This window comes from Trichosurus vulpecula, chromosome 7, assembly GCF_011100635.1.
Source record: "Trichosurus vulpecula isolate mTriVul1 chromosome 7, mTriVul1.pri, whole genome shotgun sequence".
Lineage (NCBI taxonomy): Eukaryota > Metazoa > Chordata > Mammalia > Diprotodontia > Phalangeridae > Trichosurus > Trichosurus vulpecula.
In genome coordinates, this window is record NC_050579.1 from 192,170,388 (window position 1) to 192,314,566 (window position 144,179).

The window sequence follows — 144,179 nt, forward strand, 5'->3', positions numbered from 1 at the left end:
TTTGGTCTATGTCGAAACAACTGTAGCTACCCACATAGTGAAAACAGTTTAGCAAACTCAGTTCATGACAGAATCTGAGTCTTTTGATCTAAGGAGCAGGACACATTTTTAAGCAACAGGAACAATAAAACCTACCAAATCTATCTCCTTACCTAGCGCTTTTCTTCCTAGATAATTTCTTTGGAGAGACTTTGGATAAATGAAAATAAATGTTTGTATAGTGTCATCTAGTGGCAAAAGCTTTTAAAAGCTGGGCCTGCAGAAGCAATATTCATGATCCATACAAGTGCTAATGTTATTGAGGCCCAACTTTGAAAGCCAAGAGTTAACTCTTGTTCTGTTTTGACCCCTGCAGTGTCTATCTGAGCCCAGAGCTGCTTTTGATGTCAGCAAGACTTTTATGCTTGAATCAGCTCCGCGGGGAGCTGAGAAAGATGAAAAACGAACTCCTTCAGTATAGGGAGATTACTGACTTGGCATCATGTTTAAATATTCTTTGGACTTTCCTCTCCTTCCTCTTACCACCTGCTTCTCTAAAACAAAACAAAATGAAAAAAAAAATCCCCAATTCCTCGCTCTTTTGACATGAGTAAGATATATTAATACTCAAAATGAACTGGATTGTGCTTTGTTGCTGTTGTTCAGTCATTTCAGTCATGTCCAACTCTTTGTGACCCTATTTGGGGTTTTCTTGGCAGGCATAGTGGAGTGGTTTGCGATTTCCTTCTCCACCTCATTCTACAGATGAGGAAGCTGAAGCAAACAGTGGCTTGCCCAGGGTCCTGGAGCTCATAAGTGTCTGAGGCCACAGTTGAACTCCAAACCAAACTCTCTATTCATCATGCCACTATCTGCTCAGATTGTGCCTTCTACTGTAAATATAACCACGTCTTAAACCAAATTTCTTATAAATTGGTCCATTGAATTATCAAGGAATGGTTTAAAATGAGGCAGTTTAGCTACAGCTATCTATTAGAGCTATAAGTGCAGGGATTTGGCTAACAGCCAGAGAGTTTTAATAGGTGGCCCATAATCAGCAAGACAAGAAAAAGTAATTAAAGAAATCATAAAACACTGACTTGTTTTAATTATAAAATTTCCCAGGAGCTGATCTCCAGTCTCGGCCCTGCTTACCAGTTGCGCTCTGTTTCCAGTGGCCTTCATGGTTTCTTTGTAGGATTCTCATCCTGGAAGTGGTGAGAAGCAATAACTGGATTCATACAGTAATTCTGCTTGCTAACTTGCAGTCGAGGCTGGTCCTTAAAATCCTGGTCTTCTTCCTTTAGCTCCTCATCCTAACCTCCAGTTCCCCATCCTGTTATCATTTTGCCAAGAAAATAATCAACGTAAAAGTGTTTTGAAAGATTAAAAGCACTATGAAAACTAAAATTATTATTAGTATTAATATTTTCAATACCTATATTGTACTAGTGTTATTGTATGAGTTTAAATCATGGAACATTACAGTCTTCATCTAGAGAGCAACTGAGAGGCCCATGGTGGATGAACAAGCTGCCACACATAACCAAAAATAAAAGGTACATAAGAGAACTAGAATGAAGGGTATAACAAAGCCATGTATGAGTGAAAATGAAGAACAGCTGGTCATGTTTTAAAATTAAGGAATAGCCACTGGGATCCTCTCAATGTAAGAAGAAAAGTAAGTCTCCATGCACTTTGAGTGGACCCTCCTGTGTCAGACCTTTATGGAAAAACTTGGATAAGAGTTACATAGAAAGGGGAAGCAAGAATGAATTATAATTATCATCAACTGGAGGAAACACCCACACTAATGCAGTCACAGATCGATTTGAGTATTAAGGGTAAAAGCGAAAGATATAGAACTCCTCATTTCAATTACATTCCATGAAGTATTAATTTTCTACCAGAAGTCTGAGTCTCAACCCTGAAGTCTAGGCCAGTTTCATTGATCTCTAAATTTAAAAAAAAAAATCTCTCTAAAGTCAATATTGATTAAAGGCCTCCTACGTGCTGGGGATATCCTGATACTTTCAAAGGATGACAGATTTTGATTGCAAGGGGACCAAGACCACACTTCAATCAATCAATTAATTAATCAATCTGCATGTATCAAGTGCTTACTAAGCACTAGGCATTATACTAATTGCTGAGAAAAACAAAGAAAGGCAAAAGCTCAGAAACAGTCTCTGCTCTCAAGTAGCTTATATCTTAATGGGGGTATATGTTGTATGGAGCCCTTTTGTAGCGAAAAGTGCATGGCCCTTGGGCCACAAATGACATTCAAAAAGTACTTCTTAATTTTTCTTAGAGTTTCTTGCCTGCCTCAGCTTACTCTGTGCTGTAATACTTCCATTTTTACAGGATCATCATAGTACTATTTGGCAAAAATATTCTCTGCCTCCCTTAGTTTTCAGTTTAAAATCCTCTTGATCAGATCCGTGAGTCTCCAGGCAAATATCTTTTTCTTGGCTTTCATTAGCTATGTTCCTTCTTGACCAGGACCCAGTATCTATCTTTCCTGTATCCTAATCCCTGGTCTGGAAGTCCAAAACTTGTTATCTGACATCATCTTATTAAGCAGTTGTTCACTGCTTATAAACTCTTTTTTTCTTCTAAAGTTTGCAATTGGCAGTAATGAAAATAGTACCTATCCCCCTAAAGTATTTATTTTCCTGCCTAGGATTTCATACCCTAGAAATAATTTCTATGTTCCTTCTGGTGGTATCATTTATCCTCACAAAAATCAGCAGAAGTGGTTTGACAAGTTCTTGAGAGGGCATCCATTATAAGTGAGACACAGTACTTCTCTAGCAAGGAATTATTAACCACCAGGACTTGGCTCCTCTTCCAGAGGCCACTAATAGTTGCACTTGTGTATACTCATCATCATTTCATGGAGGACAGGAAGATACTTTTTTCCACTGTTATCCTCTATGAAAATTTCAAATGTAACTCTAAAGTTTCAGGGTTCCTTCTTTTTCCCTTTCTATGGTGCATTCCTCTACAGTCTCAACATAAATTTGGACTCCCCTTTTCTTCTTTAGGTTCTTCTTGTTCTTTCTTCTTTTCTTAAAGGACTTCATTAATTCTTTCAAGGAATACTCATTCTCTCTGATAAAGTCAAGAGGCATTCTGTCAGGTTTTACCTCTAGAACAAATGTGATTAATATTTTTGTGTCATGGTACCCTTTGACAGTCTGGTGAAACCTCAGAATAATCCTTTTACATGAATAAAATACATCATAGGATTACAAAAGAAACCAACTACAATGAAAAAATGATGCAATTTTTCCCACCCAAATTCATGGGTATATCTGAAATATCTCCAGAGACTCATGGACCTTAGATTTAGAACTCTTAATTTAGGAAGGAAACCGACATCTGATTCATATACACATGAGTTTAAAATGGGCTCTGGAAGAAACACAATAATACAACCTTTGCAGGTCACTGAAACATTTCCCTTGCTCCCCCAAGCTTGATTAAATTGGGATCCTATGTTCTCTACAACTCTTGCTTCTAATTCATGAAGCTAATTTTTGCAATAAACTTGCCAGAGAACCAGGGGTTCCTAGTAAAGGGTTTATTTCATAGAAAAAAAAAATTGTCTTTTCTTTTCACCTTTTCCTGGATGCCACTTAATGAAATTTCTTAGATCTGCAACTAAGAGGTTCCTGCCAACACCCTGATTCAAATAGCATTTGTATATTTTCATTATCTACAAGAACATCTCAAAGAAATCAAACCTCTCTTCTCTCATTGGTCAGAAGCTATTTATCTCCATCTTCTGTGACCATTTCAAGCTTGATTGAAGATGGAAAGAGCTGGTGGCTTCTGAGGGTTTAGTAGGAGGGACAGGGAAAGGGGTCAGAGGTAGAAGGAAACCTAATATTAAATTGAGACCCTCATGGATTCCATTATCCAATAAAAGCTTTCTTAGGATCACCCAGGATTACTAATTTCCCATTAAAAAGATCAGCACGATATTTTTCAAGCTGTTGGATGTTATCCTTTGACCACTGAAGAATGAGACATAGCTGCTTATGTGATCGATTATAACAGATTCAAAATGTCAGTTCTTAAATTCAGTGAAGCTGTTACGGAACAATCCTTTTTGAGCTGCTGAGTGGGAGCTTTAGGATTTATGGATCTCTATTGTTTAAAAATAATCTCATCAAATCCTCTCACTTTATTAAATGCAATAATTTAATAATTAGTAAAGCATTGATTTTCGTATTCGGCTAGTTACATTGCAGCAGTATTGATTAAAGTTGCTTTAATTAAATCCCAGTTTAATATCCAGTATTCCTTGTAAGTAACAGTCCTCCTCAGCATGAATTTTAATTGAAGAACCCAGGCAACAACAGAGCTCTATGTTTTACTTGCAGCTGTCTCCAGTGAGGCTGAGCCTACGACAGAGCCAGAACTTGTTTGAGTAGGCAATTGCACTCGTGTAATTATTTAATTTACAATAATTTCCTGTAGATAATATTTACCAATTTAATTATTTAGTAATTGCATAATCAGAAGATGATGCAGAACAATGGCTTGATGAGTATCTGATTTGGTAAGCTAACACAGGACACATAATCTTAAACTAATCACATATAACTGCATGGTTAAAATAATAAACAAGTTGAATGCCAGCCTTCCTTTCATGCTCAGGAGGCCTGGGCCTGTGGTTTTCTTAGGCATGCAGGAGGAGAAATCCTTTTTTATGCATTTGGTTTCCTCCCTTTTCCTTTCTAGCTTCTCCTCACTTCTGCAACTACTAATCCAGCAACCTAAGTGGCCGCCACCCAAAGGCTCTTTTATTTGGTGCTTTAAAAATTATGTTTAACGAATCCCCAGTGGGGAATCCAAATATGTGAAGAAAATTTCCCATTGTGGGACCATGGCTGTCCTCTATTACCTGCTATTATTCTAGTCATATTACAGGTCACAAGTGAGGTTTAGAATCATCAACCTACAAAGCATCTGAGCTGGAAGGATACTTAGAAATTACATAGTTTGATTCCCTCTTTTAAAGAAACCATGGCCAGAAGAGGTGAATCAGTATGTCCAAAATGCCACGACTAGAGAAGGGACTGCAACATAAGTCTGAGTCCCAGAACAAGGTTCTTCCATAGCATTACACTGAGAAAAGGGCCAAAGAGAGACAGAAAGGGGCAAGTGATGAGGAAAAGAGAGAGAGAGAGAGGAGAGAGAGAGAGAGAGAGAGAGAGAGAGAATTTCAGGTGGGTGTCTCCTGAATTATCTCAAATCTCTCCCTATAACCATAACCAAAAAATTCTCCATATACACATGGAAAACTCTGTTTTGGGGAGAGTGCTGAGAACATGGAACTAAATGATACCAGAGCAGGAGCAGGCCTGGGGCTGAATTGCCAGCTGCGGTGGCGATCTGCAGGCCTCTCAGCCCAGGATGGGAGTCTGTCGGAGCTAGGTGAGACAGAAGCACAGAGCCTGTGGCCATGGCAACAGCTACTCCTGAGGCTTTAAACCCACAGTCTAAAGGTTTGAAACATGCCTTCTTGAGCTTCCAGGACCCATGATGACCAGGCAAAACTTAAGTGATCTCATCCCTCCCTTTCTCACCTTGAATGACCCAGAAAATACTGCCCTGGGAAAAACCCTGGAATAGAGGAACCAGAAGTGGGGCTTCAGCAGTCTTTCAGCCTGGGAGCTAGGAGATAGGCCTCTCTTGTGGTGGTAGAAAGAGACCAGTGCAGGAAGGGAGGCATCCCAGCAGGCCCCACCTCAGCAGACCGGCGGGAGTTCCTGAGCCCCAGGGGGATGGAGCCTGCAAGCACCAACACCAGGATCACAGGCATGCCTTTACACATCCAGGGAAAGTGGCAAACACCAGTGCAGACAATGGCTGAGACCACCTGCGCTATAGTGCAGTCCTGGGGAAGAGAAGACTTCCAGCAGCCAGACCACTCCTCCCCCACACCTCACAGGGGGACCATCAGTGTAACCCCAGAGAATCTCAGAAAGACTTCACCTGGCCTCAACTTTGGCACATACCAGCCAGTTCCAGCTCAGCTACAACATTATGTAGCTTCTAGCTGACAAAACCAGAAGCCACAGCACACAAAGCCAGTAACCAGGCCCCCAGGTCCCAGCACAAAAAGCTTGGGACAGAGCCCCCTGTGCCCCAGAAGCAGAAATCCAATTTAAAAGCCAGGAAAAAAGAAAACCACCATGAAGAAGCAATCCAGAAAAACAAAGACCATTTGTTGTTACTATGGAGACAGGGAAGATCAAAATACCAATTCAGAAGAGGACAGCATTGACACTGTACCCACATCTGAAACCTCAAAAGGGAATATTAACTGGTCTCAAGCCCAAAAAGCATTGCTGTAAGAGCTCAGGGAGGATTTTAAAAGCCAAATTAGAGAGGTAAAAGAAAAAAATGGAAAAAAAAATTCACTGATGAGAACAAAACTTTAAAAAGTAAAAGTGGCAAAATGGTTAAGGAGGTACAGAACCTAATTGGAGAAAATGACTCCTTGAAAAGTAATATTGGCCAAATGGAAAAGGAGGTACAGAAGCTAAATGAAGAAAACAATTTGTTAAAAATTAGAATTGGGCAAGTAGAAGTTAATGATTCTATGAGGTATCAAGAACCAAACAAAATCCAAAGAATGAAAAAATAGAAGAAAATGTAAAATATCTCATCAGAAAAACAACTGACCTGGAAAATAGACCCAGGAGAGACAATCTAAGAATTATTGATCTACCAGAAAGCCATGATGAAAAAAAGAGCCTGGACAGTATGTTCCAAGAAATCATCAAGGAAATCTTTTCTGCGGTCCTAGAACCAGGGAGTAAAATAGTCATTGAAAGAATCTACCAATCACCCCCTGAAAGAGATCCCAAATTGAAAACTCCAAGGAATATTGTGGCCAAATTCCAGAATTATCAGGTCAAGGAAAAAATACTGCGAGCAGCCAGAAAGAAACAATTAAAGTGTCACAGAACTACAGTTAGGATCACACAGGACCTGGCAGCTTCTACATTAAAAGACAGGAAGGATTGGAATATGATATTCTGAAAGGCAAAGGAACTTGGACTACAACCAAAGATCGACTAGCAAGCAAAACTGAGCATAATTTTCCAGGCAAGGAAATGGATATCCAATGAAATAAGGGAATTCCAGACCTTCCTGATGAAAAGGCCAGAGCTCAATGGAAAATCTGATCTTCAAATACAAAACTCAAGAGAGACATAAAAAGGTAAACAGGGGAAAAAATCCTCATTATTCAATAAGGGTAAATTGTTTACATCTTTACAAAGGATTATATTGTTTTAGATATGTTCTATATATGTTAATCTTGAGAATGGTATAGTTATTATGACAATTAAAAGGGATATACATACACAGAGGGTGTAAGTATAAGTGATGATAAAATATAAAATATAAGGGATTGTTCTGGGAGAAGAGGTAAGGAGGAGATAGAAAAGGGTAAATTACAGCACATGAAGAGGCACAAAAACATATTACAACAGAGGGAAGTAAGGAAGGGAAAAGAGCAGAGCTTGAGCTTTACTCCCATTGGATTTGGTTCAAGGAGGCAGTAACATACTCTGCTAAGTATTGAAATCAAACTTGTCCTACAGGCAGTAGGAAGGGAAAGGGGAAAGAAAAAAGTAGGAGTAGTTAGAAGAGAGGAAAGATGCAGTAAGGGAAAAGGGTAAGATAAGGGAAGGGAGTTGATAGGGAGGGAAAATTGAGGGAGATGGTGGTCAAAAGCAAAACATTTTTGAGGAGGGGAAATAGGATAGTAATTATAACTGTGAATGTGAATGGGATGAACTCTCCCATAAAATGGAGGTGGACAGCATAATGGATTAAAAACCATAATCCTACAATATGTTGTTTACAAGAAACACATTTGAAACAGGGGGATACACACAGGGTAAAGGTAAAAGGCTAGAACAGAATATATTATGCTTCAGCTGAAGTAAAAAAAGCAGGGGCAGAAATCCTAATCTCAGACAAAGCAAAAGCAAAGACAGATCTAATTAAAAGAGATAAGGAAGGAAACTATATCCTGCTAAAAGGGACCATAGACAATGAATTAATACCATTACTTAACATCTATGCACCAAGTGGTACAGCATCCAAATTCTTAGAGGATAAGTTGAGGCAATTACAGGAGAAATAGACAGCAAAACTATACTAGTGGGGGACCTCAACCTCCCCCTCTCTGAATTTGATAAATCTAACCTCAAGTTAAACAAGAAAGAAGTTAAGGAGGTGAATAGAATTTTAGAAAAGGTAGATATGATAGACCTCTGGAGAAAACTGAATGGGAATAGAGAGGAATATACTTTTTTCTCAGTGGTACATGGCATATACACAAAATTGACCATCAACTGGGGAATAAAAACCTCACAATCCAGTGCAGAAAGACAGTCAATGCATCCTTTTCAGGTCATGATGCAATAAAAATTATTTGTAATAAAGGGCCATGGAAAGATAGACTACAAACTAATTGGAAACTAAATAATCTAATCCTAAAGAATGAGTGGGTCAAACAACAAATTATAGAAACAATCAGTAACTTCATTCAAGAGAATGACAATAATGAGACAATATAACAAAACTTATGGAATGCAGCAAAACCAGTTCTTAGGGGAAGTTGTATATCTCTGAATACTTACATGAATAAAATAAAGAAGAAGGAGATCAATGAATTGGGCATGCAACTGAAAAAGCTAGAAAAAGAACAAATTGAAAATGCCCAATTAAATACCAAATTAGAAATACTGAAAACCAAAGGAGAGATTGATAAAACTGAAATCAAGAAAACTGTTGAACTAATAAATGAAACTAAGAGCTGGCTTTAGGAAGAAACCAATAAAATTGAAAACTCTGTTTTGTTTTGTTTTTTAGCAAGATAGATAAAAGGAATCTGAAATCACTCTACTCTTGTTTCCTATTGTAAAGAAGGCTCTGGTGGAGTAGAGAGGGTACCTATTACACTTAATAAAGAGCTGTGAGGTCTGAATATTATTAATCAATACTGAGAATTCTTGATTTTAAAATTTCTAGAATCTTTTATGTACCACACATGGAGAAGTGAACATTCTTTCTTCTGAGGAATCTCCTAAACTTTAAAAGTTGATGTTTATTAATAAGTTGTTAAAGAGATGTATGTCACTAGTGGAACTAGTACTATGGATTTCCTTATATTTTCTCTATGTTTTTTTGTGATTTTCTGGGTTGAATAAGGGAAAAAATAATTGACTTTTCTAAGAGTTCTCATGTAGGTTTTTTGTTTCCTTTGGACCCTTTCTGTCTGGCAGGCTGCTGCTTGCAAACATGTTATGGGGCTTCACTTCTCACAGACTATGTGTGAAACAGAGATTCTTGCCCAAGAATTGGATTCAGATATGTTTTCACAGTAAATATAACTTTCTGCACTTGAAATTCTATTTGTTTTATATAGCTGTAATTCTTCTTTTGCCTAAATATTCTTCTTTAAAATATTTTAATTAATTATTTTAGAAGAAACTTATTCATTATTTATTTATTTGCAGCTAGGTGGTACAATGGATAGAATGCTGTCAGGAAAACTCTATTTCCTGAGTTCAAATATGGTCTGAGACACTCAGTAGGTATATGACTGTGGGCAAGTCACTTAACCCTGTTTACCTTAGTTTCCTTATCTATAAAATGAGCTGGAGAAGGAAATGACAAACTACTCCAGTATCTTTGCTAAGAAAACCCCAAATAGGGTGATGAAGACTGAACAATGAACAACAATTACTTTTAACATTCTTTTCTTTTAAAAGTTTGAATTCAATTCTATTCCTTCCCCTCTCCCCCCAACTGAGAAGGCAAGCAATATAGCAATTATATATGTAAAATTATGCAAAGCACATATCCATATTAGCCATATTTTTTAAGAAAGCAACAAAAATAAAGGAAGCAAGAAAATTATACTTCAATTTGCACTCAGAGTTTACTAGTTCTCTCCTTGGAAGTGGACAGCATTTTTTCATCATGAGTTCTTTTGTATTGCCTTGGATCATTGTACCGATTGGAGTAGCAAGTGTTTCTTAGTTAATCATCATTACAACACTGCCGTTACTGTGCACAATGATCTCCTAGTTTTTCTCCCTTCACTTTGCATCAGTTATATCGGTCTGGCCATGTTTTCTCCGGAAACCACAGCCCTTATCATTTTGGGAGCACAATAGTACTCTATCACAATCATATGCTATAGCTTGTTCAGCCACTTTCCAATTGATGAGCATCCCCTTGATTTCCAGTTCTTTGCCACAACAAAAAGAGCTGATATAAATATTTTTGCGCATATAGTTCCTTTTCCTTTGAACTCTTTGGGATACAGACCTAGTAGTAGTATTGCTGAATCAAAGGGTATGCACAGTATATAGCCCTTTGAGCATAGTTCCAAATTGTTCTCCAGAATGGTTGGATCACTACTCCATCAGTAGTTCATCAATATACCTATTTTTCCCTCATACTTTCCAGCAGTTGTCACTTTTAGTATGTGTGACATGGTGCCTCAGAGTTGTTTTAATTCGCATTTCTCTAACCAATAATGATTTAGGGCATTTTTTCACATGACTACAGATAACTTTTATATCTTCTTCTAAAAATTACCTCTTTATATCTTTTGACCATTTATCAATTGAAGAATGGCTCTTATTTTTGTAAATTTGACTCAGTTCCATACTCAGTATACATTTGAGAAATGAGGTCTTCATCAGAGAAATTAGCTGTAAAAATTTTTGATATTCCTTCATTGTTTATGGTATCTCTTTTATCTCTTTTAATTAGGTCTTTGCTTTTGCTTTGTCAGAAATCAGGATTGCTGTCCTTGCCATTTTTTTTTGCTTCAGCTGAAGCACTGATTGGCCAAACAATAAGTTCCAAGCCAAGTGCTACTTGGTTATTGTTTTGGCCCTGATTGGTTCGGAATGAATGTAAATAACAATTGTTTCTGTTTTGGCCAAAAACCCTGAGGGTCTTCCCCTCCCAGATCTATTTTTTTTTTTAAAGAGGCCATTCTTTGCCTCATTTCTTATTAAGCCTCAATCACTGAGTGGGCCATGCCTCAATCAAATGGAAACATTTTAAAGACCTCAGCTTGAAAAGGCCAAGGTCCCCCACTGTATCCTGGGCCATCTCCACTTGTCCTGATCCATATCTAGCCACTGGACCCAGGTGGCTCCGGAAGAGAAAGTGAGGCTGGTGACTTTGCACAGCCCTTCCTCACTTAAATCCAATTCACTTGCATGTCATGGCATCACCTCCCTAATGCTATGTTCCTCTTTGAGAACGAAAGACAAACTGCAGCAACTTCAGCTAAAGCATATTAGATTCTGTTTCAGCCCTTTATTTTAACTCTACATGTGTCTTTCTGTTTCAAGTGTGGTCTCTTATAAACAACATATCGTTAGATTCTGGTTTCTAATTCATTCTGCTATCTGCTTCCATTTTATTGGTTAGCTCATCTCATTCACATTCACAGTTATGATTATTGTGTATTTCCCTCCAATCCATTCTTTTTCTGTTTCTTTTTCTCTTTTTTTGTCCTGTCCCTCTTCAAAAGTCTGTTTTGCTTCTAACCACTGCCTCTCTTAATAGGCTTAGTTTTTCTTAAGTTGATTTGAAACTTGAGTATATAATGTTCTTAGTCACTGAATAAATCATAGTGATACAGACATGGATTCCATTCAGTTTTCCAAATTTATTTCCATATTAAATTTCATTCACAAGTTATTTGATGATTTTGAATTTCAGAGTCTTATGGTCAATTTGCTAAAGACAGGACTGCTTATGTATCGACATTTGAAATGGTCCACAAAAGCCCCCAAATGTCTTTTTGTACCCGAAATGAGTCCCTAAAATTTATGCCATTAGAATTATTACTGCATTAAGACATTTATTGTGTTTAGATGTCACATGTTGCCTAATAAGGGTAAGACAATCATATTTATGGCATTAACTGAATTGATTTATCAGGGTAGCTGTCACCTAACAGGTCTTGAGGGAATAAACCCCAAAGCAGGTATATTTTGATTAGGAAGAATGGTAGAGGAAGGGTTTGGGAAGATCAGGAATACTTGACAATGCTGTGGCAGGTGCTACATGGTGGGGAGGGCATAGACAACTAGGACACTGAGCCATAAAGCCAGAGGATCTTCATCAACTCAGAGGTAGAAAAGAGGCAACACTTAAGAGCAAGGAAAGGAAAAAAGAAAACTTTAAGATCATAAGGAGGATATTTTCCTGTTATCTTCAAGATGAAAGTACAATCCAGGGACTCACACTATAAACTTTTATAGCTTAGAAAATGTTTCCATGAAAAACGTAAACATAAAATGTTTTAAATGCTTTTGGAAAGGTATCCTTTATTTGTTGAGTGGTGTGCCTTTAAATTATTTTGAAATCATAATAGTTAATATTTATTTGGGATGATACTAAGATAAAAACTTCTTTAAATGATTGGATATGTTAACAATAGGATGAAATCATTTCAAGTACTATATTTAAAATTAGAAATGATTGCACAGAGATGCTAAAGTATTTGGCATCCTTAGAGGAAAAAACACTTGGCACCAATTATTCATACACTAAATAGATCTAGAATTTCACAATTAAATCATCCAGTTTTGATTCAATTGGGTTTTGATTCAGTGCCTCTACACTTAATGACAAAGTTATATGGGGGAAAAGTTGAACATTGGAAAAGTCTTATCTAACTTTAAGTTTGCCCTGAAAGGAAGCTATGAGTCATACAGTACTTACATTAGCAAATAAAACTACAGTGCATGTCTGCTCCCCGTGGATTTTAATTTTCAGCAGCCATAAACAGCAAGTAATGAGAATTTGGGTAAATGGATGACTATAAAGTTAAAGGCAAGGCTGGCCTTGCCTTAGGAGAAAAGTTGTGAATGACATTGGTCCTATGGCCTGAGGAGCCCCCAGAGGTACCAGTGACTCACCAATAAAAAGCCTAATTTGGCCCCCCAGCTATCAGTGAAAAATCCTTCCCTGTCTGAACCATTTAGCTGTAAACACATTGTTATCTATGAACAGAATGGAAGCTGTCTCACAATCATGTCATTGGCTACTAGAGGGGAAAGGATAAAAGGGTAATATTAGGCAAAATTGTGAAGTAGATTTTGTCATCCTTATCCCTAGCTCCCCTTGTCTGTGTTTTTCCGCTTCCTTTTTTTGCCTCCTCCCCACCAGAAACTCACTGTGTCCTCTCATATATTCTTCCTCCTTTGTAAGGATAACTAACCTTTCTGCTTGAGCTTCCTAGGATATCTCTTCTTGCCCCATGCTTCTTCAATGACCTCTCTTTTTTTTAATATACTCAATTTCTCCTTTTCCACTGGCTCTTTCACCTTCACCTACAAACACATTTAAGGCTTTCATATCACCCAAAAAGAAACCTTCCATAGACCCTTCTGGCCCCAAATTACAATCTTCTCTTTCTATCACATAAACAGCAAGCTAATATGACCACCACTCTAGTGCGGGCCCTCATCACCTCATGTTCAGATTACTGCAATAGCCTCTTGGTGGTTCTGCCTGGCCCCACTCTTTCCCAATTCCAGTCCATCCTCCATTCAATCACTACAGTGATCTTCCTAAAGCACAGGTCTGACCATGTCATTGCCCTACTCGAAAAACTCTAGTGGCTTCATATTACATCCAAGATCACATGCAAAATCCTCTGTTTGGCATTCAAAGCCCTTCATAACATACCTCCCCCTGCCCCATCTTTCTAGTCTTCTTACACATTATTCCAGGATAGCAGCCTCCTGGCTATTCCAAGAACAAGACACTCCATTTCTCAGCTCTAGGCATCTTCTCTGGCTCCTCTAGATGTCCTACTTCCTCCTCCTTATGTTTTCCATGCTTAGGATGCTCTCCCTCCTCAACTCTGCTGGTTTCCTTCAAGTCCCAAGTAGAATTCCATCTTTTACAAGAATATTTTTCCAATACTTCAATTCATGTGCCTTCTCTCTGTGATTTTTTCTAATTTATTTTGTGTATAACTTGTTTTTATATGGTTGTTTGCATGTTGTCTCCTCCATTAGACTGCAAGTTCCTTGAGAGCAGGGACTATTTTTTGTCTCTTTTTGTAACTCCAGAACTTAACACAGTGCCTGGAACATAGTAGGCATTTAATAAATCTTTATTGATCATTTGAAGCATCTACTCTGCAAAAGTCACTGGATTGAGCACTGGAGAAGGTACAATAGTTGAGACAGTCCCCGATATCAAAGAACTTATCTTTACTTTGGGAATATAACATATTTACAGATAAGTAAATAAGTATAGGATTTTTTTTTTTTTGTAGAGCACACTTGTGATTTCATTGGTATAAGGAGCTCATGGCGATGACCATCTTTTGCTACCATGGTAGATAGGCACCTTCTCTGCAACTTAGACTTTAAAAATTGCCTTGAGCACTGAGAGGTTAAGCAACTTTTCTAGGGTCACACAGATAGTATATTTTAGAGGCAGGACTTGAACTCAGATCTTCCTAACTCTGAACAAAGCCTGCTTATAATGTACTATGCCGCCTTTCATGGGTCATATCTCGGATATATAGAAATATGGGGGGTAGGCAGGAAGGAAGGACCCTAACAATGGGGAGAATCAGAAAAGGCTTCATGAGGTATATGGCACTTCAGCTCATCTTTGAGGGAAGCTAGGGGTTCTAAGGGAAGCAATTAGGTGGCTCAGTGGATAGCTGGGCCTGGAGTCAGGAAGATCTGAGTTCAAATCCAGCCTCAGATACTCCTGGCTGTGTGACCTTGGGCAAGTTACTTAACCTCTGTTTGCCTTAATTCACTGGAGAAGGAAATTGTATACTACTGCAGTATCTTTGCCAAAACAAACAAACAAACAAAAAAAACCCAGGGACAATATTGGCATGCTATGGTTCACAAGTGCATGAGACGTCAAACTAGACTGAACAACTTAACAATGACAATAACAAGGGATTCTAAGAGGCAGAGGTGAGGAGAATAGGCATTTTCTCTTTCTTCACCACGCAGCTTCTCAAATGAATAATGTACACTAGTTATTTCTAACTTATCACATAGCATCCTAAAGCCTAATGTATGAATTGCTATTGGAACTAGTTTATAAGCTCTTTGAAGGCAAGAAGCTGTCATATTTCTTTGTAGTCTTCACAGATCCTATTACAGTGATTACAGAAAGTAAGCATTTAGCATTTGTTTTGGTTATAAGAGACAATAGTAACAGCCATAAGTGAGGGGCATATGTCTGCCTCACATTTTCTCTTTGGGAACTGTCTCCCAGAAACCTGTATAGAACTCAAAAGGTTTTCATATGTCTAGCTAGAATTAAGGGCAAGAATCTTATGGTGGGAAAACAGTTGGAGAAGTGTAAGGTGGCTGGTGATGGGGGATGAAACAGTGACCAGGACCTGGCCCTGATGTTCTGTTTCTGTGGTTGCTGTGACAAAGTACAGCACTCTCTCAGAGGTTTATGGTTTTAATGTTTGACCAGTTCCCATGTTGCAGGCAAACAGCAATACTCTCTGACATTGTCACTGACAACCTGGCAATGAATGCCCTTAACCTGAAGTGCCATGCTGAAAAATTCAATGAACCCCAAACTGCTTCTGTGGACACCAACTTAACAGGCAGTTGTGAGTGACTTGGTATGTGCAACTCCCTGAGTCAAAAGGATAAGCCACATATGAATCCAGTCCAATCCAACCCAACCCAACCCAATCCAATCCAATCCAGTCCAATCCAATCCAATCCAGTCCAGTCAACAATTAAGTACATAAAGTGTACCAGTCACTGTGCCAAGCACTGGAGAAAAAATTAATAAAAAGAAAAATAGTCCTTACCTTTAAGGATCTTATGATCTAAAGGGGAAGACAACACACTCAAAAGGAGGCAGGAAAGGGGAGCAAGGAGGAGGTAGGGAACACCAAGAGGATAGCTTGTTCTGTGGAGGAGAAACCAGGCAGGGTAGCAGATGCAGGGTGGAGTGATCTGATAGTCCAGTTTCTGGCTCCTATAAAGGAAAGCATTGGGAGGAGTCTGATACTCCACCTTCCAGACCTCCAAACAGAGGGAGGAGGCTGTTGGAAACAGTCAAACAAAGCTTGAGTTAGCAGCATAGTGGCAAAGTGATGATTTTAACCTGGGAATCTAGTTCCTTGGAATTGAAAACAGACAGGGCAGCAGATTCAGAGTGAAGAACAGCAGAAGGTGAGATCAGGGTACTTAGGGAAACATTTGGGGGAGGTGATGGAGAAACTTTGGGAAATGGGGGTTGAAAATAGATTATAGGACCATAGATTTAGAGTTGAAAGGAATCTTAGCGCTTATAGAGTCAAAGCATGTCATTACAGATGAGGAACCAAAGCCCAGAGACATTCACAAGGTCACATAGGTATTTAATAACAGATTTGAGATCCAAAACTAGACCTCTGATCCCAACTCCAGCATTTTCCCCTATTGTGTATTTGATTTAACTCATTATTTTAGCTTTCATTCTATTTTAAGAAAATTCCTCTTGCCTTAATATGATGTTACATGATTTATTCTGGCTTGGCTGAGGGAGATAGCAGAAATGCTGGCAGCTCATTAGCTGTGGTTCAAAATAAACGATTACCCTCTTCAGCACCAAGAACCTGAGAGTAACCACTGGGGAGGGCAGGGAGGCCATGTTAAGAGGCCCAGGTACAACAAGTAGAGGTCACCTACCTAATTTCTTTAGTATGATGGTGAGGGTCACCTTTTCCAATGAATATCTTCCCTAATAAAGCTCACTTCTAACCTTTCCCAGCCATAGCCACTTTGTGTATTTTCAATTCTACCTCCACATCTCTCATCCCTACTCTTTTCCCCACTCTTACTACAATCACCATAGTTCTGGGCCTCAAAACTTCTCACTTAAACTTTTACAATAAACTCCTAAGTGGTCTCCCTGCCTCAACTCTCTTCCTTCTGCAATCCATCCTCCAAATGGCCTATACCATTCTCCTGCCCAAGAAGCTTCAGTGGTTCCCTATTGCTTCTAGGATAAAAACACAAACATGCTCAGCCCTTCATAATCTGATTCCAGTTTGCGTTTTTCCTCTTAATGCCCTCTATGTTCCAGCCAAATTGGCCTACATGCTGTTCTTTGTATAGGACATTCTATCTCTCATCTTCGTGTTTTTGTACAAGTTGTCCCCCATACTTGAAATGCATTCTGTCTTTATCTCTGCCTCTTAGAATCCCTGGTCTCCTTTAAAGGTCACCTTAGATCCTATATCTTACTTACCTAAGGCCTTTTATGATCCTCCCTGCAGCTTTAGTGTTACTATTCTAAATTTACATTTGTAGGGACCCACCAAAATTCCAGAAAAACCCCAATTATATAACTCACATTTTAGAAACCCCCCGAAGGATGTTGAACTTCCATGGAATGAGTTTGAACCCCACCTGAACTTAAAGTGAAATCTTTTTTTTAATCTCATCTAAAATTCAGATGCCTAGCATCTGAGCTCCTCTGAATTCCCCTGTATACATCCCCATCCACAGCAGAGGACAGGCAACCCTGTTTATTCAACATTTCATGTAGTTTCTGCTGGGCATGGTGGTGCATGTCCAATTCATGTTACTGGAGAGCCTGAAGTTGGCAGTTCTTTTGAGATTTGGGATTCTGAGAGTCAATGGACTAAGGTGATTGGGTGTCTACATTAAGACTGACACCAATTTAGTAAGCCCCCAGTAACAGAGGGACCCACCAGACTGCAGAAGATGAGACAAGCCAGTCTAGGTCAGAAATGGAGTGGGTTAAAGCTCCTATGTTCCTAAGGAACTCTGGCCAATGTAATGACCAACCATGATTCCAGAAGACTGATAATGAAGAATGACACCCACCTCCTCTGGACTAATCATACAGAGTGAGACATATTTTTGTACATGGCCAACATGAGAATTATTTTTATTTGACTATGCACATTTGTTACTTGGGTTTTTTACTTATTTTTTTCATGGAAGGGGGAATATAATTAGAGGTGAAAAATTAGTTAAAATGAAAGTAAAAGTATATGCTTACATAAGTGAATGATTATATTTTTTACAAAAGTAAAAGGTAAGGTCTTCTACTGAGGAGGTAGTAACGGTATTGGGAGTTTGAGGAAAGACAAGGTTTAGAAGAGCCACTTTCAGGAGTATGATGAAAAAATACAGAGATTAAAAAAAAAGAAAAAAGAAAAAAAGAGGATGTTCCAGTTGTTCCAATTGAATTTAGATAACCTGAATGTATAGCGTACCCAGTCAGTGTTATCTTAGAATTTCTAAGCAGTTCTTAGTGACAGAATAGATGGTGGCTATTAGCCAGGATTAAGGATGAGCAGAATATATGGGGGAAGGAGAGAAGGGCAAGGGATTCAATACTAGAGAGCAATGCTTTATTGAGCAGCTTAACTATTGGGTCAACACTGAATATAAGAGAATCAAAGCCACAACAGGAGCTACAGACTCAGAGAATGAGAGATTGAGGGACTAGAGGATGGGGTGAAGATGAAGCACAGGTTTAGGAATCATAAGGCAATGGAAGAGGTTGAAGAATAGTAGATAGTGATCAAAGAGGAGGATTTTTATAGTTTAAGATCTGAGAAGTAGAACAGTTTTATTGGTGAAACCTAAGGTATGACGTCTCTATTGGGGAGCTGTTACATTGGAGACCTTAACTGTCAAACTATTCAATTAAACTCTTCTTACAAAGATGGTTACTATTTGTAACCCTTGGTTTAAAGGGCTAATTATATGAGATTCTCTTCTCATTGGTGGAGACTGGTTACTGAATGCCCTGTACCTACATAAGGCACAGGTAGAATTGATGAGAGCAGCAGAGAAAATATCCAGGTCTTTGGTCTTTCAGCTTCAAGTGAGTAGACGCACCTTTTGAATACCTCTTTGGGTCGCTAAAGAGAGACTATGAGAAGAAGCTGAAATGTAGAAAAGTGGGCGATCTCTATCATGACCCTATTCCTAACTTGCTACACTGGAGAATTTGGGGAATTTTCCCCTTTTGGGAAAGAGTGAGGACCTCTCTGGGATTCTCTTTTGGTTGAGCTGAATTATCTCCCAACCAAAGGAAGAGCTCATTCACTCTGGTATATAGTCTCATATGTATACTTTCTCCAATTTGTTTTGCTATTGACTTGGATAAATAGGTTTATTTTCTATGTGTGTGTTCATTGCAGAACTGGCATTTGGTGGGAAGTAAATCCTTGGATATATGGTTTGGGCCCTCCTTTCCCATTAAGGACTAGTGATCAGGAGTGTAGCTCGAATCTAAAAATTACTTCCCCTAGACTAACAATATTTAAGGGAGCAGATATACTTTTAGTACAGTGTCTTCTCTCTCTGAGGAAAGCAGAGTGGCCAACCTCTGGCCCCAAATTCCTTCTTCCCTTCTTAGGAGGAAGGAAAGCATCCCTTAGAGAAGGGTAGGAGGAAGAAATGTTAGAAATATCTATTCTTGCCTTCCTATAAGCTATATCTAGACAGACCCATGTGGACATTCATAACCTACATGAGCCAAGCAACAACTCTACACATGCTCCATATTCCTTTGAAAATTTCAATCTACAAAGATTTAAGTTTAACTCATGTAACAAATGTATAATGAAAACTTAGTACATGAAAGGCAAGTCTTTCTTTGACATAGTTGTTTTACAAACTATTTTTATAGCCTTATTTCATTTTAGTTCCTTTTATGTGTACTATATTCAAATTGTTTTTGAAACAGACTCTTGATATATTTACTTCTACTGTTATGTTCTGGAAAGCTGCATGCATCTTTTAAAATGTGCATTATTTTAACAACTCTATAAAAGAATATGCATTTATAATAGGACAGAAATTACAACTAACTCTCCCTGTTTCCACACACCACCCAAGAAATTGCTTTGTGAATGTGATTTATTTCTTTGCCCTACTATGGAACAGTATATTCTACCTAGACATTGTTCTCTGCATTTAAGATTTCATCTTGTGATTTCCTACCTCCGTACATTTGCATTCGCTATTCCTCACACTAACTTTCTCTAACTTTCTCCATTTCCCTCCTTGACTGCTGAAATCCATCTCCTCTTTCTTTTTTTTTTTTTTCCATCTCCTCTTTCAAAAGAAGTACCACCTAGTCAAACATTCCTGATCACCTCCTTCCTATGTTGTCCCTCATTCTTTTTCATCTGTCCCTTTGTCCTCTCATATGTACTTATCCTATGGATGGCATAGAGCACCGGAACAGATTATATGATTCTTACCTGAGGACTCGTCTAGATAAATTCAGTGGCTCATCACCAGCTTGGTTGGAGGGTGATTAATTTTTTTTAAACCAATAGTAACTCTTAAAGACCATCTGTTAAGTTATACAAGGGTTTAAATCTTATCAACACTAATGAAATCACAGATCTTTCATGTATTAATGTATGCATTTACACATTTTTACTTGTATTATGGTTATGTAGGCTTTATATCCTTTTTCACCTCTGAATTACGAGCACCTACCATAGTGTGCTTCACATAGTATTTAAATATATTTTGTGAAATTAAATGGAACAATATGGATTTATATTGGACTAGAAATTGAGCTATATTTTCTCTTACAGATAATTTGTTAATTTGAAAACTAATTCTCAAAGAAGAGTTGAGCATCGGTGACTGGAAGCTTTCTGCTGAAAGACAACTCAGACAACTTATCTGCTGTCTTTCTGGGGCATATATCTAGCCTATGATACCACTGAGGAGTAATGTCTTTAGTCCCATCTCTAGTTTACTTGTTCCATCAGTGATTGCCTCTATCTTTGAACTGGTGTCTTCCCTTCTACCTAAAAATATGTTCAGGTCTTCCTTCCCATCCTTAAATGCACACTCACATGCATTTCTCTGTTGTCTCAATCTTTTCATAGAATTATGGATTTAGATCTCAGAGGCCACCCATGGCTAAATGTTTCAAAAGCATGGATTCTCTACCTGTTTACTCTTCAATTCATTGCAATATTGTCTCCATTCTTGCCACTTTATTGGAATTATCCTCTCAAAAGTCAATAATGCCTTCCAAGTGTTGGCATTCAATGTTTTTTTCTTCTTCTTTTTAACCTCTATGCTTCACTTGGCATTGCAAACTTGGAAACAATTTTTTTGGTTTCCATGACACAGGATTCTAATGTTCTCCTACCTACCTTTCCCATCATTTTCCTTCTCTCTTGCTGGCTCCCTTTTTTCCTCCCACTCACTCCCAAAGTGTTGGCGTTAAGCAGGGTTATATTTTTCTCTCTTACACTCTTCATATCTATTTAAACATCTCAGCTATCACCTCTATTGTTAGGCTTTTTAATATTTCTCATGGTGCCTAATCCAGGCCATCATGCCATAGGATCTTGTTAAACTTGAGAGTTGGTTAAAGGAGGCAAACAAGCTAGGTGATAGAAAAATCCATATTGTTTATTATTTTCTCTTAAAGCATAGCAGAGGTAGCTTACTTGTACGTACAAGGAGTCAGAGCATAAGTTCTGACTGTCTGAACAAAGAAATGAGAAAACTTATATACGTTATTTTTTAGCAGACTCAGCAAGCCTGTGTTACCTCAGGTTTATGATCCCCATGTATGTTTAACCATGATACAAGAAAAGGATTTTCCTTAATGGAATGGACATAGTCAGGATAGTTGACAAAGTGTCAACTGGAATTACAACCCAGGATCTCTGTGTTTGATTTGCCATTAACATTCCATAACATAGTATATGTCCCTGAAATATTATGATAAGAAAAAGTCACATAATTCAAGATAGTTTTTCGGGGTTAAAGGTCTCATCCTTAATGGCCATGGGCAGAGAAGGAGTGAATGTTCTTAAATCAGCCCCATCTGGGCTTGTTGACAGAAGATAGAGGCACTCTGAGTTTACTCAGAGAACAAAGAGACTGTTAGGATCGGGCTTTTCTTCTGGTTAATCAGTTCAGACTCTGAGTCTTATTGAAATTACAAATATGATATAAAATGTTCCATAATCTCGATAAATATTTGATGAGTTGAATTGCGACTACACCTGAAAGGGAACTTTGCTCAATGTGCCAGGATCTACAAAGAAACTATGATTCTACCTGCAATTATCAAGTTGAAGTGCAGTACCTATAATCATAGTCCTTGAACTCTCCTTTTTTCCTTTCTTCGCACTTATCAACCTGCAAAATCAAATCAACCTTGGTACTCACATTTCATCAGTACCTTCTGCCAGGGGCCATCTCCAGTCATCCTGATCTGTATTTTGCTCCTGGACCCAGATGGCTCTGAAAGAGAAAGTAAGGCTGGTAACCTTGCACAGCCCTCCCTCACTTAATCTAATTCACTTGCAAGTCATGGCATCAGCTTCCTGATGTCATTGTCCTCTTTGAGAAGAAAGGACAAATCACAACCTGTGAGTAATCCAAGCTGCCCCGCTGGGGACCCAACAGGCCAGTTCCAGTTGGGCAACTCAGCTCCTTCCTCTACTCTCTTCTCTCCTCTCCTTTACTCTTTCCCTTTATTTCCCTTCCCTTTCCTTCCCTCCTTCCTCTCCCTCTGTCCACATGAGGTATCATGTTCTTACCTGTGGGTGCTCTGCCCAAAAGAATGTAAATTTTGAAGGCTGAAGCCCAGTAAGATATCTTAGGGTTTACTAGCTAGATTTCTTTCTTAAAGACCACATCTTAAACCCAATACACTCTGGCTCTCATTGATTGACCAACAATAGGTCCCAACCCAAGCATCACTTAGTGGTCTGGTCACTGGTTTGGGCCCTGATAGCTCAGAGTGAATGTAAATAGTTCTTATTTCTGTTTTGTCCAGAAATCCTGAGGGTCTTCCCCTCACAGATCTATTTTTTTTAAAGAGGCCATTCTTTGCTTCACTTCTTATTAAGCCTCCATCACTGAATGGGTGCTGCTTCAGACAAACTGAGACCTGTTAAAGACCTTAGTTTGAAAAGGCCAAGGTTCTCCCACTGCATCCTGGGTCATCTTCAGTTGTCCTGATCCATATCTGGCCACTGGACCCAGATGGCTCCAGAAGAGAAAGTGAGGCTGGTGACTTTGCACAGCCCTCCCCCTACCCACCCCTTAAATCCAATTCACTCGCAAATCATAGCACCATCTTCCTGACATCATGGTCTTCTTCAAGAACGAAGGACAAACAACAACCTTGTGCCCCTCTGATCTGAGGGCAGATCCCTGAATTCTAAAATTGCACTCCTAATTTCCCTCTAGTTACACTGCTTGGGGTCCTCTTTGGACTTCATCGTGCTCCCGCACTGGGTACCTTCTACACTCTGCCCTCCCCATCTTTTCAAGTTTTTGGGTGTTGTCTTCTTTTCTGAGTTGGTGAATGAGCAGCGATCTCCAAATGGACACTCTAATACAAACATCCTCGTTACCCAATAGAAAGCCTTCTGGAATGGCTATTTTAATGATTTAAAGTGCATATTCTACGTGTGAATGGCAGATCCTTAGTATTATTCTTAAATATGAAAAATTGTTATGGATGAACAATTGGTAAAAAATTTCAGCTAGCTGAAAATTCAGATAAACGTTTTCAAAAGGGGGGAAATTTTATTGTAGATATTTGCTTCTCATGTCCATATCCAAGCAGGTTTGAATTCTTGTATTTTTAACATCTATCGCATCTGTCTCCTCTCTAGTCACCCCACAACCACCCAAGGAGAGGTAATCATCATCTCTTGGACTAGAGTATTCCAATAGCTTCTTAGTCTTTCTGTAGCTGGTGTCTCCCTTTTTTCAAACCATCCTCTCCACAGATGCCAAATTGATATTCCTAAAGTACAGCTATGACCGTGTAACTCTTACTAAAGAAGCTTTGGTGACTTCCCCCTGCCTTGCCTCTAAGATAAAATACAACTTCCTTTGGCATTTGACATTCCTTAAAACTCAGTTCATCCTCAACTCAGCCTATCATTCTAAGAGGCTGAATAATCTCACTCCAAACTGACCTGCTTGTGATTCCCTGTACAGAGCCTTTTATATGCTACCTCTTTGTCTTTGTATAGTCTGTCCCCCATAAGTGCAATTCTTTCTCTTTTCTGCTCTTAGAACCCCTCTGCTTCTTAGAACCCCTAGTTTCCTTCACGGTCAAGCTCCTGACACTTCATTGCAGAGGACTTTCCTGATTTCCCCAAGTTGTCAGTCACTTCCTCCAAAGCACTGTGTACTTTTCTATCAAATGAGAATTATTTGTGTAAACCACTTTGGAAATATTAAAGAGCTAAAAACATGTTAGTGATGATGATGATAATAAGGATGATGTAACCAGTTGTATTTCCTAGTTCTAATTGGCCCAAGATTTAGGGACTGTGGGGATGATAAACTTCCTGGATGTTTCTGACCATTTGGTACCTCAGTGCTGAAAAGGCTTGTCACTCTCTGAAGGTAGAGCCATGACCATTAAAACCTCCATCAAAGGAGGTGGCTAGGGACAGTCCTCTCTTCATTTCCCACCAGGTGAACTGCTTTCGACCTTCTCCATGATGCCATCATAGCCCAATAAACTCATTATTGGGAAATCTCATCACATTGAAAAATCAAAACCTTGATATTGACATTTTATCAGTACCCTCTGCCCCACTGATCTGAGGGCAAATGCATGAGCTCCAAAACTTCCATTTAAAGAGGGGCCAAAGACAGTCACTACTCATTTCCTCTAGCTGTACTACTTCCGTTATCATAATCCTGTACCAGGTATCTTCTGCACTCTGCCCTCCTGATTTTTTCAGCTTTGTGTTGTTATGTTGTCTTCCCCTGTTAGATTGTTAGTTTCTTGAGGATAGGGACTGTCTTTCTTCTTATTTGTATTTCTATCCTAAGAGCTTAGCACAGTGTCTGGCACATAATAGGTATTTAATAAATGTTAATTGCTTGACTTTTGTATGATGCAGAAAACCCTGAGTGGTCCTCCTCCACCTCATGATAGTAGTAGAAGGACAAAGTACTGGCTCAGATAAAAAGAGTCAGCTTGTGGCTTTTTCTTCTTCCTTCAACACTCCAAGTAGAATCATGTAACTGAGATTTCCAGTTGGGGGTGGGTGATGACCTGGTCCTTTCATACCCTGGCACGAAGGTAACTTTTTACATAACAGCTAGAAGAGTGGGACCCCACTGGACAAGCTCGTATGTGAGCGCTTAGTCTTTTTATCATCCATTTTGAGTCTTCTTTTCTGAGTAGATGACCGAGCAGCAATCTCTCTATGGACATGTCTAGGCTTGGAGATGACCTCATGGTTTTCAGTAGTCTGAAAGTCTGGCTAACTGGTGGCAAAGTGAGTTTCTTCATCAGAGATGACTACTAGCAGTAGGATGACTAGGAGTTGTTTGGACAGAGATAAGGCAAGATGTGGCTATGGCCATTCACTATGGCCACAGATTGCTTTGTGTTCTAATGAGGCTTAAGTATCAGTCTCCCAAGAGATTATAGGTATAGATTGAGTTACTGAATCCTTTTTTAAAGTAGTTTTGCCAATGTACAGTCTTTAGCAACTTTCAGCATTTTTTGGTGGGTGTATAGAAAATAAATGCCTATCTTATACCTGGTTCACATTACGAGAATCTTTTTAATTCTCTGCTTTTTGAGGAGATGTAGACTTGAACTAAAACCTAAGCCTTAAAAAATTTATCCCAAGGTGCTTGGGTTGGGGTTTAATGAGTTTAAGGGTATGATGCCAGGCTCCCCTAAGACTGAACCCAGTTGGACTGCATGCCTTCGCCCAGGATTGAGAAGGTCCATTCTGTTGGGTACAGAGAAGAGGTATAGTTTCTCAGCTGTTTAGGCCCAGCAGTAACTGCTTATCATTACAGTTACATATCCTGTATTCACATATCTGTAAACATGTCATTCTTCCCCTCTCTACTTTCTTACTGCTCCCCTATCCCCTAAGAAGGAACTCGAGGGTAAGAAGACTAGGAAGGCAGGAGCACATTTTATAATACCAAACAGAGGACTTTATATTTGATCCTGGAGGTAGCAGAAAGTCTCTGGAGTTGACTGAGTAGAGAATGACACAATCATAATTACACTTAAAAATCAGTTTGGTAGCTGAGGATAGATTGGAATGGGACAAGAGTTATTGCATTCCAATTATAACGCTAATGCAATAGTCCAGGCTAGAGGTGATGAAGGCATGAACTAGGATGGTGGTTGTGTGAGTGGAAAGAAGGGGTCATATATAAGAAACATCGTTAAGGTAGAAATGACAAACCTTGACAGCAGATTGGATATGTGGGGTGAGTGTGAGTGAGGATGACTCCAAGTTTGTGAGCCTGGTTCCCTTAACAGTAGTAGGAAAGTTTTAAAGAGGTGAGAATTTGGAGGGGAAAGATAATGATTTCTGTTTTGGACTTGAGTGTGAGATGTCCAAAAGGCAGTTGGCAATTTAGGACTAGAACTCTGAAGAAAAACTAAGGCTGGATATATAGACCTCAGAATCATTTATATAGCAATGATAATTTAATATGCGGGAGGTTATGAGATCACCAAGCGAGATAGTATAGAACAGAGAGTGAAGAGAAGGGAGCCCGGAACAGTCTAGGGGAATATTGAAGAGAGGTTATATAGTAGGAGTTGAACCAGGAAAGAGAGCAATGTTATTAAAAAAAAAAACCTACAGGAAAGAGTACTCAGAAAGTGATTAATAGTGTAGCAGAGATCAAAAATGATGGGGACTGATAAAAGGCCATTAGATTTGGCAAGTAAGAGATCATTGGTGATTTTGGGGAAAGCAGTTTGGCTGAATGATGAGGTGATGAAGTCAGAAGTCAGATTGCAGAGGGCTCAGAAGAGAGTGAATAAAACCATTCCAAATCTCTCATTTTACAGATGAGGCAAGTGAAGCCCAGAAAGGTAGAGTGATTTCCCCAAGGATGCACAGGTAGGCAATCAATCAGTCATGGATTCAGGTGCCTATGTGTCAGGCAATTAATAAAGTTTTCTTTTAATATCAAATTATTATCCCTACATTTTCATTTGCATATTATCTTTCCCTAACAACATATTTTTCATCTGTCTATCTCTCTTTGTCTCTCTCTCTCTCTCTCTCTAACACAATCACCACCCTAGTTCAGGTATCGAATGGAAGAAACAATTAGAAAAAAAAGGGAGCAAAGAAAAAAAGGTGAGAAATGTGTGGAAGCCATTATCCCTAGATATACCCCTAGTCATTTTCCCTCCTTTCTCAAATCCTCAACATTAGATGGTGGTAAAAGGAAAAAAAAAAAACAAACAAACCCTGAATGGCAGGGGGTGACATGACAAAGCCCTGTCTCTGGACGCTGGAGTGGAGGGCTTTTGTTCAAATGCCACCTCTGATTCTTTCCATGTGACCTTGGCCAATTATTAACTCGACAAGCAAGTATTAAGACCCCATTCTATATCTAGTACTGTGGCCAAGTGAATTAATCTCCTACAGCCTCAGATTCCTCATCTGCAAGAGGAGTCGAGGTTGGATCATACGGCCTCTGATGTCCGGTTCTAGGTCTTAGGTCTTATGGCGGGGCACAGCAGCAAGCCCTAACGTGGCAACAGACTGGGCATGGAGGGGCCGCGTCCAAAACCCGCCTCCGAGGAGGCTGTTACCACTCCTGACAGGTCAAACCAAGGAATGACACATGGCTTAGCCAGGTGGCGTTTCAGTGCCCAGGGACGGGCACGGTGACAGTGCAGGAAGATGATGCCCGTGGCCCTTGGGTGACCCGTGCGCAGTCGGGCAGCAGAGCTCAGGTGGCGCAAAAGCTCCCGGGAGGGAGGAAGAAGTAAATCCCCCGCCACGTGGGCGCCCGCCCCTCCCCCTCCCGGGCCCGGATTCGGTTCTCAGCGTCCACACCTGCAGCTCCACTAGTGGTGGAAGGGGGCTGGTCGTCGCCAGAGGCTACGTCAGAAGAGCCGGGCGGCTTGGTCCTGGACACAACCCCACAGGGCCCGCGGCCTCGAGGGAGCCGGTGCCTCTAGGGACGCTTAGGCCCCAGCTTACGTTGTGTTCCCCTAAATCCTTGCCCCCCTCGGGGCCGGTGTCAGGGTCAGAGTCAATCCTAGGCAGCTGGGAATCCTATGGGGGAGGGGCTCGAGGTGGACTTGGGGGAAGCTTTGGGTAAAGGAAACGGCCGCGGCCCGGGAACCCTGGCCGCCGCTCAGCCAATCCTCAAGAGGCATCTGTGAGCCGCAGCCAATCCGCGCCCGTCTTGTTCCAGGGTGGGTCCCACCCACTTTACACCGTCTCCCTCTCTCCTCCGGTCCAGCGCCTTGTCGGCTCCGGTTGCTGTTTGAGGGTCATCGCAGTTGGCCACAGCCGGAGCCTTCGGACAGGGCACTGGAGGCTTTGCTGGCGTTCCCCGGGTTCCCCTGCTGTTGTCACTGAGGATGAGTGCCCAGTCCGCCGAGTGCAGACCCCGCGGAGACCGTCGGCGCTGTTTTATCTAGCGACTGGTGAGGGGCGGCCAGGGGGCGGGGGGGCGAGCCCGAGCCCTATAGGGAGGTCTACCCCGCACCACCTGGCCGAGCTGTGTGTATGTATGTGTTTGTGTTTGTGTGTGTGTGTGTGTGTGTGTGTGTGTGTGTGTGTGTGTTGGGGGGGGGTTAGGCCCCGCCCGAGGGTGTTTATCTGAGGACCCGGCGAGGGTTGGCCTGGGCTAGGCCCTCTACAGATGAATGGTCAGTTGGGTTACGTGGTGGTGGCACCACCTGCCTCCGTGGATGCAGCGTCCAGAGTCTCTGACCTTTGGCTTGGGCCTCATCCTCCCTAATATCTACGCCCTCACTTGTTGTGGGGCTCTTGTGTCTCTTGTCACATGATGTGGTTCTACAAACGTGGTTATACTTGGGGTCCTGTAATCTCGGGCTCGAACTCTGAAGCTGGAGAGTTGAGCTGTAGGTTTTATTTTTAATTTTGAAGTGACCACGCTTGGGGAAAACAAAGCCCCCTTGGTCTTGAATCTAGCAGATGAAATACGGAAACGGGAACTTTACATTTATTTTCAAACCAATCTCATTTTAAAGTTCCCTGCCAAACATAAACCTTTTTTCTCTCCTCTTCCCCAGAGCAAAAGTTGAGGAAGGATTTAGGTGTCACTTTTTTAATCCACAGATTAATGCTTTTAAAAATTTGAGTGGCAGCAAAAAAAGAAGGGTGTGCATTTACACCAGACCACAAATCCAAACTACTTTGAACTACTTTCCCCCCTCCCGCCTCCTTTGCTTTACTCACATACTATGTTTCTACCATACTGTGGAATGGAGTGCAAATTCAAATGCCTAAGTACTTTTTGTTGTTGGTACTGAAACCTCAAATGTTTTATTTTTTTTGTTTACCCCAAATGTTTTAAATTTTTATTTGTTATACTCATTTTAGTTTAATTCTTTTTTAAATTTATTGTTTAAGACTTGGAAACGAAAATCTGCTTTGGGCTATGCACCACGTTCCATAGAGGAGCAGAGAAGCTTATCCCGTTTGTCAGTCAGTTTGGAAGAAGTGTGGGGTTGAAATTACTGATCTTGTGTACATGTCCCTTTTCATAAGGTTGTTGAAATAAACATTTTGAAAAGTGTAAGAAGCTTTGAGGTACAGGACAGGTGAATTAAAAAATAAGTCATTCTATTTTGAAAATAATTTGAGTGAACGTCAAATTTTATTGCTGTTTATATGGAAGAAATTAGATGCTGTATCTATTGAAGTTTCCTCCAAAAGTAACATGGGAAAAATTATCCAAATTAGAATGTTGTTATTGTGCTGGTCCGGCAGCTAGGTGGCACAGTGGATAGAGCCCCAGGCCTGCAGTCAGGAAGACCTGAGTTAAAATCAAGCCTTATCCACTACCTTTGTGATTGTGGGCAAGTCACTTAACTCTGTTTGCCTCAGTTTCTTCATTTGCAAAATAAGCTGGAGAAGAAAATGGCAAATCACTTCAGTATCTTTACTAAGAAAACTCCAAATGAGGTCACAAAGAGTCAAATATAATTGAACAATAGTAACATTGTACGGGTAAAGGATTGGAATAAATTTGCTATCTACAACACAACGAAACTTGATAAGATATTAAAGAGAGAAAATTCTCAGAACAACTTTTTTTTTTAATGTAATAAAGAATAAGTTTTGTAACCTTATGTGAATAACAGTTTTGGTGTTGTAAAAACGATTGTATTTGATTCCGGCTAGTCATTTAGGTATTTCATTCATGATGTCATTTCATTTAAGAATCATAGAATGCTAGAACTGAAAGGTTCCTTAGAGATTATCTAAGTTAACTAATTTTATGGATGAGGATCATAGATTTAGAGCTTGTAGAGACCTTAGAGATCTTTATTTTTAATTAACCCTTCATTATACAGATGAGGAAATGGAGGCCCGAAGATGTTAAATGACTTTTTTGAGGTCACTGAAGATAGTAAGCCACAGAGTATAGGTCCTCTGATTCTAAATCCAACACTCTCCCCTATACCATGTTGCTTTGGGTACAAACCTATGTAACATTTTGGATTTATGGAACATTTTTATAATCATTTGTCATTTATTTATCACCTGCTGTGTGTAATATACAGTCTTAGGGACTGTTGGGGGAAAAAACCACATGACAGTTCCTGATCCTAAGACCCTAGGGAATTTAGCTTCTGCTTGGAGAAAAAAGACAAGCACATAAACAGATATCAATACAATTAGAGACGTTAAATTATTCTGTATCATTTTATAATTGATTCCACTCTGTGATTGAGACTATTCTGTATTACTGCCCTATTTCGCATGATTACTCATGCCACATTTTTATCCTTGAGTTGAGCTCGAGAATTTAGCTAAAGTTAGTTTGATAGTCTCACATGCTGGTAATACCTGGGATACTTCATGGATGTCTGTCTAGCCCCACAAAATTAGCATCCTTGAAAGATTTGTCATAAGTCCTTTCTTGTCTTTGTGCAGTTATGGGAGTTTTTATCTTTTTATCTCTGTATCTTTTTATCTGCAGTGAGATACCTGGTCTGTTAGTTGTGAGCCTCTAGCATAGATGACAAGATACAGATGTGTTCTATAAAACAATTAACGTTCCTTAATTGTTAGGCCAGAGATTAGCCTTAGCTGAATGCCAGCCCATCTTTCTCAGTATAGCCATTTGTAATGTTCTTGCCTCAACCCTACAACCTATCCCCTTTTTTTTCACCTCTACCAAGACCCTTTCTTTGTGTGTTTATAAAAAGGGTCCCCTCCTGAGCGGGGAACTGGCTTTGCTGAGACTGCCAGCGTGACCAACTATAAACAGTTAAACACATCACTGTTAATAAAATTTTGCTGTGAGTCTCCCTCAGTCTAGCTTGATTAAATTTTCTTGAGAAACAAGGCAATCTATCAGTATTATATTTATAATATACTGTATACATATACATATGTGTATGTATGTATACTACTGAGATGAAATTTTGGAAGAAGAGGGAGAAATTACTGTGTCTCTACGAGTGATCAGGGAAGGATTCATAAAGGAGGTAGTATTTTAGTTGGGCTTTGGAATATGGAAGCAAATTAACTAGGCGGAGAGGAGTGAGGAAAGCATTACAAGTTAGTGACCATGGAATAAATAAAAGCTTGGAGGTAAAACTATGGAAGGCATGTTCTAGGGACTGGTACTAAACTGGCATGGTCAGAGTGAAAGGTTCTTCTATGTATGGATTAAGATATAGGGTTGGAAAAGATAGTAGGTTGAGAACACATTGTATAGTGTCTTGAATGTCATGCTAAGAAGTTTGGACTATTATTTCTGGGTTTTAGAGGAGAGAAGTCATAGGATCAAGCAGTGTTTTAAGGAAATCAGGTGGTTTAATTTGGCCTTGATATGCTTAATGAATTGTAATTCGAGGACACTGAAGACCAGGAGACAAGAGGCTCTTGAAATTGCATAGATTTAGGTAGTGAAGGATGATTTCTGTGGGAATAGAAAGTTAGGAACAGACACAATTTGAAAAACATTGGGAAGGAATAATTAATTGAACTTGGTACTTGATATAAAAAAAGACTAAAGTGCTGACTGGTGTAGGGGTGAGAGATGATACTATTTACAAGGCTATCCTTAGACGTTTTGAGTTTTAGGTAATGAGACTACCAAGTGGAAATGTCCAGACAGTTTAAGGAATGGAATCATACTTTGAGATAGAAGACAAGGCTTAAAGACAAAGATTTATTTTCTTAAGAGTAGATGGACGTATCCACAGAAAAGAATGTAGAAAGCCAACGACTGAACCTTGAGGAAAGCTCCAGACTTGGGGTGTGGGAGGGAGAAGAACCAGTCAAATAGAGAAAAGGATGGATCAGAAATGGGAATACCAAGATAGTATAAGGGAAAGAGTATTATGCAGGCATCAGCAGATTTACAGTATGTTACATTGATTAAACTCTTTTAACCAGGATAGGGTAGTGAATAGCAGCAATTGCTGCAGAGATTGTAGAGAGGGAAAATTAAGGAAATGTTCTTATTTAGCAAATAGGAAGTTACTGCTAAACTTATGGAGCAGTGAGTCAAATTCAAATAGAGGGTCCTTGAAGGTACGTAGACTTAGAAAACCACAAATTATCATTATCTATGTTGTATTGTATTTTTATTCATTTGATTAAATGTTTCCTAATTTCATGGGACTAGACCATGGTCTAGGAGTTTTGCTGGCCAAGGGAGTTTGACCTGTAGTCTGTAGTTTCAGTAAGATGATCATATAGGTAGAACCTGCATTAGTGTCAGAAAAGGGTTCATTCAGATAAATGCAGACCAATTTAAACACTTAGTCATAGAAGGAAGGAGACAAGTAGGTTAGTAGTTATGTAGAGCAATAGATTAAAAAAAAGCTGTTGTTTTTTTTTCTTTTAAAGATAAAAGAGACTGAACTTACAGGCAAAGGAAAAAACTAATAAGGAAAGATCTGAAAATAGATTGCTCATGATCTAGAACTTATGCCTGTCTTCAGGGCACTAGATCCCTTTCAGTTTTGCTGTTGAGTCTGTGACTAGTCATTGCCCAAGATTGTACTTCTGCAATGTCCCTTACATCCTCGTACTTCCTTTCAACCAACAATCATTTTTAAGTGCCTTCTGTGTGGCAGATACTATGTTAGGTACTGTCAGATACAAATACAAATAATGAAACAATCCTTGCTCTTGAGGAACTTAAATTCTAATGGGGGAGTCAAATAGATGTAAGTGTATAGAGATGAAATATAAAGACAGTAAATGCAAAGCAAAATAGTTAAATAAAAGGTGGTTCGGAAAGGAGGATGATGGCTCTTGAAGGAAAGGCTTCATGTAGATGGTGATATTAGAACTTGTCTTAAAGTAAGAGGTATTTGATCAGTCAGATACGCAGAGATGGCCAGTAAAAAGACATGGAGTTGAGGGATGCTATGTGTAAAGAATAGCAAGTAGGCCAGTATTGCTAGATCATAGTGTGTGTAAAAAGATCAGAATGGTAAAAGGGACCAGGTCATGAAGGGTTCAAAAGATAAACAGAAGTTTATATTTTATCTGAGAGTCAGTAGGGAGCCGCTAGAGTTTGAGTAAGGGGAGTCAGATCTGTGCTTAAGGAGAATTATTTTGGCAGCTATATGGAGGATGGATTGAAGTGGGCTGACGTGAAATAAGAAGACTAGTTGGGAGGCTGTTGCTATATTTCAGGCCAGAAGTGATGAAAGTTTTAACTAATGTGGTAGCTGTCTGAAAAGATGTATGTGAGAAATGTGAAGATAGAAATGTCAAGATTTGGCAAGTGATTGGGCATATGGGCCGAAGGAGAGTAAGGAGACAATGGGAGTAAATACCAAGGTTACCAACCTTGAGGTACTAAAAGAATGGTGATGCCTTTGACACTAGTAGGGAAATTTTGAGGGGAAGTGGGTTAGTGGAGAAAGATGAGTTCAGTTTGTACCTGTTGAGTTTTAGAGGGGACATCGAATTCAAGATGTCCAGAAAGCTGTTTGTGATGTGGGACTGAAGCTTAGGAATTAGCCCTGTGTCTATATATCTGTGAGTCATCTTCATAGAGATGATAATTAAAACCTTTGGGAACTGAACGGGCATTGAGATACAGTGTAGAACAATGGTTCTTAATCTAGAATTTGTGAATTGTTTTAAAAATGTTTACACAACTATATTTGAACATAATTGGTTTTGTAGTCTGATTTAGCTTATTTTATGCATTTCATTATATGACTAGAAGGTTAGGAACCACTCATGGAGGGGGAGAAAACAAGAGGGGTCTGGACAGAGCCTTGTAAGAATATCCACAGTTGGAAGTTATGTGCATGATTATCCAGTAAAGGAGGCTGAAAAGGAGAAATCAAGTAGGAGAAGAGCCAAGAGAGGGTAATGTCATGAAAAACCAGAAAGGATAAAGTATCCAGAAGGGAGGGGTATTCATCAATATTAAATATAGAAGAAAACTCAAGAAGGATGAGGACTGAGGAAAAAAAATCATATCTGGAAATTAAGAGAGTATGATCATTCAGTTATCTTATTTCAGGCGTCCATCACCTTTGCCTAGACTATTTCAATAGCTTCCTATTTGGTCTTCCTCACTCAAGTCTCTGACTCCCTTGTCTCTGTCTTCCATATAACTTCCAAGTTCATGTTCTAGAGCACAGGTCTATTCATAACACTCCTCTGCTTAAGAACTTAAGTGAATTCCATTTCTAGGATAAAATACAAAATCCTCTTTGCATTTATGATTTCAACCTATTCTTCTAGACCAACAGTTCTAGTCTGTGGACTCCTAAAGGTTCCATAGATAGATTTCAGAGTGTCTTGTGAACTTGGATGGAAAAAAATTATATCTTTATTTTTACTAATTTTTTTTGTTTCCATTCTAATCTAAGGTATTATGCATTAAAAAGATTATTTTGACAAGTGGTCCCTAGGCTTTAAGTGGATCCCTAGTGCCAAAGGGATCCATCACATAAAAAATGTGAAGAACCCCTGGCCTAGACTGATTTCACAATCAGTCCCTCTCATACATCCTGTGTTTCTGCCAAATAGACCTACTTACTATTCTCCATCCCTTTGTACAAGCTCTCCCATCTCTTCTCATTTCTGCCTCTTGGAAGCCCTAGTATCCTTTAAGTTGCAGCTCAAGTGCTACCTCCTTCTTAAGGCCCTTCCTGATTTCCTGAAACAACTCCCTCTTATCTCCCTTCTCCCCTTAGTGTTTCCCTCCCTCTGAAATTATATTTACTCTGTATGTATTTTTATTTCTTATGTTTATTTTTTGTTCCACCTTGTAGAATGTATACACTTTGTGTGAAACGGTACTTGTGGAATTGAATTTAGAGATTATTCTAGTCTAAACTCATTTTAAGAATGAGGAAACAGGGCCAGATAGGTTAAGTGATTTGCCCAAGGCCAGATTGATAGTAAGCCGCAGAGTCATGATTTAAAGCCAGGTTCTCTGACTCACTGTCCAGAGTGCAGTTTGTATTATACTGTGCTTTTTCAAAGTTCAGGGAAGGAGGTGCTAGAGGATCATTTAGCCTGAAAAAAAACAAGGGTTTTATTAAATGGGGAGTCATTGAATTTAATAAATCAGCTTGTTTATGATTAGGTCATATTTGGACATTATTACCAAACATTTTTTATCAGCTTACAAATGTTAAGATCTGTAGCTAAATCTTTTAGAGAAAGTTCTTTCTTTTTTAAAATAAAGGTATTAAATTAAATGAACACTTTTAGCATTTCACAGGGTTTTTTTCCCCCTCCCAATACAGATAGTAAAATAAAATTAGTATTTTACCATTTTGTTTGCTTTGGAAAGGTGGATATTTACAAAATGTGTTGGTTGTGAAAATTTATTTAGAGGCCTGTATGTTGCATTTGTAGAATATATCTGTTCTGTTATCATCCTGATGAGTAATTTATTCCAGAGATCACAGAACTATTCTTAACCATAGAACTCAGAAATTGGTTTATTCTGGCTCTATAAGTGATAGTCTGGATATGTACACAGAATGAAGGGCTATTAAGTTTAGGTAAAAAAAAAAATGTGATGAAGGTCATAAGATAGTAGAATTTAGAGCTACAAGAGAATTTAGAGATAATCTAGTCAAGGTCCAGAGAGGTTAAGTGATTTTTTTTTCTAAGGTGACAAGTGGCAAGTAGTAGAGTTCTTTAGCCCTGGCTTTTTAAATTGTATATTATTATTTTTAAGTAGACAAAGCCAGAAATTTAAGATAAAAATTTTTAGAATTAGCTTTTGCATGAAGTTGTAAATAGACCAACATGAATTTTCAGTCAATCAGCAAGTATTTATTAAATGTCTTTTATGTAGCAGGCATTGCACTAGACACTTTGGTTGTAAGGATGAAGAATGAATTGATCTCTGGCAAGCAGAGGGAGACAACAAATACATATAAAATATGAAGTGAATACAAAATGCTGTATACACAAAGTAATTACATATAGGGTAGTTTGGAAGTAAAAGCACTAGTTGTTGGAAGAATCAGGAGAGATTTCATATAAAAAAGATAATAATTGAGCCTGCATCTTTAAGAAAATAAAGGGACACTAAAGAGAAGGTAAGGAGGGAGTGCATTCCAAGCATATGGGATAGCCACTGCAAAGGCAGGGAGATGAGGGATGGAGTGTCTTGTGTGAGGAACAGAGGAGAGAAGGGAAGGAATAGCCATTTATTATATGCTGTATTATTTCACTTGATCCTCACAACAGTCTTGAGAGATAGGTGCTGTTATCCCCATTTATAGTTGAAGAAGCTTAGAGAGACAGAAATTAAGTGACTTGCCCAGGATCACACAGCTAGTAAATGTATGAAGCTTGGGTTTGACCTCATCTTGGTTGGATTGCTGAGTTCTGGAGTACAAGAAATGTTCAGTGAGGCTGGAAAGATAAAGTGGAGCTAAATTGTTTAAGGCTTTAAAAACTAAACAGAAGTTTATATTTGATCCTAGAGGCGATAGGATGTCACTAGAATTGATCTGAGTAGGGGAGTCACATGGTTAAATCACTTTTTTTTTAGGAAAAATACTTTGGCAGTAGTGTATAGGATGGCATAGAATTAGGGAGGGAGACCAAATAGGATTCTATTGCAGTAATCTAGACTAGATGATGGCGGCCTGAAGTAAGATGGTAGTTGGGTAAGTAGAGAGCAGGACTTAGACAAGAGTGATGTTGTGAAGGAGTTGGCAGCTGATTGCATATGCTTGGCAAGTGTTCGACACAAAGCAGATGCTTAGTAAATGTTTCTTGATTGATATATGTAGTAGGGGAAAGTGAGGAGTCAAGGATAATGCTAAATTGATGAACCTGAGGTACTGGCAGTGGTATCTGACAAAACATAAGGAAGTTTTAAAGAAAGGAAGGTTAAGGGGAAAAGATTATGAGTTTGATTTTGGAAACGTTGAATTTTAATATGACTCTGGGACATGGTTTGAAATGTATAATAGGAAGTTGGTGATGTGGGGCTGTAGCTCAGGAGAAATACCAGAACTGGACATGTTGATCTGGGATACCATAGTTGAAGCCATGGGAGGTAAGTAATGACATTGCCAAGAGAAAATGTGTAGAGGAAGAAGAGCAGACCACCTAAGACAGTACCTTGAAGAACACCCTCTATTTGAGGGTATGAAGCGGATGATGAGCCAGCAGAATGGTCAGGAAAATCGGGAGGGAGGGAAGGAAGGAGGGGGAAAGAGAGAGAGAGGGAGTGAGTGAGTGTGTGTGTTTATAAAGATATAGCAGACATTCATATACATATACAGTTAATAAATGCATATACACAGATACAAGATACTATAGGAGGGAGGGCGTTAATAGCTGGGGGAAATCAGCAAAGGCTTCATACAGAAGATGGTGTCTGAGCTGCATCTTGAAGAGAGGAGCTCTAATGAATCTTATGAATCATTGTCCAACCCTCTTATTTGAAGATTAGGAAACTGAAATTCCCAAGAGGACAAATGACTTGCCTAAGGACGTACAACTACTCAGTGGTAGAAATGAAACTAGAAGCCTGGTCTTCTGAACCCCAGTGTACTGACTTATCCACTATACCATATGTATATTTTAGTGTTTGAAATGGAGAGATCCTTAAGGGATTTTCTCATTTTTAATTGCTGTGGGGAAGTGAAAATCTAGAATATTTTAGTTCTTTTTCTTATGAGTACAGGAAATGATTTCATATGTATTGTGTTACTTGTGTTTTGTCTTTTTCCTGGAAGTACACTTTCAATGCCAGAGTTGTATGCTTTTCAAAGTGAGGCAAAATGAATGAGTGTTTTGGGTATGAAACATAACTAACTTAATATAAGTGTTCAAATACTTCGATTTTCCTTGAGGTAGTAATTTGTAATTAATACTATTGATAAACCTTTAAAGAACTCTTAGTGGGCATTAGAAGTAGTCTAATCATTAATGTACAACCTGAAGTCATATATAAGGCAAAAATGTTGAGAAAAGGGTAGAGTTTACTGAAGGAAAGGTAAATAATACTGTGCTGAGTATAATAGTGATTAAGCTGTCTGCTTTTGATTCTTTAGGATTTATAATATGCTTGATGTTAGAATTTCTACATGGAGTGAGGAATTTGAAGAATGGTATCTTGTGATGTCATAGCATTTCAGATGGATAGTAAACAGTATTTTCCATATTTTAAAATTACATAATTGAGATTCCATGGCATGATAGCTTTGTTGAGTAGAATTCAACTTCATAACACCTCAGTTGATGGGAGTTACCTGCTAGAAGCAGTAACACAGAAGTTTAAATTAGCAAAAAGAAGGATCCATCTCTGCATGTACCCTGGCTATTCACATTCTTCTTTGGATGAGAGCTTCCTTCATAGTGGCTGCCTAGGTTGGAGTGATCCCTAGTATGGCTGTTGAATAAGAGCATCTCTTTAGGGTCAAAACTATGTAAGACAAATCATTAGAGGAAATAATACTATAACTTTCCTTGAAACTGTTAACTGGAGGCTGATAATTGTACAATTTTTAACAATACTTCTTTTATTAACAATTTAATGAATTTAATCTCATTTAAGAAAAAATTATACCTTATTTCCCTGTTCTTCTCTTACAGGTCTCCCTTGCAATTATGGATATTTGAAAAGATTTTAGACAGTGTGGAGGGGGATTTCCCCTCCCCACTCCCTCTTGGTGCTTGACTCCTGGAATAATTTATGAACAGTGGAGAATTTTTTATTTTAATAATATGCATTTGATATAAACTTTATAGATATTTATACTTAAATTTTTTTAAGTGCCAAAATAAATTGCACAACGATTCATAGTTTTGTATCATTGTCCTGAGGAAAGGAATTTGAATTCTGGGAATACCATCTATCCCCAGCGTAGTTCAGCCTAAAAAGCATATTGATGCTTTGGCCCTCTCTTTTTAATTTAAATAAAAATAAACAAGACTGGTTTTAGTGAATTGATCTTCTGAAGAAAGAATAAACAGTGTGAAAAAGAGTAGGATGAGTTCTTCTATGCCAGACTGTACTTTAAAGTGTCGATCCCTGAAGCATGCTTTGGATATCCTTTCTGTAGTAACAAGGGGGAATGAAGGCCAGATTAAGGCCTTTCTTTCTACTTACTGTTACAATGCTGCAACTATCAAGGATGCCTTTGGAAGGAATGTTCTTCACCTTGTTTCATCATGCGGAAAGAAAGGAGTGTTAGATTGGCTTGCAGAGACAAAAGGAGTGGATCTATTGGTGAGAGACAAGGAGTCGGGATGGACAGCTTTGCATAGAAGCATTTTTTATGGACATATTGATTGTGTTTGGTCACTCTTGAAGGTTAGTGCCCTAATTTGTATTAGAATTATTTTTAAAATGCTTGTGTGTTATATATCTTGATTAAATTTTCATTAATTATAGTACTGCTGTTTTAAGTAGCTATTTAGAGATCATTGGTTAATATAAAAGAATAATTGTAAAATATCACACATTGTTTCTGACTAGGGCATATTTTTATAATATCAAAATATATTGTTGATAAATATTTTTTAAAAGATATCTGAAAACAGAATAGCTTTTAAGTTTTAAAACCACTGTTATTTCCATTGTATTTGACAGTAAGGCAATAAAAAGAAATGTTTAGGAATAAAATTGCCATTTAACAATGAACACAATTAAAGTTGGTAGTCACAATTTATAGGTCTTGAATAATTCACATTTTTACAGCATTCCAAAGTAAAAAAGAAAAAAGCTTAAAAATAACCCTATGGGATGAGTAGTAGTGTTCTTATTTTATGGATCATCAAATTGTTTCTTAGATATATGGTTTGGGTTCCCAAGCCGTGAAAAGGAAAATTCTCTTCTGGGAAGGGGAAGGGGAATTGCTTGCTTGCGCATTGAGGATGTGTAGGTATATTCCTGCTGTTGGGTTATTTCCTACTTGGAGAGTTTTCTGGTAGAGAAGTGAGGGGTGGTGGTGAATACATGAACTCACTTGTATGTGTTGGTAGGTAGGTAGCAATAGGCAGGAGTTGGGAGTAACTGAGATATTTCAGGGTGAATTTTCCATGTAAAAATTGTTAGATGGTTAGAGACTATAGTACTGCTAATATGATACTTTTTAGCTTGAGAACCTAGCTATGATATCAGTAAAAATTGCTTCTCAATTGTTTAAAAAAAAAGTATTTGTAGTTTGTATAAGGAATAGCAGAATGGGCTTGAGTTTAGGCTTGATCTGTTTTAAAATAAGAAATATATAATCCTAATTAGATATTGGGAAATTGTTACACTATCAATTCAGAGTTTGTTATCAGTGGATGCTATTTTGTACAAAGAAGCTTAAATATATAGAAATTTCTTACTCAAGTTTTCAGCAAATCTCCCTCCAGGTGAGAGTTTCAGCAAAGGGTTGGTCCTTGTGGAACATGAACTATCATCACAACATCTATGTCAAGATAATAAAATTTTTCCACTCCTCTTAAAAAGCAAAACTTTCTGGACAATTAGTGATGCTAATGTTGCCATTATAAGTTAGGTTAAAAAAAACAAAAATAGAAAATGTTCCTTATTGGAAAATTGTAATTGTCTTCCTGTACAAACTACCTTTTACAAGCCAACTTTCAGAACAAAAGGTGTTAAATGAGAAATTTTCCCATAAATTGTGTGTGTATGTGTGTGTGTATACATACACATACATTTACATATACTTATACACACTAATACACTAATAGCCTAAATACTTTTTATCTTTGAAATAATTTTATTCATAGCTTAAGAGAATTTTGTATGTTTATTTGAGGAAGTGTTACAGCAATGGATGCCTCTAGACAGGCTGCAGGATATTTCTGCCTGGCTGTCTCATCATCACTTAACATATGAAAAAGAGAACTCATCTTTTCCCCTACACACTCTATAGCCACTTAAAACTGCCCCTCTTCCCTGCTTTCCTAATTCTATTTAGGACAACGCTACCTCATTGCCCAGGCTCAAAAATCTGAGTCATCTTTGACTTTTCCTTGAACCTATCATATCCCGTAGCCAAAATTAATTTTTTTGGAAGAAACTTAGCTTAGATCTAAAAATCATATTTGACTCTTTTCACCTTCCTTCCAATCCTGAGTGTTTCAATACTTTTCCATCAAGGCCTTGATTCTTCCAAGGAAACTGTTCTTACTTTTCAGGTGTCTTGTTTTGCCAAGTCCTCTCAAGTTTGCCTCTACAGTATCTTTCCAGATCATCCTCTTTTCTGTACTTAAACTGCTACCATGCTGGTTTAGGCCTTTATCACTTCTCATCTGGTCTACTATAAATTACTACCTGGCTTTCCTGTGCCCATTGCTTTCCCAATTCCATGTCAGTAACCTTCAGTGGCTCCCTGTTGTCAGGAGTACAGAATTCCTGTTGTGCTCTCCCTATTTTAAGGAGTACAAACTCCTTAGTGGAGTATTTGAGATTCTTCTCCTTTTTACCTTTATTTTATATCATTTCCCTTATGAATTCTTTTGTTCCAGCTAAAGTAGACTATTACGTGTTCCCCAGTTATTTTGCTAACTTTGTTATTAACATGTATAGACCACCACCCGTGTCTGGAATTCACATTCCTCTTATCCTTGCTGTAGAAATTTTTTTCTTTCTTAAAGGAAGTAGTATGACCATGTCCATGAAGGCCTCCCTGAAAGCCTTCCTCAACTCTATTCCCATGGCTAAAGTTATTCTTTTCTTTTTGTTTTCTTACAATAGTGGTCAAACTTGGGGCCACAAAGGTCTAGAGTGACGCTTTTTCCAGATTAAAATGTAATTGGGAAATGAATAACCAAATAAATAAAAATACAATATAGATAATGGTAATTTGTAGTTTTCTACATCATTATGTGGGCCTCAGGGATTCATTTATATTTGAGTTTGATAATACTGGCTTATAGTATTTCGTCTGGATTTTTCCTTTATTCTCATCACAGTTTGTTTTCTACTTATTTTTTTCCTCTTGTGCCCCCTTTCCTTCTACTCTGATCCAACTCAACCTTCTTGAAGGAAGGGACTCTTTCGTCTTTTTGGGTTTGTGCTCTGTGTGTGTGTGTGTATGTGTGTGTGTGTGTGTGTGTGTGTGTGTGTATGTATGTATGTATAAAGAGAGAGAGAGGTGCTTAATAAGTACTTGTTGAAAGTATAACTGAATAGACCATCAACTACAAACTTAATTTGCAATTAGTCTTGGAACATTTAAATCGTAAAATAAAATTTCTACTTTCATGTTTCATATTACTTATGCTGTAGTGTTGAAGTTTCAAAAAGTAATTTTTGTGAAAATTGGCCTTCCATATAAGTACATTTGTCAGTATAATTATTAGGACTCTCTGCAGTAACATAAAATAAGTGTCCATTTTATTTCTTATGTTTCCATAATAGAGGTATTGTGCAGAGCGCACTCTTCCCATTGAAGACTGAGGGTTATCGTTATGAACAGTGGTTATTTTACTATATTATTACAGTTATACCCTTGGGTCTTATTGGGATGTGAAGAGCTCTTGGTACCTAAACTAATTGGCCTGTATAGTTGTGCTTTCTGAATTCTCGTGTTAGATTTTTCTAGTCTTTTCTATATCTTCCCTCAGTGTCTCATAGCTTCTCACTTTCCACTTGCTTTCCTGGAACAGTCTTTCTCCACAGTATCCTGATTTGCTAATTCTTATTTTTGGTGATTTTGAAAACTAGACAACCTTTGATCCTTTTTAGAATTTCCACATATTAAGAATGAATAGTTGCTAATTACCTTCACAGAAGTCCTACTCTAATGCTTTATTGTATGATGGAGGTGACCCAGATTCTGAACAGAAGTTCTGGTAGCTCCTACCACACTGAAAAGGCCAGTCAGACCCGGTGATAGAATATATGTCTACTATAGAGGAGCAGCTTAGCTAAGTCATGAGAAGCTCTTCACCAGGTTGATTTTTGGTGATTAAGTTTCAGCTTCAGCAACTCTTAAAGAATCTTCTAGATTTTAAAAAGTCATGCTCTGTATTTGTGGTGAAAGTACTCACACCGAGGAAATCAGAGCTCCATGATTTGTTAGCATATTGAAGTTCCTGGCGCTTCTTGAAGTTTCCAAGTGAGGGCTTGGTGGGTTTTTCCTTGAGTAAAGTGCATATTATTTTAGGGCGTGGGTTTTATCACTTCTATTTTGACTGATCAGAATCCTTTTTTGCTTACTTCCTGGTTTTTTACTATGGTCCAGAGAGGTTGTTGGATATTATGCCCAGTTTATAGATGTATTTTGAACTGTTATATCTTACATAAAAATTTCTTAAATTTGTTTTTGCCTGTCAAAATTTGTTAATAACTTTAACCTAATCTTAATCTTCAAGAGCATGGACAGTTATATTTCTGTTGTGTGAACCAGTCTCTTGTACAAAGTAGGCACTTAATAAAGTTGTATTCAATTTAATAGAATTGACATTAGTTATTTTAATTTTTCTTAGGGTCTTGTGAATGTTACTTATTTTAAATGTATGAAGTAAAGAATCATACTTTATTTTTGTCTGCATTTTTATGGACAAGATTGCTATTCTGCCTCCTTTGCTATGTAAGGAATAAAAAATTGATTATAGGTAAACCTCTGATATAAGATTTTTACCCCCTTTAGCATGGTGTTAGTTTGTATATCCAGGATAAAGAAGGTTTATCAGCTTTGGATCTTGTAATGAAGGACAGACCAGCCCATGTAGTATTCAAGAATACTGGTAAGATACATTCTTATGAACCCATGTTCTTCATAGTTTCATAGATTTAGAGCTGGAAGAGACCTGAAAGGTTATCTAGTTGACTCCAAATTGAGATCCAGCCAGGTGTATTATTGGGGACCTGTTTAAGACTTTTATTCCTAGTAATATGCTCATAAAAATGTGTATTTGGGGTTTTGATATGAGCGTCTACAAGAATTACTCTTATTGGTGGTTTTTATGACACTTTGTTCCATTCTGCATTTGTTACATTTTAGACATAGATTTAGAGTGAGATCTGGTCTTGGGGGAAAAAGTAACAATTGAATATGTGACTAATAAACAGTTTAGCATAAAGGGGAGAAGGTAGAGAAAGAATGAACTTAGCTCCACCTACCAATATGGATCATAATGCCAGTGTAATTTATTTTCTTGCTTTGGGAGTGATCAAGGGGAAAAGGAGAGATTGTCTGCTTTTCATCTGATAAACAGGGAAGGAACTCAGTGAAAGCCACCCAAAAAAGAATGAAAATAAGGATATTACTTTCCCCATTTTACCACCTACTTGTAGCACTCAGCTAGATTTTAGCTTTGATAGCTAAAATATTTCCACTATTGTGGGTACTACCATCATCTAGGATGCAAACTTCAGTTCCTATAAATGAAACAGATTTAAAAAAAAAAACAGACATAATTCTATCACAAGGCCTGGTTAACTCCCCAAATTTGAAACTAAAGATTTGTATCACCAGCCCAGACTGTAATGCCCTAATATTAATCCTGGTGTAGTTTCACATTTACAAAAGAAAACCTTTCGAAAGTGAGGATTTCCTTAGTAACTCGTATTGAATTCCACATTGACTAATTTAAGGTTCTTCTTTATTTGGAACAACATGATCACAGGTGATCTTAATCCAGTAATTAAAATATGTTGAAAGCATTTTTGTAAATATGGTCGTATTCTCCACTTTTAGCTTTGTTTTACATGTTTAAGTTAGTGAAGTTAAATAATGCTTACAATTATCAATGTTAATAAAAGTAAACTTTTATTGTTTGAAAATAGAAAAGTAAAATGACACTCATTTTCATCTTAGATCCTACAGATGTCTACACTTGGGGAAATAACATAAATTTTACCCTGGGTCATGGAAGCCAAAATAGTAAGCATCATCCTGAGCTTGTGGATCTGTTTTCCAGAACTGGAATTTATATCAAGCAGGTATTTTGTAGTATTACATTTAATACTTCTGGAATCCTAAAAAGCGACAGCTAAATCTGATTGCTAATTTAAGTTTTTTAGGTTAATGTTGAACATCTGAGTAATATGTTTGCATGAAGAAATCAGTTCTATATTAATATATTCTTTTTTTTAGCAAGAACTTGATTATATTTCCTCTTGTTTAGGCAAATTAATTATTGAGGCTTTGAAGCTAGTATATTAGCTAGTACTTGAAGGAAGCCAGGAGGTGAAAATAAGAAGGGACAGAGTTCTCGGCATGGGGGACAGTCAGGGAAAATGCTTAGAGCTGGGAGATAGAAGATGTTGTTTGAGGGACATCAAGGAGGCCCCGTCACTGGATTGTAGAGTGTGAGGTGAATAGGAAGTAAGAAAACTGGAAAGGTAAGGAGGGGGCTAGATTATGAAGGACTCTGAATGCTAACAAGAAAATTTTGTATTTAATCCTGGACGTGATAGGGAGCCACTGGAGTTTGTTGTAGGGGGAGGGGAAGGGAGGATGACATGATCAGACTTACACTTTAGCAAGATTACTTTTGACAGCTGACTGGAGGGTGAACTGGAATGGGGACAGACTTGAGTCTGGGAGATGAATCAAAAGGCTTTTGCAGTAATCCAGATGTGAGGTGATAAGGTCTGTACCACGGAGGTGGCAGTGTCAGAGGGGTATATTTGAGAGTTGTTATGAAAGTATAATCAACAGATCGAGTGGGGAGATGAGAGAGAGTGGGGAGTACAGAATACATTTTGTTCTGAACCTGGGTGATGGGGTTTATGGTGGGATATTCAGAGGGATATTTGGAAGAGGGGAGAATTGCAGGGGAAAGATAATGAATTTAGTTTTGAACCTGTTAAAATGTCTGTGGCACATCCAGTTTGAGATGTCTAGTAGGCAGTTGGAGATGGGAATCTGGAGGTTAAGAAAGAGGTTAGGGCTATATATGTAGATTTGAGAATCTTCAGTGTAGAGATCTATGTAAACTATGTAAACAGATTGTAGAGAGTTAAGAAGAGAGAAGAAAGGAAGTGGAGACATAGATGGGAAGTTGTGCTCTTAAGAAGTTTAGTCACTACAGGGAGGGGAAATATGGGATAATAACTAGGGGAGATGAATGGATCAAATGAAGGTGTTTTGAAGATGGAATTGTTGGAGATTGTTGGAATTCTTGATTAGGGAGAAAACAACAGGAGTTTTTCAGCCTTCATAGAAAATCACAGAGGCAGAAGGGGAGAAATACTTTCCAAGTTCTCCAAGACAGAATAAAGAAAAAAAATAAAACTACCCTTTTCAAAACTTGAAGCAACAGCAACACAGAGAACAAAAGAAACCTGCTTCTGTTCTTAAGGTTTTGCACATATACTTTTCAAACTGCATAGGAATTATTGTTGTCCCTTCTTTTCCCCCTGCAGGCATACGTCTAGAACTTTTCTTTGTTTTAGCCTGTATCTTTGTCTAGCCATGCAAACATTTGTTACCGCTTTATAAGATGTTATACACAAATGTTCATTCTATATATCTCTTAGGTATCTTGTTTAAAGACTGGCATAGTTTATTTTGAAAGGGAGAGTACCACCTATGGGTGCCAAGTTTTGATCTGAGAATTATTGACTAAACTTGCATGCTTCTTCTGTGTCTAGTTTTTCAGTATTGTTTTAATCTTGGGAAGAGTTTGGTTCTAGAGTGGTTAAGTGATGCAGTTTGTCTTCATGCCCTTCAAGGGCTGGTCCCCGTCACCCATCGTATCCAGTCATTTACCAATCCTGTTCATTCTACCTCTACGTTTCTCAGATATGTCCCCTTCATTCCATTTACATGGCCACCATCCTAATTTAGATCTTAGTACCTTCACCTGAACTACTGCAGTAACTTCCTAATTGGTCTCTCTGTGTCTCAAGCCTTTCCCCTCACTTCACTCCTGGCCACAGCTGCCAAAATCATATTTCTAAAGAATAGATCTGACAGTGTTATTACTCTGTTGAAAAAGTACCAGTGTCCCTGTATTGCCTCTAGATTTACATACAAACTCTTCTTTGCTTTTAAAGCCTTTCACAGTCTGGTTCCAGCCTACTTTTCAAAGCTGATTGTACATTACTCCTCTTAATCTTCTTTCTGTTTTCGCATAACTGCATCTCATCTCATATATCCATGAAGGAATGAAAAAGAATTTATTAAGCCTATACTATGTGCCAAGCTTTGTGCCTTTGAATATACAGCCCCCAAAGCTCATTGCTGCCTTTTAGAATCCCTAACTCCTTTCAAAGCTTAGCTTGCATCACTTCCTGGACTGGAGGCCTTTCCCAATCCCCTCAGCTTCTGTACTTTGTATGTATTTATGTGTATGAATTATTTTCTCTTATAGAATGTGAGTTCCTTGGAGGCAGGTACTATCTACTTTTTTCTTTGTATGCCCAGTACCTAGCAAATAGGTGGTTAATAAAAGCTTGTTGATTGAGGATTTTAAGTTCCCTTCACTCAGTCTCTTTTATAAGCTAGTGCCTAGTTCTTTATCTTTAATGTTTTTGAATTTGAATATAATTACAACTAGGAAGCATGTTATATTTATAGGATCTTTAATAATTTTCTTTTTCCCCTCCTATAGGTGGTGCTTTGTACATTTCATTCAGTTTTTCTGTCTCAGAAAGGGCAAGTTTACACTTGTGGTCATGGTCAAGGAGGACGCCTAGGCCATGGAGATGAACAAACATGCCTGGTATTTTCAAAAGCAATTTTAATGCATAATTTGTTCAGTTTTATAAGACCTTGATTAACTGGAAATTTTAATTTTCAGGATATTTTCATTTGGATCTTCATGTTTAGGAAAAAGCATGACATGCATAAATAATATCAGGAATATACTAAAAAAATTAGCTACAGTTTAAGAGCATATATTCAAAATGACAATGAAAAATGACAAAGTCCTTATTCATCTAAGAAAATTATGTTTATTATGATTCATGTACTTATTACTCATCAAGCGAGATGACATACATCTTATATTTCCAGCAAGAATTTGAAACAATAAGTTTTTGTTTAACCCAGAGTTAACAAGATTACCCCAACCCCTAAATATTCCAGTTAAATAAGGTTTTATTTTACAGTATTAAATTTCTTTGTCAAGGGTGATGGTTTAAGAATTTAGGGTACTGTTTCCTTATAAAACCTCAAATTTTATTCTTTTGCTGCCTAATTTCATAACCAATGAGTTTGTCGTTGTGATCACATAAAATTTATTTTTTATTTTTCAAAATTAAAATTCTTTTTCCTTAAAAGTTATTTGAAAAAAAATCTTTCCTTTGGCATATTTTACCATCTATTAGAAGATGCTAAGTGGAAGGAAAGGTGACATAAAAAAAACTATCCATAGTCTCCAAAGGTTTACAGTGCTTCTACTTATATCTTGTTGAGTCAGGGTTTTTGTGGGGATGTTAGTCCAGGGTCAATAGGTATGTGAGTATTTTTTGAGCTATAACTGGTGACTGTGCTTGAAAAGGCACTTATAAATATTTTGAGTGCTGTGGTGTACCATTGTTTTCACACACCAATGAACACTTTAGCTAGAGACCTCCCTTTGTTCTTAGCAAAATAGCTAATACAGATAACACTAGACACATACTAAGTGCTTAGCAAATATTGATTGAATTGTTTCATTTAAGTAGCTTGCATGATTTTGTTCTAAAGAAACAAGCACCTATTCCTTTACAAACTGGTGTCTCCCTTGAGGAAAGGGAGCATTTACTTTTTGGAGAAATGAGAAATTTTTATAGATTTTATTTTGGACTATTGCATCTATAGTTATTTCATTTTTACCCTAAAATAAACATGTGATAATAAATTTAATAATCCTTTATATTTAGGTCCCTCGGCTGGTAGAAGGACTAATTGGTCATAACTGTTCCCAAGTGGCAGCTGCTAAGGATCATACTATTGTTTTAACTGAAGAAGGAGGTGTTTATACTTTTGGTCTAAATACTTTTCATCAATTGGGTATCATTCCTCCACCAGCGAGGTGCAGTGTACCAAGACAGGTAAAATTATCCTTAGTTTTCAACAATAATGATTAAAAAATCAAAGATATTAGGATAGTAGCTTATTTTTCTTTTCAGTATTGCTAATGAGTATCATTTACACATGTAAACGTTGGCATATTTAACATTTATAATAATATATTACATATCAAATTTGCGTACTGGTCTTTTTCTGTGTTAGACTTCAAAGTTGATGCTACGTGTGACTTTGTTTTTATTTATTTTTTAAATTGAGAGAGTAGATATCTTACTGGGTTGCTATATTCAGAGTCAGGAAGACCTGGGTTAAAAACCATGGGCAAGTCACTTAATTTCACTGAGTTTCAGTTTCCTCATCCGTAATATGAGGATTTTATGAGGTGTGCCTGCATGTGTGTGTATGTGTACGTGTAAATTCCATTAGAGCAGAGACTATCTCTTTTTTTTTTATTTGATATCTAGAACTTAATATAATGCCTGAAACATAGTAGATGCTTAACAAATATTTATTCTATTGTGTATCTTAAAGGTTCAAATGAAATTATATATGTAAAGCACTTTGTAAACTTTCAAGTGCTAGTTAAATGTCATTAGCATTATCATTAGTAGCAAACAGATCAGTAAATGGAATTTGTTAACAATGAAATGCTTTCTAGACCTACAAACCTCCAAATTATAGTCTAGTGTTCTAGAGAGCATTTAGTGTTCTGCTTAAATAGCCTCTACTAGCAAAAGAAGCTTAGGACACAGGACAGTTGACCATTTTATAGACACTACATAATTATACAGTTTTACTAGATCTTAGTTCATATATACCAAACCTTTGTAAATATTTTGAATAAAATGAAAGCTTATGAGTTTGACAGCAAATGACTAAAATAAGATAAATGTTAAAGTTTAGGTTTATTAAAAGGAACCACATTTCTAGATAAGGGCATTATATTTATTTTTCTTGTTACAGATTGCTTAAGTAAACTGATAAATGTTAAAATTAGGCCTAATGAAGGAAATCAAATTTTGAGATAAGGACATCATGTTTTTTTCTTGTTAAAGATAAAATTAAGTTTCCTTAATTTTTAATTAAGTGAACCTTAATTTTCCGTTCAACTACTTTTTAAACGAATTAGCCATAGAAATCTATACTTGAATCATTGTATCAACTTTTAAATGGTAAATAACAATGAACATATACTTGCCACAGATATCATTTGTTTTTATGTATAGATTCAAGCAAAAAATCTGAAAGGGAGAACAATTATTGGAGTGGCTGCAGGCAGATTCCACACAGTGCTATGGACTAAAGAAGCTGTTTATACTATGGGACTAAATGGTGGACAACTAGGTGAGAGACTTTTATTAATAATACATGAAATTAAAATTTGAAAGAATTCTAAAACCTTCAAAAATGATATTTTATAATATACTTGATTTGTTCAATCCTCCATAGGATATTTACTAGATCCCAATGGAGAAAAGTGTGTAACGGCTCCCCGGCAAGTCTCAGCTCTGCATCATAAAGATGTCACTGTGTCCTTGGTTGCTGCAAGTGATGGTGCCACAGTGTGTGTTACAAAGAAAGGAGATATTTATTTACTTGCCGATTATCAGTGCAAGAAGATGGCTTCAAAGTATGTGTTTATCTGCTTAAAGAATGGTTTTTCATTTCTTTTCTCTCTATGGCTTTAGGAATTGGGATTTTAAAATTTGATTTTAAAAGAGCACTGTGTGTGTGTGTGCGCGTGTGCGTGCGTGCATGTATGTGCATATACATTTGTGTTCATACACACACACACATATATGGATATGATGCTTATGTAGATTGCCTCTTTGGGCATAGATGGTGAATAATTCTTTTTCCATTTATGGATAACATTAATGATATTCAGGGGAATGTAGAATTTAGGAATGTTAGAGATCATTTTAATTAATCTCTTTTTAAAGACAAAGAAGTTCCTCCTAGAATGGTCAGGGGTTATCCGATGCCAGGTTTGTCAGTTACTTGTATTTTGGCAACACTGGCTTTGGACATGTGACCCCATTGCTGTCATTTCCACCTAAGCCATATCTATCAAAGCAGTATTTGGTTGTTAATAATATCTCGTTTTCCAGAGTGTCATGTTTAAGCCTTGTGTCCCTAATTCTGATTCCCTTTCTTCCTCAGCAGCAAATTCTTGTCTACTTTATTTCTGACTCCAAACACTTTTTCCTTAAAGTGGTGTATATATCTTGCAAACTCCATTCCTCTGTTACTAAACCCAGTCCGTCCCCTCCACTCTTTAACTTGTTTCTAACTAGCTGTTTAGAACCTGCTATCTCAGTCATAGATACTTTTCTTACATGACATGTGGATACTTCTGGGTTTTATTTCTCTTAGGGTGATGAATAGCAGAAAAGTCAGATATCCAGCTGCTGGTTTTTGTTATTTTTAGTGGCTTGATGTGTACAGTGGGCATTTTAAGAACAAGAAGGTGAAAGCCATCAATGGGACAGTCTTTGCCTTTGATATTATTGTTTTTGGCTGCAGCTTTTGGAATGTTACATTGTTTTATTATTCACTACCATGTCATTTTTAATTTTTTATGGTAGAGGTATACTGTTTGTCGACTTGTCAATAGCAAATAAGAATGCCAGCTTTCGTGTCAGAGGATCTATATTCAAAACCTAAATCTGATACTTATTTGCTATGGCGACCTTTGACAAGTTATTCAGCCTCCTTGGGCTTCTGTTTCCTCATCTGTAAAATGGGAGAGTTGTACTAGGTGACCTCTGAAGTCCCTCTAACATGATTTCTATAATTCATGGCTAAATGGTATGTTTCCTGTCTTGCATTAATATAGATTTTTTTGTTCTCCAACTGGTTATTACTTAGACTTGTTTGGAGTCATAGAACCTATTAATTTTTCTATTGCTTGAGAAGGAATGAAGAATATGTGGGAATGAACAGTGTGCCTGGAATGGGAATTCAGACAGGTGGAGTGAACCACAAAAGGTGATTGTTTGCTGAGTCCTGTCTGCAAAGGTACAGCTTAGAGTGGGAGTGAGGATACCCTGACTCAGTGAGAGAGGTCAGGAGAGAAGGAACACTCAGTACTAGAGTACATTGAGAGCTGGAACCCAGAGCCTAGTACAGTGCCTAGCACATAGATGATTGATTGAGAGGATTGCCAAAGATAAAATATCTCCCTGGTTTTCATTGGCACAAGAAATGTCAAGCATATAAAAGGAAGAAACTTAGAATGAAGGGTAGTTTATCAGCAGTAGAATGGGATTTCAGAGGATACAATGGAATGGTAGAGGGGGATATGGAGCATACAGCTATATGGCTGAGATAGTGATAAGAGTAATGGCAGAGTTATGAGTAAGAAAAAATTTCACCTCAGCACATTTCAGCTCTGAATCAGAGATGAGAGATACAGGAACTGGAAATTTATCTTGCAAAATGCTGGGGGAGTGGGAGGGGAGAATCAACTGATCAGAGCCACTATGCTTCTCCCTCCCCACCCCCCCAAAAAAAAGTCTTGTTGCCACTTGGTATTGATGTCAGCATTCATTGCTAGTTATTATAGGCATGTTGGAGCTTGGGGTGACAGGGAAGGAAGTTCTGCTTAGATGTCTGGGTCAGTAAATAGCTGGTATTCCAGTTTCCTGGTGAGGTTGAACTCATGACTGATGAGTTCAAGAAGGTGGGGGATGTGACACATACAAGACCCGAAATGCGACAGAAGTATGCAACTTCCAACCTTAGCTCTTATTTCTACATTTTGGGGAAAAGCAGAGCAACTTTCATCTCACTTCTGTGTTCAAGTCCTTCAGATACTTGGTAGGTATCGTTTCTTCCTTAAGTCTTCTCCGTGCTGGGTATCTTTACCCAGTTCTTTCATCGGATTTTCGTATAAGATGATGAGCTTAAATTCTTTCATCCTAGTTGTTCTACTTTGGACACTCTCTTAACTTACCCTTGTTCTTCTCACACTGATGCATTGAATAGAATGTGATACTTCAGATATGATCTGACCAAGGTAAAGTACAGAGGCAGTGTCACCTTCTTATTCCTGGGAGTAATGCCTTTCTCAATGTGTCCTAATATCTTGCTAAGCCTTTTTGGCAGTCATATCATGTGCATTAAAGTCCCCAGATGCTTTTCATATGAACTATTGTCTTGCCTCCTCCAAGTTGAGTTTTTTGAGGCCAAGTGTAAAACTTTACATTGTCCCTTTTAAATTCTACTTTTACTAGATTTGACCTGAGTGTTCTATCCTGATAAACAAAGTCTAAATCTTAACTGTTATGTATTATCTATCTCTCCTAGCATATTTTTGATATACATGTTATCCTTAAATCATTGTAAAAATAATAAAGTAGCCTAGGGCAAACCAAGCACAGTCCTAGGTCACTACAATGAACATGTTCCAGATGAATATCAAATCATTAATGACTGGTAAGCTTATTAGTTATGTTTCCTGAATTCTTTATGGTTATACAACATTCACTAGACTAATGGAGGTTTTTTGGTTTTGTTTTGGTGTGGACCTTTGATTTCACCACGGTAAGGCACTGTATAAATGCTTCCTGATGAAGATCGGCAACTCTTTTGTAACTTAAGAATCTTAGAGAGTTGTCTAGGAGTCTTATAGGGTGGGTGAGTTTTCCATGATCACATAGCTAATATATGTTGGAGACAGGACTTCAGCCTGGGTGTTCTAGACTCTGAGGCTAGCCCTCTATCCATTATTCCATGCTGTCTCTTTATTGTATCTTTTCATATTTCTAGCATTGTATGTTCAAAACTGGCAATAAAATTGTGAAGTAAAAGATTTTTTTTACCACCTTCCTACCTCCTCTTTCAAGGTGATTAATAACTTGCTTTGTATTGTCATACAGTTTTGGTCAAATACCTCTACAGGATATTTATCCTTCTTTAGGCATCTCTTTGAGGCCATAAGGAATGGGTTGTTAATTGTTGGATTTTAGGCGCTATAACAGATGGGGAGACATTTTGGGATAGAGAATCTGCCCTTTATCTCTCAAATCATACCATGTAACTGAATACTTGTAGGGATATCACTATTTTCCTTGCTTCCTAAATACATATTATATCTAGATCTTTAATACAGAAGATTGTTATGGAGTAAAGGTTTCAGTTAGCAAAGAAGACTAATTTATACAAAGAAGACTAATTTACTTTAGCATAGTGGGCAGATAATTGTGTATCTCTTTTGAAGCTAAAAAGTTTGTTTAAAGTTCCCCATGCCATTGAGATACTGTGTAGCTGGAAAAGCACCAGAAGTATAAGGATAATAGATGACTTAATTCAGCAATAGAGGTGTTTTATTTTACTTAGTTCTTTTCAAAACTAACCTTATGAAGAAGTGTATATGATATGAAAGGCACCAGGATGGTTCTAGTTATTTAAAAAATACTTCTTTATTTGTGGAATGGTACTAGAACATACAGTACTCCATAGTTTCATTAATTTGGTTTTTTCTTTGTTGAAATGCAGATAATTTTTGAAGAATGAATATATTAAGCTTTATCAGTCTTTTATATTTTAGTGTGAATGAGTTTATTAGTTTATCAAGGTTTTGGTAGAGGATTAGGGAAAGACAATAGGAAGACATTGGCTACTTGTTGAGGCTTCAGGTAAGGTGAGTAGAAGCACCCAGTAGAAGCTGGGTATAACTAAGCCAAACTTTGGTCACTTCACAATTTTGTGTCATTTCACTTTGTTTCTACTGATTGCTATACTAGGCAGTTCTTTAAAATTAAGCATTTTCTTTTGCGGAGAATGCTTACCTGTTACTCTTCTATTTACTTAGGCAACTCAATTTGAAAAAGGTTCTTGTGTCTGGGGGACATATGGAATATAAGGTTGATCCTCAGCATCTGAAAGAAAATGGAGGTCAAAAAATTTGCATTCTTGCACTGGATGAAGCTGGGAGAGTAAGTATATATAAGTGGTTTCTTTTATAACTAGACGTATATGGATAAATAAAGATATTTACGGGTGTACTTATTTTTTAAAAAAATATTTTGTTTCAAAAAATATATTTTGTTTCCCTAAATTACTTTGGAATTTAATATTGCATAATTGAGGGATGATACTTGAAGGGAACTGATTATATCTAGTTAAACTTTTATTAGTGCTATGTAACAACAATGTTGCTTGCAGCAGCTACTGAGGTGTAAAACCCAAGAAGAACTGCTAGTACAGGTCCTTTGACCTGCTTTTCTAAGGAAAGCAACTTTAAGGGGTTAACAATCTCACTTTAATCAAACATACATGTATCATTCTCTTAGTTCAGGGGGACAAGCCAGCACCCTGAACTTCAGAACAAATACAAACAGAAATTACAAACAGAGACAATATAAACAGAGCAAACAACAAAATTCAGTAGATATGCTTTGTCTGATTAAGATATCACATACATAGTTACCAAAAAGAGAAGCACCAACATCCAGGTTTTCAAGGGGTGGGGGTCGGGTGGGGTGCTCTTAACAATGGCTGCCCAGAGTCTGTCTAGTCAAATCACAGGACACTCTTCCAGTGAGTGACAGCCCCAGACAAAATGCTAACCTCTGAGTTTAAATGCCCTTTTTAGGGCTTGAAGGCTTCACACTCAATCAGCAAAAGGTTGTGGGCCTGGGGCTTAGCACCTAGCAAGACTTAATCAAAGGCACTTGATTACTTTAACATTCTAAAACAGAAAACAGTAAAAAAAAGTCCCACCTTAATTACCAATACATGCTGTTATATTACTCAGTACTGCTTTGTTGAATCCTAATTTAAAATAGCCTCTTTGCTGTCTTATAATTGTGGGCATTTTGAGTGTGATTCCCTGAAAGCCATATTGTAGCCTTGCCTAAATCAGAATAATTTCATAAATGTAAAACAGCATTTAACATGCCTTTTTAAATGCAAAAATTATAAATTGGTAGCTCTGGGAAAAAAAAACCCCACACAAAAATTTGAAGACAGTTTGTTGCAGTAAAAAGAATGCTGGATTTGAAGTTAGGGACCTGGTTTTGAATCTTTGCTTTGTTACTTTCTGCCCATGTAAATTTGAATAAATCCCTTAGTCTTTCTGGCACTGCTTCCTTATCCAGAAGGTGAGGGAATTGGTGAGCTAGGTGAGCTCTGAGGTCCGTTCCAGCTCTACATCTGTGATGCTATGGCTTTCTTTCTCTTTACTTTTTATTCTTGACTTAGTAAATAACTTTATTTCAATACTTCACAACTTTCTTGATTTCGTAGACACAGATATTTCTTCTACCAATGTCTATTGTAACACCTCCATAGCTTACCAAAAGGTCTTCCTGAGTTGTGCTAGCCGAACAAATTCATCTCTTAGTGGTTAACCTTTTCTGAGCCTTTGTGACCTTAGCCAAGCTGGTCTTCTGATGAAAGGCATACAGGCCATTGTTATATTTTTTACTCTGTGTTAGCAGGTTGGTAAGGCTTGCCAGAGTAGTATGTGCACAGACACATACATGCATATAGTGGTACAATCATGTCGATAGGAGATATGTACAGGTACTAGGTCTGTGATTTTATTGATATAAAGAACCTCCAGATGAAGAACCTACATATTCACATTGGCACCTCCTCTGTCAAAATCTTCTCTAAGACTTATATTTTAAAGTTACCTAGAGCAGTCGTATCAAACCCAAATAGAAATGGGGACTACTAAACTGTACATAAGGATCTGTGAAGGCTACATAGTGACTTAATTGTAAAATGTTACACGTGTTTTATTTTGTTAAATATTTCTGAGTTATATTTTAATCTCAGGCACACTTGAGCTAGGTGCTTGACATCACTGACCTAGAGCACTGAGTGGTTAAGTGACATGCCCAGTGTCAGCCATTATGTATCAGAGGAAGGACCTAAAGCCAGCTCCATTCATTATACCATGAACCCTTTCATATTTAGAATTCAAATTAGTCCCTTAGAATTAGTGCAAGGAAAGTAGGAAAAATATTTCTTTATTTTCTTTTAAGTAGGAAGAATATTGACTTTTGTTCTCTGAGCTAAAATGTTTGTAAACCAGTTCAGGGAATGCCATTGATAAACACGTAATGTGCACACACGTACACACACACACACTCCAACTATATATTTACACATGCATATTTTACATGAATGACACTAAGAAAGTTATGGTTACTGGAAAATGATTTGTTCTGTAATTTCATAGAGCCTCTTTTCCTCCAATGATGGAAATGAAGCACATTTTAGGATTATCATCTATTTTTGTTGTCTGGAGTTTTAAAAGTTGAAGTGCTAACCTTATGGCTCCACCTACTGGTATACTTTCTGTATATACTCAACTTCATTTTTCAGTTTTGTATCCAAATGAACCTTATAGAGTCCGAGTTCAAAATACTTTCAGATGAATGTTCTAAGTTATTTCCAGTAATGAGGGGAAGGAGAGGAGAGTCAGAAACAAGCTAAAATAACATTTAACTTAGAAGTCTTTTATACTTGGCTTTGGAATTAAATTTGAACTATATACATTTAGAGTATATGTGGAGACCTAATTTGAGAAGAATGAGTTCAGTTAACAAATGTTTATTGATTACCTAGTTCTGGTTGATTATATAGTAAGCACTATAAAGTGTAACTTAAAAATGCCCATTTTCTTTATACTAATTCCTGGCATGGTTCTTCTTTATGGTCTTCCATTCTAGGAATGGACTGGTCTCTGATGTAAACCAACAATAAAATGCCCCTATTGAACCTTACCTGGGTCCAGGACCTGAATTTTAAAGGTTTTTTTTATTATGTAGTTCAGTAAGAGAGCAACCAGTCAGTGTCAGTCCATAAACATTAAGTGCCTTCTTTGTGTGTCTTTTGTGTATACTGTATTAGGTACTGAGAGAGAAGCTGAAATTACCAAAAGATCTAGAGAGGATGTCCGAATAAAAACCTGGCTTATGAGTAGATGAACTAACCTGTCCTCTCTTCCATGAAGCAGTGTGTGGGAGAAAGGGCGCTTTTTTCATTTCTATAGGAGAGCGCTAAGATCCTCACTTCAACTCGGAAGACTGTTTAGCCCTTGTATAGCTCTCCGTAGCTCAGATGTACTAACGTTTATATGAACTGTGTGCCATACACAGTGTTGTGTGTTCTTATCTATTTGGATCTTCACAAGAGCCCTGACAGTTGGTGGTGTTATTATTATCCCCATTTTTATAGATGAAGAGATTGAGGAAGACAGAGGTTAAATGATTTGTCCAGGATCACACAGCTAAGTGTCTTAGGCAGTATTTGAACTCAGGTCTTCCTGACTCCAGGCCTGGTACTCTACCCACTGTGCCACCTAGGTATATTGTGTAAAAACTGATTTTTTTTTGAAGTTACCTCTTTCATCTTCTGGGACTACGTTAGTTTTTCTATAATAGATTTGTGGTATGGGAGTAAGATTATAAAATGTATCCTGTCCTTTCTAGTACTCTTTTTCAGAATTTGGTATACAGTTCTGTAAACTGTCCTCCTTGAGTTATGTAGGGCTTCAGTCAAGTGTGATAATGTTATGCTTACATTAATGTGTCACTGATTGCATTCCAAAGATGAATTCCTAATAATTTGGTCTAAAATTCCCTGTTAACCTAGAAATTGTAATAATGTTTCAAGGAAAGAGAAAGTATGAGAAATATTAGCTTTATTTTATACTTTTAATTAATCCTAAGTGTTAGAGTATTTGAAGGAACAGGTTTAATGTAGTTAATTGCAGTTTTTGAAGTTACCTTAGGTGTCTACTTTGGACAGTAGATGGCACTCCAATCCCTTTTTTATGTCCTTTGGCTATTTCTTTAGCTTATATTTATCATGCATTTGGGGGGAAGGTTTTCTCCAATTTGTACTCCTTGTATAGCTGCCGTTTGAATATAGATTTAGCTATACTTTCCTCTCCCCCCCCTTCCATTAGCGTAAATGAGTTGATTGTTTTCTCTTGAGATCTCTACAGATTGTGTTTTAGAAACTGATCAATATGGAGAATACAGTTCCTATTCTCTCTGTGCATACTTACTTTAAAAAAAAACAACTTTACATTTCTCTCTTCCTTTTGGCATGTGGTCTGCTGTGATCCATGGGTGTTTGAAAAAAGATTATACCTAATTAAGACAAGAGTTCTTAACCTTTTTTTGTAACATGGTCCCCTTCAACAGTCTAGTGAACCCTTCAAACCCCTTCTTAGAATACTGTTTTTGAATGCATAAAATACAGGATTGCAAAGAAAACCAATTACATTGAAGTAATTACCAAGATAGTTTTTAAAAACCAAATTTATGAACACAATTTTAAGAATCCCTGAATTACAAGTACTTTTATATTAAATGTCAGCCTCATAAAAGGGGAAAAAATATAATATTTTGGCCACTTTGTGCTATGCCAGCTAAATTGTTTTCTAACACGATAAAATATATTCTGTTTTCTGAGAGTGGGATATAAAAGAAGGTGTAAAGGCAATCCAAGAATAAATATATATAGCTATATAAATATAGCAAGATTCTTATATTTCATTTGGCTTTTTAAAAAAAGACTTGATAAATTAGTCCTGTTCCTCTTTTTCCATTTACTTTTTAAATGATGCATTTATAATAATTAGGCATTTGTCAATGTATCCTATCCCTTACCCCGACCCCCTCATAGAACTCTCCCTTTTATGAAGAAAAACAGTTAAGCAAAAACAACTGACACAAGACGTGCCAGATAGTGCATGCAACATCCTACTACCATTGTTTCACTCACCGCTGTACTAAGAGAAGGGAAATGAATGCGTTTCATTGTTTATTCTCTGGGACCGAGATTGGCAATTTTGACTGCCTTTTCATCGTGTGTGTTCTTGTGCCTTTACCCAGGCTGCCCTCTACTCCTGTAATGTGTTCCACCCTCTTAGAATCCCTAGTTTCCTTCAAAGCTCAGGTCAAGGGCCACATGAATTATTTTCTGATCACCTAGCTCCTAGTACTTTTCAACCATTCACAGATTGCCTTGAATGTATTTATGTTGTATCTTCCAATAAAATGCCAACTTCTTGAGGACAGAAACTTTTTTGTGCATGTTTGTGTTTTCCCCCATTCTTAGAAATGCTTAAACACAGCAGGTACATAAAGTTTGTTAATTAACTTACTATAGTCATCATATCCATTGTCTTCCTGTTTCTGCTTCTCTTAAATCAATTTATTGTCTTCCTATTGATGAGGGCACAGTCTCTGGGAACCCCCTTGAATCTGGAATACAGTCTCTGGGAGCCCCCTTAAACTGTCCTTGAATCTTCCAACTAGATCTGGCCTTCCCCAGAGACTATAGCCTCACATTATCTTTAGGCCTAAACCTTGCCCTCTATTGTTAACTATAGATATGCATGCCTTCAGTTACTTCCCAGAGACTATAGCCTCACATTATCATTAGGCCCAAATCTCTACCTAAACCTTGCCCTCTATTGTTACTTTAGATATACATGCCTTCAGTTACTTCCCAACCTTGATATTCCTTCAGGAACTTCCTGCCCTTGATCTCATTCTCTTGGTTCCTGGACTCTGACCCCACCTTATCCTCCTTAGACTTCCCTCAAGACCCTCCCTAAACCCCTCCTCTAGTCACCCCAGACCACCCCTCAATCCCTCCTACAATCTTTGTGTGTATAATCTCCATCTTGCCTCCATGAAGGTGCTCAGGTTCATTCTAGCTCAGTAGGTTGAATCTGGCCCACTTGTGAAAACAGGCGTGACAAAGAGGGGGGATTTCTTAAGACAGCCCATTATGGCGAATCCCTAATAAACTTTGTCTTTTTCCTTGGCTGAGAAGGCTTGAGTCGAATTCTTTCGGCAGGACCCGGCATGTAGGTATTTTGGGGTCTCGACCACCCCTAGAAATCTATAGTTCCCTACAATCATCATTTTTACTATAACTTCTTCACTATGATGTTTGAATTTCTCATATCCACTTTTTCTTATGACTTACTAGTATTCCAGTATATTCATGTATGACAGTTCAGTTATTCCCTAGTTAATGAGTTCTTGTTCAGTTGTTTCAGTCTTGTCTGACTCTTTGTGACCCCATTTGGGGTTTTCTTGGCAAAGATGCTGGAGTAGTTTGCCCTTTCCTTCTCCAGCTCATTTTACATATAAAGGAACTGAGGCAAACACGATTAAATGACTTGCCTATAGTCAGTCACACAGCTAGTAGGTGTCTGAGGCCAGGTTTGAACTTAGGAAGATGAGTCTTCCGTACTCTAGGCCTGGAATTCTATCTATTGTGCCACCTGGTGCCCAGTTAATACATACCTACTTTGTTTCCAATTATTTTTGCAACTACAAAAAAGTACTATAACGAATATTTGGTGATACTTAGGATCTTTATTTCTGTTTTTGACCTTGTGGCTTATGGCCAGGAGTGGAATCAGTAGGTCAAGTTTAATAACTATTCTTCCATAAATCCAAGTTGTTTTCCAGAGTTGTTAGACCACTTCAGTATTTCACCAGCAGTGCTTTAGTTTTCTTATTTTTCCACAGCCCTTTCAGTATTGATAATGTAAGCATAGATGGAAACCTTTCCAGGTTAGGTTTTGCTGCTGACTAGTGTACCTGATGAGGGCTGAGTGATTTGAGAACCTTGCCTTCTTGCTTATTTTGTGCTCTGGTTCAAAATCATTTGCTTGCTGAGACAAAGAGAATCTTGGGCCTTGCTCATGGCTTGATGATTTTCTGGGACAGAGGACTATGGTCTCTGCCCAGACTTAGGTGTCACAGAGAAAAGATTTTATCTTGGCCCAAGGGCACACTTCCTTACTTTTGCTGTCTTGTTATGGTCTGGCTCTTAGCTTGCCTTTGTCGCAAAAGTCTTTGAAGTCATCACACCCATGCTGCTAGAGCTGAGATGGATGGCAAGTGATCATGATGGGATGAAAGCCCAGAATCCTCCTTCCTTCTCTCCCTCCTGCTCTCTTTTCCTCCCTCTTTTCCTTCTTTCTTTTCTCTTTCTTTTGCTTCCTCCTTTTGTATTCTTTTTACGCTAAAATGAAAATTTGAATATTCTAGTTAAAGTTTTTCAAAGATGTTTTCTTTAATTCCTATAAAATTTAGGTTTGGATTGATCAGATCTATTTCTTTGTTATCCATTTGAATTTTGGTTTTATTCTAGGTGTTTTGCTGGAAATCAGTCAGCAGCTACATGAAACAGTGTCGATGGGCTTATGGTCGCCAGGTCTTCATGTCTGATATTGCTTTAAATAGGAATGAAATACTGTTTGTTACCCAAGATGGTGAAGGATTTACAGGGAAATGGCTTGAAGAAGGAAAAAAGAATACCGAAAAGAAAGGTCAGTTTACGTGTAAAGAGTCTTATTTTAAATAAAAAAAAAGTGGCTCTTGTTTTCCAAGTGGTCTTACTTTCTTCCCTTATTTTCCCCTTTTAGTGAAATTGTTCATTTCCTTAACTTTGTTGTGATTTTCTCAAGCAATTTATTTGTTTGTTGTAATGTACCAGCAGCTCATGAAGCTATAATTTTTTGCCATTTTGTTCTCTGACTAGGGGGAAAGTCAAAAGGAGAGTAGGATTTTACCAGTATTTGAACATTATTAAATTCTATATATCGGAGCAGTAACATTGCCTTCCATTTTTCTAGTGCTCTTCAAGAAAAGATTATTCGAAGAATAGATTTTTTTTTTAAAAAAGAACTAAGCAATTGTATATAACATTCTTATTAATGCTTAGTTTATTATGGAAAAAGTAGAGATGGGCTTTGTTTACTCTTTTTGGGAAGAAATATGATAATTGAAAATACAACTTTATACTTTGGTCAGTTTGCAGTTATTCATTTGTAAATTAGCAGCTTTATCAATTATCTGCAGAGTGCTTTTAATTGGCTATACATTAAAAGCTTTGTGGTAGTTAGATCATTAAATATACTTAATAAAGCTAAGGTGACTTGTCATGCCAGTATTATTCTATACATTTTTTTTGGTCTTATCAGTTAATGTATGTATGTCAGGAAATACAAACTAATTTTAAGATTATCCTCAAAATGAAAATTTAAGGTAATCAACACCCTTGAAAAAGTCATACAACATATGCATAGTCTTTAAGAAAATGGGTTGTCTTAAAAATTGGTTTTTAAATGTTTAGTATTTAAAGCTCATTTTCCCATGGAAGCAATGTTAAGAAGTTAGGTTCCCAAGCTGGTTGCCACAAAATATCTTTGTTAACAAGTAATGCAGCACTAAAGCGTAGTAGTTAACTGCCTTGTGAATAATGTTTCTGGGGGAAAATGCATTCAGCATGTCAGATGTACATCTTCCTTCTTTTCCAATAGAATAAAGGATTCATTCTTTCTTTAGCTCTATCCAAAAGTGAGAGCAGGGATTCTGCCAACACCAAGTTACTGGTGCTAGTTCCTGAAGTTTGGGGGAAGTGTTTTAAGAAAAGGACCTGTAGTATATTTGGGGAAAGGTAGTGGTGGTAAGGACCAGGAACTGGGAGGTCAGTTTGTTGGGGAAGGGGTCCTATGGTTAGGGCTTCTCATTATAAGGAATCCTTGATATTCTGGCATGTTTTCTCATCAATTATTTACAAGCCTTAAAAATAGGTATATTTATTTCACTTTCCCTGGACTGCTTTAGGAAGTGTCACATACTACACTTATAGCATTTTCTGATGACTTTATTCAGATTGTAAATGGGGGAATTAACAAAGCTCTAAAAGGAAGTCACAAATAAGAATTGAATTGTTACTTGTACACAAAAGACTGAAGGAAGTTTAGTTTCTGAGTTAATAGGGCTCATGCTATTAAGGACATTTGTCTCATGGGACCTCTAAGTGGGGGATCAGAAGATGGAATGGAATGTAGTTGAGGCTACTACTGGGGTTAAGGGGAGCAGCAGTAGAGAGGATAAAGGAAATGCAACTGCTATGTTCACTCCTTGCCACAACCAGTCCTGATTCCTCAAACCCCACTCTAATCTTGATTTGATTCAAAATGGAAAGACTAGTATGAGAGTAGGGAAAAGGGACAGATTGGTACAGTGTTGTAGCATCTGCAGGGAGGTGGTGAGGTGAAATACCAAATGGTGGCATTAGAGAAGGATAAGGGATTCCTGTGGTCAACACCTTTTTCTCTGGTGGTTTTTCTTAAAAAATGAAATAGATAAAGGTGAATACGGCATTGCTTTGATTTCAAAACTAAGTGGGAATTATATTTTGTTATGTTATTTGGAATTATCTGTAGCATTCTGCAGTTCATGATCAGGCATAGTTGACCCACTGAAATGCCATATATAGTTTTACCATTATTATTATTTTGTGTTGTTCTGAAGTCAAGGTTTGATATCTTAATATGGCATGGAGGTCACTCTGTTTTTTCAAATAATCTTTGGTTGCAGCCAGGATGGTGAAGTAAGAGAAAGTAGTACAGCCAAGCTGTCCCACAACCACTCTAGCAGTGATCTGAGAAGAACATCAAACCAAATAGTGCAGGGGAAATCAAAGGAAAAACTACGGAGGGTCATCTTTTTAGCCCAGGATCACAAATTTGACTTACGTGCATGTAACCAAGTCAGGAGCTATGGAACAGGATCCCTGGAATCATGGACTCATTGCTCAGAGTCTTGATATAGTTGGCAGTGTAGGACTTCCAGAGCTTATCTTCTGATTTTGTACTCAGCCCCTTGCCAGGACAGAAGCTTGGGTCTAGAATATAGACTCAGAATCCCAAGCATCACTCAGAGCATTTTGTGGACCTGGCTTTCATTAGCAGTACAGGGGCATTCTCCTAGATGTCCTCACTCAGGGCAGCAATATTCCAGATTGCTGGAAGAATGACTAAACAAAACAACAACAAAAAAAAGATGTAAGAATTATAGTCCGGCATGGGATGCCCAGGACACAAACTCAAAAGAGGAATTACTCCAAAACATCTACAAGCAAATCTCAAAGCAAAAAACACAACTTTACCAAAAGATCAATCAGAATTTTTAGAAAAAATCATAAGAGTTGAAAAATGAGTTGAAAATGATATTTTAAATAAAATGATAGGTAGAGAAAAGAGTTGGAAATAAATGAGAACTATGGAGGTGAGACTTGGAAAAAGAATTAACAGTTTAGCACAAGAGATATGAAACCTAATCTAATGGTTGTTTTCCTGAAAATTAGAAAGTTTCAAACAGAATTTAATAATTCCATGAAACTAAAAGAAATAATAAAGCAAAAACGTTGAAAAAATAGAAGAAAATGTAAGGTGCTTCATATCAAAAAAACAACTGACTTGGAAAATACTTCAAAGAGAGAGAATTTAAGAATTATTGGACCTCCTTAAAGTCATGACCAAAAAAAATAAACACCAACGAAGAAAAAACCTGGCTATCAGATTTCTGAGAACCAGAGAAAAAAGTGAAAATAGAAAGAATCCATTGGTCACTTCCTGAAGGAAACTCCAAAGTAAAAGTTCCCAGGAATATCAGCCAAAAATTAAAACTTTCAAGTCAAAGGAAAAAAATACTACAAGCAGCCAGAATGAAAAAATTCAAGTTTGAAGATTCACAATTACATAAGAATTACTGAAGATTTAGCAACTTCTGCTCCAAAGGAGTGGAAAGCATGGAATACAGTATTCCAAAAGGCAAAAGACACAGGGTTAAAACAAAGAATAGCTTACCCAGCGAAACTCAGACAATCCTACAGGGAGAAAAATGGATTTTTAATGAAATAGAGGAGTATCAAGCATTCCTGATGAAAAGATTGGAGCCGAGTAGAAACTTTGAACTACAAGAGTAAAGAAAAACATAAAAAGGTATATACAAGCCAGTGGTTAGAAAAAAAGGCTATAACAATGAAGTGTTTGCATTTTAATGGGGGGAAGATATAAACATTCCCTAAGAACAGTGATATAAGCAGGGGTCCTAGGATGGAGTTGAATAACTTGTAGGGCCTGGGAATGATTTTTGTTGTTTTGATGATCTTAGAAGAAAGGAAATGCAGGGGGAAAAATGATGCACTAGGGAAGAAAAGGTGGAATGGGGCAAGGAGAGAACTTAGCCCACACAAGCTGGGAGCACAAGCAGAACTATATACAGTCAAGGAAAGAATAGGGAAGGTGGACACTGGCTCAAATTTCACTTTGAATTGCTGCAGAGTGAAGTGAGCAGAATGAGTGGAACAATTTATACTGTAACAACATCGTAAAAATGAAGAATTTGAAAGACTTAAGAACTGATCAGTGCACTGATCAACCTTCTGGAGGACCAATAATTTAGAATTCTGTCCATCTCCTGACAGATGATAGAATGGATATGCAGAATGAGACATGTATTTTAAGACATGGTCAATATGGGAATGTGCTTTGCTTGACTATATGTATTGGTTGAAGGGCTTTTCTTTTTATTTTTTTTCCCAGTGGGGGAGGGGTTGAGAAAGACCAGATGCTTGTTAATCAGGGGAAAAAAATTAAATTTTTTAAAAAAGAGGAAAATTATATCTTTAACTCTCTGAAATGGAGATGTTCTAAGGCTGAACTAAATATGTACATATTTTTGAACTTTAAAATAAAGTGTAAGAAAAATATTATACCAGTGGCGTACATTGTCTAGGAGATCCTGTCAGACTTTAAAGATATCAGTATGGACCCTACAATGGATGATATTTCTTCTATCTAAGACCTACCCAAGTTCCAAGAGGCATATCCTACAAAGGTTGGCCGCCATCCTGGTAATGTTTTTCATCACAGCAACTAATGAATATATCTGCTGAGGCATGGAGATAATGTGATCTCTTGGTTTATTTACCACATTGGTGTAATTCCAAACTATTAGTTGTCTCTTGCCTTACATACTCAATCAATTGCCAGATTTTGTTGTATCTAACTCCAGCACAATCTCTTATCTGTCCCCTTTTTTATACATATAACTACCACCATAATTCAGGTCCTTATCACCTCTTGACAGTCTCCCAAATGATATTCTTGCCTCAGATCTCTCTCCACTCCACCTGTGTTCCACACAGCTGCCGAAATGATTTCTCTAAAATTCTCAAATTTGACACATTACTTCCTTCTTCAAGCAACTTCAGTGATTTCCTTTTGTCTCTGAGCAGATATAAATTCCGAGTGTCATAAGCTGGCCTCAACCTATCTTTCCACCCTTACTAGACATTGCTGTCTTTCACACAGTCTGCATTCCAGGCAGAGTGGCCTAAATTTTAACTATATCTCCACATAGAATTCAATTATTTTTCTCTGTGCCTTCAAACTGGCTGCCCCTCATGCCTGGAATGACGCTTCCTGATTGCTTAGGATTTCTGCTTTTTTCCAAGCCTCAGCTCAAGGACTATAATTGCCTTGAAGCATTTCCAGATTCCTTTAGCTACCAGAGCTGTTCCCCTAAATCGATCAACTTATGTCTATTTTGTATTTATATATATGTGAATTTATTGATCCTCCAAAGAACGTAAGCTCCCTGAGGGCCAAGATTATTTCAGTTTTGCTTTTGTATTTCCATTATTTAGCACAAGGCTTGGCACCTAGGAGGTACTTAATACTTGTTGATTGATTGAATGGAGAACCCACAGGAATATGTTCATAGATCTTTGGAGTGTCATGTTTAGTTCACTTCACCAAACCTTTATTAAGCATCTCCTATGTGCCTGTCGTCATGTTAGGTGCTAGGGGTAATGACAAAAATAAAAGTCTCTGTAGGATGCTGTATATGTACTGTACAGAAGATGTGGCTATATCTACAGCTCTGTTTTTCTAAAGAAAAGTTTTTTTTTCCATTTATTTTGTTTTATTGAATCATTAATCAGTGGATATTTAATTTTGTTGTTTTTGTTTTTAACAGAAGTTATATCAAACCTCCATAATTCTTCATCAGATGGATCTTGTGTCTGTGACACAAGTAATGTGTATGAGAGAATTCGGCTTACGAAACTTACTTTTGTCCACAGAGCTGTCAGTATTAGCACGGATCCAAGTGGAAATAACTTTGCAGTTTTGCAATCAGACCCTAAGACAAGGTAGATGTGATATTTAAAGTTTTATTTCTCTTTTGTTTTTTTCATGAAGAGGAGAATGGTTTTTTTCTCCTTTATATATAATGTTCTCATTTAAATTGAATTTTCTGAGCGACTACGTACTATAGAGGCTATACAGAAAACAGAATTTTATTAGCGATAAAGATAAAGAAAAAACACTCATGGATGGTCTGCTTGCTGTTGAATAGCAAATAAAAGGCTATTTAAAAAAATTTTGCAGTAGAATTTAAAATACCTGGGGCACATATGCCTCTCTAAATTTATAATTCTTTAATGTTTTTTATTTTACGAAGTTCTTCATGTATGCGCTCTCTCATTGAATTTTGATTTGGAAGTTTGAATCCTAAATCTACTCCTTACTAGCACTGTGACCTTGATAAGTCACTTAACATCCCTGGGTTCTGATTTCTTTATCTGTAAAATGGAAACGTTTGCCATAGGTGACCTTGAAACTTCCTTTCAGCTTGAAGTCCTATGATTCCCCTAGGACAGCACTGTGAAATAGAAAATAAATGTTAGTGTCTTCATTATAGAAATGAGGAAACAGATTCAAGAAGGGTAAGGCACTTGGTCAAAGTCACATCACCCTGAAGAAAAGCTTTGGCTTCTGATGTCCAGTGACTACAGCTATATTTGGATCCAAAAATCTGAGCATAAATATCTTATAAAACGTTCAAAAACTTCTTGGCACTTAGTCTTCCAGATAGTGAGATTTCAGTGCTTAAATGGCAGTCATGTCTCGGAAAGTGTTTCACACTGTCATTCTGTATCCCATGTACTCTCATCATTTTTATGTAGATACTGAAAAGTTAAAATGAACGTTAGAGGCAACCTTGAATGGGAAAAGAGGTCAGAAAATGGTGATGTGCTGCGTATGGGGGAGGATAATATTGGGGTGAGATTTGGATTGAGCTGAGAGAAGGGCAGTGCTGTGGTGGTATGATGGCAGGTTGATTTTGTGTGTATACATGTATACATGTACTATGAACATATGTACATGAACATATATATACATATGTACATACAGCCTGTAACAAATGTTTATGTCTATGTGACTATGGATATTTGTGTATGTTTAATATGTGCATTTGTGTATATTGTATTGTGTACATACATATTGTGTATATTTACGCACATATGTGTGCGTTTTATGTTCCATGGCACACACACACATATAGATATATGCATGCTTGCCTGGGGTCTTATTTTGGTACTCCTTGGCAGTTGTTTCTACTGGCTGCTTTCCTGAGTTACTGATTAATGCTTCTAGTGGCTTGGATTAGGAAATCCCAATTTTCTATAGCCTAGGAATGCCTTTGAAGATAGGAATTGTTTTTTCTCTCTTTGTAAATGTAAAAAACAAATCTGAGAGAATGCATAGGTTGTGTGACAGGTATGCAATTTGGTCCTGTGCTTTTACTGATGTTTAGAGTATATTTTAAATTGCTTCTTGTGGCAACATGACCATATGAATAGGAAGCCAGCCCTGTAGCTAGGCATATCTAACATATTAGCTTTTGCTAGTTCAACTCACTTAATCTCTCAGTGCCTAAGCAAGACTATAAGCTGGAAAACAGTTGTTGATCTGCATTGGTAAAGGGAATTTTCTCACTGGGAGAACCCTATACCAATGAAGACATTGGATGAAAAATTTAACTTTATTTTTATTTTGCCTTTTTATGAGGGGAACATATCAAACACTCTTTCAAAAATTTATTTCTAGAATTATCCTGTTGTAATGGTCAATACTACTTCATATTTGTCCCTTCACTTTGAAAAGAAAAAGTTGAGTTGAGGACAAAAAACCCGAGAATATAGAACATCTTAAAATAAAGAGAAGAAATGGGTGGTACAGTGGTCAAAATTGGGTACCATATTATTCTAGGAAATGATGAGTTGGAAGTTCCCTGAATTTAATACAATTGATATAAATTTTCCAATATGAAAAGTGCTAGAATTTGTTTGTCATACTCTTAAAATGATTGCTGTCTTTTGCTTATTAGCCTTTATGAAATTCCAACTGTGTCCTCGTCATCTTTTGCGGAAGATTTTGGCACACTATTGGAGGAAACAGATGAGATGGACAATACCCATGATGTGACATTTCAAGTTGGCAATAAAACTTTCCCTGTGCACAAGTATATTTTGGCTATGCGATCAGAATTTTTCAGGAAGTTATTCATGTCAGATGGTATTTCTGTCGATTGTTCAGATGTATACCGTAAAGATGAAGATGCTGTGGGATGTGATCTCTTCGTTATAGAGAAGGTTCACCCTGATTTGTTTGCTTACCTTCTGCAATTCATCTACACAGACACTTGTGATTTTTTAACTCATGGCTATAAACCAAAAATGGTATATAAAGAAAAGCCAGAAGAATATCAAGATACTCTAATTTCCAATTTCGATAAAATGAGTTTTCATGAAGATATTAATCAGAAATCAGCACTGGAAGTTTATCGAAGTAATCAAGCCCACACAGTCAATGAAAGACAAAAAAATAAAATGAAGCCTTCTAAAAAGGGCAGAAGTGTGGGTGAAGATGTGAATCCTGTAAAGATGTTGCAAAGTGTTGCAAAAAAATTTGATGTCAGCAGTTTGAGTAGTAGGTATGGTGACATTTTGATATTCCTAACTAACTCTCATTCTCTTCCCATAGCGTCTTTTCCATTCTTCCTTGCTTCTCCCCTTCCATTTTGTTTTGTGATTATGTACTTACTTTTCTAGTTATTAATAGATGTTTTTAAAAAATCTGATAACAGAGTGTTTCTCTATCTTTCCATGTCTATTTCCTTGATATTTTATAGGTAGATTTGTAGGAAGAGCAGGTGGGTGAGGTAGTTTGCATTTTTTCCTGGACCTTTCTATGGTCATGAAACTTAGTTAGCTGTGTTCTGAGTTTGTTTCTGAAATTGAGTCTTTTGTAATTAGCATTTTAGTAAAGTAAATTGTGTTTTCTTGAGTGTAAAGGAAATGCTTATTTTAATGATCTAGTTAACTGAAAGTTACCATATGCCATATAAAATCAGTCCTCAGCTTTCACAGGGTAATATTCCTACAAAACGGTGTAAAAGTAAAAAATGTGAATGTTGATACAAGCTATGTGAATGAGGTTAAGTTCCTCCAACCACCAAAAATTGTAATCTTTTGCATTGCTGAAAATACTTTTTTCAGCATATAATTTTTATAACAAAACATTAATTCCAATAAGCACTTTTTATAACACAGTAACCATGGTATAACCCATAAAATGCAGTATGCAAAACAAAATTGCTAACATGGAAAACATTTTTCTTGTTAATAATTCCCCAGAATTCTGTGACTTTTTTGTGTTGTTATCTTAATTTAAAAAAAATTTATTTCACACATATTGAGCTTTCATAACACATGAAATCTACAGTACCATAAATACTATACAGCAAATAAAATTTTTAAAACTAAAACTTTTTTTAACCTGATCCTTATCTTCCCCTTTGTCGTATGGCAACGTGAGGGCATTGTATTGCATACTATACTGTTGTAAACCTCTCTACCTTGGCCTCCTTTTGAAAACCAAAGGAAAGGTGGCTGGGACTTTAGTTGCTGCTCTTGGAAGACTCATGTGATTGACAGTCTTGACATTACCTCTGACATTGTCCCTCAGGGCTAGTGGATGTAATTGAAGCTCATAAAGGACGCACTAACTTGAAATAATCTGTCTTCTGCCATTTGACATCCTTAAGGGTTATGGGAGAAAAGCAGAGGCAAGTTGACATTTAACTTTGAGCCTGTGATCGAGGCTGGTATTGGCAGTCTCGATGTGTAGCCAACTGGTCAGTGATGCCAAGCTACCCTAAAAGGATACCAGCCACTCCATAAACTTGTGTGCATTGCACCTCTCATTTTTTTCCTCTACTGCGTGTAGCTATGAATGTGTGCAGTTGCCAGTGTGAAAGTGAAAATGAGATTACTAATAAAATCACTCAATGCTTGAAGTCTCAAAAGTTAAGTGCACAAATGTTGAGGATTGACTATATGTAATATTGCTTATTTGCAAATAACTAGAATAAAATAATATTTCATGGTAAAATTGTATTAAACGCAATAATGGTCTTTGTTTCAAGATGAACTTTAGTATCTTTTTAGTGTTTCAGTATCAGCGTTAAGGCCACTGTTCATAATAGGCAATAATTATTGAAGCAAAATTTGGTCATAGCATTTGTTTCATATGCCTTAATAATGGATCCCAGATTAGATTATAAACTTTTTGAGAGAAGAGCCTAAGTTTTTTACTTCACTTGTGTGCATGTGGAGTGATTGGTTCTTAAGACATAGGCTGTCGAGCTGGAAGGAGCTTCAGAAGTCTTCCAGGACAGCCTTCTTATTTCATAGATGAAGAGCTTGAGTCCCTGAGAGGTTAGCTTAACCAAGCTCCATAACACGCTTACCTTGGTCTCCTGACCCCAAAGCCATTGCTGCTTTATAAATCATTCTAATGACTGGAAATATTCTGAAATAGAAATGGTCACCAGTAGTGACTAGAAATTCAGAAGTATTTATTCACAGAGAATCAGCACTAAGTGTTCTTTTAATTCCATCATTCTTTGTTTCTGGGATCTACTCTTACAGTGGTGTATTACAGCTGACTGATCATGTCACTGCACTAATTTTTTCAGTGGTGTTGAATTTAGGAAAGAATCAGGTGAGCAAAAAACTACAGATTTGGAGTTGATGAACAAAACTATATCTAAGGATACTTATTTTCTCCTTAGACTCTGTGGGGTGACCGTGTGTGTGTGTGTGTGTGTGTGTGTGTGTGTGTGTGTGTGTATTTATATCGCGTGTCCCTGTGACATTGGGACCTTGGACTTTTGACTGTCTTTACTGATGAAGAAACAAAGGTGTAGAAAACTTAGCTCATTTTCCTAGGATCCTATGTTATGATAAGATTAGAACTGATTGTCCCTAAGTTTCAAGCAGGGACTATAAAATTAGATCATATTATGCAACCCCCTAAAGCAAAATACTCCTGCAATGATACAGTGTATATCTTATCTTTTTCTAGTGTTTATATGCTACCTAGAAATTTTTTAGGTGGCAGGATGGAATTTTTATAAGAAGTGGGCATTGTTGTTTATTTTGTAGACTGAATGGAGTCAGATTTGAAAATGGAAAAATCAATGTTCTTACGGCAGAAACTGGAAATAAACCAAAACTAAATCAGAAACAATGGTAAGTTGGAAAATTAAAGGTTTTTTTTTTTTTCCTCCTTTGCTTGATTTTGTTATTCAAATTAGGAAATGGGCTTAGACTTCACTTTAGGGTATCTTGCCTGTTATATCCTTTTGTATGTTACCATTCATCTTTCTTGGGGATATGTTGCAATTGATACAGTACAGGAAACTATACACTGAGACAGAAGAACTTCACTTTATTGATGGAAGGGATCCTTCCTCATTCCCTTTTCTCCCTTCCTTCCTCCTTCCCTCCCTCCCTCTCTCTCTTCCTTCATTTTATTTTGGAATGTAAGTAACTTTAGAAGTATGTTGAGTATGTGTTATTCTTTTGAAAAGGATTGATTCTTATGAACATATGCATACCAATTTGTCTAGAAAGACAAATTTTTTTTTGAAAGACAAACACTTGTGATAAGGTTTTTTTTTGACATGTCTACATATTTTAATTTCCATCTTAGTCATTTGCTATGACCAGATTATTGTTCAGTTGTTTCACATGTATCCAATTCTTTGTGACCCTATTTGGGTGTTCTTGGCAAAGATTCTGAAGTGGTTTGCCATTTTCTTCTTCAGCTCATTTTATAGATGAGGAACTGAGGCAAACAGGTACAAGTGACTTGCCCAGGGTCACACAGCTAGTAAGTGTCTGAGCCCAAATATTGGTGCCTATGACCAGATACTGATTGGATTTATGTTGTACTCTGGAGCCATGAAAGAGAGCAATGTAAATTGGCTCCTACTTTAGTAGTCCCGGTCATGACCTTGACATGAAACTTGATGCATCAACCAAAAGCTCTAACACTATTAATCATATCGTAGTATTCAGCAGTCAGTAAGTCAGTACCCAATAAGCACTTACTATGTGACAAGTATGCTAAGTATAGCACAAGGCATTATGTACTTGGGAGTTTGCTCAAAGATGTTTATTACTGAAAGTACCAGCACCGTTTTACCTATAAGTTTCCATGGTATGAATCCTTACATAATATCTATCTAGTACACTTTTATATACCCACAACACATTCACACAGATAAGCAAGTAGCTAGTAGATAAATACTGGTGGTGGTTGCCATTTTCTGTCATATTTGCATTTTCTCTTACTAGAAATTTTTTAGAATATTTTCATTTTTACCTTCAGCATTCATGAAGTAGAAACTTTGGATAAAAGGGTTATCTTTATATATAGCTTTATTAATTTTCTCTGAAATTCTAACTTTGTCCTCTATAAATTTGCTGTTTTATTCAAAGTGTAAATATGTTACATGTATCCATTTATTAATGACATTATTTATTATTATTAGTTTAGTATTAACTACATACTTTTTTGGGAGTATTTTTTCAGTTAAGTCAATAAGCATTTATTAAGTACTTAAACATTTCTCTTTTCTTCCTTCTACCTTCGCCTCATTGAAAAACAAAACAAAATACCCTTGTAACAAATAAGCACATTCAAGCAAAACAAATTCCCATAGTGTCTGTGTCCAAAAATCTTTTTCATCTTTATCAAGGCCATTGCCTATCTTTCAGGAGGTGTGGTATATAGCATTCTTCATCATCAGTCCTATGAAATCATGGTTGGTCATGGCACTGAATAAAGTTCTTAAGTTTTAAAAAAATTGTTTGTTTTTATATTATTATTGTAGAAGTTTTTCTGCTTCTGCTCACTTCATTCTGCTTTATTTAATAAAAATATATCTAGATATCTCTGAAACTGTCTTTTATTGTTTCTTACTGACTGTATTCTACTACATTTATATACCATGCTTTTTCCAGCTATTTCCAAATAATGGGCACCGTCTTAGTTTGCAGTTCCTTTGCTACTACAAAAAAAGCTGGTACAAATATTTTTCTACCTACTTTTCATATGTTCTACTTGATGATTAAACTGCTTGGCATATTCTTAATACTTAGTAAATGCTGTTTTTGAAACTAGTAAAGACTTAACCTTTTATTATGAAGAAATGGCCTTATTTTTCCAAGCAAAGAAATGCCATTTGCTTCAGATATGCATTTTGTTTTACAGTTCATTTCTTTGCGATGTGACCATGAAATCAGTGGATGGGAAAGAATTCCCCTGTCACAGATGTGTACTTTGTGCTAGGCTTGGTATGTATGTATACAGTTTAATAATTTATCTACTGCTTTCATACTTTTACTGCCATTATTATATTAATTTTTTATTTTTCCCTCCCAGAATATTTTCATAGCATGCTGAGTAGCTCATGGATTGAGGTATGTTTTTAAGTAGAACCGTATATGTCTTGTTAATATTCATTCTTTAATCATACTAGAAATTATTTTTATATCTATGTCTATGTTTCTATATCAACAGAACATCCAACTGTCTCTGGTAAATTAAACTTTTAAGAAGTTTAACAACATGCATATCCTCTTCAGTAATCCAATCTATTGTAACTACTAATTGTAACTAACTAACTATTGTGTTATTGTGTTCTGAGCCACTGACTTATAGTTTGGTGTGTTTGTTAAGCTCGTAGAAAACATGATTTTATTTTGAAGAATTGATTTTTTAAACATTTTGAAAATTATTTTCTTTAATGTGAGCTGTGCGTGACCTAATGAAAATACTTTACACCCTAGCTTTTGAAATATTTCTCAGACTCACTCAACTCTATTTTACTTTTAAGTCTTTATTCATTTAATATAAAAGTTTTGTTGAATTCTGCCAACAAAATGAGCATATGAAAAATAGTAACATTTAGAACTTAAAATTGGTAGTAAAAACAGCGCAATTAAAATTTGTTAATTATTTGATATACTCAACTCTTTCTCAGTACCATCTTGTTTGTGGATAGTGTATTATTTCCTTTATTTCTCTTTCATACTGTATGCTGATTTATAAAAGTAATATTTTCTTATTCTTTGGCATATGTTTGAATATGTTTAGAAATAATTTCTATAGTGTTACGTGTTAAATCTGATTCTCTGAGGAAATTTGTGGTGTCTGTGCTTTAAATCAGGTTACAACACATGTGGGGTGTGTGTGTGTGTGTGTGTGTACATGTACACATGTAAAAAAATATGTATATTATACTTTATTTAGGCTTCCAGTTGTGCTGCTCTGGAAATGCCAATACATTCTGATATACTACAAGTTATCTTGGATTACCTTTATACTGATGAAGCCCCTGCAATAAAAGGTATTAACAAAATAGAGAGTTTTATGTATTTGGGCATAATTATAAACAATTTACTGGTTAGTATCCATGTAATTTTCAACTGAATTAAAATGAAATAAACTTTCAATTAAGTGTTTCAACTGTTTTAATGAAGATATAGGAATATTATTGGCCATTATGGCAGAAGATTTTGGTGTTTTTCAGAACAATGTGAATTTTAAACATTGAGCAGCTAAGGTAAATGTGATGACTAGTACTTCAATGAATAGTCATTAAACATTTGTTAAGTTTCTGCTATGTGCCAGACACTATGTTAAATACTGGGGATACCAGTACAAAAAAAGGCAGTACAGTACTTGCCCTCAAAGACCTTACAATCCAATAGAGGAAGACAAAACACAAAAGGAGGCTGAAAGAGGGAGGAAAGTGAGAGAAGAAGAGGAGAAGAAGCTACCTGATACAAAGACATTAATGGAGAAGTGAAGAGAATTCCCCAAACAGTTCAGTACCTACCCAACCATGTCTCTTTCTGAGATAGTTGATTTATTTCTTTATTTTCTCCCCATGTTTATCTGTAAATCTAGTGTAGCATTTTAAGAACAAAGGTCAGGGACTGAACTAGAATTTAGAAACATTTATACTGTGACCCTTATGTGACTCATTATATATTTGTTTGTTGCTTCATAGGATTGCAAAATGCAACCTGATGAAAAACCTTTTTTTTTAGAGACTTAAAATCTTGATAAGTCATGAAAAGACAAAGGGAAACTTTTAGAAGTTGTGACTCCTAGATAGAATTCAATTCAAGTGCATATTCTTTTAGAGTCCCTTCAATAATTGTCATATTTTAATCATTCTTAAGGATCTGTCCCAGAATGAGTTCTTGAAGAGTTCACAGAATAACAGATTGTCTCTTAGATTTATGAGGTCAAGATTTGCTGTATAACAAATCTCTTTTAAATAAAGAGAGTGATGAAATTTCTGCTGTGAAATTTCTTATTTACTTTTATGTAGAGAGTATCTGTTTAGCCCCTATCTGTAACTCGTATGCAAACCTAGAACTCATCAATCTTGCAGAATTTAATGTATGTATCTATTTCATGGAAAATGTATATTAAAAGAAGACATTTAACTACTAAATTAATTGTAATGTTTTTCAGGTAAGATGTTATAGTAATTTTAACTGTCTTTTAATTCAGTAATTAAGTTCAACAAACATTCGTCATAAAATCAAGTGACTTACATTTATGTAATGTTTATAGCATAAAATGCCCTTTCTTCACATTATCCCATCAGATTATATGCAAACATTTAATTAAGTTTCCTCCTTTTAAGATTTCCTGTTCTTTAGGCTGTCAAGGAGTGTATCTCTTTTCCTGAGGTACTTCCGTCTGTTTTTATTATTTTAGTTAGCACTGTGATAAGGAAAGGAGTAAGGTTAGTGTCTGAAGTGATTCTGTTCTGTGGAGGGTGAAAGATGAAATGACTGAGGAAACAAAGGTTTGAGCTGGCAATTACCCAATAAATCGGTACTAGTCACCTTCCTCAGCTTTGAAGGAGATAGACTTTTATACATTAAAAACAATCAAATAAGGCCACTTAACCAAAAGGAAACAATATTAAGTAATCTGATTTTTAATTGGATGAAAGTGTAGGGGACATCCAAATTGAGAGCGGGAGAGTTAAGAGGTGCAGTTCCCTGAATTCAGAAAAAGAGGTGTCCCACTCCCCGACAAGTGTCTGTAAACAATCAAAGTACCATGGAAACAATAACTGATTGATCAGTGTGGGGCCAATTTTCAGATAAAACATATGGGTTGCTTGACATGTATAACTGAAAAAACTGTGCATTAAACCTTCTGATCTGACCGGGTTTCTAGTCAATGTAACTTAGGTCCTTAATTTTTAAGAGCCTCTAAGCTTCAGGTAGAGGTGTTCCTGCTTTCCAGCCATGCAGGGCTAGGGTTCAAGCAGGGCAGTAAGATTTTCTCACAACTGAATATCAAGTTTTCTCACAAGACAGAAATTGAATTAGACCATTAATTGAATAGAAAGGGAACCAAACTAACTCCGAAACTGAGTCACAAGAGGGAATCATTGTGTCTACTCAATTCCCACAATTAACCACTTAATGTCTTAATCTCCTCAGTTCCTCTAGCTCTAAGACTTCTGTTCAAACTAAGTACTATAAAATCATGTTAGATATCTGTTTTAAGTGGAAATGACCCTTTTCAAGTTAGTTCTATCAACCATACTGGCTTACTCTGCCATTTAGTGCTATGTGACCTTGGGCTAGTAACTTAACTTTACAGGACCTTAGCTTCATTGTATGTAAAATAAAGTGAATGAACTAGATGACCTCTGAGTTTCTATCCAAATTGAAAACTATGATTTTATAATGATTCCTAAATGGACTGTGCATATACTGTTTACAACAGAATTGTCAACCTTGCAGTAGACTCTCCAGACCAGATTAAAATATAATTAGGTAATGTTTAACAAAATAAATGAAAATAAAATGTGTTGTCCAGTTATTTTTCTGTTATGTCTGACTCCTTGTAAACCTCTTTGGGGTTTTCTTGACAGAGATACTGGAGTGGTTTGACATTTCCTTCACCATCTCTTTTTACAGATGAGGAAACTGAGACAAAGAGGATTAAGAAACTTGTCATCGGTCACACAGCTAGTAAATGTCTGAGGCCAGATTTAAACCCATAAAGATGAGTCTTCCTGACTCTAAGCCTGGCACTCTTGTCTAGCTACCCTAAAATACAATCTAGATGATGCTAATTTGTGTTCAATATGTGGCCCATTGGAATCTCTATCTATTTGAATCATGTCAGAGGGAAGGTGTTTTAAAAACCTAGTGCCTCCACTTCCTCTTCAGCACCATGTATATGTACACTGAATACTTTGGCCCTAACAACATTGAATTCTTTTAAGTATAGGAATCTAGGAAATATAATCAAATTTTGAAATAACTGTATACTCTTTTTTGAGTTGTAGACAATACTAAAAAATCTGTGGAATCATTATCCTATCTTATAATTCTTGGCAGTACTATGAAAAGAAGGTAGTTTGATACAGTAGAAATAAAACAGGATGAACATGGGCTTAGGTCCTCTTCCCACTTAAAACCACTGAAAAATTTCTCTGAACCCATTTTCCTCATTTGTAAAGTGAGAGAATTTTGGACCAGACCTCCAGGGTCCTTTGCAGCTCAAAATGTGTAATTTCAGACATTTTTGTCTAGAGCCAGTTTGTGCTGTGCTTATCTTGGAATGTGGTATAGAGTTATGGTATCAGCAAAAGGATGTTTGTTTTCTTAGAAGTGGCTCTGGTAAGGCTTTAAATAGGTAATTGAAACAGGTTGAGTCCCTAGGAATTGAGCTGGGAAATAGAGCCAGCATTGATGAAGCAGAGAGAAAAAAAGGATTAAGTGCCGTAGTATGTGTAAAGCACTTTGAAAACTGTAAAGTGCTCAATAATAATTATAACCATTGTTATTCGCATTCTTGTTATGATTCTCACCTCTGCAATACTGAGTTCTAGCACAGCCTGGAATTCCTGGTTAAGGAAATGCCCCGTCAATACGTTTTCACTGCAAGAGTTGCCTAGTAGAGGCAGTGACTGTTGTATTTTTACTTTGTACCCTCAGTGCCTCTTTGCACTTGTGAAATGTTTGTTGTTTTGAATTGTGGAAGGGTAGAAAGAGGATTGTACAAAATATTCACTGTCTTAGTAGTAGTTGAGCTATTGTTGAATAATTGTATTAGAATAGAAAGACTGTCCTGAGACAGAATTGTGGTATAATTTTAGTCAATTAATGAAATTCTACAGTCTTGAGTTTTACATGTACTAGTCTAATTGCTGAAGTTAATTCTGCAGTGGAATTTTATGAGTTTCATTTTCCCTATTGCTAAGCAAATATATTAACTTTAAAAGTGAAATATTAATGCTAATTCTAATGCTTGGGATTATTTCATTTAAAACCAATAGCTTGGTCAAGTTGTCTTGTGCCTGGGTTTTGATGAACAACGTTCTTGGTATAAATAACGTTTTTCTCTGCTTTTGATAAAAGGTTCAGAGTAGCCGGAGGTGTCTGCACAGAAACACTCTTTAGGGAAACTTTAGGGTTTTTTTGGGCTGCAAATTAAACATACAGATATAGCAAATAATATTTATAGCTGAGCTATCTCCTGAAAACAGAATAAATATAAATTAATTTTTACTTGATATGTTTAGGAAATAATCAGAAGAGTTTTCTAGTGTGTCTTATAGAAATGGGGCCTCGTTACTTTATAGTTCTGTGTCTACATTCTAGTAAATCCCTAAGCTTACAGGAGCATACATGAGCATGTATGAACACACATATACACTCTCAGGGTAAGGTAACTTAAATTCTTCAATGTGTATTTTTAAAATTTGAAATTGGTGCTAAAGAATGGCATGACACATGAGACATTATATACCATTGGATGTAAATGAAAATATTTATAATTTAAATAAAATACTCATACTGTATAATTAAAGTCATTTACATTCAGAAAGCATAAGTGCATATGGAATGTGTGTGTATATATATGTATCTATGTATATGTATATGTACAGTCCTTGCCCTCTAGGAGTTTGTATTTTAAGATACAGAATGTATTAGCCTCAGTAAATTTTTAGTCTCAATCTAACTTACTTTTGTTATGCTATATATTCCGGACTTCCTTCTTTTTCATCCTCCTACTGTCCCACACCTGTTATGTACTCAGAAAATATGAACTAATGTTGATTTTAGCTTAAGCAAATTTTGAACAAGATGGTCTGCTGTAAAATGTTTATATGATGTGTCCCAATGATGATTCTTAGATATTTTTCATTGTTTGTTATTGATTGCGACCATCCATGGGTACAGATGATTGAAGATTGATTCAGAAAACATTATAGACAACCATAATCAAATGGAAGAATGCATAAAGAGCATTGTATACATGAGTGGCACAAGTACATTTCCTCCATCAGAAAACAAAGAGTACACTGTAGAAATTGTATGATAGACTGTCTCCTGTGGTCTTGGAATAGGAAAAGCTATTTTGAACAACTTTATGCCTCTGTAAACTTTATGTTTACTTGTATGAGAGAGAGCTGGTACAACTAGGTTGGATCTATGGGAAACTAATTCAGAATCCCAGTAGCTGGACTACTGATATTAGCCAGAATTAGATTTCTTAGGGCATTATTTTTATATGCCAAGGTATTTTAGTATACTTGTAGTGGTCATTAAAATGTAAATGAACCTAGAATAAGACATTCCTTACTTTAAAACTTATAAACAAACATCATTATTGTTGTCTTGCCACAACACCCTTTAAATTTTTTTTCTCAGACTACTGTATACTAATTTTCTGTATTTGGTTACTTAATATTTAGTCTTTTGGTTTGTTTTCTTTCTAGACGGCTTAAATGTTATTTTAATAACATGATCAAACTTTTTTTTTAATATTTAGACTCTCAAAGTGTGGAATTTGTCTGTAATGTTCTTGTGGTGGCCGATCAACTCCTAATAATTCGATTGAAAGAAATCTGTGAAGTAGCAATAACAGAAAAACGTGAGTATTTTTCCTATGCAGTACTATTAGTAAATTTTCAAGTTGGTTCAGGCTGTTTTTTAACTTCTAGTGAGATAATCCTCACTGCAGAAGCAGCATGGTGTAGTGAATAAGAAAGCTGGCTTTGGAGTCAGAAAACCTGGGTTTGAATTCTGTCTTTGACATATATTGACCCTGGACAAGCCACTTTATCCCTCAGTGCAACTCTCACAAGGGAACCCTGATATGATAAATAGCAGAGCAAGTGCTTGTCTGCATTGTTTGGTAGAGGGAGTTTCCTCACTGTACCAGTGAAATTCCCTGTATCAGTGAAATCATAGGTCTGATTTTTTAAAAAAATAGATAATAATTCACATTTTACATGGATCATTAAGATTTGTATAGCAAATCATAGCAGTCCTTTCAAGTATGCAGCATAATAAACTTTATCCCCATTTGCTTGGTTAAGTGATCTGCCCATTATCACATAATATTTGAAGTAGGTCTGCAACTACAAGTGAAGGATTCAATCCACTGAGCCATACTTTCAGTTTCAAAAAAGTTTGAATAATGGGTTGAGTGTTATTTCTACCCAACTTAGAAACTTGAAGTGTGAGAATTTGAAAGTTGTTTTGTTGTTGCTTGGTCACATTTTTATGGAGGTAGCTAGGTGGCTCAGTGACTGGAATGCTGGGCCTGGAGTCACCAAGACCTGAGTTCAAATGTAACCTCAGAAACTTACTAGCTGTGTGACCCTGGGCAAGTCACTTAGCCTCTGTTTGCCTTAATCCACTGGAAAAGGAAATGGCAAAACACTCCACTATCTTTGCCAAGAAAACACCATAGACAAGTATGGTCCACAGGTTCTCAAAGAGTTGGACACAACTAAGCAACAACAAAACAAAAACCATTTTCAATATATTAAAGTGGGCTGCTTCAACTTTGCTCTCTCTTTGTGGAGTCTCAGGTCCTTCTAAAGTCTTCATGTTGAGATTTTATCAAATACTTTTTTTTTTATATAGGCTGACTATATTAATTACAATTTCTCTGGCTAACATTAAAACTGATTTCTTTAGCAAGTCAGTTTTATGTTTTCCAGTGTTAGACAAACCTTTCTTGCTGTGCTTTTCCAGACAATTCTCATTGACATGTTTGAAAACTGATAACACTAGAACCATTCTATACCAGCGAGCCTATATTTTAGCTGGTAACAACTGTCGTTATCTTCTATGTTATCTTTTTTTAATGATGTGTCTGAAGCCATGGCTTAAATTTCATTTTTTTTGTTGTAATATATCCATCCTTCTATGTCTCCTACCTAGAGAACCTTTCCTTATAACAGATTAAAACAAAACGAATAAAACCCATTCATAAAACGAAATCAACTATGCATCATATCTGATAGCATGTTCAACATTGCCTCCTCATAGTCCTTCATTTTGAACAAAAGGAGGAAGGTATATTTTCTCAACTCTTATCTGGGACCATGCTTGGTTATGATGATGATACAGTTTCCAGTTTTATTCTTAACATTTACAATGTAGGCATTAAGGGTTTAGTTTACGTCAGTGTGCCACAATTTGTTTAGCCATTTCCTAATCAATACCCCACCCACACTGTGTTTATTATAGTTAATTTGTTTTCACAAAAAGTGCTGCTGTGGATATTTTGACATTTATAGGAACTTTATATCTTTGCTTTCCATGGGGTATATATCCAAAGGGTATAAATGTTTTGTATTGCTTAATTTATCGCTTTATTTTGAGCTATTTTCTGAAACAAGCACATAATTATAAACTAATTTTTACCTGATATGTTTAGAAAATAATCGGAAGAGTTTTCTAGAGTGTCTTGTAGAAATGGGGTCTTGTTACTTTATAGTCATGTCTGCACATTCTAGTAAGTCCTTAAACTTACAGGAGTATACATGAGCATGTATGAACTCTGTCTCTTCCTCTCTATCTCTAACATACACACACACACACACCCACGATCAGGGTGAGGTAACTTAAATTCTTCAATTTTTTTTTTCATTTAAAATTGGCACTAAAGATTGGCTTGATAAACTATACATTATATATCATTGGATTTAATGAATATATTACATATTATTTAAATGAAATTTTCATACTTTTGTTTAGCTAGAAGTTCACATTCAGAAAACATTTAAGTAGTTAATTGCATATGGAGTATATATACATAGTCCCTGCTCTCTAGGAGTTTATATTCTAAGACACATAGTATATTAGCCTCAGCAAATTTTTAGTTTCAATCTAACTTACTTTTGTTATGCTGTATACTTTCAGACTTCCTTATTTTGCTTAATTTAAAATAGTTTTCTAAAATGGTTGGAACAATTCACAGTATGCCAACAATATTTTACTATTCCTTCCATGCTATAGCCTCTTCAGTATTGACTATTTCTGTTTTTTTAGTGTTAATGGTTGAGTTGAAACTTTAGAGTTGTTTTAATTTGTAGTTCTCTTAATGATTTGAAACAGTGTTTCATCTGGTTTCCAATTTTTTCTGGTTTCCAATTTTTTTGAGACTTTCATTCATATCCTTTGACCATTTAGGCCTTTTTTATGTTAATTTTCTATATCGAATATTAGAACTCGAATATCAAAACTTTATCAAATATTTGATGCAAAGATTTTTTTTATCTTTTAATTTAATTAATTTATTTAACATATTTAGTTTTCAGCATTGATTTTCACAAGAGTTTGAATTACAAATTTTCTCCCCATTTCTACCCTCCCCACCCACTCCAAGATGACTTATATTCTGTTTGCCCTGTTCCCCAGTCAGCCCTCTCTTCTGTCAACCCACTCCCCTCCCATCCCCTTTTCCCTTCCTTTCTAGTAGGGCAAGATAAATTTCTACTCCCCATTGCCTGTGTATCTTATTTTCTAGTTGCATGCAAAAAAACTTTTTTTTTTTTTGTTTTTGAACATCTGTTTTTAAAACTTTGAGTTCCAAATTCTCTCCCCTCTTTCCTTCCCACCCACCCTCCCCAAGAAGTCAAGCAATTCAACAAAGGCCACATGTGTATCATTATGTATAACCCTTCTACAATACTCATGTTGTGAAAGACTAACTATATTTTGCTCCTTCCCAACCCATCCACCTTTATTGAATTTTCTCCCTTGACCCTGTCCTCTTTTGAAAGTGTTTGTTTTTGATTAGCTCCACCCCCATCTGCCCTCCCCTCCATCATCTCCCCCTTTTTTATCTTCTTCCCTCTTCTTTCCTGTGGGGTAATATACCCAATTGGGTATGTATGGTATTCTCTCCTCAGGCCCAATCTGATGAGAGCAAGATTCACTCATTCCCCCCTCACCTGCCCTCTCCCCTCCTCCCACAGAACTGCTTCCTCTTGCCACCTTTATGCAAGATAATCCACCCCATTCTGTCTCTCCCTATCTCCCTCTCTAAATATATTCCTCTCTCATCCCTTAATTTGATTTTATTTCTTTTAGATATCTTCCCTTCATCTTCAACTCACCCTGTGTCTGCTCTCTCTCTCTCTCTCTCTCTCTCTCTTTCTCTCTCTCTCTCTATGTGTGTGTATATATACACACACACACACACACACACACACACACACACACACACACACACAGATATATACATACATACATGTTCACTTATATATATGTACATAAACATATATGCATATTCCCTTCAGCTACCATAATGAGGTCTCATGAATCATACACATCATCTTTCCATGTAGGAATGTAAACAAAACAGTTCAACTTTAGTAAGTCCCTTGCAATTTCTTTTTCTTGTTCTTTTTCTTGATTACCTTTTCATGCTTCTCTTGATTCTTGTGTTTGAAAGTCAAATTTTCTATTCAGTTCTGGTCTTTTCACTGAGAAAGCTTGAAAGTCCTCTATTTTATTGAAAATCCATATTTTGCCTTGGAGCATGATACTCAGTTTTGCTGGGTAGGTGATTCTAGGTTTTAATCCTAGCTCCATTGACCTCCGGAATATCATATACCAAGCCCTTCAATCTCTTAATGTAGACGCTGCCAGATCTTGAGTTATTCTGATTGTGTTTCCACAATACTCAAATTGTTTCTTTCTGGCTGCTTGCAGTATTTTCTCCTTGATCTGGGAGCTCTGGAATTTGGCAATAATATTCCTAGGAGATTTCTTTTTGGGATCTATTTGAGGAGGCGATCAATGGATTCTTTCAATTTCTATTTTGCCCTGTGGCTCTAGAATATCAGGGCAGTTCTCCTTGATAATTTCTTGAAAGATGATCTCTAGGTTCTTTTTTTGATCATGGCTTTCAGGTAGTCCAATAATTTTTAAATTATCTCTCCTGGATCTATTTTCCAGGTCAGTGGTTTTTCCAATGAGATATTTCACATTGTCTTCCATTTTTTCATTCCTTTGGTTCTGTTTTATAATATCTTGATTTCTCATAAAGTCACTAGCTTCCACTTGCTGCAGTCTAATTTTTAAAGTACTATTTTCTTCAGTGGTCTTTTGGACCTCCTTTTCCATTTGGCTGATTCTGCCTTTCAAGGCATTCTTCTCCTCATTGGCTTTTTGGAGCTCTTTTTCCATTTGAGTTAGTCTATTTTTTAAGGTGTTGTTTTCTTCAGTGTATTTTTCAGTATTTTTTTGGGTCTCCTTTATCGAGTCATTGACTTGTTTTTCATGGTTTTCTCGCATCCTTCTCATTTCTCTTCCCAGTTTTTCCTCTACTTCTCTAGCTTGCTTTTCCAAATCCTTTTTGAGCTCTTCCATGGCCTGGGACCAGTTCATGTTTTTCTTGGAGGTTTTTGGTGTAGGCTCTTGCACTTTGTTGACTTCTTCTGTCTGTATGTTTTGGTCTTCTTTGTCACCAAAGAAAGAATCCAAAGTCTGAGACTGAATCTGGGTGTGTTTTCGCTGCCTGGCCATATTCCCAACCAACTAACTTGACCCTTGAGGTTTTCAGCGGGGTATGACTGCTTGTAGACTAAGGAGTTCTATGTTCCATTTTTGGGGGGGGATGTGCCAGCACTCCTCCTTCCCCAAGAACCCCCAACCTGGACTGGGCTTAGATCTTCGGCAGGCTGTGTACTCCTGCTCTGATCCGCCACTTAATTCCTCCCACCAGGTGGGCCTGGGGCCGGAAGCAACAACAGCTGTAGCTGCCCCACCTCCGCTGCCCTCGGGGCTGGTAGAGGAACCCCGAACTCCTTCCACTCCCTCCGCTCCCACAGCTTTTCCCACTAACCTTCTTCACTGTCTTTGGTGTTTGTGTGTTGAGAAGTCTGGTAACTGCCGCAGCTCACTGATTCAGGGCGCTAGGGCACTTTCTGCCCAGCTTCTAGTCTGGTTGGTCCGTGCAGCTCATACTGGGCTGGGCTCCCCACGGCTCCCCCCTGCGGGATAGACCTCACCCAGAGACCATCAAGGCTGTCCTGGGCTGGAGCCCTGCTTCCCTCTGCTGTTTTGCGGGTTCTTCCGTTCTAGAATTGGTTCAGAGCCATTTTTTATAGGTTTTTGGAGGGACTCGGCAGGGAGGTCACGCTAGTCCCTGCTTTCCAGCTGCCATCTTGGCTCCGCCCCCTTGATGCAAAGATTTTTGACAACTGAAGCCTGCCTCAGCTGTAGTCTGGATTTGGGGGAAACACTGGCCTGTTCAGAATTTACCAAATGCGGCTTTTTCTACGTGGTTACAAAAGGACCTACTACATTTTGCTTAGCCTGTTGACTTGTTTTCAGTCACATGGGTGACACTATAACAATCTATAAGTTTTTATTAAGTGCGTGCTGTGTGCCAGGACCTCAATTTCTTCCTCTAGTAGATGAGGGAATTCAACTAGATTACCTCTAAGGGCTCTTCCAATTCCAAATTTAAAATGAACCAATCCATGATTGAATTTCAGTGTGTATTTTTGTGTATGTATACATATGATATATAAATTTTGCACATATACTATATTGCCACATAGAGTTGGCTATTAGGATAGTTCTAGTCATTCTTATTAAAAAACTCACATGAATTGGCGAGACCACATAATCAATGACATAATGGCAAGACCCTTAAGGGAAACAACTGGTAACAACAAAAATCTTTTCTGGGACAACAATCAAATAATGTATTTATATGTATTTTTAAGTTTATGAATGAAATGTGCAACAGTGTCAAAAAAGAAGTTTATCCTAATATGTACAGACTTTGCCAGAAAATTATCAGATGTACAATGTAGTTTTTTCCCTATCATGAACTTCATACAGCAGAAGACTCTTTGTTTCTTTTTAAAATGAGAGGAAAAAGTTGACAGATATTTAAGCAGTTATTTCTTCTACCATTCTGTACACAGCTGTTTTATACATGCTGTTTTCATTGCAAAATACTATTCCCCTTCCTACCTGAAAAATAAATATCTGTGTGTGTGTGTGTGTGTGTGTGTGTGTGTGTGTTTAGAACAACAAAAGAACCAATTGTTAGATCACTTGAGTGAAATGGGTTGGTGAGAATGAAACTACGTAGGAGAAATAGGTAATTCTCTCAATTTCTGTATAGTGTGTGAGTTAGTATTACTTTTAAGTCTGCATTAACTTTGAGGTCGCATACAGTACCTCTTAACTATAATTCAGCTTTGAACTATGTTAAAAAAAATTGTTAGAACTGTATTGTGAATTAGACAATTTAAAGATTTCTAAGATCATCCTACTCCATAGAAACTTCTTCTCTGTTGAGACCCAATGACCATTCATTGACTAATTCTGGAGAGGAAAGAGAAGTGCTTTGGCTTTAATATTCACTCTTTCTCTAAGTAATAACAGAGCCTACTAGTGTAAAACAATTATTTTTATGTGATTGTGTGAAATCAAATAATTTAAAGCTGCTCCAAAAAAACCCAATGACTTAAATGCAAAATTATTCCTTCAATTTGGGGGGGGGAGCATTTTAGGAAACCACGTTCTTACATTAGCCATTAAGCAACATACTGTTAACATTTATGCTAAAATTAAAACTTCCTAAACATAAAATTATTCTAATATATTTGGCAGACAAATATTTTCTAAAATTTCCTTTACTACTCTTAAAATGATTTGTTAATATTCCATATGATTATTTTTCTTATTTGTTTTCCCTTATAACTCAACATCTCAGCTTGTGTGTCTCTAGAATCTGTGGCAAAGGTGGGTAAAAACCATGTTGTGTATCTATATTTGTTATCTTTGAGAGCAAGCTTGATCCTGTTTTTTATTGTTCTGAGCTCAGACATTCAGAAATCCTTGGAGTCAAATACATTTGGTTCCTTGAAATGACAGTTTAGCTAATTTTAATAACTATTTTCTTTTTCAGTTACTCTAAAGAATGCAGCTATGACATTGGAGTTTGCAGTAATGTATAATGCTGAACAATTGAAACTGTCTTGTTTACAGTTTATGGGGCTAAATATGGCAGCTTTACTTGAAGCAAGGTATGTTTGGTGAATGAATTCTGTAACTTGTTACATCGATATTTGCGTATAATGGTAACAGTATTACTAGAGTAATTTTAAAAATTGTTGATGTCAGGGTCTAGTTAAGTTGGGAGTTAAAAGTAACAATAGTAGTTGATGTTTAAGATGCTATAGAAAGCCTTTTTATATAATTTATCATGCTAGAACCTCACAACCACCTGGTAAAGTACATAGTACAAGTAGCATTTAGCCTTTTTTTTTTAAGCCTAAATCTGTGATTTCATTAGCATAGGGAATTTGTTATATATAGACTAGTCCAGATCAGAAAAATCATATACAACATATATTCTTCAAGAGATGACTGGTACACGGAGAAAATCAATAGGCAGTAAGCATTTATTAAGAGCTCACTATATGCCCAGGGATTGTGTTAAGAGCTGAGGATAAGAAGGGAAGACACAGACTCAAGTTTCTGCCTCTCAAAGTACATTGGGGGAGACAATTCAAAAAAACCATGCATATGAGATATGTACAATTTAAATGAAAGCTGATCTCAGATGGACGGCCCTAATAGTATATGCGTGTTGAGGAGGATGGAGGGAAAGGAGTGACTTGGGAAAGGTGGGATTTGTGCAGAAGAGGGGATTTGAATTGAGTCTTCAGGGAACCCAGGAGGTAGAGGTTAAAAGGGAGAGTATTCTAGGTCTAAGGCATAAAGAGCAAAGTCACGGAGTTAGGAGAATGGAGTACTGTGTGAGAGGAACAGTAAGAAGGTCGGTGTAGAAGGATTGTCAAGTATGTGGAGGAAAATATAAAACTAGAAAGGTGGAAAGAGTTCTGGTTGTAAAGGACTTTAAATCTTTTGATTTTGGAGGTAATGTGGAGCCACTGGGGTTCAATGAATGGGGACATAGTAGGGGAATGTGTGACATGATCAGACTTGGGCTTTAGGAAAATCACTTTGACATTTGAATGGAGAATGGATTTGATGTGGAAAGAGACTTGATGAAGGGAGAGCACCCAGAAGATGACTGTAGTAGTGCAGACATGAGGTGATGAGGGCCTGCACCAGGGTAGTAGTTGTGTTGGAGGATAGAAGGGGACACATCCAAGAGATGTTATGAAGAGGAAAATGATGAGATCTGGTAATAGATTGGCTACATGGGTTGAATTTAACTGAGGAGTTGAGAATAACACTGAAATTGCCAGTTTAGGTAACCAGGAGTGGTGGTGCCCTTAAGAGTAATAGGGAAGTCCTGAAGGGAGGAGAAACATTGTGTTCCTCGCTTGGTGTCAGATGCTAGTATCTTTAAGAAGCAAGACTTGTTCCTAGATCTTTGCTGGCTCCAGGCTGGCTTTCTGCCTACTATGCCAATTTTTTCCCCCTAATTCTAGTTTTATAAATGACAAAACTCAGAGAAATTAGAGTGATTTCCCTAAATCTATGTAGTTGGTGATCACTCAGTGTCAGAGCCACTACTTGAATCCATCACTTATTACTTTAGAGCTAACACTCTTTTACATGACATCAGTTGTTATCTGTGATGTCTTGTTTTGATCCAGATATCTCCCCATAGAGTTTAATAAGTGTGCGTGTGTGTATATATATGTATGTGTGCTTGCAAGGAGATTTACACATGTACACATATGCTTTGCTTGTTTAAGCATTTAAATTTTATAATCATTACCATATTGAATAGCATTTTTCTGCATTGTATTTTAAAATACAGAATTATTATTAGTGTTTTTTCTTTGTGGTAATTATCTTTAAGTTGATCCTCATACTTTTTTTAAAAATCAAACTTTTATGAATTCATGACTACAAGCAAACCGGATCCTCAGAAATATTGGCTCTAATTTACACAACCTCCCTCAGATGGGAGGTGGAAACTGGGAGGCACTATAACTGTGCTTGTGTAAGATGGCATCAGGAAAAAAAAAAGACCTGTCAGAATTTTTGTTCCTAGTTTGGCTCATATATGTTTAGCCTCTGTTTCTTTAATACTTCACTGTCACACTGAGTTTCACCTAAATGGGGGTGGAATTCTTTAAAGTACTTAAGTATATTAAAGTCATGTTTTTATAACTTTCTAGTTCTCACTTGTCATTTACTTACAACAGATAAAGTACTCTGCAACTCTGCAGTATGAGCTATCTTATTTTTAATTCAGGATCTTTGCCTACATAAAAAGAACAAGTTCTTTAGATTTTTTTTTTTGGCATGGCCAGAGGAATGTCATTAAATGAGTCCTAAAATAAATTGTCCATCTCATTTTATAGGACATTGGATGTTTTAAGTGATGATGTTTTGAAGGATCTTTCTGTGTTCTACAGAAAAATGGTAAGGTTTATGTTGTAGTGAAGATGAGCAAAAATATCAACAACTAAAACAATCTATGAGTGAGTTTTCTTTTTTTTTAAAATTTATTTAATATATTTAGTTTTCAGCATTGATTTTCACAAGAGTTTGAATTACAAATTTTCTCCCCACTTCTGCCCTCCCACCCACTCCAAGAGGGCGTATATTCTGGTTGCCCCGTTCCCCAGTCAGCGCTCCTTTCTGTCACCCCACTCCCCTCTCATCCCCTTTTCCCTTCCTTTCTTGTAGGGCAAGATAAATTTCTATGCCCCATTGCCTGTGCATCTTATTTCCTAGTTGCATGCAAAAACATTTTTTTTTTTGTTTTTGAACATCTGTTTTTAAAACTTTGAGTTCCAAATTCTCTCCCCTCTTCCCTCCCCACCCACCCTCCCTAAGAAGGCAAGCAATTCAATGTAGGCCACATTTGTATCATTTTGTAAAACCCTTCCACAATACTCATGTTGTGAAAGACTAACTATATTTTGCTCCTTCCTATCCTATCCCCCTTTATTGAATTTTCTCCCTTGATCCTGTCCCTTTTCGAAAGTGTTTGTTTTTGATTACCTCTTCCCCCTATCTGCCCTCCCCTCTATCATCCCCCCTTTTTTATCTTCTTTCTTCTTCTTTCCTGTGGGGCAAGATACCCAACTGCGTGTGTATGGTATTCTCTCCTCAGGTCAAATCCGATGAGAGCAAAATTCACTCATTCCCCCTCACCTGCCCCCTCTTCCCTTCCCACAGAACTGTTTTTTCTTGCCACTTTTATGCGAGATAATTTACCACATTCTATCTCTCCCTCTCTCAATATGTTCCTCTCTCATCCCTTAATTTGATTTTCTTTTTGTAGATATCATCCCTTCATATGCGACTTACCCTGTGCCCTCTGTCTATATATATATATATATATATATATATATATATATATATATATATAGATATAGATATGTATGTATGTGTGTATATGTATATACATATACACACATACATACATATATACATGCATACACACACACACACACATATGCATATTCCCTTCAGCTACCCTAATACTGAGGTCTCATGAATCATACACATCATCTTTCCATGTAGGAATGTAAACAAAACAGTTCAACTTTAGTAAGTCCCTTGTGATTTCTCTTTCTTGTTTACCTTTTCATGCTTCTCTTGATTCTTGTGTTTGAAAGTCAGATTTTCTATTCAGCTCTGGTCTTTTCACTGAGAAAGCTTGAAAGTCCTCTGTTTTATTGAAAGTCCATATTTTGCCTTGGAGCATGATACTCAGTTTTGCTGTGTAGTTGATTCTTGGTTTTAATCCTAGCTCCATTGACTTCCGGAATATCGTATTCCAAACCCTTCGATCCCTTAATGTAGAAGCTGCTAGATCTTGTGTTATTCTGATTGTGTTTCCACAATACTCAAATTGTTTCTTTCTGGCTGCTTGCAGTATTTTCTCCTTGATCTGGGAGCTCTGGAATTTGGTGACAATATTCCTAGGAGATTTCTTTTTGGGATCTATTTGAGGAGGCGATCGATGGATTCTTTCAATTTCTATTTTGCCCTGTGGCTCTAGAATATCAGGGCAATTCTCCTTGATAATTTCTTGAAAGATGATATCTAGGCTCTTTTTTTGATCATGGCTTTCAGGTAGTCCAATAATTTTTAAATTATCTCTCCTGGATCTATTCTCCAGGTCAGTGGTTTTTCCAATGAGATATTTCACATTGTCTTCCACTTTTTCATTCCTTTGGTTCTGTTTTATACTATCTTGATTTCTCATAAAGTTACTAGCTTCCACTTGCTCCAATCTAATGTTTAAGGTAGTATTTTCTTCAGTGGTCTTTTGGACCTCCTTTTCCATTTGGCTAATTCTGCCTTTCAAGGCATTCTTCTTTTTTGGGGCTCTTTTGCCATTTGAGTTAGTCTATTTTTTAAGGTGTTGTTTTCTTCAGTATTTTTTTCCATATTTTTTTGGGTCTCGTTTAGCAAGTCATTGACTTGTTTTTCATGGTTTTCTCGCATCATTCTCATTTCTTGTCCCAATTTTTCCTCTACTTCTCTAACTTGCTTTTCCAAATCCTTTTTGAGCTCTTCCATGGTCTGAGACCAATTCATGTTTTTCTTGGAGTCTTTTGATGTAGGCTCTTTGACTTTGTTGACTTTTTCTGGCTGTATGTTTTGGTCTTCTTTGTCACCAAAGAAAGATTCCAAAGTCTGAGTCTGGATCTGAGTGTATTTTCGCTGGCTGGCCATGTTCCCAGCCAACTTACTTGACCCTTGATTTTTTCGTTGGGGTATGACTGCTTGTAGAGTAAAGAGTACTTTGTTCCAAGCTTGAGGGGATGCACTGTTGTTTTCAGAGGTATTTCCATACAGCCAGCTCTGCCACACCAGCACTCCTCCTTCCCCAAGAACTGCCAACCCGGACCTGACTCAGATCTTATGCAGGCTCTGCACTCCTGCTCTGATCTGCCACTTAATTCCTCCCACCAGGTGGGCCTGGGGCAGGAAGCAACTGCAGCCGTAGTTCTGTAGCTGCACTACCTCCGCTGCCCCCTGGGGCAGTGGCCAAACCGCAAACTCCTTTCACTCTGTCCCTGCAGCTTTTCACACTAACCTTCTCTGTTGTCTTTGGTGTTTGTGGGTTGAGAAGTTTGGTAACTGCCACAGCTCACTGATTCAGGGCACTGGGGCCTGTTCCACCCAGCTCCTGGTCTGGTTGGTCCTGCCGCTGCCCATGCTGGTCCACTCCCCTCCGCTCCCAGCTCTGTGCATGATAGACCTTACCCAGTGACCATCCAGGCTGTTCTGGGTTGGAGCCTTGCTTCCCTCTGCTATTTTGTGGGTTCCGCAGTTCTTGAATTTGTTCAGAGCCATTTTTTATAGGTTTTTGGAGGGACTTGGAAGGGAGCTCATGCAAGTCCCTGCTTTCCAGCCGCCATCTTGGCTCCACCTCCTATTAGTGAGTTTTCTAATGGATTTTTTTCTAAATAATTCCCATACTTAGGACACTTTTATATGAAGAAGTGGAGGACTTTTCACTGACAGTATTCCCCTAGTAGACCCTCATCAGAACATATGTAAAGAAATGGTGAAGATATAACATTAAAGGACTAAAAATGAATTGCATTCTGATTTTTAAATGAGTAGAAGTTAGCAGTTTCAAAGGTAATCCTTTGTTATTACAAGAAAGTAAAGAAATTAAGGTTCAACTAACCCCTCAGAATTAGGTAAAAACATTATTTTACCTGAACTAGAGAATAAGTATGTTAGGAAAGTTGAAGCTTCATCCTTCTGTCTTGTGGAATGTTAGGCCTATAAATTTATATTTGACTAGTTTTTTAATTATAATTTATATTTGACTAGTGTTTTAATTACAGTTTTTTCCTTATGCTCGAAACATAGACCACCTGTTTGTAGCATCCCAGAATTTTCCTGTTAATTTCAGTACATTTTGTAATAAATGTAATTTAATAAGACTTAAAAATCTATCTTTACATATACAGAGAAAGGTCAGAGATCTTCTTAAAAGAATTGTGTAACTTATGCTACAGATACCAGCAATGGATAGAAGAGTAATAACACCATATCAAGATGGTCCAGATATTAGCTACTTGGAGGCAGAAGATGCTGACGTTTTTTTGAAAGGAGAAATGAATATGGAACACAATTACCAGTAAGTCTCATTATTTTTGCCTTTTTTTCCTCCCTGAAATGTGGTTCCTTTGGTGTGTTACCTTTCTTCTACTCCAGATCTATCATATACATACCTGTTTATTTCCTAGTTGTCTCTCCCATTAGTATATGAGCTCCTTGAGGATATGACTGTTTTTGCATTTTTTGCTTATCTTTGTGCCCCTGGGGCCTAATTAGCACTGGGCCTGACATAGAGTTTGTGCTTAATAAAGGCGTGTTGATTAACTGATTAATTGTACATATAGCTCCACTTCATATTTGACAGTCAGAATCAAGATTTAATAAATTAGCACAGTAGTATTTTGTGTTAATGTAAACATATAGTCTCCTAATTTGTAAAAGCCTATTTTTTAACTTCTCATTTTTTAGGATATTTTCGATGCATGCAACTATCATTCTCATAAAGACCTTTGAATCTTAGAAACTAGATAAATGGAAAAATAGTTACTGATGTTTCATCACTCATCTTTTTGGGTGGTGAAAATACTGTCTTTGATTTTGTCCATTCTTTTAGAATTTTCCCTTTGTATTCGTTCCAGCACATATTTGTACTGTATGTATTTGTTCAGATCCATTGGTTCATCCTAACTTTCTCTTTATCAACCTTCTTGCATTTGCTTTGATTTTTCTTTCCATTTACTTTTTTGTAGTCATTGTTTTCCCCTCCGGTTTTGCTTCATTTTGCATCACTTCATATGTCTTTTAATGTTTTTCTGTGTTTTTTAGCCAGTTATTTTTTTACATTTTCACATCATGTCATTTTGTAACAAATGATAGAAAATAGATATGGTCAGTTAATTGCATTGCCTATTAATATCTTTTCCCTTTTTTATTAGGGCTAGACCAGATTATTGTATTAGGGTTGGACCAGCATTAATGTAATCTTGTATTGAGAGACTAATGATGTAAAATACTATGTGCTCCAAGTTAGTTGTGTGCATGACACAGTGGTTCTAAATAGCATGATTTAACTCTATATACAAAAGTGGAGGAATATATCTTGCATCTGTGTTGTATTTTTAACTGAAAAATATTTTTGCTTGCATTTTCTCAGTTTCATTCTTAATAACTGTGCAGTTATATATGGTAATTATTATCCTCATTTTGCAAATAGGGTAACTGTGAAACAACAAATTAGCCCAGAATCACACAGCCCATTAGGACTAGAAGCTTGATCGTTGTGTTTATTTCACATTTGCCTGAATTCCGTGGCATGATTAAATATATTACCTTTGTAGACCTGTAGAATCATAACTGTCGTACCCACTCTAGATTTCTCTAGTTTAGGTTTCCTTTTATATTTAAAGACATTTGATGCTTGTTTTTTTTCTTAGAGAAGCTTTCTTCAAAAAGGCCAAAACAAAAGCAAAAAAGAAACCACGAAAGCGTTCAGACAGCTCCGGTGGTTATAATCTTTCAGATATTATTCAGAGCTCACCTTCTGCAGGTAAGTGGTAAACCTTTTTTACTCACATTCCTTTTAAAATAAAATCTTATCGTTATTGTGGAATAAGATATGTTCTTGATATATAAAACATAGTGCCACTCCAGAGAACAGAAATGATTATGTAGAACAACTTCCAAAACTATTCGAAGTGATGATACATTTATTATGTACTTTTTGGACATTCAGGAGCAGAGATGTTGCAACATGGTTCAAATTGTAGCAGCGATGCTTTCAAGGTTGCCATGGGTGAGTCTTAAGCTATTATAGATAGAAGATTCATTATTCTCTGTCAATATAATAATGAGTGCATTATTTAGTGCAATAATATTAAGTATCTGTGATTTTGCAATTGTAAGTATTCTTTTTCCTAATTCTATCACAACCCCTTGGTGACTTAGTAGATAGTTTTCAAGAGTAACTGTGCCCCTAAAACTCATTGCCATGTGGTAAACCTCCCTGAATATCGTCATAACATTTGTTTTGAACTAGCAAGGAAGCTGGAAAAAATAACATGTTTCTAAGGGAAATAGTAACTGGTTGGTGTTTCTCATAAGACTCCAAAACAAAGCATTTCAAATCCTGTGGTCTAAATTTCATGTACCACTGAAATTCATTGTTTTATATGAATTCATTTTTATATGAATTTTATTACAATGAATTTCGGTTAAAATTATTAATTGTGGTCAAATAGAACTTCATATCTAAATACTGTATACATAATATAATTTTATGCTTTTTTACTTTTTTAAAAATGTATTTTTAAATTTTAAACTATAGGCTTGGTAAAATTGGATAAAACCAACTCTGCAGAATCTCTTCCAGAACTACTGACATCAGACTCTGAAGGTAGCTATGCTGGAATGGGTAGTCCTAGAGACTTGCAGTCTCCTGATTTCACAACAGGAATTCACCCAGATAAGATTGAGGTTTGTTTTTTTAATCATCTACAGATTTGGGGGTTTTTTGGTTCTGTTTTTAATTCGTGTTTGCACCAAAATATCTGTGGAGTCTTAGCTATCCCATTCTCGTAACAGCTTTAAAGCTAACTCTTCCCTGACTTAAATGGAGTTGTAACTGGTAGCAAGAATGGTTTATACATTTTTACCTGTGCAGTGTTTTCCTTATACTTGTATACTATTACTACTTTTACATTTCTTCAATGATTACTGCTTTTAGGCTTTGTGATCTTTACTATATAAAATTTACTCTATATTTCAAAATAAAACATTAATTTAAATTCTTACAATGAGTAACCAACAGTTTCCTTGGCGATTTTGGAAAAAAAAATTAATTTATAATTCAACTAGTTAACATCTAATTTGAGAAAAATTAACCAAATTTGGAAATTTTTCCAAGTGGCACATTTGTAACAAAAGTAAAGAAAATAGAAACAAAATTTAACGCTAAGAGACTCTGGGCACAAAATAGAATCTTTGGTGTAGCTCTGGATTGTAGCTGTTCCCCTGATTCGTTTCTGGGATGGACCATGAATCTCCTACAGTGGTCAGAATATTGAGAGCATCATGATGTCATATAAATGAAAATTCCTTCAGAGTCATAACTGACTTGACATACAGGCATGTAAGATTTCTGTTGGAGTATCAGTGTTATATAATCTTGGAGATTCTAAATTCTTAATAAGTAAATAATATTAGCAAATTTATACATAGGAGTTTGTATTCTGCTAGTGCTAATATCATGCGTATTTAGTTTTGTGCTTCCAGAGTTTATCGTAATAGTTCTTCATATGATTTGTTTTATATTTAATGCTTACATTGAAAGGAATTTTACATGTAAGCATACTTAATTTACCTAATGGTGTTGAATAATATAGAGCAATGTGCTAATTAGGTTTGAGATATATTTTAATGTCTTAAGTAGGTTAAATCAACTAGATTTTCTAGAAGATATAATGAACTTTATTTTTTTAGGGATTTTACTCTTTCACTTTTTATTTTAATTTTAGGTGACAAAAATTAAAACATATGTTAATGGTGCATGCCCTGTGCATTCTAGTGAATATATAAAACCATATGAAGAATCACCAGCACTTAAAATGTCTGTTCCACAGTCCATTCCGAGTAATCGAATCAACTGTGCAAGCTCTTCTAATTGGGTTGCCAGCTCTTTCAGGTGAGATGCTTTTGATGTGTTTATTAATTTGGCACATACAACTTAATGGGAAATTTTCCACAGTAGCCAATTTCTAAGACTGTTTCCTTCCTGATGTGCAGTAAATCTCTTTAATAGGTTTGTATTGTGTCTGAGACTTTTTTTCACATTATGGATTCACTATATACCATAGAGGTCCAGCCACAGAGTAAAATAGTAAGCATCCTTAGGTATTTATTGACACCACATGTGCTAGCCAGTGATTCCATCTTAGCATCCAAATACATTTTATGCACTCATGTGCACACACAGGCATGTCATATATACAGGTGTGTATATGCCTTCATATATGTATATTACACATAATCTATTTATAATATACATATATGTTAAATCTGTGGTTTCACCTATGTTGGGAGTTCCTGGTGAAGAACTGTACAGTGGCCTCCTACACAGTATCTTATAGTTTTAGAGTTTAGACAGTTGCCTGATGATGTATATTTTAAGCTGTTTTCTACTCTCCCAGTTCTGTGATTCTCATAGCTACCCTACTACCTTTCTGTTATTGTCATTCAGTTATTAGTCCTGAATGTTTCACTTTATGATTATTTTTTGCCCCCTTTAAGCACTTATTAATTTGCGCCTTCTAGCCCTTACACTGGAAAAAAGTTAACTTCATATAGGTACTCTTCCTCTTTGAATTCATATCCAGCTACTGTTGCCATTTAACTGTTGGCAGTACTTAAAATTCTTCTTAATCATCCTTTTATTCTTCCATTCTCTGTGCTGTCCTATTTCCCAGATAATCTGCCATCAACCTTTAGAATGTAGGCACAATTCCTCCTAAGGAAGGAAGGTTTCAAGAGGGTATGGAGGACCAGTCTTTACAGTGTGCGTTAAGCCATTAGGTGCATTATTAGATTTTGTGTTATTAGTTCTGAGTTGATTATTGTCAGGCCTACCTCCACTTACAGTTTTGATACCTTACCCATCACATATAGAGAAATAGGTCTGTGCAAATAAATATATTATTGGTCTTTCATTTTTACATCACTTTGAATTTTCTCCTAAGAAATTTTTCCTCCCTGAGAGAAACTGTCATAACAAAGAATTTTTTTAAGAAAAATGAAATAGAAAAAAAATAAACAAAACCAGTTAATACATAGAAAAAGCTTAGCATTATATTCAGTGTTCCCTACCTATAAGATCCTGACTTTTACAAAGGAGTAGAGAAAGGTGTCTTCTCATGTCTTTTCTTTGGGGCCAAGCTTGCTCTTTATAATTTTCAAACACTGTATTTTGATTTTTTGTTATTGTTATTCTTTCCATTCATATTGTTGCAGTCATTCATTCTCACCCCCCCCCCCCCGCCCCTGACTCTATTTCTTTGATTCATGAAGTTCATTTAGAAATTTCTGGAATTCTCTCTTTTCATCATGCTTGTCGTTTCTTATAGCACAATAATGTTCCTTTACATTTCTGTAAAAGAAAAAATAGTTGACTTTACATTTTCTCTTATGGTTTTCTAGATCAATCATTTTAACCTTTTTTTGCATGTCATGGAAACCTTTAGCAGTCTTCTGAGGCCTATTTGTCCCTTCTCAAAATTACATTTTTAAATGCATAAAATATATAGGATTCCAAAGGAAACCAATTATATTAGAACATAGTTACTAAAATATTAAATTCATAGACCCCAGGCTAAGGATTCTTGCTCTAGCATAATATATGATATGTGGCTTATGAATATTGCTAATTTTATGAAACATACTATATTTGATAGATAATATAATATCAATTAAAAACCTAAATCTTTAAAAATATGAGATAATGCAGAAATCCATTGCCTATTTTGAAATCTGACAAAATTAATTTTAAAATTGTCACTTTAATAAAATGTTTTATTTAAATAGATGGTATTTGGTATCACCGTTTGCATTTGTGTATTAGTTATTTTATTTTCATTTTGGAATTAGAGATTTGGGAACCACTTGGCTCTCCATCAGATTTTGTAGTATTTTTAAGGCCGTATATGCACTTATTCACTAAATTAATGAAGCTTTTGAGAAGCTGATTGCACATTTTTCTGTGGTGTCCTCATGAAAGAATTGTACTTTCAGCCACATTCGTTTGTTGGAACAAAGAACACAATGACAGAATAAAGGAGCTATGGTATGAGCACTAAAGTAGGCTGTTGATTAACTCTTAAAATTCTTTGTAGTTTTGAGAAATTAATAAGAGCATGTACAATATATAGATAAGATTTGGAAACCAATTCTAATTCTAAATGCCAGAATGTAAGAAAATCCTCATAATAGTTTGTCTTCAAGCCTACAGTACAAGCAAGGTTGAGTTAGGAGTTCTTTGTGTTTGAAGGATTTCAAGCCCAAATAAGAAATACTGCTATCTATGACACAGAAACTGTGTCATAGATAGCAGTATTTCTTATCTCTGAAATATTTCTTAGAATTAAATGTAGATGTTAAATATCTCTGAAATAAATATTTCTTGGAATTAAATGTAGATTTTTTTCTAAAGGGAAATAATAATCATTCTTTCTTAACGTTTATAAAACATTTGAAAGTTTACAAAATATGTTCCTTCCAATTTTGTACAGTAGGGTAGTACAAGTACTATCCCCATTTTGCAGATGGGGAAACAGACTCAAAGAGGTTAAATGACTTTTCTAGCATGCTATAGTTAGAGATTTGAATCCAGTTCTTCAGAGATTCGAACCTATTTCTTCTCCAAGTCTAGGACACTTTCTCCTATACAGTGCTGCTGTTCTGTAGCTTATGAATGGTTCTTAAGTCCTTATAGGAATATTAGTTAATACTAACAGTGACTTTTTTTTAAAACAAGAAGGAAAGACAAATAAAAAAAATATAGTGGTTAAGTTACATTAAAATATAGGGGATTTTCTGTTAGGTCCCAATTCCTGAATCTGTAAAGGTAATTCAACTAGTTTTCTATTCTCTAGCAATGTACTGTCGTAGATTTTGACTACCATTGAGAGAATATTCTAGTTTATTTAAGGATTCATTTTTACTTAATGTTATCTTGTTATGTGTTTTGCATTAATATAAATTTCTGTGTATTAAAACTTAAAATGGAAAAGAAGGAAATGCTCTTCAGGGTCCTCTTTTGTCTTAACCAATAAAAATTTAATGTGAATTCCTGTGTGCCATGCCATTTGACCAAGAAAACTTAGCAATCTTTTCTTTCCTTAACTACTATTTAAAAAATAAGTTACATTTTAATTATGTCATTTAACATGGTAATGACTTTGAAAGTATTTTTGTTGTGTTATTTATATATACATATATAAAGAAAGGTTTTATCTGAAACATTCTATTTGAGGTTTCCCATAATTGAGGAAGTAGACATAAATTATACATCTGATCACCGATCTTATATATGATTTAGACAATTTCTGTGAAGGTTAGAAACTGGAATGTAAGTGAAAATGAGTGTCTTGAAAGGTAACCTTTTTTATGTCATTCAGCCCGGTCAGCCCTCCTGCCATGGATCTTAGAACCATTATGGAAATTGAAGAAAATATGCAAAAATGTGGAACTACACCAAAGACAAATTCAAGGTCAGTTAGGAAACAATGTAAATAAAAGAAGAAAACGTCACAGAAAAGGCAATACTTTAGATTTATATAATGATAAATACGTTTTTATAGTTTTCATTTATATTTTGTAATTCGAGGTATTTTGAATTTTAAAAAATTTTCATTCCTTAAGGAACATGGTACTGTGACATTTTTTTAATGTCATTGATTAATGGTGGTTATGCAAAAGCACAAAAGAAGGACTGGATTAGATGCTTTTCATGCCCCTTCTAACTTTAAATCAATGAACCTATGTGTGATCTCTTATTTTATACATGAAGGATATGGGAACTTGTTAATTAGGGCAGATCTGTGGCTTAAAGGATAAGTCCTTAAAGGTTCGCTGAAGCACATGGAAGTCAAATGAGTTTTCTGGCCTCATACAGTTAGCAAGGGTCAGGCAGGATTTGACACTAGATTTTTCTGACTGCAAGCCCAGAACTCTATCTGCTTTGCAATGCTGTCTCTTTAAGAAAATCAAAGTAGTTTTTTTTTTAATGTGGTCATGATATTAATGTAATTGGCTACATCTAGTTATTGTGTGATATTTAGCCTTTATTTAGTTATTTGATTCACTAACAATTCAACTGTCATTTTCCTTTATATGCTTTATAGTGTAGAAAATGAGAACTCTTAACATTTGTACCAATACATAGTTCTACTCGAAGTTAGGAAGAAAAACTAGTTTGTCTTTTCCTTTTTCTGACCTTTTTTCTATCATTCATTCTAAGTTATTCAGCATACATAAAGTGATTTCCTGCTGGCTGTTTTTGTGTCTTGAGTGAGTTGAGTTGATGGTTTTAGTCTATGTCCTGATAAATATAACATATACCTTTCCTTTAAAATCAGCATTTTGATTTGTTTAATCAGAGATACGAAAGATTCAGTGAGTATGAATAGTGAATCACCTTCCTATTGAAAAGTATAGAAGCATTAGGAAGAGAAATCCTATGTAGTTACTTTTTAATTCTATAAAATATTTTTATCTTTACTTTATCTTTAACATTTTAATTTTACATCAGTAAAATCTTGCCAAACTAGACAAGAATTCTAGTGATCATGTTCAGTCTCTTTTAAATATCAGAAATAACATTTTTCTTTGATTTCATTTGTAGCAAAACCACTACTCATGGGATTAAGCTTTCTCAAAAGCAAAGAAAAATGATTGCTATGGCTGCCAAGGAGAACAACCCAGGAATGAGTACTGTGGAAACTACAGTCATGACCACTCCTTCTATATCTGCAAAAGCCACAAAACCAGAGAATGCCTGGTATGTTCCTTTACATTAAAATAAGCATATATGTGTGTGTGTGTGTGTGTGTGTGTGTGTGTGTGTGTGTGTGTGTGTGTGTATGTATATAAATATATCTTTTTGCAAAGTAGTTTTCTTATTTATTTAAGTAGTGTTTAAGATATGCTTCTTTAATCTTTTCATTTGTTTAGTATGTCACTGTGATTGAAATTCATCCTCTCTGTTTTCAAAAAATAGCTAATCCAGCAGATTAGTAATTTTATGTTATTTTGCCGGTAGAGATTTGAAAACTACTAGTGATGGGAGTTGGACTCCAGGTAGTAAGCACCTACTGCATGTTAGCCATTGTGCTAGGTTCTGGGGAAATTAAGACAAAAATGAAGCAGTCTCTGCCTTTTATTGTAAAAGATGAGACAATATGCACGTTTTAAGCATAAATCAAATAGATTTTAAAGTAATGGAGGTGAAGGGAACAGTAGTTGCTGGGAGGGATCACAAAGGTCACCAAATAAGTGGTTTTTGAACTGGCCTTTGAAGGAAGTGAGAGATTCTAAGAGTTGTTGATGAAGAGGCATTCCAGGCATGGGAGACACCCTGTATAAAGTTTTTGCGATAGGAGATGATATGTCCGGAATGAAAACAGCAAGAAGCCCGGTTAGATTGAAATAAAGAGTTTTGAAAGAGGAGTAATTTGTAATAAACTAGAAAATTGGTTTGGAGGAAAATTGTATAAACATCAAACAATGGGATTTAATTACCTTAATATCAGCATTTTAATCAAATTCAGAAGGATGTATAAGTTTAATACACTACTGTGTTTTTTGTATGTGATGTTTAAAAAGGTTCAAGAGACATAGTTTCTGGGTAATTTAATCATTTTATTAGTAAGGCCAGCAGGTTATTAATAAAAAGATGGTCATTTGACCATCTCTCTTAGAACCCAGGACAATCATGGCAGCCAACTCAACAGTTGTTAGACATCTTTCAAAACAGTAGAAGGTTCATGAAACAGCAGTAAAATCTAATTGGTTACATGATTGGAAGTGGCCTGTGTCAAAATGAAGGGCTGAATATCTATTGGGTAAGGAAAGTATCTCTATACCAGACCACCATAGCTTTAGGCTATCAGTTCAAAGAATGTATACCCCATTGAGGCCTGAGAAGAACAGAAGTAATGGGCTTCCCCACCCTAGATTAATTAAATTCCTTGCGAAAACTGGACTTAAAGTCAGGACTTTGGAAGACAAGGGAGAATTCTCAATCTCCCAAAGATATTGGTTGTTATTAATCATTTCTCACATGTATTTGGGTTTTTAAAAATTTTTAATAGGTTTTTATTGATAGTTTTAGTATTTGTAGCCTACATTTTCACCTGTATGTGTGTGTATATATTACATATTTATATATGTATATTAAAAATATATACACACATGTATATACACACATATAAAACTTATACAATGCTTTAAGATTTGCAAAGGTCGTTACAAAAATTAATCTACATCACAACCTTAGGAAGTAGCTATTATTATCCCCGTGTCCCCATGAAACTTAGGCAAACAGCAGGTAAGGGACTTGCCCAGAATCACACCTCAAGTGTCAGAGGCTGGATTTGAATTGTATTTGACTCTGGTGTTAGCATACTATTGCTCTGTGCCACCTAGCTTCCTAAAGAATGGATGGATGGATGGATGGAAGAAGAGAGAAAAATTCAAGAAAACTAATCAATACATTAATACATTGAAAAAAATCTGACCTTGTAGTCGATGTTTCATACCTGTGAATTTGAACTCCTATTTTTCCAGAAGAATGGGGAGAGATGTCTTATCATATCTTTGGAACCAAGCTTCTGGTTGATAATTTCCCAACATTCAGTTTCTGTTGGTGTAGACTTCTTGATATTGTGAGAATCACTGGGTATATTGTTTTCCTGGTTCTGCTTATTTTATTTCATTTCATATCAGTCTTTCCTTGCTTCTCTGTCTGCGTTTATAATATTCATCACTTCTGATAGCAATATTCTGTTATCTTCATGTACCACAATTGATTTTGCCATTCTCCAGTTGATGAGACATCTGCTTTATTCCCAATACTTTGATACTACAAAAACTGCTGCTAAAAAGCTTTTAATATATATGGAGCCTTTCTTTTTGTCATTGAACTTCCTGGGCTGTATTATGTGCCTCATACTGGATCAAAGGGTGTGGATATTTTGGTCACTTCATTTGCAAAATTCCAGATTTCTTTCCAAAATGGTATATCAGTATACTAGTGTACCTGTCTCTCCACAAAACCCCTAACACTGACTATTCTTATCTTTTGTTTTCTGCCAGTTTGTTAATTGTGAAGTGAAACCTCAAGGTTGTTTTAATTTGCGTTTTTCTTATTAGTGATTTGGAGCATTTTTTCATATTCTTGTTAATAGTTTGTAATTCTCTTGAGAACTGTTTACGTCCTTTGAAGTATTGAGGAATGGTTTTTGGTCTTAGATGTTTCAGTTTGTTGCTTATTTATTTTGGATATCAAACTCTTATCAAGTAGTTGATACAAAGATTTTTTTTTCCCAATTGACTATTTCCCTTATCCTTGATATGTTAATTTTGTTTGTGCAAAAGCTTTTCAATTTCATGTAATCAAACTTAAGCATTTTATCTTTTGTAGTTATCTCTATCCATTATTTAGTTAAGAATTCCTCTTTTACTCATAACTGTGAAAGATACATGATCAGTTTCTTCCTAACTTTTTTATAGTTATATGATCTTTAATATTCAGGTCACATTCATTTTGAATTTACTGTGTAAGATATAAGGTACAAGATGCTGATTGGCCTAAGTCTGATTTCTGTCAGACTGATTCCCAGTTTCTCCAGTAGTTTATAAGAGAATTCTTTCCTATGTAATTTATGTCTGTAAGTTTGTCAAACACTCGGTTATTGAGTTTAATTATTTCTGATTCTTCTTCCTTATTCTGTTCGACTCACATACTTATTTTTAAATCAGTACCAACTATTGTTGATGATTGGTGCTTTAGCACCAGGACTTTTTAAGTGAATAAATGAATGAGCTTTATTAAGGACACTGTGTGCCAGGTACCATGCCATGGAATAAAAATTAATGGCTACCATACTGAAGAATTCTGAGTTATTTTGCATCTGTTTAGAGAACAAATGTCCAGCTATTCTGATCTTTTAGTATAAAAAATAATGTGCATTGTATTGTATGTTGAGGCGGGTTTTTATTTATTTTATGGTAGTTGTAAATGGATCTCTCCAGGTTACTTGGAAAACCACAAATTAACGTTATCTGTGTTGTAGTATATTTTTATTTATTTTGTTAACTATTTCCAATTACATTTTAATTTGCATAGAGCAGCACTGGGAACAGTGAGCTTGACACCTCTCTTTTATTCTTACAAATTGGTATTTAAGATTTAACACCTTTTTTTTTTTTTAAAAAAAAAGGGAAACTATTCTTTCAAGATGTTCTTCCATATTATATATCATTGTGGAATTTGTCATTTTTTTATATCTGGCCTTTTTCTCTAAGTGAAAATTCCAGTGCCACTTTTGCTAGGGAGTAGAACTCCGTTTAATTTTTGTGTGGTTACAGATGCCTATAAATGTTCTTCCATAAAGTTCCTTTGGCTCCTGGGATGGAAAATGGTGGTAGCCCAAGAGTTAGGAAAGTAAAGTATCAGTGAGAATGCTTTCATGATTGATGAAAGAAAAATTGAACTAATTTAAGTTAACATTTATTTCTTAAGTCAAGACAACAATCATTACTAAGCACCTACTATGTGTCAGCCCCTGTGCTAAGTGCTGGGATTACAAAGAAAGGCAAAAGTAACCCCTGCTTTCAAAGAGCTCGCAATCTACTGGAGAAGACAACATGCAAACAAATATATACAAATAATACACACATATGCACACACATGTACATACTCAATAAATTGGAAGGAGTCTTAGGAGAAAGGCCCTAGGATGAAGGGAAATCAGGAAAAACTTCTTGCAGAAGGTGGGATTTTTAGCTGAGGTGTGAAAGGTCAAGGAAGTGAGGAGACAGAGCAGGAAAGAGAATTCTAAACCTGAGGGACAGCCAGTGAAAATGTTCAGAGTTAGCAGATAGAGTGTCTTGTGTGAGAATGGCAAGAGCAGTTTTACTGGACTGCAGAGTGCATGCTGAGGAGTTAAACATGAGAAGACTGAAAAGTAGGAGAGGACCAGGTTATTGAAGGGCTTTAAAAGCCAAACAGGATCTTTAATCCTGGAGGTAATAGAGGACTACAGACCTATCCTTTAGGAAGATCACTTTGACAATGAGTGCAGGAGTACCTAAAAATGGGGAGATTAAGGCAGTTTGTAGACAACCCTTGCAGACCACTAGTGAGATTTGAGGCATTTTGTATTAGCAACATGTTTTGTGTTCTCTTGTTAAATTGAGATTACTTAGAGTAGTTCTGTATAAAAGTAAAGAGCTATATCATCATTGACCACAAACCCCAAAATACTGTTAGGAGAAGTTTGGCAATAGAGTGCTTTTATGCACAGAGCTATGAAGTTTTTGTACTCCATGGAAATGAGATACTTGTCTTGGAAATTCAGCAGCTTTACTGGCAGTGATATTTGCCAAAAGGGTGGGGAAACTACTGGCACTTATTCTGGTTAACTAAAGACACAGTATACTTTACACCCTACTTATCTTATTCTGCCGAAAGAAACCTCCAGTTTTGTTTGTTTGTCTGCTTTTTGTCTGTGAAAATCTAAGGATAACATAAAAGTAAAGTTAGGTTCTTTGGAGGCAGATAAAATTTGTATCAGATGTACTTTAAGAGGTCTTACCACCCCCCAAATATTTATGGGGATAATGTTCTACATTTTCCTTGGAGTTTTTAGTTTATTTTTTAAACATAGAGGATTTAAAGAATGGACAAACAATAATTTTACATTGTTTATTAGGATACCTGGATTTCACAGGAGAAAAAAAATGCAGAGGAAAAATTACATGTTCAAAAATAAAATTTCCTAATTCGCAGGCTGGCAGCAATTGCTCCCTTCTGTAAGTAGCAAAGAAAAAGGTAGTTGAAACAGGGTAGCAGGAGTAAGGTCATTGGTATTTAAAGGAACAGATTGGAAATACATAATCTATTATGTACCTTTAATTTTGGAGGTCAGACCTAGGTTGTGGCTAAGGCTGGCATACATGTTTCTGTCTGTGATCGAATTGTCAGACTTGGCTTTTTGGGGTAAGAAATTTTTTTAAAAAATTTTAACCAAAATCTAGGACATCTGGTTGCCTACTTAATCCAATATCTGCTCCTGTACTCTTCAACTCATTAATAGAAAATCAGGATAGATTAGACATCTCAGGTGAGAAACAATTCTGTAAGGTTTTTTTGGACACTAGAAAAAAAAAGACTTTAAAAATTGGATAGAGAAGTCCTTATAAGCTGCATGTCAGCCTGCCTTTTAGTTATTAAGGTACATTGTTCTCTTTTTGCATTAATCATTATTCCTTCATTTAAACAGTGCTTCATCAATCTAAAACAAATCACTAATCCTTTTTTTCCACATGCTGCTTTAAAAATAACATTACCTATATAGGCTCTTCAAAGTACTTAATATCTCGTCTATCAATAATACTGCCTACCTACCAGTGTTGTTTTGGGAATCAAGTAAGATAATGTATGTAAAATGCTCTATAAAAGTTAAAGCTTTGGATAACTGTGAGTTATTTTCTAAATTCATAGCTTCAGAGCTATTCATCAGGCTGTCCCAGACTACTTAAGGAAGATGACAATTTAAGAGTACCTTAAAGAACCAAACACATTTTTGTATCAATTGACAAATCTAATTCTAAGCCTTTGAGACAAATCAGTTCAGTTCTTTGCTATTTAAACATTGAATTTTCCTAGATTCCATTCTCTGTGTTTAGTACAACCTTCTTACTACTTCTTACTGTGGAGCTGTTTATTTTTCTTTCATGGACCTCCTGAAATCTCATATATTCTTGAAAGGCTTTCTTTGTTAAATGAAAGTGAGGTATGACTTGACAGTTGATTGACTCTGTGAACTTAAATGATAATGTAGTCAAGATAAGCATAGATCATTATCATTTTTATAATTTTTCTTACTTTTACATCTTTTATGTTATACAGGACTGTGGTTTGGTGATTATGTTGGTATTAGGTGAAAATCCATGCCTCATTTTCACTTAATCATAAAACTAATCAAAGGGGAATTGGTACTTCAGAGGACTTTTTTTTTTTTTTGTAAAGCTTTCCAAGTAATTTATGAGTTTAACCTTAGTCCATGACTTAGTCCTTGGCTGGTTTTTTCAAAGTATGAATTTCACATTTTGGGGATTTATGTGGTTAACATTTATAAAATGTCCTTTATTTAGTTAACTTTTTATTATATTTCCCAAAGAAAAATTCTGTTTAAAAAAAGCTGAAATCATTATCATAGAACATATCTTGCATTTGTAGTCTCTTTATTTTTGACTGTATGAAGTGTCCCTAAAATCTTAGTGCTTCTTTAAGCGCAAAACTGCGCTAAGAGTTTAGGGATATTCTGTATCGCAAGGGATCCTTAGAAAGGACCATAAGGCAAATAGTGCTGGGAAATATAGAGAGTAGAGAAGGTTAATACTAAGTTATTCAGAGTATCAGTCCACCACATGTGCAGAACAGTAAAGAATGTCCTTAGCTTAGGCCTGAGGAAATGAGAGGGTAAACTGGTTGTAATTAGTTCCTTTCATCACTTCAGATTTTCCTATAAATACATGGTCACTTTTATTTTCAAGCAGAATAAGTCAGTTTTTTTGTTTAAATAACTGTTTGTGAACTCAAAACCTTTCATACCCTAGTTGATAAAATGAGGTACTTGTTAGATAAATAGAAGTTGATTTTTTATATTTGATAAATGCTGACAACTCCAATAAAACTGACTATGTAGAATTCTTAGAGTGATTCTTTTTTATAGTAGAGTTTTCTAAATTATAACTGCTCCTGATGAAAATATTTCTAAAGTGTATATATTTGACTTCTTACACAGAATATGCTGAATAAGTTGACTTTTGATGACTTAGAGTTATCATTGTAAACATCACTTATTCAGTACTTTACCTTTCAGTCCTCTTCAACATGGCATACTGATGCTTTTAAAAACTATTGAAGACAATATTACCAAACTCAATTTATAATTTTAATGCTATACTAAACTATCAAAGGGTACTTTATAGAACTTGATAAAAAATATTTTGAGAAACAAAAAAAGGATATCAAAGGTAATAATGAAAGGAAGTATAGGATATATATGTGCGCACACACATGATATATGTAATTATATATAATATGCATGTACATGTAAAATTTACATGCATATATGTAATGATCTGTTTACATATTATCATTGTGGTCAAATAACTTATGAAAACACATCTGCTGTAGTCTTTGGCTCTTCTTGCTTGTATCCATTTGTTCCTGTCGTTATTCATAAAAACCTTTTTTTTCCCCCTTTCTTCCAAAGGCAGAGTTATACAGAATATTGAATTCAGGCTTACTGGAGGTTTTGCTGAATTGCTTTCCCATTGCTTTAGTTTTTCTTTACATTTGATGTCCTAATCCTTTTATATCCCTAAATATGTCTACCTGTCTTTTTTTTCTTTGTTTCCTTGTGACCCCAGTGCTTAGCACAATGCCTACCTAGAACATAGTAGGTGTTTAATAAATGCTTATTGACTCACTAACTGACTTTTTAGAAGTTAGGATATTCCTTCGAATTCATTATTTAATACAAAATCACTGAATCACTTTTTGATGATGAACTATGAAATGTCAATATTAACTTGAATGTTCACATTCTAAATATTGTTGGAACATATTCCCTGGGTTTTCACTGAAGTAATTTTAAAAAATAACTCAACGTGTTTGTGTGCCTTCTCTCATAGGACATCTTCTCTCAATTCAACTTCATCCAAGTCATTCTGGGATCTCTTACTGGAAGAAAAAAAATCTGTTACAAATCACACTCCAAGAAATCATGTTAAAAAAGTTTGCTTTAAAGGAGTTGAGGATTCTCAAGCTTTAAAATCTGTAAGGTAATAGGATAATAATTTGTATTTTCCACTCGGGATTTTTTTACATGTTGTGCAGTATTTTGAAGAGCTTTCACATCTTTGTATTTTGAAAATGTTATATTTAGGAGTGAGATGAGTCTGTTCTTCTAAAAAGGAACATTTTCATGCTAATTTTTAAGAAAATTCTCTCTGAAAACGATCCTTGAGTGTTTTCTTTTTTCTCCTCTCATTCTCACTGTTGAATTTTTTCTCCAGACATTTCATGTATGAAGTTTTAAAGAATGAATACATGTAAAAGGATAATGTCTCTATAGTCAAAAGTAACATTGTTAGGCGAGTTTTCTCATAATAGAATATAGTAGAATGCAGCTTTGTTCTGACATGTAAGTAACATTTATAATAAATAGAAGATAATTTTAGTAATCCAGTCTTAGTCATATTTATTATATTTCAAACTAGAAGGGACTTCAGGCAACATGTTCTATCCTAACATACAGATGAGAAAACTGAATCCCAGAGAAGCACTGAAATGACTAATTTTCAAAGCACAGCTACTTAGTTAATACAGACTTGTTGTAGGCTGAGTTCTTTTGGTTGTCTTAAGTAAATGGAACATTTTAATATTTGCCTTTCCAATTATAGCTTCCAAAAATCATAGTTGAACAAACATAATGTAAACTCTTCCATTTGGCATTTAAAATGTGTGTCCAACATACCTTTCCAGCTGTATTATGCATTACTCCCTCTCACCTATTTTACTTTTCAAATAAACTGACCTTCTTGCTATTTCTCACCCAGGAGACTTCATCTCCCATCTTTTTGCTTTTGCACAGGTTGTCTGCCATGCCTCCAAGGAACTTCATCCTTATCTTTCTTAAAACTTCCAGTTTCCTTTAAAGCATGGCTTAACTGCCCCCTCCTACATGGCGTCTCTCTTGATCTGTCTAGTTGTTAGTGTCTTCCCCCACAAATTTCTTGGATTTATTTTGTATGTACTTTTATGTGTATGTTGAACATGTTTCCTTAGTGCTTTTGAGGGATAGAGACTGTTTCATTTTTGTCTTTATATCCCTAGTGCCTTTTAATAGACTCTTAATAGTCTCTTAATAAATGATTGTTGATTGGATTCACTAAGGTATCTTAAGCCATAATTTTTATCTATTTTTTAAATTCGCGGTGCCCTCAAATGAATATTTTGCTGTGCATAGTTGATAGTATGTCTCTTTCATGCTATGGAGAAATGTTTTTTGGTTTTGTTTTTTTTTTTTTAAAACAGTGATTTGAAATATTGAGAGTTATTTTAGTGATATGTTCCTTTCTCATTGACTTAGAATTTCTTCTGTGTTTGTCAGTATTCAGTGCCAGATTATTTTTATAACTGCTTTTGGCATTTGTTTTGTAGATATTCAACACGAAGTAACCCAGGACCCGAAGGTGACCATACTTCAGATTTGCCACTGCTAGACAGTCCAAAGTAAGGTTGAATTAATTGGTTCTAACTGCTTTTTAGACCCTTCAAAGTTGAGATGCCAATTAACCATAGCAAAGATATTTTAATAGAAGGAGGGGATAAAAAAGGCTATTGTATGACTTGAGGAATACTGAGGAATACTGTCTTGTTTCATGATTTCTCTTAAGTTCCTGTTCCTGTTTAGTCATGAATAGAATGATAGTTGCCACTTTGTCCTCTTTTTCCTGTCTCCTACCTTATCACTGTTAAAGCTGTTAAAAAAATTTCTGTGCCAACTTGTTTATTTTGTGAAAATAGCTAAAAAGTATTAGTATTAGTAAAACACTGATAAAGAGTAGTATTTAACATGAAGCTAGGGACTGGACCTGTTTGCTTTACAAACCTTAGTCGTTTTTTGTGTCTTGACTCTTCATGACCCTGTTTATGATTTTCTTGGCAAAGATACTGGAGTAGTTTGTCATTTCCTTCTCTAGCTCATCTTCCTGAGGCAAACAGGGTTAAGTGTCTTGCCCAGGATCACATAAGTAGTAAGTGTCTGAGGCTGGTTTTAGAACTCACAGAGGTGAGTCTTCCTGACTTCAGGCCTAGCACTCTATCCACTGTGCCACTTAGCTGCCCTGCAAACCTTAGAATACTATGTAAATACTAGCTGCTGTTGTCATCGTCATCATTGTTATTATGACCTGTGATTTCACTGGTATTGGGAATTGCTGAATGTGGAAACTCCCTCTTCCAATTTAGGTTATTAGCACCTTCTTTGTAGCTAAGAGTCTTAGAATTCTCAAATGCACTGAGAGTTTAAGTGAATTCCCCAGGGTCACACAGCCAGGATGTGTCAGGTAGAGGACTTGAACTCAGGTCTCTCTGGCTTTAAGACCTGTATCAAGTTGCCTGTCCATGAAGAACATGTTTTATGACTTTTCTTTGAATGATAAATGAGAATTCCCAACAATTTTTCCCTTGCAGTCCTTGGCTGTCCTCATCACTGACTTCCCCTCCTGTGAATGCCCCTGTCACTTTTGCAGCTATTGTGGAGGAAGAGCTGCAGCAGGAGGCAGCTCTTAACAGGATTCGAGAAAAACCATTGGCCCTGATCCAGGTAAGGGAGCAGCTCAAAGCTTACCATTAACTCTTTAGGAAATTATTGTTTTGTAGGCAGAAGCAATCCTTCAGATCAGTCTGCTGGATTAAAAGTGTCAAAAACACTTAAGAACAAAACTAAATGGTCCCCTAGTGTAAATATTAATGAGAGGGCATTTATTTGGGTTATATAACTTAGAAACTTTCAGTTATGAGGAGGTTTTTCTTTTTCTCTAATGAAAGCACTTTCACCTTAATTCACCAAATGACTCTTATATGCAAGGTGATGTGCAGAAGAGAGACAAACTAGATACAACTGGTCCTCAAAAAACTTACGGTCTTAACGATTGTCTGTTTTAGAACTCCATTTTTTTTCTACTTGACCTCTATAATTTTTAACTTAAGAGTTTAATTTTTTCCTGTTTTTTCCCTCTTTAGGTTGAGGAACGTGCAATACAAGACTTGTTGATCCACTATGAAGCATATGGCAACCCTGATGAATTTGTCACTGTTGAAAGGGCACCTCAGGGACCTATTGCTGTACCTATGTGGAACAAGCATGGATACTAATCTATTACAGATTAGATATGCATACTTCATACTCTTAATCTTTATAGTAGAAAATAGGCTGAGAGAAAGAATTCTCATAATATCAACAGTTCATTCTGGAGTAAGAGAAGAGTTTAATTTTTCCATAGCAATGATTTTAAGTGTAATGTGTAATCAGAAGGAGATTTCAGAATTGTGTTTTTAGCAATTTTAAAAAAATGTATGGTAAACAGTTAACCATGTTAAGTTTAAGTAGAATTATTTACCTTAAGTCAGATTTGCAAGTAAGGGGAAGGATAAGTAATGAAAATATAAAAAGTGACACATTAAAAAAAAGATATCTTCCGTTTGAGAATTTGTGATTATTAGTTTAGAAAAATTTGCCAAATGTTTCTTGGTATGCTTATTTTTACCACAAAATTGAAATGTTTGAAATAGGGACCCTAACCATCGCTTTCTCAATCTACGACTAATGCCCAGAGTTTCATGATAGCCACATATTGGGGTATATTAAGTAATGAATCTGAGGTTTTGGATACTAATGCTTCACCATAGCACCTGTTTTCCTTGAGAATGTTTTAGGTTCCTCTGGAGTAACTTATTCTTCACTGTTATTTCAACCTTTGAACACAGTAGAAAGGAAGAAGGAAAAATACTTTCGCATAGCTGAAGTTAAAATAATTACAGTTCCCCATTGCAGTTGGGAGCCCCACTGCCTCTTAAGCCTTTTTGAAGTCTGATTGAGAGATTATTAGTTTCTCTAAGTGTTAAAAATTTCAAGAATGAATGTTTAATTATGGATGTATAAGATGACTAGTTTGGAAGAGGCTTGATAAATGGTTTTGCATATATTGTGTATACAAACTTTTCTGTGCCTGGTTCATCTGAACAAATTTACATTAAAAAAATAAGTTTGTTAGCCTTACAGTAGACTGTTTTCTTTGTCTGCATTTGAATAGGTTTAATTTTAAAATTTTCGCTATCTTGGTCAAGATTCTAGACAAAGTAAAAAGGAAAAAACCACAGAAGTCATACATACGTGAAAGAGTGGACTAAATGGACTTTGTTAGAATTAATTTGTTTTGGAAAGAAATGTAGCTACAATTCACTAATGATTTCATGTTCTGCTATACCAAAAAAAAAAAACTACCCTCATACACACAGAAACACAGTAAATATGTAAAGCAGAAATTCAATAAAAGGTAAAATCTTGATTTGCACCAATGTGTTGAGTATTTTTATTAAGTTTGTTATCTTGGAAATACCAAGTATATTTATAAATTGGTATCTACTATGCATTAAGAATGATTAACAGGATTGTTTTTCAGATGATTACCTATTCGAAGTATCATTTCTTATGCTATTATAAAGAATTTATAAAGAATAAAATGAATTCTATTTCCTCTTACTAGAATTTATACTAGTAAGATATATACTTGAAACCTATAAGAATATATAGTTAGTGTGAACACAAATTTGTTCATCACGTGGTAGAACCAGGAGTCCCTGTAAGCTTAAAAAGTTTTCCTGAACACAAATAAAAGGAAGTAATACTTTTATCAAGAAACTCTGTAAACACGTACAGAAGAAGGTAAGAAAATTTTTGCTGCTTTCCTGTGTGAAAAGATCAGAGATTTGGGGTTACCATATGTGCCAGTGTGAATGAGGATTGTCAACATTTCTATCACAAAACTTCTTAAGTTCTGGCAGATGAGCAGATAAAGGAGGAAAAGTTTAAGTTAAAGCAGCACTTCCCCAGGAGAAACCATAACACAGGCATCATAAATGGTCAATTTTCTGTACGGATTCTGGGGTAGGGGTGAGGGGAATGCTGCCACAAAAACACTAAAAGCATGTTTCGCTTGTGTGCCATGCCTTGTTGCTACTTGTGAAGTGCGAATTTTCCTTCTAGCTAAAGGAGATGAAATGAAATTGAGAAATATTTATATCCTCTATCTTATTAGAGAGTCCTTATACAGCTTGAAATAATAATTATACAATTTATGAGAAGCAGTATGGTGTAGCGTATAGGAAGCCAGCACTGGAGTCAGGAAAACCTAGATTTGAATCCTACTTCTGACACACTAGTTGTATGACCTTGAAGTCACTGGGCTACTCAGTGACCAGAGAATTTTCTAAGATTACAAATTGCAGAAAAATTACCACTGCATTCATTAAGGAAGTCCCCACAGTGGCAACAGATTAATAGATATTTTGTGAAGTACTTACCACAGTGCCTGGTACTATGATAAATGCTGGATCAAAGACTTAATAGCAAAAAGACTTTCCCTGCCCTCAGGAAGATACTCAAATAGGGGAAGACACCACCTAAAAGAGCTTTACAGTTAGTGGGAGTGAAGAGGATTAAGCATCTTCCTGAGGACCAGGTGAAGCCCTGAGTCAGGAGTGGACCTGGGAGAGGACTGAAGGACTAAGCATGACTGAGTTGGGCACTTAAGAGACAAACCAGAACTTTGAGAGAAAAATTTAGGTTAGAAAAATAGTAATATTTGTGTTCTGTATAGCAGACATGGAATAATTAGTAAATGGAAAAACTGGAATCACAGTGGCAAGTCCAAAGAAACTGGAAAACAACAGATTGGGAACACAAATCTATTGAAGTGGAGGACGATGGAAAAAGAAAAGCAAAAAGTAATAATGATGAACACAATTTCTAGGCAAGCAAACCACATAGATCTCAAAGACGTGTAGAAAGATGACTTCAGGATCATAGGTCTCTCAGAAGAACATGAGAAATAAAAAAACCTAAATGCTATAATGCAAAAAATAATACAGGAATATATTCTGAAAATAAGAATATATTCGAAATATAAAAAATAAATTGCCAATTAAAACAACCCACACTCCACAGGTTGCGTACAGGGGGAAAAAACTGTTTCAATTTCTGAGAAACGGTAAATTTTAACAATTCCCAATGACAACAAATTGTGCAAGCAACCTTCAGATTTAAAGGAAATTCAATTAACATAAATTTATTCACCAACCAGTAACTGCAAAAGTCAAAGGAGCTTAAGATGCAAACCAAGATAACATGCTGTGTAATCCTCAGTCTAATCAATGGAAAAAAAAATGGACTTCAATTAAAAAAAGGCAGTTGAAGTTATCCTAAGACTAAGCATATTATTGTATGTGCAAATATCATAAACCACAGAAACACACAAAATAATAAAACTACAAAGGAAAACAAAAATTGTAAAATTACTTTGGAATAATAATGATACAGTTTATGAGAAGCAGAATGGCATAGCAGATAGGAAGCTGGCATTGGAGTCAGGAAAACCTAGATTAGAATCCTACTTATACTGGTTTTATGACCTTGAGGAAATCACTGGGCCACTCAGTGACCCAGACAATTTTCTAAGATTATAAATTGCAGAAAAATTGCCACTTGCATTAAGGAAGTCGCCACAGTGGGGACAAGACAATCAAATTAAAGATGTAAAGACAGGCAACAAGAAGGAATTAAAACTATTCCCATTTGCTGCTGACATAATGGTTTACTTAGAGAATTTTAATAAATCAGCAGAGATGCTAGTTGAGACTAGCTTCAGCAAAATTTAAGGCTACAAAATAAACCCTAAAAACTCAAGTGGTAAAAGTAATAAAATCTCTAGAGACTCTTCAAAGAAAAAAAGCCTAGAAAGGAAAAGATACATTGTGAGGTTATTCTTAAAAAAAACAAAAAACCAAAGAGATAAAGATGAAAGTAGAACTTGAAATAAGAGAAGTGATGTTGGGCCAGGTCTGAAATGGCCTAAACTCTGGGCCAGGGTGGGGAACCTGTGGCCTCAAGGCCACATGTGGCCCTCTAGGTCCTCAAATGCGGCCTTTTGCCATTCACAGTTTGCCAAACTTCACAGTTTGGATTCAGGCAAAAGGCCTCCCGAACCCTGTAATCTGCCCTCCAGGTGAATGGATGTATTTTATGAAATAAAATGGGAGAGGGGATTATAGAGAGGATGCGTTGTGGGCCCTAATCAAGCCCATGGCAAAGAACAGGAAAATAATTCCTGTAGTCTCTGAGCTGGAAAGGAGCAACAGCAGAATTGGTGAAGTGGCAAAGGGGAGGATTTGGAATGGAGAAAGAAAGGGAGAAATCTCGATTTAATTGTAGAGAGGGTGCCACCAAAGAACAGTCCCATAGAAGGAGAGATATTCTGTAATGGGAGGGGACAATAGGACTAAATTGCAAGGAAGTTGGTGCACAGCGTGACTCCTTCCTCTAAGGAGGTGTTGTGACACCATGGACATAACCCTGCCTCAGGAGAAGGGTGTATCATCACTGTTGGGAGATAATCAGAATCTATACAAGTAGAAAAGCATAAGATGAGGGAAGAGATTGCATGGCAAATGCGAAAGAAAAATGGTCATAGGGAAAGCAGGGGGTAAGATTGGACCACACCATTTGGAACACGGAAATTTCTACCACGAAGCAATGATTCCATCCTCATTACCTCCCTCAGAATTTGATGCTTCTAGGAGAAAAGCACAACTGAAAAAAAAGAGGAGGGAATGAGGGAACAAAATCCACAAGAAAATAACAAATTGTTTAGAAGAAGGAACTCAAACTTGGTACATTAGAAGTCATGAGAATTAATTCCATGAGGAATACAAAGATGTTAAAGAAGGAATATATGAATATAATAACTTTGAATCAAAGAATAAAAATTAAAAATAGAGAATTAGAAACAAGGTAAAGAAATCTTCAGAGAAAGGTTTAGAAAAAAAGGTTGAGAAGAAATAGAGGATGGGAGATTTTTATTTGAATCAACTAGGAGGGGGAAAAAAGAGAAGAAGAATTCAATGACTGAATAGAAGGAAGAAAAGGAATCAATAAGTAAAACTCCAAAAATTGGGAAAGGATTGACAAGCGGGGGGGAGGAAGGAGAAGGGAAGAAAGCTTGTAAAGGAAAGGGTTGCTTTAAAGTGGGTTAATAAAAAATAATCAGAGAGAAAGGTGTAAGCAAAGAGGAAGGGAAACCAAAAATCCTAATAAAAAATGTTAGAGACAACTTTAATAACTTTAGATGTGAATAGATTACATAATCTAATAAAAATCATGAGATTAGATTAAAAAATGAAGCCCCACAATCTATGGCTTATAAGAAACCAAAAAAGTACAAACCTTTAATAGCTCAGAACTACATTGACTTTTGCGACGCTTTGTATAAGCAAAGAAAAATCTTTCTTAACACAAAAAATTTCCTACCTAAAACCAGAAGCAAGTATCATATGCAGTGGAAATATGCTAGAATATTTCCCAAAAAATGCAGGAGTAAATCAAGAATACTCATTTATGCATGATTTTTTGGAAATAGTTCTACAAATGTTAGTAATAGCAAGAAAACAAGACAATGAAATTAAAGATGTAAAGACAGGCAACAAGGAAGAGTTAAAACCTATTCCCATTTGCTGCTGACATAATGGTTTACTTAGAGAATTTTAATAAATCAGCAGAGATACTAGTTGAGAATAGCTTCAGCAAAGTTTCAGGCTACAAAATAAACCCTAAAAACTCAATACTTTGTAATGTCAACAAAACACAAGAGGTGATGATAGAAAGGGAAATCTCATTTCAAATAGCTTCAAGATATGATATTTGGCAGTGCACATACCAAAACACATAAATTACTTATATAAATTCAATTACAAAATGTTTCATAAATAAAGAATGACAAATAGCTGGAGGAATATTCAGTGCTCATGGCTGGACCATGCCAATAGAGTAAAAAATACAGTACTATCAAAGTTAATTCATTGCTTTAATGGCATACCAAAAAAAACTATCAAAGATACACTTTGTAAAGCTTGATTAAAAATAATAACAAAATTCATTGGAAGAACAGAAGATGTAGAATATCAAAGGAAATAATGACAAAAGATAGAAATGAAAGGAGAATAATACTTCCAGATTTCAAACTATAAATTAGCAGTCATCAAAACTATTTGGTATTAGTTAAGAAGAAAGAAATTTGATCATAGGAACAGATTAAGAGAATACAAAATAATAAAACTATGCCCTAGCATTTAATAAAATTGAAAACAAATTACTTAGGAAAGAACTCACTCTTTAATAAGAACTACCGGAAAAAATGAAAAGCAATCTGGCAAAAATTAGTCTTAGACCAACATGTTACACCACATTTCATGATAAATTCAAAATGGATATGTGATTTTGATACTAAAAATTTAAAAATTAGAATATTTCCTTACTAGTAAATTCCTAATGAAAAACAAAACAAAAACAGATGATTATACTACTAACATAACACTCCTATCTGCTCTAAAGATTTCTTGAATCTGTCTTATCAGGTCCATTCCTTGACCTTTGTGTAGTTGCAGTTGCATATCTGTTCTCATCAACAGCGACCCATCCTTACAGTTTTCTATCCCTGTAAATGAGAAGAGAGCATTGAATTAGCCCAGCCCTCATGACCAAGAAATCAAGCAACTAGAAGGAAGGACAGGCCCAGTAACACAGAATAAGTTTGAAGACTATCTTGTTCTGTCTTTAAGACTGATGGAGGGATTGTAGCAGCAGTGAGGGTCATTTCATCAAGGAGTTTCCACTCCAAAATGATTTTTAATCCTTTTTTTTTGTTTTGTTTTTTAAATATTTATTTTTATTTGCCATTTTACAAAAAAAAAAATTGGAGTTCTGAATTCTCTCCCTCCTTCCCACACCTCCCCCATGCATTGAGAAGGCAAGAAATGTGATATCAATTATACATTTGAAATCATGCAAAACATATTTCCATACTAGCCATGTTGTAAAAAAAACTCAAGAAAATAAAGTTAAAACAATATACTTCAATCTTCAGTCAGACTTTTAGTTCTTTCTCTGGAGGTGAATAGCATTTTTCATCATAAGTCTTTTGGAACTGTCAGATCACGATAATGATAAGAATAACTAAGTCATTCACAGTTGATCATCATACAATATTGCTGTTACTGTGTGTGATGTTCTACTGGCTCTGCTCACTTCGCTTTGCGTGAGTTCGTATAAGTCTTCCCAGGTTTTTCTGAAACCATTCTGCTGATCAGTTTTTACAGCACATTAGTATTCCATCACAAGGCAGCATAGTGGATAGAGTGCTGGACCTGGAGTCAGGAAGACATCTTCCTGAGTTCAAATCTAGCCTCAGACACTTACTAGCTATGTGACCCCAGACAAGTCACTTAACCCTGTTTACCTCAGTTTCCTCACCTATAAAATGAGTTGGAGAAAGAAATGGCAAACCACTCCAGTGTCTTTACCAAGAAAGCCGTAAATGTGGTCAGGAAGAGTCGGACTCAACTGAAAAATGACTAAATACAGCAATATTCCATCACAATCATATACCACAATCTCTTCAGCCATTCTCCAATTGATGGGCATTCCCTCAATTCCCAAATCTTTGCCACCACAAAAAAGAGCTGTTATTAATATTTTTTACTTATAGGTCCTTTTCCTTTTCCTTTGATATTTGGGAATACACCTAGTAGTAGTATTACTGGGTCAAATGGTATGCACAGTTGTATTGGGCATAGTTCTAAATTGTTCTCCAGAATGGTTGGACCAGTTAGTTCACAATTCCACCAACAAAGCAACACTGTCCCAATTTTTCCACATTCCCATCTGCATTTGTAATTTTCCTTTTCTGTCAGCTTAGTCAATCTGATAGGAGTGAGGTGGTACCTCAGAGTTGTTTCAATTTCCATTTCTCTAATCAATAATAATTTAGAGCATTTTCATATTACTATAAAAAGCTTTAATTCTTCATCTGAAAACTGCTTGTTCATGTACTTTGACCATTTATCAACTGGGGAATGACTCATATACATTATATATATACACACATACATATATGTATACACACATATATACATATATTATAAATTTGATTCAATTCTCTATATATTTAAGAAATGAGACCTTTATCAAAGAAATTTGCTGTAAAAAAATTTCCCCAGTTTCCTGCTTTCTTTCTAATCTTGACTGCATTGGCTTTGTGCAATTTTTAATTTAATATAATCAAAATTATCCATTTTACATCTTGTGATGCTCTCTATCTCTTGTTTGATCATAAATTCTTTTCTGACAGGTAAAATTTTCCATGCTCCCCAATTTGCTTATGACATCACACTTTAAGTCTGAATCGTTTATCCATTTTGACCTTATCTTTGTATATGGTGTGAATATTCAGCAATGCCTAGTTTCTGCCAAACTGCTTTCCAGTTTTCCCTGAAATTTTTGTCAGTAGTGACTTCTTACCCTCAAAAATTTGGACCTTTGGTTTATGGAACATTAGATTCCTATGGCCATTTGCTATTGTGTATTATGTACCCAATCTATTTCACTGATCCACCATTGTATTTCTTAGCCAGTACTAGATTTATTTTGATGAGTACTGTTTTATAATGGAGTTTGAAATCTAGTACTGCTATGCTGCCTCTCTTCTCATTTTTTTCCACATAATTCTCCTGATATTCTTTACCTTTGGTTCTTTCAGAGGGACTTTGTTATTTTTTCTATCTCTATAAAATTATTCTTTGGTGGTTTTATTGTTGTGGTCCTAAATAAGTAAATTAACTTAGGAAGCACAGGAATCAAGAGAACTTTTCTTAAAATGATAAGTAGTGTCTATCTAAGATCAGCAGCAAGCATTACCTGTAATGAGGATAAACATGAAGCCTTCCCAATATGATCAGGAGTGAAACACAGATGTCTATTGTCAATCATTGTTATTATATTGGTTCAGCCTACCCATGAACAATTTATATTTCTCCAATTGTTTAGAACTGTCATTATTTGTAGAAAAAGTGTTTTGTAATTGTGTTCATACAGTTCCTGGGTTTGTCTTGGCAGTATTTTATGCTCTCTGAAATTATTTTAAATGAAATTTCTCTTCCTATCTCTTGCTGCTCTGTTTTGTTGGTAGTATATAGAAATGCTGCTGATTTCTGTGGGTTTAGTTTAATGTCCTGCAACTTTGCTGAAGTTGTCAATTGTTTCAGCTAGTTCCTTAGTTGATTCTCTATGTATATCATCATATCATCTGCAAGCAGTGATACTTTTCTATCCTCATTGCCTATTTTTATGCCTTTAATATCTCTTTCTTGTCTTATTACTATAGCTAACATTTCTTGTGTGTGTGTGTGTGTGTGTGTGTGTGTGTGTGTGTGTGTGTGTAGGCAATTGGGGTTAAGTGACTTGCCCAGGGTCACACAGCTAGCAAGTGTCTGAGGCTGGATTTGAACTCAACTCCTTCTGATTCGAGCGCCAGTGATCTATTCACTGCACCACTTAGCTGCTCCTCATAGCTAACATTTCTAGCACTATATTGAATAGAGATTGATAATGGACATCCACGCTTCACTCCCGATCATATTTGGAAGGCTTCAAGCTTATCCACATTACAGGTAATGCTTGTTGCTGGTCTTACATAGATACTACTTATCATTTTAAGAAAGGTTCCGTCACGATGGCAGCTGGAAAGCAGGGACTAGCATGAGCTCCCCGCCGAGTCCCTCCAAAAACCTATAAAAAATGGCTCTGAACCAATTCTAGAACTGCAGAACCCACAAAACAGCAGAGGGAAGCAGGACTCCAGCCCAGGACAGTCTGGATGGTCTCTGGGTGAGGTCTATCCCACACGGAGCTGGGAGCTGGGAGCGGAGCAGAGCTGAGCAGAGCCCAGCATGAGCGGGGTGGACCAACCAGACCGGGAGCCGGGCAGAGCAGGCCCTAGCACCCTGAATCAGTGAGCTGCGGCAGTTACCAGACTTCTCAACCCACAAACACCAAAGACAGCGGAGAAGGTTAGTGGGAAAAGCTGCGGGAGTGGAAGGAGTTCGAGGTTCGGCCACCACCCCGGGGCAGCAGAGGTAGGGCAGCTATAGCTGCAGTTGCTTCCGGCCCCAGGCCCACCTGGTGGGAGGAATTAAGTGGCTGATCAGAGCAGGAGTGCACAGCCGGCTGAAGATCTAAGCCCAGTTCGGGTTGGGGGTTCTTGGGGAAGGAGGAGTGCTGGTGTGGCAGAGCTGGCGCATCCCCCCCAAACGTGGAACATAGAACTCTCTAGTCTACAAGCAGTCATACCCCGCTGAAAACCTCAAGGGTCAAGTCAGTTGGTTGGGAATATGGCCAGGCAGCGAAAACACACCCAGATTCAGTCTCAGACTTTGGATTCTTTGGTGACAAAGAAGACCGAAACATACAGCCTAAAGAAGTCAACAAAGAGCAAGAGCCTACACCAAAAGCCTCCAAGAAAAACATGAACTGGTCCCAGGCCATGGAAGAGCTCAAAAAGGATTTGGAAAAGCAAGTTAGAGAAGTGGAGGAAAAATTGGGAAGAGAAATAAGAAGGATGCGAGAAAACCATTAAAAAAAAAGTCAATGACTTGATAAAGGAGACCCAAAAAAATACTGAAAAATACACTGAAGAAAACAACACCTTAAAAAATAGACTAACTCAAATGGAAAAAGAGCTCCAAAAAGCTAATGAGGAGAAGAATGCCTTGAAAGGCAGAATTAGCCGAATGGAAAAGGAGGTCCAACGGACCAATGAAGAAAATACTACCTTAAAAATTAGATTGGAGCACGTGGAAGCTAGTGACTTTACAATAAATCAAGATATTATAAAACAGAACCAAAGGAATGAAAAAATGGAAGACAATGTGAAATATCTCATTGGAAAAACCACTGACCCGGAAAATAGATCCAGGAGAGATAATTTAAAAATTATTGGACTACCTGAAAGCCATGATCAAAAAAAGAGCCTAGATATCATCTTTCAAGAAATTATCAAGGAGAACTTCCCTGATATTCTAGAGCCACAGGGCAAAATAGAAATTGAAAGAATCCATTGATCGCCTCCTCAAATAGATCCCAAAAAGAAATCTCCTAGGAATATTGTCACCAAATTCCAGAGCTCCCAGATCAAGGAGAAAATACTGCAAGCAGCCAGAAAGAAACAATTTGAGTATTATGGAAACCCAATCAGAATAACCCAAGATCTGGCAGCTTCTACATTAAGAGATCGAAGGGCGTGGAATACGATATTCTGGAGGTCAATGGAGCTAGGATTAAAACCTAGAATCACCTACCCAGCAAAACTGAGTATCATGCTCCAAGGCAAAATATGGATTTTCAATAAAATAGAGGACTTTCAAGCTTTCTCAGTGAAAAGACCAGAGCTGAATAGAAAATTTGACTTTCAAACACAAGAATTGAGTGAAGCGTGAAAAGGTAATCAAGAAAAAGAACAAGAAAAAGAAATTGCAAGGGATTTACTAAAGTTGAACTGTTTTGTTTACATTCCTACATGGAAAGATGATGTGTATGATTCATGAGACCTCAGTATTAGGGTAGCTGAAGGGAATATGCATGTATATATATATATGTTTATGTATATATAGATATATAAGTGAATGTGTATGTATGTATATATGTATGTGTGTGTGTATATATGTATATATATATGTATATATATATACATAGAGAGAGAGAGAGAGAGACAGAGACAGAGAGACAGAGAGAGAGAGAGAGAGGACACAGGGTGAGTTGAAGATGAAGGGAAGATATCTAAAAGAAATAAAATCAAATTAAGGGATGAGAGAGGAATATATTGAGGGAGGGAGATAGGGAGAGATAGAATGGGGTGGATTATCTCGCATAAAGGTGGCAAGAGGAAGCAGTTCTGTGGGAGGAGAGGAGAGGGAAGGTGAGGGGGGAATGAGTAAATCTTGCTCTCATCAAATTTGGCCTGAGGAGGGAATACCATACGTACTCAATTGGGTATCTTACCCCACAGGAAAGAAGAGGGAAGAAGATAAAAAAAGGGGGGATGATGGAGGGGAGGGCAGATGGGGGTGGAGGTAATCAAAAATAAACACTTTGGAAAGGGGACAGGGTCAAGGGAGAAAACTCAATAAAGGGGGATGGGTTGGGAAGGAGCAAAATATAGTTAGTCTTTCACAACATGAGTGTTGTGGAAGGGTTATACATAATGATACACATGCGGCCTATGTTGAATTACTTGACTTCTTAGGGAGGGTGGGTTGGAAGGGAAGAGGGGAGAGAATTTGGAACTCAAAGTTTTAAAAACAGATGTTCAAAAACAAAAAAAAAAGTTTTTGCATGCAACTAGAAAATAAGATACACAGGCAATGGGGCATAGAAATTTATCTTGCCCTACAAGAAAGGAAGGGAAAAGGGGATGGGAGGGGAATGCGTTGACAGAAGGGAGAGCTGACTGGGGAACAGGGCAACCAGAACATACTTGGAGTGGGGGGGAGGGTAGAAATGGGGAGAAAATTTGTAATTCAAACTCTTGTGGAAATCAATGATGAAAACTAAATATGTTAAATAAGTAAATTTAAAAAAAAGAAAGGTTCCATTGATTCCTATGCTTTCTAGTGTTTTTAATAGGAATAGGTATTGTGTACTCTCTCTCTCTCTGTCTCTCTCTCTCTCTCTGTCTCTCTCTCTCTTTCTCTTTACCCAGTCTGTTTCACTTCTGACCACTTCCTCCCTTTATCTTCCCTCCCTTCTGTCAGCTCCCACCTTCTCTTATCCCCTTCCTTGCCTTCTTCCCTGTTGGATAAGATAGATTTCTATAACCAAGTGTATATGTTGTTCTCTCTTTGAACTAATTCCAGTAAGAGTGATGTTCAATCATTGCTCACCACTTGTATCCCGCCCCCCCATTTTCCCCCTTTATTATAAAAGCTCTTCCTTACATACCTCTTTTATGTGAGATAATTTTCCCCATTCTTCCTTTCCCTTTCCCCTTCTCACAGGGCATCCCTGTTTCTCACTTCTTAATTTTTTTTAGATAATCCCATCATAGTCAACTTATACTTGTGCCCTTTGCCTATGTATACTCGTTGTAACTGCCTTAATAATGATAAAGTTCTTAGGAGTTACAAGGATCATCATTCCATGTAGGAATATAAATAGTTTAACCATATTAAGTCTTATGATTTCTCTTTGATGTTTGCCTTTTTATGCTTCTCTTGAGTCTTATATTTGGATGTGAAATTGTCTGTTCAGTTGTAGTCTTTTCTTCAGGAATGCTTGAAAGCCCTTTATTTCATATGTCTATTTTCTTCCCTGATGATTGTACTCAGTTTTGCTTGGTGGGTTATTCTTGGTTGTAGTCTTAGCTCCTTTGCCTTCTGTAATATCTTATTACAAGCCCTCTGCTCCTTTAACATGGAAGTTGCTAAATCTTGTCTGATCCTGACTGTGGCTCCAGGATATTTAAATGGTTTCTTTTTGGCTACTTTCAATACTTTCTCCTTGACCTGGGAGTTCTGGAACTTACTTATAATATTCCTGGGAGTTTTTCATTTTGGAATTTCTTTCAGGAGATGATCAATGGATTCTTTCAATTTCTATTTTACCCTCTGTATCTAAGATATATTGGGGCAGTTTTCCTTGATAATTTCTTGAGATATAATGTCTAGGTGCTCTCTCTCTCTCTTTCTCTCTCTCTCTTCTTCTTCTTCTTCTTCTTCTTCTTCTTCTTCTTCTTCTTCTCTCTCTCTCTCTCTCTCTCTCTCTCTCTCTCTCTCTCTCTCTCTCTCTCTCTCATTATCATCATCATCATCATCATCAATCATGGGTTTCTGGCACTCCAATAATTCTTAACATATCTTTTTGTGATCTGTTTTCTGGGTCAGTTGTTTTTCTGATGAGATATTTTACACTTTGTTCTTTTTTTCATTCTTTTGACTTTGTTTTATTCTTTCTTGATGTCTCATGGAGTCGTTAACTTCCAGTTGCTTAGTTCTAATTTTTAAGGAATTATTTTATTCAGTGAGCTTTTTTGCCTTTTTTCTATTTGACTAACTGATTTTTAAGCAGTTATTCTCTTCATTGAATTTTTTTAGCTCTTTTTTCATTTGTTCAATTCTGCTTTTGAAGGTGTTAATTTCTTCAGTATTTTTGTGCCTCTTTTACTAAACTGTTGGCTATCTTTTCATAATTTTCTTGCATCGCTTTCATTTCTTTTCCTAATTTTTATTCTACCTCTCTTATTTTAGTTTTAAAATCTTTTTTGATCTCTTCCAGGAATTCTTGGTGGTATTGTGTCCAGTTCACTTTTTTTTCTTTTAAGGCTTTGTTTATAGTTGTTTTGACATCAATGTCTTCTGATTTGTATCTTGATCTTCCCTTTCATCATAGTAGATTTTTATGGTCAGATTTTTTTTGTTGTTTATTCTTTTTTTCCCCTAGACTATTTCTTGACTTTTAATTTTATATTAAAGTTGGGCTTTGCTCCCAAGGTAGAGGGGACACTGTCCCAAGCTTCAGGATCTTTGTGGGGCTCTTTTCAGAGCTAGTTCAAAGTGGGGTCTGCAAATTTTTGGTTCTTCCAAGGTGCCATGATTCAAGGAGAGATATGTTTTCTGCTCTCCTGGCCTGTATTCTAGTCCTTACCCAGAAAAATCCTCTGAAGCAGTAAGCACTAATGCTCTAGTCTTTACCCAAAAAATCCCCTGAAGCCTGTGGTGGGAGGAGCTTGCTGAACTGATGGAACAGGAAAGGTAGAGCAGAAAGGGTGGAACAGAACAGAGGAAGTGGGTCAGAGCAGTTAGAGCTGAGGGAGAGAGAGGAAGCAGCTAGCTCTGACTTTTGTTTATGGGATACATTATTATTATGTATGGACTTCTTTGTTTCTGTGATGGATTTGGCTTTCTGGTGTTTGAATAAATGTTGTGGTTCTGTCTTCCATATAGAAAGTGTGTTATATTTTGTGATTCGGAACTACACCCACATATTCATAGTCGCCATTGGTGCTGTGAATATTGCATTGGCGATACAATTAGAGTTCTAAAGTCTTCCAAAGTTCTTTTTCTTTATAATACTATGGCCATTGTATATATGGCTCTCCCAGTTCTGTTCACTTCACTTTACCTCAGTTCATACATATCTTCCCAGGTTTCTCTGACTGACCCAGGTTTCATCATTTTTGCCAACCAGGGTCAATTTTTGTCAAAGTATGAGCCAGGACAGGACAAGGGGACAAGGACTTCAAGAGAAAAAGATAGGGTAACCTGTCTTTCAACCTTGACATCAAAATACAGGAAGGAAGGAAAGTGAAGGCAGAAGAAAACAGAAGACATAAATCAGTACAGAGGAATGGAAGGACTTGGTAGCTAAGATTATGTGGAGGAGTAGGTATCATATGGTAATTGAGTAGATTGAAGATATTTGTGCAAATATCAATGTGTATGTTGAGGTTCATTCATATAAAAGCAGGGACAGGGCAAGCCAGAAACAAACCATGAGTCAGCTTCTGAGCTCTTTGACAAAGGAGAGAGAATGACCTTGATTTCGTAGATAACTGCTACCTACAACTGAATCAGGGGATATATCAAGAGAGTGTGAACCTCACAGGAGGAGAGGTTGCTAGCTGATGGCAGTGGAGGAAAGATCAAGAGAGGAAGGAGTCTAAGAAGGAACATTCATTAATGGTTAAATGGGGATTCTAGAGGCTCTGATGGGTGGAAAGTAGAGGTTGCAGGGATGGATTGAGACCTGAGAGGAATATCTTAGAGGCAGATGGGGATAGAAATGGGAAGTGGTGTCAAGAGAAGCAGGTGTTCTTAGCTTAGGAAATTCAGGGATTCACTATCATTGGATTTGAAAGAATAAGAGTTGGGGGTTCACTAGCCTTAGGGGATATGATAACTTTTGTCTGGGGTTCACACCTTCAGTAGTTCTTTAAATAACAGAGGCTAAGTCAGATCATCTCTAAGAGTTAGGGTCCAATTTCTGGTTTTGAAAATGGAGGCGAGGATGCAATGCTTTTGGCACAGGTGCTGAATTAGTTGAGGAGGCGAAGTCCGAGCTTTGTGAGCTAAGCTGACTATGTCTTTGAAGAAATGAATCCTGTAAGAATTGTAGTAGACACAAGTGGCTCCCCTGGATGCTAGTCTTGAGCAGTGTGCTTGGCTTCTTGTCCATGCCTTGTGGAGGCTCAACTATGTGTCTTCATACATACGTATAAAACAATCCAGCTCGAGGAGGCTAAGAGGACCCTCTGAGGAGGGGAGGTAACACTTACAAAAGAGTTAAGATTCACATTCTAAGCCATGAAGGAAGACACTGATTCTGAGAGACAGAGGTCAGGAGAGAGTGTGTTCCAGGCATGAGATAGTCAGTGGGAGATGGATTGTTGAGTTTAGAGAAGAGGACTGATCAGTTGGGGTGGGATATAAAGTTCATGATAGTATGAAATGAGCCTAGAAAGATAATTACAAGCAAGATAATGAAGAGACATGTGAGTCTGAGGAATTTATATATTACACAGGAGCAGGGATTCTTAGCCTTTTTTTTTTTGTCATAGACTTCTCTGGCACTCTGATGATGCTTATGTACTCCTTGGAATAATGTTTTTAAATGCATAAAAATATGAAGGATTACAAAGGAAACCAATCATATTGAAAACCAATTATTAAAATAAAAAAACCAACCAAATTCATGAACCCCAGGTTAAGAATTCCTAGAAGCCACAAAGAACCACTGAAAATTTTTTGTTTATTTGTTTATTACCAGATCTGTATTTTGAGTTTTTTTTTTAAATTTTTAAATTTTAGTTTCAGATCCAAATTCTCTCCCTGCCTCCACTCTCTCCCCTACTTATTGAGAAGGCAAAAAATACAATGCCCATTATACACATGAAGTCATGCAAAACATTTTCACATTAGCCTCATTGAGAAAAATAAAGCAAGAAAAATAATTAAAGAAAAATATGTTTCAGTCTGTACTCATAGTCCATCAGTTCAAAAATGAAACCTTTGGAATTATCATGTATCATTATATTGATCAGAGGAGCCAAGTCTTTCACAATTGATTATTGTCGCAATATTGCGATTACTGTGTAGAATGTTCTCCTACTTCTGCTCACTTCACTTTTCAGAAATTCATGTTTTCTCAGGTTTTTTTCTGAAACCATCCTTTTCATTTCTTACAGCACAATAGAGCTGTTCCTTTGGTAGATTATTTTTGGCAGCTGTGTGGAGGTTGGATTAAGAGAGACAAAAAGAAGGTAGACTGATTAGGAAGCTATTGTAGGCTATAGTTGAAAAGATGATTGTCACCCCATCAGTGGAGAAAAGAGATTATCTGCAAAGGATGCTGTGCTGTGTAGGTAGAGTTGATAATAATTAGTAACTGTTGACACATAGGAGAGAAAGAGAAAAATCTAGGACATCAGAGAAAGAAAGAGGAGAGACAGAAAGAAACAGAGACACACAGAGAAAATGCTTAATGGGTAAAACTCATATAGGAGGAGAAGGTAAGAAGGGATGTAGGGAATAAATGAAGGAATTGGCCTTGGCAAGAATGGTACCCTTTTTCTCAATGATAGGAGTAAAGGACAGGATGATTTAAAATTTATAGGAGTTTTATGGAGTAAGGGAGATGAAGAATCTCATGCTGAATAGTTCAATTCTTCTGCTAAATAAATTAGCAGAAACTATTATAACTATATGCCAGCAAACTTGGACTCTTAAATGAAATGGGTGAATATTGATAAACCTATGATACTCAGATTGATAAAACAGAAAATCATGTAAACAAACCAGTTTCAGGACAAGAAATTGAACAGATCATCAATGAACAGCCACATAATACAAAAACAAAAACAAAAAACAAACAAAAAACCCCCAAAACCCCAAATCCACAAAGACCAGATTTACATTTAAATTCAACAAAAATATTTATAGAACAAATAATCCCTACACTGCATAAACATTTCAAAAAATAGAGTATAATAATACTCTACCCTATTCTTTCTGTAGAACAAATGTGGTCCTTTTACTCAAAGTAGGAAGTATCAGGCAAAGAAAGAGAACTATAGACCAATTTTATTAATGGGCATTGATGCAAAAAATACTGCTAATTAGAATATAACAAGATGAAAAATTATTCATAACACCTAAAGTGTACTTAAACTAGAAATGAAATGATCATTCACCATTTGGAAAATAATTCACTTAATAAATTATATCAATAATTAAAATAGTGAAATACATTTGATTATTTCAGCAGATATAGAAAAAGCCATCAACAAAATATAAACTTCAATTTTGGAGCAAAGAAGTACACTCTAACCATTATCATTCAAAATAACTCAGAGATATTAGCTACAGTAATAGGTCAAGAAAAAGAAATGAAAAGCATAGGCATATGCAAATTGAAAACTAAAGTAATTCTGGATTATGATGGAATTGCAAAATGCAAGAAACGCAACAAAAGATTTAATAATAAATTTAAGCTAACTAATTTCACCTGGGCACTCACTTCAGTAAGGCAATCATAATGTTATAACATCATAGATTGAGAGCTCAAAGGGACCATAGTGGCTATGGAATTCAACCCCCTTGTCTTATGGGTGAAGAAACTGAAGTACAGAGAGGTACTTCTTATTCCTAATTGATTCACAGCCCCATTCACCACAAGTTATTCCATACCTTCTTTTCTCTCGAGTCTTCTACTTCACTCCCTACTCCCACTATCTCAACTGAGGACCTCGTATCATATCAGTGAATAAAAATTTGAGGTTATTCTTCTTTCCCTTTCTTCTTCATCTCACATCCCTCTGATGTCATCCCTCATTATCTTCTCCTTCTCTCCAGTCCCTGACAATGAAGTAGCATTTCTGCTTGCTCCTGATCTCATCTCTTCTCATCTTCTCCAGCATATTGCCTTTCCAACATTCATGCTCTCTCTAATCTTCAGTATCAATGCCCACCAAAATTCTAGAAGTAGTAATTAAATCAGTGGTCCACTCCAGTCCATCTTCCACACAATTGCCAAGGTGATTTTCCTTAAGCATAGATCTACCCATGTGCCTCACTTATTCAATACACCTCAGTGGTTCCCTATTATCTCTAGGATCAAACATAAACACATCTGTTTATCTTTTCAAGCACTTCACAACCTAACCCCAACCTATCATCCCAGTTTCATTGTATATTATTTTCTTTTCTCAACTCTCTGATCCAGCCAAACTGGTCTTCTCTCTGTTTCTCACATACAGGAATACATCTCCTATCTTTATGCCATTGTACAGTAGAACCTTGGTTTACAAATTTAATTTGTTCCAAGATTCTGTTAGTTATGTGATTTTTTAGTATTGCAAAGCAAATTTTACCATAGGAAATAATGTAAAGTTGGATGATCGATACCACATCCCCAAAAATATTCATATAAAAATAATTATTTATAATTTTAAATAAGTTTTTTGTCCCTAATGCACCTGAAGTACAATAGCAATGATTAGTACACAATATAAACTAAAAATAAAACAAATTAACCTGTACTTTACCTTTGATAAGAGTTGTGACAGGCATGAGAGAGAGGAGAGGGGGAGGAGAAGGAAGAGTTATTGCTTGGAAGAATCTTCTTCCATAAGAATGTTGGAGATTTCAATGTCAGGAGTATTCTCTCTTATGCTACTTTCACTAAAAGTAAGACTAACACTACTGCCTTCACTTATTTTTTTGTTTTTTAGAATTACTTTCATGTTTTGACTCACTGATTTTTTTTTTACATTCACTTCTTTCTAGGGATCTATATAAGGACACTTGTTTTTGACGTTTTTCAGAATGTCACGGAAATGCGACATTGCATTATCGTTCAAAATATTCATGGCTCTTATTGCTACAGCCTTATTTGGGTGACCTGAGGTTCCTTTGTTTGACATATGAAAGCCAAAAAAAAAACATTGCCTAGATGAATGTCATCCCTTCACAAGCTGTTCAAGTCCAAATATGATGTTCATACTGCGAATTTTGTTTGTCCTGCAGGACAAATTTGCGAAAATTTTTTTCTTGGTCCAGAGAAGCATATGTAAACCAGGTTACTGGTAAACTTGTAAACCCATGCATAGGATGGACTCTTTTTCACAGGATTTTTCTCTTCCTTCAAGATGAAACTCAAGCAACACCTTCCACATGAAGCCTTTCTTGATTTCCTCAACTTCTAGCACTGCTCCCCTACCTCCTAACTGCCATCTTTCTATTATGTTGTTTTGTGATCACTCAGAAAAGGATCATAGACTTGGAGTTGGGAGAGTCCTTGGAGATCATCAAGTCTACATTTTTCCTCACTTTAAAGATGAAGAAACTGAGGCATAGACATGTGAAATGACTTGCATACAACTAGCAAGAAGTAGAGGTAAAATTTGAACCGGATCCTCTTTCTCCTCTAGCTCTCTTTCCACTAGATCATGTTGTCTCCCCAAAGGGGTGAGCTCTGGTAGCCAGCATTAGTTTACAAAGAATCAGTCCTTCCAACTTTTATTTCTTCCTGTTTTGATAATGGTTATATTATCCATTACTACATAATGAGTCTTTTTTTAGGGCTTCACATTCCTTTTGAGCATCTTCTCTTTCAGAGCAGATAGAGGAATGCCAGAGACACATTATATCTCGATTTCACTAAGATACTTGCAGAATTATCTCATAATATCCATATGGCCTAAGAGGAGAAATGTGAGTAATGCAGTATAGTAAAATAATTTCTTATTGATTGAACAACTATATTTCAGTGTTGATTAATGTATCTGTCACCCTACTGAGAGGTGTTGATTCTTTTTCCAGTTGGCCCTTTCCAGTTTAACATTTTCATCAGTGACTCGGATGAAGGTGAGCTTATCAAATTTGCCGTTTACACAAAACTGAGAAAATTAGGTAACAGTTGGATCAGAAAATCAAGAATCAAAATTATATTGACTCAGCAGAAATGTTTGACTGAGACTAATGACATGCATTTAACAGTTCATTTTAGTTTTTCAAAAGATATATTATATCAACATAAGATGAAATTGACTTAACCTGACAGTATTGCATTTTGAAATGGGGGTTCTGGTTAACCCCAAGGTCAATATGAATACATAATATGAATACATAAACCTTGGGGGAAGGAGAAGGAGGATAATGTATAGAACAAAGTGTTAAACTCAGGTAGATTTCTGTTATTGCTTCTGGGCAATTCTGGTCATTCTTTTAAAATGACATATAGTATGGTACTTTGAGGTACTGTTATTTTTGCCCATGTAGATTTTGTGTGTTCACATGGATCTCTCTAGACGTGTACTAGAGAGGCACGCACAGCTATCTCCAAAGTCTTCCATAACCCTTCTACAAGGGATACATTGAGTCCGATCAGGAGGGGAAGCACGAGGTTGGGGCCAGAGGCTAACCCCTCTGCTATCCTCAGAGAGAAGAGGTAAGGAGCTAAGATGATATTTATCTACTCCCTTAAATCTTGTTAGTCTAGAGGAAGCAATTTTTAGATTCAAGCTAAGTTCCTGATCACTAGTGTTTAACAGGAAGGATTATCCTAGTCTATATATATACAATGCTTGACTTTCTTCCTACCAAATGTCAGTTCTACAATGATTACATAAAGCAAATAGCAAATAAACCGTTTATCCAAGTTGATAGCAAAACAAAAATCAGAGAAAATATACATAGAAGAATATATACCTGTCAATGCAAGTGAAGGTCATCTTCCAAAGAGCATCTTCTAAGCTATCTCAAGGGAAAGAGTCTTAGATCTCACCCTTGGAGAAATTCCCTAAAATCTCTAGTGTAGTAGGTGGTAGGGACTTGATAATGATTGCCAGCTTTTCTACATGTCTGCTTCTTCAGAGTCTTTCTCCTTTCATGGACCTGAAGAGAGGTTGGAATCACGTCTTTTTTCTCAATACCAGAAGCCAGAATAGTTGGAATCTCTCTTCTCTCTCGTTCTTACCAACTCTACCCATCCCTCACTCAGGCTCATGGCACTGAATAATCAGTCTCCACCAATGAGTATAGAGAGTCCCATACAATTGGCCCCTCGAGTCAAGGGTTACAATGATAAAAGAGAGTCCAAGGGAAGACCACAAGGATGGTGAGAGTTGGTTCTGAAGCAACTGGAGATTATTTAGCTTGGAAAACATCTCCATGTGGATGTCCTGTCAGTGCCTCACATTTGGTTTGTCTGAAACAGAACCGATAACTTCCTCTCTCACTCTCCCAACTTCTTGCATAAACCTGTGCCTCCTCCAAAATATCCTATTTCTCTTTTTTTAAAGTTGTACTAATCCATTTTGTTTTCTTTGTAACAAAGTCAAACAACTAGGTAAAACTAAGAACATAATGACCACATCTGAAAGTGTATGCAAATTCCACATTTATAACACTCCCCCAACACACACATACACATGTTTTTATTTAAAAATAAAAATAAATCAATTGAAATTCATTTTCTCTCCCACTTATCTCCCACCCCATTGGGGGGAAAAAAGAGAAAAGAAAAAGAAAAACATTCCTGGTAACAAATACCCAAAGTTGAGCAAAACAAATTCCCTCATTGGCTGCATACAGAAATGTGCATATGCATACATACATGCAACAGCTTCAACAGCAACACCAACAACAAGACTGTCAGCTTCTTCAGGGCAGAGGCTGTTTTATTTTTGTCTTTGTATCCCTAGTGGTCAGCACATAGTAGGTACTTAAATGCTTATTGAAGTGACCTGAACTAAACCTAAATAATCAATACAAGGAAGATTACATTCGAAGAATACTTAATATTCAGACTATGATATATTTAGTGGTATGTGCAATCCATAGTTTGTCCATACATGTATTTGGGTGCAATAGTAATTAAGGTGGGACTTTTTGCTGTTGATCTTTAATGATTCTGACCTTTGCTTGAATGGGGCAGATAAAGTGGAATGTTTTTGTATTTCTTAGCACTGAGACAATTGGGAGTCATTGATTGATTTGTATCTGAGGTGATATTGGGGGTGGGGAACTTTTCCACGCCCAGCCTGGTTGAAGTTGGGGCCCCTGAACAGGGTATATAAGCGCAGAGGTTGGCGTTCTCACTCCAGGAGCTCTGTGCCACAGCAGAAGTGGCTCGTAACTCTGTGCCAACTGTTGTAATGAGCTCCCTGGCTGAACACTCAGATATTGATAACTATGAATTGTATTTGGTCTGTAATTTAGGGTGCTGGTTTTTTCCCCTGAACTAAGTAAATGATATTTGTATGCTGGATTAAAGTAAGATTGTTAACCTCTTAACGTTGCTTTTCTTAGTAAAGCAGATCAAAAAGACCTGGGCTTGCAGCATTCTGTGAGCTGGTTGTTGTTGGTTTTACACCCTCACAGCAGCTGCTAGCCGGATTGTTGAAACAATGGTACAACCACTGCAGATGTACTGTGAGTTGTGCCAAGAACTGAAAAGGAGAAAGTTGGCTAGATGGCCTTTAGGAATTTACATCATCCTTTCCAGGTTCCTTCCATTGCTCCAACTCTGAGATTCCCTTTCATTTACATTATGAACATATTATGCATCAAATGTTTTGCGTGTTATCTTTCCCATTAAAATGTGGCTAGCTTGAGGACAGGAATGTATTTGTGCTTTTCTTTGTGTTTCCAGAGCTTAGTACAATGTCTGGCACATAAAAAATGCTTAATAATGTCATCTTTTTTGTTGAGTGACTGATCCAAAATTCTCCCAGAAACAAAGGCTGATATTTCTTTCTGTTACCATGTTTTATTGTATTTTTTTCAATTTTATAACATTGTTATTTAAAGTTTTGGATCCCAAAATCCATCCCTCCATCTTTCCTTTCTCTCCCCCCTCCCTGAGATGGTGAGCAATCAGATATGCTATACATATGCAATTATGTAAAATGTTTTCATGTTAGTCATCCTATTTGTACAAAAATATTTATAGCAGCTCTTTTTGTGGTGGCTAAGAATTGGAAATCAAAGGGATGCCTATCAGTTGGGGAATGGCTAAACAAGCTATGGCTGTGGTGACTGTAATGGAATATTATTGTGTTATAAGAAATGAGAAGCAGGATGATTTCAGAAAAGCCTGGAAAGACTTATATGAACTGATGCATGGTGAAGAGAACAGAACCAGGGAAACATTGCACAAAGTAACAGCAATATTATTCAACAAAGAATTGTGAGTGACTTAGCTATTCTCAGCAATACAATCCCAAGGGACTAATGATGAATCATACTATCTGCCTCCAGTTATTTTTAAATTGATGTTCTTGCAGTGGTGCTGTAAGGCTCTGAGTCATGGAATACTATAGGCTCCAAAAAATTAAAGTCAAGTATTACTCAAATTTTATTGGAGAAGCACATGGCTGGCATGAACAGATTGTACCACATTATAAGTAGAAAAACTAGACAGATGCTTAACTCAAGAAAAGCAGTTTGATAAAACCAAGAGAAGGGAAAGGACATTGGAGTCTTCCAGTGCTGGAAGTGTGAGGGCTTTGGTCACATGTCCATTAAGTATATGTCTCTCTAGTAGTATATTCTGAGTGTGTTCCTGCTCTTTCCACTAATACTGTGTGTGATTATAGGAGAATGTCTGAGGTTTATGAGGGAAAAGTTTTGCTGGGAAGGCATTCTTATAATGCCTTCTGAATAAATGCTTTTGTTCTGAGCTAATTGTCTATTTGCTGACTATCAAAGGTGAACATACCAGTGGGATCTTGTGAGCCATGGTTTTAGGAGTATGGACCAATGTGCCTTGAGCCTGTGAGAAGCTATATCCCTAAGGACTCAGTCTGAGTGTGTGAGATGGAGGGGGTGGTCCTTGGAGGTTGTACTGTATGTAGATATCTATATGCTGTCTACCTCAGCTAGATTGTAATCTTCTTTAAGGCAGGGACTATTTTATGTTCGTCTTTGTATCCTCAGCAACAAAGAAAGCTAAAAGATAGACCATGCTCTCAAGTAGCTTACAGTTTAATAGAGGAGACAACATACAAATAACTTCATATAATCAAGCTATTTGCAGGATAAACGAATCATCAACAAAGGGAGGGCACTAGAATTAAGGGGGTTCATGAAAAGGCTTCTTGTAGAAGGAAGGATCTTAACTGGGACTTGAAAGAAATCAGGGAAGGCAGTGTCTACTGCATCAGAGATGTTTAATAAATATTTATTGCTTGATTGGCAGAGGGCAGAACCCTTACTGATGAAATTAGGGATCCTTCTGAACACAACTGTAATTTGGCATTCAAAGATTTAAGGCAAAAAAAAGGACCTTGAGGCTCATCTTGATCATCTCCCTCATTTTACAAATATGGACACTGAAGCCCAAAAAGGTTAAGCAACTTACCTAAAAGTTCCATAGTTCCACTGTGCTTATGGAGCAGAGCCAGGATTTGAACCTGAATCTTGAAACTCTCTCTAGTATACTAGATTTTGTACTCACTGTTGAGATATTTTGAACCCTGTTCTTGGTTTTAGAGTGTAATCTAACCGTTCAGATTGCTTTACTTGATGAAACCTTCCAAGAACTGGTTGGACCCTCACTAGAGTATGGGCAACTTTGCTTCCTGCTACACTATAATGAATAAGTCTGAGAAATCTGGGTGTAGTGGAGTTCTGACCCAGCAAACAACTAATTTATTGTGTGCTGCAAACATAGAATTAGATGAAATGCTTCCTAGTTAAAAAAAAATTAAGAGCTGATCACCCTTAAATGGAATAATGTTGACTCTGAGAAGTCGACCTTGACTTTGGAGGTTAGCAAAATGAACTCTGCGTTGTTTGCATTTGGAGTATGTGCTAATAAAGATAAGGATTTTTCAACTGACTTCTATTCCATCCTTTAGTTGAGTGTAAACGTCTTGGAATAAGGATTTTGTAACATATTAAACAAACTGCATTATGAATGTGCTCAGAAATCTATATTAAAAAAACCCCCAAAACAAAACAACCCAGCCCAACAAGCCTATTGCACATTAAATATGAATGCAAAAGTCCTAGTTTTCTTGCATTCATGCATATGAATGCCAGGCTCTATACAAGGCAATGCCTTATTGTTTAGAGTCATATCAACAGATGGCATATTGGTTTATAATTTTAAAGACCTGAGTGGAGTTATGATTGTTAGCTCAAGAACTGGAAACTTAACAAAAGGCTTTTGTACTGGGCACAAAAACGTCTAAGGTTGCTAGCTGGATAAAGTGTTTGAACAGAATTACACAAACTGCTTTTGTCAATTAATTTCTCCTTCCTTTTTATTCATTTTATTATGACCTGTGTAAACTTCAGAGTTACTTGGTGGGGTGTGGAGCAGGTTTGAAGAAGCAGCAAACATTTCTTTAGAGAACCAATTCTGGACCATAGTCTTTTGAAGTTTACTGGAGTAATCTAACTACCTAACACATGTTTCAAAAAATTTGAGAACTAGACTTGGTACATTGGTCCAATAACACCCTCCTCATATTAAAAAAAATCAGTGAATGGGAAATCAACATGTGTAGGCATTGCTTTTCATGTTATTTATTAAATACCATTGTCTTTAAGGATAGTCATATGTTTTAAATCTTTTTAAGGTATCATATAGGCATAAGGTAGGCTCCTAGAGAGTCAAAAAGAAAACAGAATATATAACTAGGCTATATGCCTAGCATGGCCTATCTAGAGAATTACATTTTTTTTTGGTCTTCCCATTGGTACACAGGGAACTTCATTGGCACAGGGAACTTCCAGTGTGGAAAGTCCTGCCACCAATGCAGATTGTAAGTTGCTTGGGACATAGAGATTAAGTGATTTGCTCATGGTCACACAACCAGTATGTATCAGAGTCAAGACATAGACCCAGGTCTTTCTATCTACCTCTATCTACCATACTGGGTTGCCTGTCAGAGAACTTTATATCATATTCATTTTTAAAATCTCTTCATTTATTTATAGTTTTGTCTTATTTGCTATGCTTTCAATTTGGGAGAAACTATGTGTCTGATGTTTAAATGAAGATTTTGGGGTTGAGAAAGATATTAGAAATTGCCTTTTGTTACATTGTTTAAGAATATCCTTAGAAAATCTGATGTAATTATTTGAGTGCAATCACTAATCATGTAGTGTGACAGCTAGGTGGGGCTTGGAGTTAAGAAGATGTGAGTTTAAATCCTGTCTTGGGAATTTTCTTAGCTTTGTGTGGGCAAATCATTTAACCTCTCGGTTTCCTTGTCTATAAAATGGAGATAAGAGAATCTACTTCACAGGATTGCTGTAAAGATGAAATGAAATGACACGTAAAGTGATTTGTAAAGCTTCAAGAGCTATGTGAATAAAAGCGTGGTGTTTCATGATGCTACTGTGTTTCTAAGCTAGTGACCATGGAAAATTTTAATGAGTTGTAATGGAAAAGGTTCCATAATAGGTTAAGTGAAGGACACTTTCTTCCCAGGTACAATATGACAATAATAAGCCAGGAGGCGGCCAGTTTAATTGACACATCTTCTGAAGCAGACAAAAGTGGCTCTGACTCACTCCATGGCCCTATTAAAAAGGGAATATTTTTAGAAGAAGAGGTCAGCAAATTTCCATGTTAGCTAGCTGGCCACAACTAGAAATGCCCAGAAAGAATACCCTCAGGAGCAAACATTTATTGATCATTGGTAGATTTCAAGCTGGAAGGGACCTCAGAGATCACCTAGCTCGATTCCTTCATTTTAGAGATGACCAAACTGAAGCCCAGAGAAGTTAGGTGATATGTTCAAACTCATTGGCTCATGGATCATTGATCTAGAGTTCTTAACTAGAGTCTGTTGTTGCTGTTGATGATCAGTTGTTTCAGTTGTGTCCAGCTCTTTGTGACTCCATTTGGGGTTTTCTTGGCAAAGGTACTAAAGTGATTTGCCATTTCCTTCACCAACTCATTTTACAGATGAGGAAACTGAGACAAACAGAGTTAAGTTACTTGCCCAGGGTCACATAGCTAGTAAGCAACTGAGGACATATTTGAACTGAGGTCTATCCGACTCCAGGGGCAGAACTCTATCCACTGAACCACCTAGCCACCATCTAGAGTCTATGGATTTGTATTTAGACATATATTTAGAACTTGTTATTTTAACGTAATTTATTTCCTTTGTCATCCTATGTATTTTACGCATTTATAAATATTATTCTGAGAAGAGATCAGAAAGGTTTCACCAGACTGCCACAGGGGGTCAGGACATAAAAAGGGTTAAGAACTCCTGACTCGAAGACCTCACTTCTAGAGAGGGAAGGGACCTTGGAAGCCATCTAGTCTAACCCCCTCATTTACAAATGAAGAAGCTAAGACTGAAAGGGATTAAATAATTCATCCAAGGTCCCTAATTATCCCCAGATAGCATGCAGCAGAGTTGGGATTTGAGATTGGTTCTCTGACTTCACTCTCTTCACAATTTCCACTATAGAAAGTAGTCTCTCAGCAAACTTTGCTGTATTCCTCCCCTCAGAGAGCTTGCAGTCTAGACTGGAAGACAGAATAGATGTATAAAAAAAGATAAGTCAATCAATCAATGTCAATCAGGACAAACTTATTAAACCCCTACTATGTGCCAGACATGGTGCTAGGTGTTAGGGTTACAAAAAGACAAAAGATAGTCAAGGAGCACCAGACTTGGAATCAGGATATTTGGATTCCCATTATAGCCCTACAATTTGTTATCTGTGTGTCCTTAAGCAAGTGACTTCAGCCTCTGTGATACATGGTTTATCCATCTGTAGCTTGAGGATAACAATACTTGTACTCCATATCTCAGAGGGTTGTTAGTTGTAGGCATCATAAAGTGAGCTGTGCATTATCACTATATTTTTCTCTAAGAAAATCTTAAATAAAGAAAAGGTGTTGCATAAACTAAAA

The 144,179-nt window shown here is 36.5% G+C and overlaps 1 protein-coding gene across 1 annotated transcript; it reads left to right on the plus strand.

The window, feature by feature from the left end:
- Positions 1 to 27,887: 27,887 nt before the first annotated feature.
- Positions 27,888 to 116,706, plus strand: IBTK (inhibitor of Bruton tyrosine kinase). The gene is made up of 30 exons (XM_036766109.1): positions 27,888 to 28,494; positions 39,107 to 39,827; positions 44,128 to 44,224; positions 45,298 to 45,422; positions 48,041 to 48,151; positions 49,296 to 49,466; positions 50,670 to 50,787; positions 50,893 to 51,073; positions 55,262 to 55,385; positions 62,593 to 62,770; positions 68,277 to 68,451; positions 70,473 to 71,078; positions 73,594 to 73,680; positions 75,710 to 75,792; positions 75,881 to 75,918; positions 76,751 to 76,847; positions 82,325 to 82,426; positions 89,729 to 89,846; positions 92,109 to 92,169; positions 95,742 to 95,863; positions 97,218 to 97,330; positions 97,517 to 97,576; positions 98,108 to 98,256; positions 99,297 to 99,463; positions 102,948 to 103,040; positions 104,174 to 104,329; positions 112,258 to 112,407; positions 113,789 to 113,860; positions 114,824 to 114,956; positions 115,376 to 116,706. Exons 2-30 carry the CDS (start codon positions 39,504 to 39,506, stop codon positions 115,505 to 115,507), a joined length of 4,143 nt encoding a protein of 1,380 aa, XP_036622004.1. The 5' UTR covers positions 27,888 to 28,494; positions 39,107 to 39,503; the 3' UTR covers positions 115,508 to 116,706.
- Positions 116,707 to 144,179: the final 27,473 nt, after the last annotated feature.

Coding starts and splice junctions, on each gene's coding strand:
- IBTK (XM_036766109.1), top strand. CDS start 39,504: ATGAGTTCTTCTATGCCAGACTGTACTTTAAAGTGTCGATCCCTGAAG. Junction 45,423..48,040: donor CTGGAATTTATATCAAGCAG/GTATTTTGTAGT, acceptor CCCCTCCTATAG/GTGGTGCTTTGTACATTTCA. Junction 71,079..73,593: donor GTCAGCAGTTTGAGTAGTAG/GTATGGTGACAT, acceptor TTTATTTTGTAG/ACTGAATGGAGTCAGATTTG.